General features: G+C 40.3%; 2 protein-coding genes across 11 annotated transcripts in view; both read right to left on the reverse strand.

The window, feature by feature from the left end:
* The window catches only part of GRIA2 (glutamate ionotropic receptor AMPA type subunit 2), a 120,748-nt gene extending 114,218 nt beyond the window's left edge, over positions 1-6,530 (reverse strand). For all 8 annotated transcript variants that reach the window (XR_005558059.1, XR_005558060.1, XM_039354655.1 and 5 more), the window contains exons 1-2: positions 5,902-6,530; positions 5,090-5,230 (exon numbers count right to left, since the gene is read on the reverse strand). Coding sequence is in view for 6 of the 8 variants with exons in the window: in XM_039354655.1 (XP_039210589.1) it covers positions 5,090-5,230; positions 5,902-5,995 (235 nt within the window). In the remaining 2 variants the exon portion in view is untranslated. The remainder of the gene's footprint in view (positions 1-5,089; positions 5,231-5,901) is intronic.
* Positions 6,531-29,834: 23,304 nt separating this feature from the next.
* Positions 29,835-100,787, reverse strand: LOC120313117 (glycine receptor subunit beta). 3 transcript variants are annotated; one of them, XM_039354658.1, is made up of 10 exons: positions 100,560-100,787; positions 98,169-98,320; positions 66,352-66,458; positions 65,736-65,803; positions 58,006-58,235; positions 57,435-57,517; positions 55,385-55,525; positions 50,511-50,663; positions 47,798-48,090; positions 29,835-30,697 (listed from the first exon to the last, which is right to left on the reverse strand). In XM_039354658.1, the coding sequence occupies exons 2-10, from the start codon at positions 98,285-98,287 to the stop codon at positions 30,401-30,403; spliced, it is 1,491 nt and encodes a 496-aa protein (XP_039210592.1). In that variant the 5' UTR covers positions 98,288-98,320; positions 100,560-100,787; the 3' UTR covers positions 29,835-30,400. The 3 variants fall into 3 exon arrangements, with proteins under 3 accessions (XP_039210592.1, XP_039210591.1, XP_039210590.1); XM_039354657.1 differs by lacking the exon at positions 100,560-100,787 and adding an exon at positions 100,431-100,541; XM_039354656.1 differs by lacking the exon at positions 100,560-100,787 and adding an exon at positions 100,317-100,448.
* Between the last annotated feature and the right edge of the window lie 43,392 nt (positions 100,788-144,179).

The following is a 144,179-nucleotide window of genomic DNA, read 5'->3' on the forward strand; positions in this document are numbered from 1 at the left end:
TTTGAAACACAATGATGGCAGAGGATGAAATCATATATTGGGGACAGAATGATTTTTCTTACAATGCTTCAACTGAATTATATGCAAGCCTGTATATCAGGGCTTTTCGACCTTTTCACCCATTGTACCACTTTTAGGATATGGCAACATCCCAGTACTACCAGTCGCCTAGCAAGGTGTCAAAAACTTGATGACCCAAAAAAAAGGAAAAAAGTGATGAAGTACAGGTAGTCCTCGACTTACAACAGTTCACTTAATGACTGTTCAAAGTTACAATGGCACTGAAAAAAGTGCCCCCAAGCCACAGCCGAGCAAGACACCTGCCTGCCCGCCTGGCGGCGCTCTTCCTCCTGTCCAAGGTTTTCATTGTTGTGAGTATTTCTGTTGAGGATTGGCAGTGGGGGTGGGGTGGGGGTGTTCGGTTTTATTCCCCCCCCTGCTGGGTGGTTGCAGCAGGTTTTGGTCACTTCACATAACCCTGGGACACTGTAACCATCATAAATATGAAGCGTCTGAATGTAAATCACAAGACCCTGGAGATGCTGCAGCATTCCAGCTGATCAGCGCTTCTTCTGGGCACAGCAGAAGTGCCAGGATCAGTGCTGCTTTCCAACTGATAGATGCTTCTTCTGGGCTCAGCAGAAGCGCCAGGATCAGCGCCGAGCTCCAGCTGGAATCTGGCGCTGATCCTGGTGCTTCCACTGAGCTCTGACAGCCCCAAAGAAGCACTGATCCTGGGGCTTCTGCTGAGTCCTAACAGCCCTACAGCTGCAGCCATCTCTCGCTCAGGCTTGTGGGGTGCTGCCACCGGTTCAACTCATTCCCCTCCCCTGCTGCAATTTTTCTAGGATGGCCGTGTACCACCTGCCAGGTGCCAATGTACCACAGGTGGTACCCGTACCACAGGTTGAAAAGCCCTGCTGTATATCATTCCAAGTGTCCCACCTGCATTATTTGCCAATATATTTTATGTTACCATTTAGATTTATACCAGACTAGGGTATAAATGTATGAAGGAAACTCTCATTCAAATGAATCTGCACACACTGTGTGATATACTTGAAAGGAAGATCTTTGGGTAGGTTCTGCCTACCAAGAGGTTAAGGAAGTGAGGGTTTGGGGCCAGGCCTCTTTGGTAGCTACCATTACCATGTAACAACTTCTTCCTGAGGCCTGGTCAGACCCCATCCTGGGCCTCTTTAAAAATCTTCTAAAAGCAACTCTTCCCCTGAGCACTCAAGGCTTAATTTTGATGGCTGTGGTGTATTTTTTTTCTTAAAAAGTATGAATTGTTGAGCATGTTATAAAAGTTCTATGGATTTTTTTTAATGTAGATTTTTTTTAGTATGAAGATTTTTTTAAAACATGGGATAATATACAAATGATAATAATTTCTTCCAAGTCAAACTTATTTATTAAATTTATAGCTGCCCATTTCATACTTGTTAATTTACCATTTATCTAATATTTTCTCTTCCTTCTATTTCATTCACCGTTTCCTTCCTTTCTTCATTATCAAATTTCAATTGTTTGCATCTATATCACATGATTTTCTTTTTATGTCTTTTTCTGGTTCTTCAGATCAGTCATATAAAAATGGTAAATTTTAAACTAATATAGTTCTGTATAAAACATCTGGTTATATAGTTAAATGTTTTATTTCTAATATTTTACAAAACTTAGACATTAAAGAGATTCATCACCTCCCTATAAAATATGTTATTATGGTTTAATTGTGACTTTCTTATTTATGTTAAGTATATAGTAATATCTTATTTATAAGATAGTAAATGAATTAATTAGTATTCAGTTGTAATGCTGGTTCATTATAATCTTGGTTTCAAAATATTGTGGCAAGTTAATTTAATTTGAATTGTTTTTTCACTCTCTGATTAGTTGTATTTTGTTTCTTTAAAAGTATTGTGTTTATTTTTATTTTAAAACTTTTATATTTTTCCATTTCCTGATCTTTCAAAGTATATACTTAATCATCCCTAGTGATTCTAGTGGATTTATTGATTCGTTTGAACTTGACTGTACCATATTTCTCAAAAGAGGTGGGTAAGGATCATTCCTTCCTAGAAACTGTTTTTCTGCCCTAAAAAGAGAGGAAAATAGATGAAGAAAATGTAATCTGCATATATCCAGAAGCCTTTCGGTTAAGTTCTATGCTTTTGAGGGCTATGCTTTTGAAATGAAGATAGATTTGAGACTTGAATCCTACCTGTAATAATGGGGTATTGCCAGTGGTGGGATTCAGCTGGTTCACACCAGTTCGGCAGAACCAGTAGCTAATTTTTTGTTGCCCAGACCCAGAATGGATTTCCGGAAGCGGCATCCACACAGAGAACCGGTTGTTCACATATTTGAATCCCACCACTGGGTATTGCAATTAATCACAAAAAACCAGGGCTGACTGAATGACTTTCCTTTAATAAGGATATTTATTAAACAATAAAACTTAAAAGTGCCCTGGATACATAACCAGCAATGAGAATAGTCATGTTACCTTTTGTCCAAATGTTTTCTGGAAGGCTAAAATTCTCTCCTTCTCCCTCAATCTCGCTTTCTCATAAAGAATTCAACAAAACCTTTAACATTATCAATTTTGAAATGTTGTGAAATTTCAGTGGTAATATATTATGTAATAATTAATACAAGGGACGAAAATTGGTGTCACCTACATAAGCCTATTGCACAATAAAATAGGTTTAAGATTAACTTGGGGATGTTTCTACTATGACAGCTATTACATTCAATATATTAATTTTCACTGCAGACAGCTTCATTTAACTATAATCTTTAACCCATGAATGTGTAGAATATGCTTTTCAATCCACAGGGCAAATCATGGTTTTAGTTAGCATTTCAGTGTTAATGAATTTGAGCAATTAGCTTTCTGAGAAGGTGACAAAATGACAAAGTACATTTCTAATAATTCTAGCTGGAAGTTATTTTTCTATTCAGGCCATCATGTGAAGAGTCAGTCCAGCCAGCATTCTCTTACTATATAACTTTTAAGGTGTTGTATTGATATTCTACAAATCTGTAATGTGGGCTTTGTAGTCATTCAATTTCAGTCCAAAATTACTCTGTAAGATCAGGAATCAACACTTTCTTGACCATTGTATTCCACTCTATTATTGCAATAAACCTATGCTAAGTTTAACAATGTCCAATTCAGTGATGAACATCTTAAGAGATATTGTTAAACAATAAAGTGAAATAAAGGACACATTTTTGTATGTAAATAATTAAGTGGAAAGAAAATGAAATAATTATAATGGTTTTTAATTTGGTAAATTTGGTAATTTGTTGTTCCATCATCCATCCCCTAAATAAATGTGTTTTACAATTAAGGCATAGATAAAAACCTAAAAGATAATAATAATAATAATAATAATAATAATAATAATAATAATAATAATAATAATAAACAAAAACTTAAGCAATTTCAGGTTTGATTTTGCTCAGTATTATTTTTATTATATGATCTTTCAATATCTACACTATTTCCTTTGCTGAAACAACTTGGAAACGTATTATACATATAGTTCTGTGTGTGTGTGTGTGTGTATTCTTCTCTAGTTCAAAGTGGCATATATATCACTCTTCCCTACCATTTTTTACTCACAACAAATCTGCAAGGTACACTGGAATAAAAGGGAATAACCTGCTCAGTTATCCAGTGACCTTATGTGGAACCCAATGAATTTGAACTACCTTGTACAAGAAGAATATCAAGGTAAGGCCAAGCTGCAGGAGAAAGGCTTTGTTATATGTTCACTTTGGATATGCTAAAGATTCATTGAAGATATGCCAAGTAAGATTGTGCTATTCTCCAGTTACCTTCATTCTAGCAGCATTACTGTATAGGAAGAGACATTTCTACCCCAAATTCAGAACCTTAGTGTCTTCTATGCATTTCTTTCCTCCCCAAATCAAAAGAGAGCTCATTAAAGTGTTGTGATTTATTGAAAAAGAGATAGAGGCAGTATAATTCTAAAATGGAAAAATTGCAAAAAGGAAAATGGCTGTTCAGTATTTCTGCAGCTATTGCTTTTCAGAGCAATAATCCAGCTGCAGCTTTTTGGTTGCTTCCTCTAGCACTCCAAACCAAGCAAGTATCTTTTTCCAAACCAAGCAAGATGTCAAAGGTTTGAAAGAGTCATAGAAATAATTGTGTCTTTTAGCATACATCCTACATGGAATCTTGCTCCTGATACAGCCATCTCAAGGTATAGACAAGCTTGATATAAGTGATCCTCTGCCATGTGCAACCAGCCAGCCATCAATATATGATCCAGAAGGAATATCTCACTATTACTCTCATTTTCTCCACTTCAACTTATGCTGTATATGTCCCAATATATGGCAAAATATATTTTTTCTCAACATCCATTTCTATACTGTATTCTACAGAACCAAGAACCAAGCATTTTGCCTGCTAAGGAAAGATTGAGAGATGAAAATATGTTTATCCTTTTCTGTAGAAGGATAAAATGATATATGAAGGTAAAAAAAATGTAATTATCAGATTTAAAGCTTCTACACATTTTATAAGAAAAAAATAAAATAAAACAAATAAATAAAAATCCAACCCAAATAATCCCTTATGACAAGAGAAAAAGAGAAGAATTAATTTCAAGAGGCAAATATACCAGCATAAGTGGGGTGAATTTTAGAAACAAATAGAGAAAATCACAGTCCCCTCTCAGACAGGTGGGCCTCTGATGTTGAGAAGGGTGGGGTCCTTCCTAAACTGAAGCCAATATATATAAAACAGAAATAGAACCTGTAATATGTTTGGAAATCAACTGCCAGCATAAGTGGTACAATCTAGTTTGAAAGATAAGGCGTGGAGGATGGAGGGATCACAGTGAGAGGCAATCATAGCTGGATGGATACTCCATAGTTTAAGCTCCTCAGCCCTCCACCAAGTTTTCCCAAGATTATTTTGGGAGAGATAAATGCCAAAATCATTACCCTCATTCTTTGCATCATTCACCTAATCCACAAAGGCTGTTGCTGCCCCAATTCTACCAATCTAGGCAACACAGAGGTTCACAAGAAGAGATTGATTACTCACATGCATTGGTGACAGCAAAACTGTTGGCCACCTCCAGATTGTCAATGTGCGGTGACAGTCGGAATTCTGAAGTGGAAAACTGAACCATTCCTACACGAAATGCACTGTATTCCTGGTCTGCTCCTCTGGGGAAGAGACCTCCTGTTGGATGACAGACAAACATAAAAACAGAACAAGAGACACACAGAGAGAGGACATCAGTGCTGCAGGCTGAGCTGTAAGAGTATCAGCCCTGTTGGGGGAAGTAGCCTTGGAACTTGCCTCACTAGAATGGCTTCCAATCTCACTGATTTTAAGGATAATCTGTCCTAACCTATTGCTCATATCTTGCTGCTTTTTAGCAATTGTAAACCTTGACTAAGTTTGGGGTGGGAGTGGGGTGGGGGGGGCACTCTGAATATCCTTCACCATGTTAGTGTCACTGATCCAGACCCCTTCTGATTTTTTTTTTATCCATCCAAAGGATCTGATTTCATGATTTCAGGGGAAATATTATCTGTTAACAACTGGTTAGCAAAAAGCATTCCCTTTTAAAAGCCATTTGTGGAAATGAACTGTTTTTTTTTTGGGGGGGGAGAGCACAGCTGGAAAGCAATCATTTGAAACAGGCTACTGGGAACTGGTCTCTAATGAAGGCACTCTTAGCATCCATTTCCTTCAGCAGAGAGGCTCAATCTAAGTTTACATGCTATGAATTGGGGTAGAATCAAATCTCCTTCAGGGGAAAAATAAAACAAAAAACACAAAAACACAAAACAACAACAGACTTTGGAGGATGAAGACAAAAGGTTTGCTCTCAAAAGAAGACTCACCTATTTGTATGCCGTTTGAGAAGACCCCCCAGATGAATCCCCAAACCAAAAGAGCCGGGAAAAGAGAAATCTGCTGAATTTTTTGCATTGCCATGAAAAATAGAGCATCCACCAAGCTAGAAATATTCCTCGGCTGCTGTTGCTGCCTCCTCCTCGTCGTCGTCGTCCTCCTGTTCCAATACTACCGCCTCCTTCTTCCCTGACCGTTTCTCGCTCAGCAAATTAGATCCTCTGCATATTGAGCAAGCAGCTGAAGGACTCGAGCTGGAGAGGATCTCCCAGCAGAAGCAAAAGAAACTGGGTGCTGGGGGTGGGAGCTTTGGCCCGCTGCTGCAATGCTCTAGGGGCTAGCCCAAGGAAGAAAGAGGCGGCTTGAATGCAGTTTTTCAATGCTGCTGTTGTGGTCCCGACGCTTCGGTACATCCAGCTCCTTCGTAGGCTATCACACACATTCACCCCTTTCTGTCTCTCACACACACACATGCACGAACAGAGTCCGGGTAAGGCAAAGGAAGGAAAAGAAGCAGGCGTGCGCGTGCCCTCCGCGAACGCGCCTCCGCCCCCTCTTTGCTCGCCCCGCACAAGCCTCGAAGCGCGACTCCAGGGCGCCTTTTTAAGAGGGGAGGGGTGGTTTCCTCTGCCGCACGGCTCTCCTTGTTGAGGGGCTTGCCGTTTTCAGCACCGGGGACAGCGCCAATGAAGCCTCTGTTCAAAACCAACCCACTCCTCAGCCCGCCCCCTTATGCTGCAGTAAAGCACCCCCTCCCATGGCAATCGTGATTAGTTTGCCTGTCCATCTTATTACGATAAGTATAGCCTTTTGGTGTAAGAAAACATGATGTGGGCTGCACAAGCTGCAACTTAGAAATTGCCTGGCTTTCAAAGCTCCTTCTTCCCCTCCCCTGACCCCTACTCCAGTGATTCAAGGAGCATCTTGGAAGAGGAGCAGTCTGCTACTTGCTTTGTACATGCTAATCCCCTTTTAAAAATCCTATGCGTTGGTGTGCTGGAGGAAGCGGTTTTGAGGAAAAATGGAAAGGAGAAGCTCCCACCTACTGGATTCTGCTTTCCTGAAATTCTAACTAAGCCATCTTTCTGAAATGGCACACCCACATACACAAATAGGAGTTACAGTTAAATATGGCTCTGAACAAACTGACTGCCAGATCTTTGGGGCCTGCATTAATGCTAATGAAAATGCTGATAGGTTCACAAAACATGCCACCATGTAGGATTGTATATATAAGAAATTAATTCCGTACATTGAAAGTAATAGGGCACATTACCAGTTGCTATTTATATGTCAAAAAGTTCATCAAAGTCCACATTAGAAAAAAAAGGTTATATTCCAGTCCAGAATTATCAGAAAAATAATTTAGAGCACTCATTCTTAAAGTGGACTTAATTACCCTTAAAGGCATAATTTGAGCCTGTCCTGGAGGTAATGGAGCAATTTGTAATTGTTTGTTTGTGAATTGAGGATCCAGTTTGGGACTGCTCGGCTTGTGTGAAACAACAGAGTCTATTTTTTAGTGTGTGGGTTGGCATATGGGGGGTTATTTATTTATTATTAAATTATTTACTAATAAATTTGGGTTATGACATTATTTGAGACCAGAGAAAAAGATAATTGGATCAAACAGTGTAAGCAGCTCTGTTTTAGAGCAAAGAGAAGAACGCCTTTAACAGTAGCAATGTAATTTTAGTGTGTTTGAATTTTTTAGGGCAAATCCACAAACTGTATACTATTCCTATTAAAAAAACTAGACAATAGTTTCATATTCCTAAATACCAAATAAGATATCTCTGAGTACCAATTTATTTATAGTCCCTTGCTCTGTACTCTATGAACTCTGAACTACAATGATGAAGGCTATCCTTTGTTTTCCTTGTTTTACAACATTTAGCTTCATTTTCCATTTTTTAAAATTAAAAATATAAGAAGTCCAACTTTTTGTTTCTCCTAATGTATTTGTTTCACCTCCTAATCTGACATTTTTTATTTTTATTTTTAAAATTTATAAGCCACCCCACTCCCGAAGGACTCTGGGCGGCTAACAATAAAAAACACATAATACATAACAAAACAACAATACAAAAACAATCATCCAGGGGTAAGGTTTTATAAACCCCAGGCCTGCCGGAAAAGCCAGGTCTTAAGTAGCTTACGGAAGACCAACAGGGTGGGAGCGGTCCTAATCTCCGGGGGGAGCTGATTCCAAAGCGTGGGCACCATCACAGAGAAGGCCCTCCTCCGCAGCCCTGCCAAATGGCACTGCTTGGCCGACGGGGCCTGAAGGAGGCCCAGCCTGTGGGATCTAACCGGATGTAGGGAACTATGAGGTAGTAGGCGGTCTCGCAAATAGCCTGGCCCTGAGCCATATAGGGCTTTACAGGTAATGACCAACACCTTGAATTGGACCCGGAGACCAATAGGCAACCAGTGCAGCTCACGGAGGATAGGTGTAACGTGGGTGTATCAAGGAGCACCCACTATCACTCGCGCGGCTGCATTCTGGACCAACTGTAGTCTCCAAATACTTTTCAAGGGTAGCCCCATGTAGAGCGCGTTGCAGTAGTCCAAACGTGAGGTGACAAGGGCGTGAGTGACTGTAAGGAGAGCCTCCCGGTCCAGGTAGGGTCGCAACTGGTGCAACAGGTGAACTTGTGCAAAGGTCCTCCCAGCCACAGCCGTCAATTGATGTTCCAAATTCAGCTGTGGATCAAGGAGGACACCCAAGTTGTGAACCCGCTCCGAAGGGGATATATTTTCCCCCGCAAGAGTCAACACTGGACAGTCGACATGATCCTTGGGAGGCAACATCCAAAGCCACTCGGTCTTGTCAGGATTGAGCCTGAGTCTGTTAACCCCCATCCAGACCCTCACGGCTTCGAGGCAACGGCCCATCACATCGGCCGCTTCACTGAGAGAGCTCGGGGAGGAGATATATAACTGGGTATCATCAGCATACTGATGAAACCTCACCCCGTGCTGTCTGATGATCTCACCCAGCGGCTTCATATAAATGTTAAATAGGAGGGGAGAGAGGACCAACCCCTGTGGCACGCCGCATTCAAGGGCCCTCGAGGTTGACCTCTGCCCTCCCACCAATACCGATTGCAACCGGCCAGAGAGGTAGGAGGAGAACCATCGTAAAACGGTGCCTCCCACTCCCACCCCTTCGAGTCATTGCAAAAGGATACCATGATCGATGGTATCGAAAGCACTGAGAGGTCAAGTAGCACTAAGACAGAGGAATAACCTCTGTCTCAGGCCCGCCAAAGATCATCCATCAGCGCAACCAAAGCGGTTTCTGTGCTGAAGCCGGGCCTGAAGCCAGATTGAAAAGGGTCTAGATAATCCGCTTCATCCAGAGACCGTCGGAGCTGGAGCGCCACCATTCTCTCTACAACCTTCCCCACAAAGGGGAGATTGGAGACTGGATGGAAGTTATTTAAATCAGCCGGGTCCAGGGTAAGCTTCTTGAGTAGGGGCCTCACAACCGCCTCCTTCAGGGATTGTGGAAAAGACCCCTCCCTCAATGAAGCGTTGATCAACACCTGGAGCCAGCTTCGTGTCACCTCCTTGGCAGCCGAGACCAACCAGGAAGGACACGGGTCCAATAAACAAGTGGAGGTGCTCATTGCTCCCACCGCTCTGTCAACATCCTCAGCGGTCACAGACTCAAATTCATCCCATAAAACTGAGCTAAGACCTGCCCCAGTCATCTCAAAAGGCCTGCCCAATCGGAGTCTAGGTCTGTCCGAATCCGAGTGATTTTGTCTGATAAGAATTGCACAAATTCCTCCGCTCTACCCTGTAAGGGCTCCCCAGCTTCCCGAACATTAAGTAGGGAATGGGTCACCCTAAACAGGGCGGCGGGGCGAGATTCTGCAGATGCAATAAGTGCGGAAAAATGCGAACATTTTGCCGCTCGTATCGCCACTAAATAAGTCCTAATATAGGCTCTTAGAAGTGTCCGGTCGGATTTGGAATTACTAGCCCTCCAGCATCACTCTAGACATCTCTTCTGACGCTTCATCTCCCGTAGCTCCTCGGTAAACCAAGGTGCCCTCCGGGATCCACAATCACGGAGAGGTCGCAAAGGCGCGATCCGGTCTAATGCCCCTGATGCTGCCTTATTCCAAGCAGCGACCAAGGACTCAGCCGGTTCATGGAGGAAGGAATCAGGAAAAACCCCAAGCGCTATTTGGAACCCCTCCGGGTCCATTAAACGCCTGGGGCGGAACCACCTAATCGGTTCCGCCTCCCTGCAGTGGGGGAGTAGGACCAAGAAATCTAACCTCAACAGGAAGTGATCCGACCATGACAAGGGAGAAGTGACTATACCCCTTAAATCGAAATCACGTCTCCACTGCCCCGAGAGAAATACCAAGTCGAGCGTGTGTCCTTCCCTATGGGTCGGACCCTGAATTATCTGGGTCAGGTCCATGGTTGTCATGGAAGCCATGAACTCCTGAGCCACACCAGAGGATTCGCTGAGTGACGGCAAATTGAAATCCCCCAGCACCATAAGCCTGGGGAATTCCACCGCCAACCCGGCTACCCCCTCCAGCAGCTCAGGCAGGGCTGTTGTCACATAGCTGGGAGGCAGGTATGTCAACAACAAACCCGACTGAACCCTTGAATCCAACCTCAAGAGAAGGGACTCACACCCAACAACCTCTGGGGCTGGGATCCTGCGAGGTCTCAGGGATTCTCGGACAAGAATCGCCACTCCCCCACCCCTCCCCTGGAGTCTCAGTTGGTGCATTATCTGAAACCTGTCTGGGCACATCTCTGAGAGAGGAACACCTCCCTCTTGGCCCAGCCAGGTCTCAGTAATACATGCCAGGTCGGCCTCCTCATCCAGTATCAAATCCCGGATGAGGGGGGCTTTATTAATAACCGACCTGGCATTAAGAAGCAGCAACCTGAGGCCAGGGTCCTGAACACCCCCCTCTCCAAGTATTGGAGAAGAGTCCAAGGGGTCGGAACAGGTAATCGCTCTAATGCAGCGAGTCCTTGTTCCCCGAAGATGGCCCACCCCTTGGCTCCCACCATATCTACCTCTCCCTACGATAACCGGGATGTTCTGGCCCACCTCCACCCCCGAAAACTCCCCACCCACCCCGCAGGTCTCCCTCCCACCATCCTCCCCTCCCGGCAGGCCACATCTCACATTCAAATCGAGCCGGGAAGTACATCCGCCCCCCCTCCACTTCTGTTTACACACTCAGCAGAGGGGGCACCAGTTCTTGTTCCCAGCTCCATCACTCACATCCATACACACCCTAATACAATAAACTAAAAAAGGTTAAAAAACAATCATACAATCAGCATACACTAGCTAAAAGATTCTGAGAATCAAGGTCAAGAGTCACAAAGGGCCAGCCCCCCCCCCCCGGCAGCAGCGGCAGCAATGACAACGGGATGGTGCCAGCCAGGCCCCCCGTGCTGCGTGGCGGCCCCACTGGTCTCGCAAGGCCGGACCGACAAACATGGCCACATGATGAAAGGGTGTAGCCTGCCAGAGGCCATGAGGAGAGAAGGGCCTAGTGTTTCTCCTCCTCCCTCTACAGTTGTCCTCTGGCGGCAGCGGTCCTCCCGCAAGGTTCCAGCTGGGCGGTGCTGATGCGGCAATGGCGATTGGCTGGCTCCATCTCCAGGGCTCTCCTTTCTGCTGATCTTCCAGCTCCGGGATACGTTGGAATACATATGGGATACATTGGGCATTACTCACGTAACGACAGTTCTGTTACACCATTCGTTTCCTCGCAATGCTTTTAACCCACGGATTTAACAGTGGTCAATCTCTGGCAGCAGCAGCTTGCACAAGATGATAATGGTCAGTTTCTGGTAATAGCAGCTTGCGTGAGATGGTAGTTAATCTTTGGGAACAGCAGTTCACATTAGATGATGGTGGTCAGTCTCTGGCAGCAGCAGCTTGCATGAGGTGATGGTGGTCAGCTTTCATGAGATGATGGTGGTCAATCTCTAGCAACAGTAGCTTGTGTGAGATGATAATGGTCAGTTTCTAGCAATAGCAGCTTGCGTGAGATGGTAGTTAATCTTTGGGAATAGCAGTTCACATTAGATGATGGTGGTCAGTCTCTGGCATTTCAGATATTAATGGGGATTGGCAAGAATATCCACAAGTTTTTCTCAAATTTGAAGAAGAAGAATATGTGATTGAAAGAGTCACAGCACAGACATTTAACCCAACAATCTTCTCACCTTCTCTTCAGGCTGTGAAGAGAGACCCTAATGGCTGTTCTTATGCTCAGTGTAGCCATCGCAGTTATGAGTAAACTGTCCAGAGTGCACTCATGTTATCTATGTGCAAGCAAGGTTCAATTTCAACAAAGCAAAAAATTTAAACTTAGACTGCCTCCAGTTGGCAAGAAGCCTGAATAAGTTTTTTGTCTGTCCCTGACTACCAAATGGAAGGATATAAACAAGATATAAACAAGCTCTTTATACTGTGAATCAGCCAGTTTTTGTCGCCTATTATTACGTTAAAAGTATACAGATCAAAGACAAAGTACAATAGTTTTCTTATGTTTGGTTATTTCCATTTTCCTAATTATATCAAGATTAAGAAAAGAATTCCATGTTAATGAAATTTCACACAGAATAGTAAATCACACACACATAGTATATATAAATCTGATGTACTGAACAACTGTTGCATATTAAATTTGAGTTAACTGTAATAATGTAAATTAGATTATTGATTGGAATAACCAGGTTTAATTTCAAAGACCATTTTACAGCTTCATAGATACAATGGGCAAAGGACTTCCTTTTCATCATAGTACACCTTCTAGATAACAAGGGTATATCTTAGATATCTTCAATCATAAAGAATATTACAGAAGACATTTTTCAGTTATCTGTCATTTTATTGTCTCCTTCTCACAATTATAGCACTTTTTATATGTGCCTGAATTGAAGTCTCATGCCCAGCCATCCTTTTAACTATTTGATAAACAGATAATCAAGGCCAAAATAAATAGAAGCATCCATATTTATTCACAGATAAAAGCAAACCCAAGTTGACCAGTTTTAGCAACAAAAGTGTTGTAGGTAAGGAGAAATTAATGTCTCAACTATACACAATCTTCATTTGCCCCAGTTTGGATCAAAAATGAAAAAGTATGTATTTTGAATGTAGACATACTATAGATTTGCATACTCAAATCACAGGAACTCTAGTTTTACTGTCCCAAATATAAGTAGTCCTCGACTTACAACAGTTCATTTAGTGACCATTCAAAGTTACAACAGCATTGAAAAAAGTGACTTATGACCATTTTTCACAGTTACATCCTTTGTAGCATCCCCATGATCATGTGATCAAAATTCAGATGCATGGCAACTGGTTCATAGTTATGACCATATTGTGTCCCAGGGTCATGTGATCCCTTTTGCAACATTTTAACAAGCAAAGTCAATGGGGAAGAAAGATTCACTTAACAACTGAGTTAGTAACTTATCAACTGCAGTGGTTCACTTAACAAATTTGGCAAGAGAGGTCATAAAATGGGACAAAACTCACTTAACAAATGTCTCACTTAACAACAGAAATTTTGGGCTCAATTGTGGTTGTCAGTCAAGAACTACCTATACCAGTGGTTCTCAACCTTTTTAATGCTGCAACCCGCAACTGGTCATAAGTTGAGGACTACTCAACCGGTCATAAGTCAAGGACTACTCAGCTGGTGCAGCACCGTTTGTATAATGGGACTTTTGGCAGGCTCAGCAGGGCAGAGACAGCCTGAGCAATTCCTATTGGCTTTTGAAAGCCAATAAAATTAGACTCTATTCAAGAGAGTCTATTCTATTGGCTTTCAAAAGCCAATAGAATAAAAGGGAATAGCACAGCTAAGGAAAAGGGGGAAAAAATGGTGGACTGTGTTGTTTGGCGATCCCCGTGAAATGGTCATTCGACCCCAAATGGGGTCCCGACCCACAGGTTGAGAACCACTGACCTATACTATGCTGCAGGTATTTGGGGGAAATAAAACCTTTTGGGGAAATATAAATTCAATCAGAATAGACAATACTTTATTATATTCTCAAATGTAAGGACCCACTTCAATCCCACATCTTAAGAAACAATTTCTTCCAACAGGAACTTTTATTAAGAGTAATTGATAGCAGGTATAATAGACAGGATCTGAGGGATTCTTTACAGATCGATACTTTAAAGGGTCCCTAAACAAACCCCACCTCACAGTTCATCCAGACGGTTCAGACTGCCCAATCCCCAGATGTTAAGTCCATCATGGGAAAGGGAAGATAACATCGGTTCGGTCCATTTGTAGTACGATGTTCCACACCTCCTTTTGAGACTGGAGAAATAAGCCAGGTTCTAGATGTTTGTATTTCTCCCCCCCCCCTTTTTTTTTTTTCCTAACTGCCAGGTTAGGGAGAAGAAAGTTCAGAGAGATGCATAGTGCAGGAGGCAATTTGTTACATTGTAATGGGTGGCAGACCCAGCGTCAATAAACAAAAGGTTACATTGTAGCAAATGGAGGAAGTGAAAGTCATAACCCCAGAGGCATATCCCCCCTCCCCCTTGGGAGTATGACAGAATCCAGGGGAAGGTAAGATTTGGTTTTAGATCAGAGGAGATAGATAGAAATGAAATATAAATGGATTCTGACAATTATATTTTCAAATGGTTTAATTTAGTTTAATTTTGATATAAGAATTAAAATGTTGTGAAGCAAGAGTAAGTTTTTCTGCATCTTCTGCTGCATATCTTTTGTTCCAAACAATTTTTCCTTGGTCTATAAATAAGACATATGTGAACATGGCTACCTTCATGATGTTTGCATTGACATGTTAGATAAATAGATGTATCACCTCCTGACAGTACTTGATTAATTAACATAGACAATCTCTGAAAAAGGATAGGAAAGGTGTGCCAATACACTTCAGAAGTATTTGCAAGCCGACTCTAACATCATGTGCTTTATTAAATCCATATTTCAACCAGCATGGTTTCCCAGCTTTCTATGGTGTTGTAATAATATGGATGTATTATCTTTCAAGTAACATCTTTTCTTTTTGTTAAACTTAGTTTCAGATTTTTTGAAAGAGTTTAGGAAAAATATTCTAGGCAAATCATGAAATTTTACTTACTATTTTTTAAAGAGCTATCATCTGAAAGCTTTTAGGGCCTAAAAATCAAGGCAAACATTAGAAGCTTAAAAATAATATTGGTAGCCCTCTTTATAGCAGTGCCATTTTCTGGAATCATATTTGCCCATGAAACAAACACATTATAACTCTGTTGAAATTTAGGCACATGATAGTGTTTGTGTGAGAATTTATCCAGGTATTGCATTAATCAAAGGCCACTGATTGTGTTGTAGACATTGTAGGAAGAGAGCTGTATTCATCTATGATGGCAAAAAATAAAGAATCCGGTAGCATCTTCCCCAACTAACAGATTTTATTAAAAGGCACAAACTTTCGTGAGCTCCAGCAATTTTCATCGGATACATAGAGTGGCCGAGCTCAGGTTTTAAGCTGGTATGAGGGAGGGGGAAAAGATGAAAGGGAAGATAAATTGGTTATCCAGATCAGATTACATGTGCGATCCATTGCTGTGCAAGTACCTGATCAATTAACAATTGTAATGTGTTTAAAAATCATTGTATGTATTGATGCCTTCTGAGATTGACTTAATCTTTTTGCTATATATGAGTTCAATAATTACTCAATGGTGCTGTTAAAGTCCCACTTTTCTATTATAGTTACTTTGAGGTCTGCTGTGGAATGTCCTGGGATACTGAAATGTTCAGATGTTACTTGGTTGTTGCTTTGAGTCCTGATGTCAAAGTTGTATACATTAATTTTTTCGTACAACATTTTCCTGTTTGTCCTATATAGAAACTACTGAAATATTGCAGACAGATCAAACCATGTATAATATTAAAGGAAAGTCACATAAACAATGTGACTTCCCCTGGCTATCCCAGTTTAAATCCTACATCAGTTTATATGCATTTGATGAAATAAGCTGTAGCTACCGTATTTCCATGAAAATGACCTAACTGGAAAATAAGCCCTAGCATGATTTTTCAGGATGCTCGTAATATAAGCCCTACCCCAAAATAAACCCCAGTTAAGATCATCAGCCAGACAGATGCATTTAATATGTCCGTTGCAACACACAACAGACGTATTGAATATAAAGTAATAATATTAATATATAATTAAAAATAAATAAATATTATTGACATTATTTATTTAAATAAATGTAGATTGTTGTACATGAAAAAATAAGACATCACCTGCAAATAAGCCCTTATGCGACTTTTGGAGCAAAAATTAATATAAGACCCAGTCTTATTTTCAGGGAAATACAGTAACTGAAGTTATGCATTTTAATAATCTTTTTTATAATACCAGACTCCTGAATTAAGTTGAGAGTTATGTTGTATATTAAATGCAAAGTTAATGATAAGGAATTTCTTAATGTATTTTAAGGCCTTTTTTGTTATTTGTTGTTTCTTTACCTACTGATATTACCTAGATATATGGTACATGCTAGGTAGTGTATGCAGAGTTTAATTAAATAAAATCATTAAAATATTTAAAATGCAATGAAATGTAAGCAGAAGGAGCAGTCTTGTCTACAGTGGGAACACTGAACTTTAAGTCTTCCAATATATTCTTCTACTGCCAATTAAAAGAGAAGAGAAACATTTATGTTTTCTCCCAATTTCAATCAAAAACAAGTTGTATAACATTGATAATACTGATTGCCAGATCACTTCCAAGAACAATTTCATGTGCTGTTGTTAGCTAAAAAGGCCCCTTGTGACTTGGTGCATGCAGAACTTCAGATTCATCCTGTCCTTGAGATTCTGTAGGCCAAGGTTTGTGTTTCTTCCAAATTTCTGTCATATGAAAGCTCTACTGTAATCAGAATGGCCTCCTTCTTGGTTGTTTAGGAAGTTATTAAAAATAGGAAGTTATTAAAAATAGGTCTTTTTTTGTAGAGCCTATCAGTATCAGTGTCCACACATCTTCTCTCCTATTTGGTCTTTCTTTGGATTTGGGTTTAATGGTCTCTTTTTAATTTTTTTTAAATCTGTTGTTTTTATTATACTGTGACCACCAAGAGGCAGAAGATTATGGCAGAATAAATAAATGAAAAGATCATGCTGTGAAAGCCCTGTTTTTGGTAGTTTCTGAAGAATGAAAATAACCCAGAGGTGACTGTTAACAAATTAACACTTGAACTATTTCTGCAGGCCTGTTAGGAGGCCCTCAGGAAAAATCAGGAATGTAGTCCAAATGTCCTTCTAAGTAGTTTTAAATTGTCTCAGATTATTTTAACTATAATCATAGATAAAGTCTTTTGTTATCTTTAAAGGTACATAGTTTCATAATAGCATACTAAATAAAAGCAATAACATAAATAATAAGATATAAACAACAAAGTGTTAGTCATAAGGAGCTAAGGATATAGGTAATAGGAAAGATGAAAAGGATAATAGTAATGCAGTCTACTAGGTGGCTTGACATCCCAGGTCATGAGACAGTTTGTGGGAATTAGTTGTTTAGCAGAGTGATGGCATGGGGGGGGGAAAACTGTCCTGTGTCTAGTTGTTTTGGCTTGCAATGCTCTATAGCAGTGGTTCTCAACCTTTCTAATGCTGTGACCCCTTAATATAGTTCCTCATGTTGTGGTGAACCCCAACCATAAAATTATTTTCGTTGCTACTTCATAACTGTAATTTTGCTACTGTTATGAATATTAATGTAAATATCTGATATGCAGGGTGTATTTTCATTGTTACGAAATGAACATAATTAAAGCATAGTGATTAATCACAAAAACAATATAGCAATACTTACTGGAGAAGCTTACTCTTTCTTGCTCAAAAATGTTGGGAGGGAGGGAAGGAAGGAAGATTGAAGGGGAAAGGAAGGAGATTGAAGGGGAAAGGAAGGAAGGAAGATTGAAGGGGAAAGGAAGGAGATGGAGAAGGAAGGAAATTGAAGGGGAAAGGAAGGAAGGAAGATTGAAGGGGAAAGGAAGGAAGGAGAAAGAGATTGAAGGGGAAGGGATGGAGATGGAGATGGAAGGAAGAAAAGAATGAAGATTGAAGGGGAAAGGAAGGAGATGGAGAAGGAAGGAGATTGAGGGGGAAAGGAAGGAAGGAAGGAAGGAAGGAAGGAAGGAAGGAAGGAAGGAAGGAAGGAAGGAAGGAAGGAAGGAAGGAAGGAAGGAAGGAGAGAGATTGAAGTGGAAGGGATGGAGATGGAAGGAAGATTGAAGGGGAAAGGAAGGAGATGGAGAAGGAAGGAAATTGAAGGGGAAAGGAAGGAAGAAAGATTGGAGGGGAAAGGAAGGAGATGGAGAAGGAAGGAGATTGAAGGGGAAAGGAAGGAAGGAAGGAAGATTGAAGGGGAAAGGAAGGAAGGAAAAAGAGATTGAAGGGGAAGGGATGGAGATGGAGATGGAAGGAAGTAAAGAAGGAAGATTGAAGGGGAAAGGAAGGAGATGGAGAAAAAAGGAGATTGAGGGGGAAAGAAAGGAAGGAAGGAAGGAAGGTAGGAAGGAAGGAAGGAAGGAAGGAAGGAAGGAAGGAAGGAGAGAGAGAGATTGAAGTGGAAGGGATGGAGATGGAAGGAAGGAAGGAAGATTGAAGGGGAAAGGAAGGAGATGGAGAAGGAAGGAGATTGAGGGGGAAAGGAAGGAAGGAAGAGCGAGAGAGAGAGAGAGAGGGAGAGGGAGAGGGAGAGAGAGAGGGAGGGAGAGAGAGAGAGAGAGAGAGAGAGAGAGAGAGAGAGAGAGAGATATGCATATTTTACATAAATTTAATGTTGGAAACTATATAATACAGTATTTGGTGATTCAATGAATAAAGCTTTACTGTCAAGTCTGTCCCGACTTAGCTACTTAGGAAAGAAAGACCCTCAACTCCATTTCTTTGAGGAGAAAGGTTCTTTTACTAAAGTCAAGCGGCTATAGCTAAAGTAAGTATTCTCAGTATTTCTGCACAAAGGTTACAATTTTCCCTTTCTCCTGGCCCTCCCCCCTTGACCAGTCCATCAGTGTCAAATCATATTCATTTTTGATGTTTTGGGAACAGCTTCGAGGTTTGGCACCTCTCAATATAGTTTCGCATTCCGTTCTCAGACTATGTGTCCTTGGTGGCTGGTTTATGCAGGCCATCATTATGTTATATGTACTTTCTGGGTGAGTACTTTATAGCCCAGTTAATAATCTTACTGTGTAGGGGGCTTCCGGTTTGCGATCGCAGCACAGGCAGGTGTTCAGGGCAATCGCTCTCTCCACTGTCTGGTTTTCTCCTGCCAGGGGACCCTGAAGAGGGTTGGAAGTCACCCTGGAGGGGTGACGAATGTGAAGAGGACCCCTGAGTGATGGCGGAAGGGCAGCAACCCTTAATATTAATTAATATTAATTGGCTTAATATTGAGGATTTAGACTTATAAGGGAAATGAAAATTAACTATCAAGAAATTGCTTTGAATTATTGTTAGCCCAGATAATACAGATGATGGATTTGAGATAATAAAGGATACTCCATTATTAAGTGGTGATGTATTAGGATGAGAAATAGAAAATGTTTATGAAATAAAATAAGAATATATTTAAGTAAATAATAGGTGTATTTTAGATATTATAACTTTTATGTAGTGAAATAAAGGAAAGTTGGGTTACCCAAAACTTAAATACTGTGGATATTAAAGGTTAAATTGGAATACTGCAATTAAAAATTAGGTAAAACTTAAAAACAGGATATGGATATGTATAAGCAAAAAACATATTGATAAATGTTTCAACTGAGATTGATATAATTAGAAATTTACTAGCTTAAATATGATATAGCAAATGTTAAGGGAAATAGAGAAGAAATCTTTGATGATTTAACCTGAAATATGTACTAAAGATTTTGTTATTGAACTATTGACTAACCGAGTCACCACGTTGCTTTCCAAATACTCAAATATAAAACTGGAAAACCAATAAAAATTGTTATAAAAATAATAATAATCTCACTGGATAGCATTATAGTATTACATAGGATAGTCTAGGTTTGGATTGTTATTAGAACTATGATAATGTAATGATACAGTATATTGTGTTGATCTAATTGTAAACTGCAGTGTACACACACTAATTCAGTTCATTTAATTATAATAACATATTTCCAAAGCTTTTCTCAGTGGCATGACATCATAAATGTAGCACTTCAAATAATGTTTTGTTGTTGGTTTGTTGATTATCTGCTCTCAGATTGCTGGAGAAAAATGTACATGGTTAAAAAATGTAAATGATATGCTGATGGAAAGAGGGTAATTACAGATATTGGAAACCACAAAGGAGCTAAAAATCTGTGTACTTGCAATTGTCAACATGTTACTAGCTTGGTTTAAAATAAAGTTGTGGCCTTGCAGGGATAGACCTTAAATAGTGTAGATAACTTGTTTAGAAAGTTCTAGTTCTGGCTGAGGGATGTTGTGCAGTACTTTAATACATTGAAAGAGGACCATGTCTTTCATTCCCTCTAGGAAAATAGGGAAATACATGAATTATCTTGAGCAAGTCATATAAAAGATGCAATAGATTTTTTATTTATTAAATAAATTTATATGGCCACCCAATTCATACAGGTGACTCCAGATGACTTACAAAATTAAAAATCCATAATGCAATATTCCATAAAGACCCCCCACCCCTAGGATGGCAAGAAACAAAACTAAACATAATCAAGCCAGCTACTTGATCAGCTTTTTGTCAACCTAGAGTTCCTAAGACTGCTGTAGAAAAACATCTTCAAGGCCTTCTCATAAATGCCCAAGGAGAGGACTAATTTTAATTGTGCTGAATCTTATTCCATATGGAGGGAGCTATCACAAAGAAGGCCCTTTTTATTGACCCTACTAGATCAGGGGTGTCAAATTCAATTTCATTGGGGGCAGCTGTCAACTGGCAAGTTGGCATTTCCAGAAAAAGAAACTCCTGGGACAAGATTTTACCAAGAGTATAATACTTTACTGAAAATTTACATTGGCATAGAATAGGGGTAGGCAACCCAAAACACTCAAAGAGCCACTTGGACACATTTCCCACTGAAAACAAAACACTGGAAGCCACAAAACCCTTTTGATATCTAAAATGAATATAACACTGCATATATCCTTTTTCACCTTTAATGTGTGTGTGTGTGTGTGTGTGTGTGTTTGTGTGTATATATAAAATAAAGGTAAAAAAAGGATATGTGCAGCGTTATCTTCATTTTAGATGTCAAAAGGGTCTCTCTCTGTCACTTTCCTCTCTTTCTCTCTCTCTTTCTTTCCTCTCTTTCTTTCCTTTCTCTCTTTCCTCTAATTTTCTCTCTCTTTCTCTGTCTCTTTCTTTCCTCTTTCCTCTCTCTTTCTCTTTCCTCTCTTTCTCTTCTTTCTTTCCTTTCTCTTTTTCCTCTAATTTTCTCTCTCTTTCTCTGTCTATCTTTCTCTTTCCTCTCTCTCTCTCTTTCCTCTCTTTCTCTTCTTTCTTTCCTCTTTCCTCTCTTTCTCCTCTTTCTCTCTTTTCTCAATCTTTTTTCTTTCCTCTTTTTCTCTTTCCTCTCCCTCTTTCTCTCTCTCCCTCTTTCCTCTTTCTCTCTTTCCCCTTTCTCTCTCTTTCCTCTCTCTTCTCTCTTTCTCTTTCCTCTCTTTCTCTTTCCTCTAACTTTCTCTCTCTCTCTTCTTTCTCTTTCCTCTCTTTTTCCTCTTTCTCTTCCCTTTCTCTTTCCTTTCTCTTATTTCTCTTTCTCTTTCTTCTAACTTTCTTTCTCTTTCCTCTTTCCCTTTTCTCAATCTTTTTTCTCTTTCCTCTTTTTCTCTTTCCTCTCCCCCTCTTTCTTTCTCTTTCCTCCCCCTCTTTCTCTCTCCCTCTTTCCTCTTTTTCTCTTTCCTCTCCCCCTCTCTCTTTCCTCTTTCTTCTCTCTTTCTCTTTCCTCTCTCTCGCTTTCTCTCTCCTTTCTCTCTCTTTCCTCTTTCCTCTTTCTCTTTTTCCTCTAATTTTCTCTCTCTTCCTCTGTCTCTCTTTCTTTCCTCTTTCCTCTCTTTCTCTTTCCTCTCTTTCTCCTCTTTCTTTCCTCTTTCCTCTTTCTTTCTCTTTTCTTTCTCTCTTTTCTCAATCTTTTTTCTTTACTCTTTTTTCTCTTTCCTCTCCCTCTTTCTCTTTCTTCTTTCTCTTTCCTCTCCCTCTTTCTCTCTCCCTGTTTCTTCTTTCTCTCTCTACTCTCTCTTTCTCTCTTTCCCCTTTCTCTCTCTTCTCTCTTTCTCTTTTCTCTTTCTCTTTCCTCTAACTTTATCTCTCTCTCTTTCCTTTCTTTCTCTTCTCTTTCCCTTTCTTCTCTTTTTCCTCTCTTTCTCTTTCCTCTTTCTCTTTCCTTTCTCTTATTTCTCTCTCTATCTTTCTTCTAACTTTCTCTCTCCTCTCTTTCCCTTTTCTCAATCTTTTTTCTCTTTCCTCTCCCCCTCTCTTTCTTTCTCTTTCCTCCCCCTTTCTCTCTCTCCCTCTTTCCTCTTTTTCTCTTTTCTCTTCCCCTCTTTTTCTCTCTTTCCTCTCTCTACTCTCTTTCCTCTCTCTCTCTTTCTCTCCCCTCTTTTTTTCTCTTTCTCTTTCCTCTCTCTTTCTCTCTCTTTCCTCTCTTTTTCTTTCCTCTTTCTTTCTTCTAACTTTCTGTCTCTTTCCTCTCTCTTTCTCTTCTCTTCCTTTCCTCTTTCTCTTTCCTCTCTCCCTCTTTCTCTCTCTCTCCATCTCCCTCCAAGTGAAGAAAGAGAGAGCAAAAGGCAGACAGCGTCAAACGGACAGGGAGGGGACAGGACAGGAGGCAGCAGCTCCCAGCTGCCCCTCCGCCACATCCTCAGCTAAATGGATGGGGAGAGGAGCAGGACGGGAGGCAGCAGCTCCCAGATGCCCCCCCGCTGCATCCTCAGCTAAACGGACAGGGAGGGGAGCAGAATGGGAGGCAGCAGTTCCCAGACGCCGCCCCTGCCGCATCCTCAGCTAAACGGACGAGGAGGGGAGCAGGACGGGAGGCAGCAGCTCCCAGCCACTCCCCACGCCATGTTCTCAGCCGAACGGGCGGGGAGGGGGAGCAGGACGGGAGGCAGTGTCTCTGGTGGTGGCCACTGCAGCATGGTCAGGGTCCCTGCTGCCCCCGGCCCGGCCCCCGCCACATCCTCAACCACTTCACCATTGCAAGAGGAGTGTCGCTACGGGGACGAGGGGGGGTCCCGATCACCGCCAGCCCTGCTGGCCTCACAGCCCAAGGTCTCCTCTTGCAGCATGGAGGGCAGCGGTGGCAGCGGCTGCCCGAAAGTGGCCAAGGAAGGCGTCACCAATGGGGCCGGGCGGTGGAGAGCCCTGTGGCAGCCAGGTGAGCTTCATGCCTGACTGCCACTCCACCCCATCTGGGGAGACATGTGGTTGGCTCGGCTTCCCGGGGAGCACTGCCCTCGCCAGCCGCCGGCCCAGCCATGACTGCCGCCTGGCCTGGCCTGGGGAGACATGTGGCCGGCTAGGCTTCCCAGGGTGCGATGCCCTCACTGACTGCTGCACCAGCCATGACTGCCGCCCAGCCCAGGGTGACATGTGGCTAGCTCAGCTGCCCAGGGAGCGGCCCAGGGACTGCCCAGGAAGTGATGCCCCAGCTGAGACTGCCGCCTGGAACAAGTAAGCCAGGAGAGTGCCCTGCGGCCGCTTCGCAGCAGTGCTCCCTGGACTCAGAGCCCCCTCCCTCCCCCCCGCCACTGACCCTCTGTCTCCGGCTCTGCTGCTGCTTGGCCAACGGTCACACCAGCTGGGCATCGGAGGGGCTGCTCTCCCTTGGGGCCGTGGTTTGTGGAAGGGCTGGCTCACTCAGCGGAGGCTCAGGCAGGCCGCTCCCAGAGGGGATCTTGGGGCTTCCCCGCACGGCTCCCCAGCCACCTGCGCCTCAGATGGGGCCAGCCTGGGAAAGGGACTTCCTGGCTGCCCTTCTCCCAGGGGGTGGGGCACCCGAGCGCAGGGCCAATCAGGAGCCCTGCGAAGGGGCAAGTCCACATGAGAGAGAGAGAGAGAGAGAGAGAGAGAGAGAGAGAGAGAGAGAGAGAGAGAGAGAGTGCCTCTCTCTTTCCTTGTCTCTCTCTGAAAATGATGGGGGAGGCTCCAGAACCACAGGGGATGGCTCAAAGAGCTGCATGCTGCTCCGGAGCCTCAGGTTGCCAACCCGTGGCATAGAAGAAGCGAAACCAGCTCTGATTTTGCCACTCGAAAGCTTACTTAATTAAACAATAGATTCCCTCAACCCCACTCACAAGGTGTTCACATATCCAACAGTAGTATTTCTTGTTATGGCAAAAGTCCACTTCTCCACTGCATTAGTGACCTTGGCATTCTTGCAAGCTCTCAAAAATGCCTCGGTTGCCTAGATATCATCCCTCCTATCTTTGCTTTCCATTCCACAATCTTGTCAAGCTATGAACAAGGGAGAAAATGTAGGTGACAGGGCAAATTAGTTTTGACAGCCACATCAGCATTATGGTTGCCCTGAAACAGCCAGTTGCTGTCCTCTTCTCTCCCTCAGGCTTGCTCCATTGACATCTCTCCTCTCCTCCCTATTGCCTTCTCTCTCCCCTCATTCCTCCTCCTTCCCACCAAAACCCCTCCTTTTATATCATCTCTTTCCCCCCCCCCATGTGTTCACTCACTGCCTGGCTGGAGCTGTGTGCACTGATTCTGGGATCCCTGCCAAGCCCCACCATTCCTACAGTTCCAGCTGACTCTTCCCCAGAAAACTGCATGTGGCTGCCGACCACCCCTAAGGGCACCAGAAGCCCTGATCAGCTGGAGCCATACACACTGATCCTTTGGAAAAAGTGCAAAGAAGAGCAACTAAGATGATTAAAGGCCTGGAGACTAAAACATATGAAGAACAGTTGCAGGATTTGGGAATGGCCGGTCTAGAGAAAAGAAGGACTGGGCGCAACATGATAGCAATATTCCAGTATTTGAGAGGCTGCCACAAAGAAGAGGGGGTCAAATCTCCACAGCACCAGAAGGTAGGACAAGAAACAATGATTGGAAACTGATCAAAGAAAGAAGTGTGGAGAAGAAAGAGACCCTCCTTGGGGATTCTTCCAGACGCAAAGATCAGTGCTTTGTAGAAATAATTGAATTGAAGCAGAGCTGCCGGAAAGAAGTTTTTTAATGGCAAGAAACTAAGATGAGTGACATTTAGCAAAGTTTCTTGGCTAGCTAGAAAGAGTATTCTCCAAATGTGTGTCTTTATACCTTTCTAGGGTTTTCATAATTGTCAATTTTGATTCGTTGAATTTCTGAGTTTTCAAACTGTCATTCCTGATTTGTGGAGCAGTGTCTACTGATGGGCTAGTTTCTTTATCCAATCTTGTTTAGGAAAATGGTTGAAAGTTAATCCCTGTCTCAGGAAAGAATCTGATATGTTTCATTAATTTTATGTATTTTTCTGTGTTTCTGTTCTAATCCTGTCAGTTTTAATTGCCGGTAGCTAGTCCTGCATTCCTGGGGTTAAGCTTATCTTCAATGTTTGTTCAAGTTGATACTTTGTAGCTGTTTGTTTGCACTTGGGTTCATCTGAGGCTGTGGGTTCTGAAAATGAGCTAGACAGGGTGTTTGTTTTAATTTAAAAAGGACTTGTGATTTAAGTAATAAGTAATTAAGTAATTTTTTTTAGGGGGAGGGCTTATTTCTACTTTGGAAATATTTAAACTGTTGTGATTAAATTTTCTTCCTGCCTCCATATTTCTTTCTCTATATGAGGAGGGGGGGGGTCTTCCTTCAGAAGCAACCTGGAATTAAGGAGAAACTTCCTAACAGTGAGGACAATTAACCAGTGGAACAGCTTGCCTTCAGACATTGTGGATGCTTCATCACTTGAGGTTTTTAAGAAAAGAGTTTCAGCCACTTGTCTGAAATTGTATAGGGTCTCCTGCTTGAGCAAGGGGCTGGACTAGAAGGCCTCCAAGGTCCCTTCCAGCTCTATTCTGCTTGAAAGCCTATCCAAAGAAGGAGAGATTTGGCAGAGGGTTGGCAAATAGGCTATCAAGCAGATAGAGAAAGAAAGAAAGAAAGAAAGAAAGAAAGAAAGAAAGAAAGAAAGAAAGAAAGAAAGAAAGAAAGAAATTGTTTTTATGTTTATTTAACAATCCGGTGGATCAAAGGAAGTTTCTGCTGAATTTGTGCATGTTGTTTTCAGGCATATTTCTTCTTGCTGGATGAGACAATTTACAGATTTTAATACTTATGTTGCTTTAAATATATTGAGATTGTTTTATTTCTAAAAACAATTTTGCAAAGTTTTTAAGTTACTCTATTAATTCTGCTTATTTAGATATTACATAAGGTCTAATACATACATTTACTGATGTTATTTATTCATTGAAGTGTTTATTAAAAACTATATTAAATAATTAAAGTTCAACTAGCTGTGACTTACCCTGCTACTTCCAGGTGTACTGGAATTCCACTGCCTGTTTATTGGAGGGTTATAGGGCCTTAAATTTAGCATCTCTGAATGATTCTGGAAAACTCTGCTCCTTCTCATTTTCTTGATGGCTATTAGTTGAAACTGTGCTAAAGTAACAGGCAGTCTTGTTATTTTATGAAAACAATCATACAGCTAGTTTGAAGTATTCCTTAGCATGTGTCCTCTTGATGTTTCCATTGAAGTTACAGGAAAATTGTATGAAAGCTCATATACTTTGTTAACACATAATATTTTTAAATACATGGAATTAAGCTGAGTAATACCAACATCATAGTGAGTCATTAACCATAATTTACCAACTATGTGACAGGATTTGCAATACCTAAACAAAATCAAAGTTCCTATAATGCATGAACTCATTTGTATAAGCCAGACAACTTTAAATTCCACCATAAGGCCAAATGTTTGTTAATGTAATTATTTGTTTCCTAAATTTTATAATGACTGACCTCCATCATCTCTGAGCAACTTACAAATAAAATATTTTTTAAAACTGAATAAGAACAAAAAATAATGAACAGTGGCAAAGATGACAAAAACAAGATGGATGGATGAATGGAAGGAAGGAAGGAAGGAAGGAAGGAAGGAAGGAAGGAAGGAAGGAAGGAAGGAGGGAAGGAAGGAAAGCAAATTAGGAGGTATTCATTTACTCTAACAAAAATGCCTGGCAGCAGGCCAAAGTCTTCAGTAAAATTGAAGCCTAGTAAAATGAAATAAAAGTGCTTCTCAATATGAACTGCTGACATAACTACCAAAGGCCTTTTTTATTTGCAAAATTTGTCAGAGTATACCATTCTTTTTTTGTAAAATTTATTTTGGTATTTTTTCCAGATCATTGCATTTTTGTGAAGAAATGATTTAATTGTTTTACCCCCGTCTCTTCGACATTCCTCTTATTCGTGTTCATCTTTCCTTGGTGATATTGTTCTGTCTCTGAAAAAGTCCATGGAAAAATAATTCATGACACTTTTCCTACAGATGTACCTGAAGCGTGAGAAGCCAGGAAGGCTACTGATCATGGAAAGACTTTATGAGGAAAATAATGTGTTCATATTTTCAGTCACTTAAGGACAAATTGAAAAAATAGCATCTGCATAATTTTGGAAAGAAAAATGGCCAGAATGGGAGGGAGATTTGTAACCTAACAAAAAGGTTTTCAAAGAAGGAATCCATTTTCAAGTTGCCCCATAACTGGCCATTTCTCTGTCCACCTCATTGCAAAAACTTCTCTTAACCCCCAGGCCCTCAATAACGAATATATTAAGCTATAGTCCTTGCACCATTATTTGAGCAACATGGCTTTACTAAGGTGAAAGATCCCACAAATATGTATTCAAGGAGATAACTAGAGTCATCTTACTGCTAAACGTCCAGACATCTGTATTTTATTTGTGGGATAGCTGAAATTGCAGATCTTGAAAAATCTGTAGGATTCAAAGCTTTCTTTCAAAAACTGTTTTGCATGGGGTTTTTTTTACTGTGCAATTTTAATTGTTAAGTCCTATTTTTATGGCTCTGGAAAACATGGAGTTCTTCTGTTCCAGATTATATGGTTGGTCACTAAATAGACACATTAAAATTGCATATTATACTTTGAGATTATAGACTGTACATTGCTACAGATAACATTCTAAGGGCACAATCCTATACTGAAGATAGGCTAGCTGAAAAGCTATACCAACTTTCTTTAACTATGCACCCACTGTAATGCCTATCACTTACAAAGGAAATGAATGATGGGACTTGTTGTACAATCCATCTCGAAAGTTCTAAATCAGGAATTATCCTCTAAAGACATATGTAATGTCTTTACTGGAATTTTTTCAGTTGAATTTTAATGTTGAAATTATTAGCTATTGTGAATATTATACATACAATAAAAAATAAAAACAAATAATTTTGAGGGAGAAGATGGGACTTTATTAAAACTGTATGGGGCAGATAAATCCAAACTAGGATCCATATTAGCACATAAGAAAGAGAATTCCCATCTCTGCTGATCGTGAAAAGGGATTGCAAATGTGGTTGATATAAGTGCTGTATGAAGTAGCTAAGTTGGAGTAAAGGATGCTGAATAATAAGGACAAATGAGAATAGGTAATTAATTCTGCCCAATCAGGTAGCATCCTTCCAGGTCTATTAAGGCAACTGGAAGGATGATTTAATTATCTAAGACAGGGGTCTTCAAACTTGGCCCTTTTATGACTTGTGGACTTCAACGCCCAGAATTCCTCAGCCTTTCCCAAAATTTCAGTGTGTTGTTTTCATTATTCATTGGTGTTCATGTTGTTGTTTGGATTTTTAAGTGTGTGTGTAAATTACATTAAAAATAGGCCTGATGGCAAAACCTTTAGGAACTCCTGCTCTAACATATACTTGCCTTGAGATCATCCTAGGGTGATTAAGCAGATAAAAATGTTCCATTTTCTATCTAGGCTAGAACTTATATTTCAAATTCTGTACTCTGATTTCTATGTTTAGATATTAGTTAGATGCCCCAAAATATGCTTGCTATTTGTTTGGCCCTGTACCTGAATTATTATAATGTTTTCACCTTTTATTTTATCAAGTCTTAAGAGTTCCCTCTTCTGCCAGAGCTTTTAATAGAAGTGCAAACATGTGATGCTTGAAATCCCAATCTTGTTTTAGTCCATAACCTAGTGCAATGAACCAATGAATATTAGATTAACTGTGTGCATCTGTAGTTGTCTTGTTGTATCTCCTAGGTCTTTTCTTTAACTGCTTTTTCCTCTATATAAATCTACAGTTCATATCTTTAGAAGGTTTTGCATGTTCATGGAAGCCACCATACCCATGTGGAATGCAGGGTTATGCTTCTTCTCTTTCCACGTTTTGAGAGTATTGTGTTGTAAAAGTGGCTATGACAAGAAAAAAAGGCCTTAATTATGAATAGATATAAATCTTTTGAATTTGATTTCTCAAAGTCTTGCTGGACTGTTGCGCTATGGTATCATCTATGTTATTTGTGTGAAATTCAAGTAATGTATTGAGGATATGCCTTTGTGGATAGCTATCATTAAAGTACCAGTATTACTTTGACTATATTCTATGGAAGTATTAATAACAACATTTTAATGTTTTTCAGATTGTTTTCCTTTCCCTTGTCCTACTTAGCACACAGACTGGCCTATAGAGACCTTTCTGCTGTTAAGTACTAGTGTATCTTCAGTTCTGGAGTTTATTTTACTAGGTTTACTGGTTATACTCATGGGAAGAAAGTTTTCAGACCCAAATATCTTTAAAGAACATGAAGATAAGCCAAAATTTCAATTTGCTATGTTCAGCAGCATTTCTTTCTCCGTTATTATGATGGAACAGTGTGATTTTGATAAATGACATGATTTTGCAAAATGAGTAATTCTCTGATCTTTATTTTTCACATAGACAGATCAGCATAATATATACTTTGATCACTTACAAAGTCTACATGTTTTGAATTACAACATCAGCTTGTTCTTTCAAAGTGCCATTTAACTTTATACAAGAAAAAATAGGTATTGTCCTTGAAAGTAATAAGATTTTTTTTTAAAATACTACATATACTAGAATATTGATCTTACTAATACTCAGCGTGCACTTCAATTTCATTGTCAGAAACCCTTGGATTCTTGATTATGTCACAAGGGAGTGTTGTCCAGCTCCAGTATGTAGTATGCATTGTCTTTCAGATATTCCTAAAGCAAGATGTGTATGCTATACATTTATATACAACAGTTGGTCAAGCACAGACATTGCAGTGTCATGCTTTCATTCAAAATCACGATACTACTCTTTTCCCTTACACATTACAGTCACATTTGGCTTCTAATACTCAGTATATTGTTTTGCAAATGCAAATAGTTGTTGCAAGGTGGCCTTCATGATGTAATGAAATGGAGTATATTGCACATATTTTTTTTTAAAAAAAGGGATTATCATTATCATAAATAGACAGACCAGTATATGACATTGAAAAAGAGGAAGCAAAATGGAAATAGTGCTCTTGCATAAAGATCAATTCGCTTTGCTGCTGACGGGATGACAGGTTTGGGAGGAGGAGGCTTCTTGTTGTTCTTTGTCTGAGACTTCCCAAGACCATTGTTGACTTCAATGGGTTTTCCATAACAGTCATAATTTGACAATTCAAAATCTCTTGGCAAGCTTCCAACAATGCTGAAATCATTGGATCTCAGATCAGACTTGGAGGTACAAACTTTTTTGCATCGAGTCTCCCCAACCTATAAAAACAGTGTAGTAGAGGTTGTGAGTTCACTACATATTTAGGACATATGAACATAAATTAAAATTCATTCAATGTGTGTCAGGTGTTAGATTTATGACTAATTTTAATTGAACTGGTATCTACTGTTACTAAGACTCTGTAATTATCTCAGTTATTGCTTTATTCTAAAGCAATAACTTCCATGTTTTCATTTTATTTGTTTCAGTCAATTATTGTAACTGAATTTTATATTGATTATAAAAATGTATATTTACAATAATAAAATAGATTATAACATAATAAAATGAAAACATTTAAGATATTACTATAAAACTGAAGTAATTCAATAACAATATCAATCCCAGGCATAGCTGTAGATACAACAAAATAAGAACTCTTAAGTCTCTAAGTACTATTGAATAATAACATTTATACTGCTTAGCAGAACGCTGTTAGAATCTGGCCCTGTCTAGCTTCAAGAAGTGCTGAGTGGGGGAGGTTATTCTATCTGTGGGAGACCATAAACTCAAAATATTGGTCCACACCCAAGCAAATTAACTTTCTACAAGCTGGGCTGCTTCTATATGGAGAAGGCAGTCCTAAACTAGCTGGAGGTGAAACCAAGTAGGGTTTTAAAGCTAAAAAAAAAAAAAAAAAAAATGATACTTCGAATGGTTCCTGGAAATGTGATATTAACCAATGCAGTACTCACAATGTAAGTGTAATATAACCAAAGTGGTTCTCACTTGCCACCATGTAGGCAGCTGCATTTTGAACTCTCCTGCCTCAGTCATCTTTAAATCAACAGATATAAGTCACAGACTTGCTTTTTCAGCTGGGATGCTACATCATTGTAAATTATAACTAGAACAGTGTTCTTGCATAAAGACTAATAGCCACATCACCTTCTTAGAATTTAATTTGTTTTATCCCTTTTAGACTTCCACATATTCCAAACATTGTGTCAAGACTTCCATGATATGGCTTGGCCCAGGTTTTAACGTACAGCTGATTACTAATGGTTATTTCATCCTGAAAAAAAGTATAAGCTCTCCCAATGGAATCGTGAAGATATTAAAAAGGTATGTAGTTGCTTGGATGAGTGAGAAATTGAATCTTTCACTAATTTGAATAGCCTATTAGAAAGGGAATCAAGTCAAGCAGTATATTCAACCCTTGTATGGGATTCAAAAGGATATAATACTAAATGCCAGTAAGAGGTCAAAAAAGACTAGAAAACGTACACTCCCCCATCTAGGTCCTGACACAGTTAATCTACCAGAGCAGCCAATGCCGTTTTAATTTTCACCAGAGCTCAATATTGTGTTTGAAAGGGGTTCCTCTTAGGGGACAGTTGAAGCCACTCTATCTCATCAACTTTTCCTAAAAAGGTAAAGTTATGATAGGTTGGTAGTTGTCTAAAGGTCTCTTTAACAGCTAATGTACCAAAGCCTCTTTAAAGGCACAACTCCTTTCCCCACAAAGGTATTGACTACTCCCCAAATCCAGCTATGTCTCACTCCTAAAGAATACAAAGGAAGAATAGGGGCATACACCTGACCCACAAGTAGCAAGCTCGTGCCAGAGACCGCTCTACTCACTTCATTAGAATCAACAGACTGAAAAGAATCCAGATGACACTACAAGACACCGTCCAGGACACTATTTCAGACCTTGCCCAAGAATCAAGACTGGCAAATTTGAACAATGTTATCAACCAAGGGTTCTTCAGGAGCAATACAGAAGTCAAGTTCCTGCTTAAAAAGGTTGAAGTAACATTAACCAAAACCACCACCGTTGATACAGAGTGAAGAAGCACAAACACTTCACTATCCTTACCACCACATTGAAGGATCAAACACTGAGTTCTTACTCAAATTGAAATTCACTTTTTGTGTCTCAGCTAGCATTGTTGGCACTGTTTATTCCTTGTTATCTCTTGAAACTCCTCAATAAACTAAAGAGTATCTTGAAATCTACAAACAGAAAGTGACTCTTAGGGGAAAGCTCATCAAGCACCCTTCTATGCTCCAACATTCAGTTTGTACTTGATGGAATAGCAATAGCAATAGTACTTAGACTTACATATCGCTTTACAGCCCTCTCTAAGCAGTTTACAAAGTCAGCATATTGCCCACCACAATCTGGGTCCTCATTTTACTGACCTTGGAAGGATGGAAGGCTGAGTCAACCTTGAGCCATTCAGAATCGAACTCCTGGAGTGAGCAGTAAGCTAGCTTGCAGCAAGTACTGCATTCTAACCACTGCTCCACCACGGCTCAACTGCTTTCTCATTCAGATGATATAACTTTTCTGAAGCAAAAACATGATCCAATATTTTCTATCTGCATGGATCACACTCATGGTTACCTGGGACAAGCTCACTGTTACACTGGAGACCATGACATTCTGGGACCTTCTTGACCCTGCCATAAAGACATGGAGACTATAATCCCCCAGCACTTACAGTAAAACTGAAGGAATTCCAACATTACCTCCAGCACAGACTGGGTTCCTACCAAAGATGAGTGCTACACTGACAGGATCTCCATCTTGTTTCTATAACATAACTTAAAATATTTCTCAATTAAATAATTTGTTTTTTTAGAATATCCTTTATAAACTAATATAAATTATATTATTAAATATGTTACATAAACTCTTTAAAAAATATCCAGCTCCATTCAGATTTCATCTAGCATAGTCTTCCAGCTGAATATATTTTCCTGGTTATCCTAAATCATCACTATCAAACATACAAGAGTTCTGTTAGCTTAAAGCTAATTAAATTGCATGTTAATAAAGTTTCATGTACTCAGGTCTGACTACAAATTATGTTTTTTTTTAATTGAAAGTTTTTGAATTTTACAAAGCAAATCCCTTCCCCAAACCCCCCACCCTCCCATACCCTCCCCCATCTCCCCAAACCTCCCATACCCTCCCTCAACCTTCCCAGAGCTGAGTACAGGCTTAATTAAAATTTTTCAAAGAAAATAAAAAATAAAAAAACTTAAAACACATATAAATCCTAAACAAATCTAAATACATTAAATTAAACAAAATATCTTCTCTAAAAGATAATAATTGCAAACATTAAACACACATTATAATATACTCTAAACCTTTTCTAATATTGTACTTATATTATTATCCATCATTCTATAAAGAATCCCCAAAAGACAAATTTAAACATTACTTTCTTTGAATATCTATACCTACAATATAAAATCTAATCTCCCTCTTTCTTTACTCTAGAAGACAAAAATAAGCATATAAACATTCATTATACCATCAAAACTGGATACCCATTTAAATAATTAAACTAAATACTTATATTTAAACTTCTTATCTAAAATTTTCATTCAATCTCCATGATCTTCTCTCCTATCAAAAAAAGGACTTAAAAAACATATAAATCCTAAACAAATCTAAATACGTTTAATTAAACAAATTAACTTCTCTTAAAAATAATAATAATAGAAAAAAATATCCATCATTTTATAATATACTCTAAACCTTTTCATATCATACTTATATTATTACCCCAAAACACATATTTAAACATTACTTAAGACATTAAAATTCCCTTATACCTGTTTAAATCTTTACCAATAACAAATTCCTCCACAATAAACACATTCCTTCTCTTATCCATAAGTCTCTTAAAGGTAATTCCAAAAAGTTTGTAAATCTTACTTCTCCCACAATTCAATAGTCTTCTGAGTACTTAAACTAAGTACTTAAACTTAAACTTGTTATCTAAAATTCATTCGATCTCCATAATCTTCTCTCCAATAGCCAGTTCCATCCACTATAAACACAATCCTTATCAGTCTCTCTTGTCCATAAACCTCGAAAAAAATGCTTTAAAATCTGCCCTTGAAGATAGCTCCCAAAAATTTGTGAGTCCTGGTTCTCCCACAAGCTCAGGAACCAATAGCTGTGAAACTTCCTTAACCTCCTTCTTCTGTTGGTCTTTCTCTTTACGTTTATATGTTGCACGAGTTGTCCTCTGCTCTTTCATCTCTACTTGTTGAGGCCCCTCAAACTGAAGTTTCCCAATTTTCATAAATGTAAGCACTTCAGACTGCAATTCTGCCTTTTTATCTTCCAAAGCTTTAAACGTGGTAGGTGGCGATGAGCATACCCCCAGAACCGAAGTATAAAAGTCTTTTGCTTTAGAAACACTATTAAGACTATAACGTATCCCCAGGTAACTCACCACCATTCCAGTCGGAACGTCCCATCTAAACAAAATTTGTCTCTTTTTAAGTTCGTCTGCTAAAAAAGCAAACTCCTTTCTTCTTCTTAAAATTTTAGATGGGATCTCCTTTAAAATTATAACATCTTGTGAAGCAATTTGAAACCTCTTCTTATAAAAAGCTTGTATAATTTCATTGCGCAGAGATCTTTTCCCAAAGTAAATTACCACATCTCTTGGCAAATTCTTTTGCTCTGCCACCACAGAGTTAACTCTAAATGTCTGTTCCATTTCACTAAGTATTTCCTCTTTTTCTCTATTCAAAATCACAGCAAAGTCCTTTGCAACCATCTCTCTCAGATCTCCTTGCACAGACTCACCCAAACCTCTGATTCTTAAGGCATATTCCATTTGTTTATATTGAAGCATAAGAATTTCATCTTGAAAATTTTTCATCTCTTTTTCCATACTTTCAAATTTTCCCTTCATCAATTCCACTTTTTCAACTACCTCTTCTACACGAGAATTCAACTTTTCAAGAACAGAGGCAACACCTTTTAAAGCCAAAACTATCTCTTGCCTCAAAGTCTTATTGTTTTCCTCTAAAATCTCTTTCATTTCTCCCCTAATTTGAAGTACAACGTCTCCCATCATATCTTGCAAATCCTTCACCATTGTTGACTGTGCCAAGGAAGAAGGTGAAGCTATTAATTTAGGTTGTTGCGCTGATGGTAACACCGAAGGAGAAGCCACTTTAAGAGCTGTAGGGATTACTGGACGCTTTGGAGCCATCTTAAAAAAATCTTTACTCCTTCTTGGAAATTGCAAAAATTAAGCAAAGGAAAAAAAAAGAAATTAACTCCATAAAATAAAAAAAAAATATCCTTCAAAAGGAGATCATTATAATAAAGAGAAAGGAGTTCAAAAAAAAAGAAAAAAGAGAAAGAAGAAAAAAATAATTAAATAGAAAAAATCCATTCCATTTTTTAAAAATACAAAAAATACAAGAAACAAAAAAATTAAACAAAAATAATAATATTAACACTCCATTCCAATCATTAAAAAAAAAACAAAAAAAAAGGAAAAAGAGAAAGGGAAAAAAGAAACACCAAGAAGCCTGTCGGTCACCATTCTACCTTCCGAAAAAAAAAAAAAAAACACCGAGAGGCTTGCCGATCGCCATTTTACTTTCCCTTTCAACAAAGGGAAAAAAAATAAAATAAAAAGAGGGAATATAAAAGTAAAAATAAATCTTTAGACCTAAAATCCAAATAAAACCAAAGAAAGCAAAAACTAAATCCTCTACTCAGCTCTGTCCGCTTCTAAAAAAACCTCACCAGTTAACTTTAATCGCAGAGGTGGTTGCAGCGGCTTGTTTTGTCCCTAGGGACAAAAGCAACTGGGAAGCGGAGACAGTCTGAACTCCGTGGGAGCATTCCTTTGGCCCCCCCTCAAAAAAACTTTGGGGGAGCATAAGAGGCTCTACCACTATTCAGACAACTCTCTACCCCCCCCTTTGCCCGGGAGGGGGTTTTTGAACCGCTGAACAGCTGATGTCCGCTGTTCATAGCGATTCAAACACTTACCCAGGAGGACGGCTACAAAGTAGCCGCCATCGCGTGCGCAGATCCACCGGAAGTCTACAAATTATGTTTATCAGTCAATTACAACATGGATTTGAAAAAAAATTACATTTTCAGTAATATTAATGAGAAGAATATGGAAACTGCACAAATGATGAAAGATAATGTTAAATATGTAAAATGGATAACATATTGAAAAATATCTATTTTTCTGTTAACTTGAAATACTCTGTCATGGAATAATGAGAGCAATTTTTTAATGTTTCATCTTCCTTCATGCATTCAAAAGTTATTCCATAAAATTCACTTTCAGAACATATTTTAAATAGATGTAGGAGGAAAGAAGATAGAAGTTGCATTGTACAAATGTATTGCATATTGTTGTACAATGTTGGATACTATCCACAGCACAAATACCGTATATTCCGGCGTATAAGACGACTTTCTAAATACTTAAAATCTTCGCAAAAGTGGGGGGTCGTCTTATACGCCGGAAAAATATTACTCAGCAAGTTTTCTCTCCCCCCCCCCTCTCTCTCACTCAAAAAGAGTCCTAGGGTTATTATTAAAACCAGCCGATCAACTAAAGATATCTCTGAGAGTACGATAGGCATTATCTGGCTGTTGTGACGGTAAGATTTCCTGGAGGTTTAATCCCCATTCTATAATGCTACATTGCAAACCGTCTCCTCTCTTCTTCCCTCCCTTTTGCATCCCAATTCCTTGCCCACCCCTCCAGAACTGCGGATTGGTAGTGGCCATCCCCTGATTAATTCATTCAAAGGAAGTAGAAAGGAATGGCCCATGTAATGGGGAAGGGGGGAAAAGAATTGTAGGGTGGTTTTTTTTATATAATGAAAACAAACCTAAGCATCTGCGTCCATTCGAGGCACTTCTCAGTGCTTCTTCATGCAAGCTTTTCAGCGTTTACCTCTCACTGCCGGTGAGAGTAGCTTGGGGGAGGCGGAGCTTATGGGTCTGGAAGGGGAGGGGTGTCAGCTAAATTCCTCTCGGATTTACGAAGCAGGAATGGAGTGGGGACAGAAAACAGCTACACAATCCTTTTGCCTGTCGACTTCCACCGAGCTTATGCAAGCAGTTTCTCCCCCCCCCCGCCTAAATAAACTTGCATGGTGCATTTGTGGTGTTATTTATGACAGATCCTGGCTGGTCAATCTGGCTCCCATCTATAAGTACTGTAGTGCACTGAGTTTTAATAACAAATTAAAAGGAAAGCATTTACTCCCCCCCCCATTACCTGAAAAGGGGGCAACTTATCACATTTATGGAAATGCAAGTTTTCGAAGGGCGAATGCCTTTCTTACTTAGTTTATTAACTGCTTCCTTTCCTTCTTCCCTAAACATTCTGGCTGTCTCCAATTTCATTCTTGGTAGTGTTGCTTTAAAAAACTGCTGAGAAGTCCTTTTGCAGGCAGGGCAATTTTCATCAAGGTGTGTGTGCGATTGACAAGGCAGAGCCTTTGACAAACAGGCAGGCTTTCTGCTCACTCAGCTTGGAGAGGCTGTGGAGGATTCGCAGGGTGGAAGACTGAGAGGAGAAGATCCCTGTGTGCAGCCTGCTTGCTCCAAGCCAAATCTTGCTACTGGGGGGAGGGCAATGGAAGGGACCCAGGGAGTCACACGCATGCCTACACGTGCACGCACACACCCTGAGCTACTCATTTGGACTTACAGGTGGCCAATGAGAACTCAGAAACTGTGCTCCCTTTCCCCCTCCCTCATGGAATTAGCTTGTCCATTTTTTCCCTAGGGCCTATACGGGAGTAGGCAACCTTGGCTCTTTTATGACTCATGGACTTCAACTCCCAGAATTTTATTTGGTGTGCGTTGAAAGAGGGGTAGTCTTATACGGCGAGTATAGCCCAAACTCTATATTTTAACTGGAAAAGTTGGGGGTCATCTTATACGCCCAGTCGTCTTATACGCCGGAATATACGGTACACACTTTTACCAACCAGTAGCTGAAGCAAAACCAGCACATACACATAAAGAGCTGGGGTGGCACAGTAGTTAGAATGCATTCTAGGCTGACCTGCTTACTGCCAGGACTTTGATTCTGACCAGCTCAAGATTGTCTCAGCTTTCCATCTTTCCAAGGTTGCTAAAGTGAGAATCCAGATTATTGGGGGCAATATGCTGACTCTATAAACCGCTTAGAGAGGGCAGTAAACCACTATGATGCAGTATATAAGTCTAAGTGCTATTGCTATTCTCTACATGTTACTACATGTGGAGAAACTCATTTTATACATCTCTTTAGTACATGCCCAAGTGATTGTTTTAGCAGATAATCAATTCAGTCTTTGGCAAATTAGATATTAAATATTACCTATTCTTGCACTTATGCTACTTTCACTATCTTTTTTCCCTTCTCTTCCCTGTAGCTTTCTAATTGTTGTTTATCTTATATTAAGAACCTTTTGTTACCCTTTTTGCTCTCAACCTCCATCACAAACAATACAAGCAATCAGACCTTTAGATTTTTATTCATTCTTTGGCTATATTTAGGGTTAAAAACACAGCCAGGAATATCACTGACTGCATCATTTTCAGCAAAGTAATATCTGTAAATCATATTCAATGAAGCTAGGCACTGCATCTTATTAATCTTATAAGTGAAAAAGATGTAGACCAGTTAATGCCTTATTAAAATAGCAATCCCCAGCTATCACACTTCAATAATATATAAAGATCTAGTTCTACTCTTATAAAAATATCATTTGGAAGTATAACCTAATTAGGAATTCTGTTTATATATTGTGTAATCCATCTGAGTGGATCTATATAAACAAAATAAACTGAATGTCAGAACCCATTCCTATTTCATTTCTACCTATCCCCTCTGACCTAAAAACAAATCTCACCTTCTCCTGGGTTGTGCCATACTCCCAAGGGGGAGGGGGGATGTGCCTGCGGGGTTATTGCTTTCCCTTCCTCTATTCCCTACAATGTAACCTTTTGCTTCATTTATTGCTTCTGTGTCTGCTGCCTGCTACGATGTCATAATTTGCTTCCTGCACTGTATCTTTCTCTGAACTTTCTTCTCCCTAACCTGTCAGCTAGGAAAAGGGGAGGGAGGGAGAAAGAAATACAACCTCCGGAGCCTGGCTTATTTCTCCATTCTCAAAAGGAGGTGAGAAGGGCTGCTTAAAAGTGCATTACGACCAGAGCCGGACCGATGTTATCTCCCCTTTCCCACAATGGACTTAACACCTGGGAATTGACCAGTTTGAACCGTCCGGATGAACTGTGGGGTGGGGTTTGCTTGGGGACACTTCAAAGTATCGATCTGCAAAGGAATCCCTCAGATCCTATCTATTATGCCTGCTATCAACCACTTTTAATAAAAGTTCCTGTTGAAGGAAACCGTCTCCAAGAGTTCTGCTTTCTTAAAATGTTGGATTGAAGTGGGTCCTTACATTCGACAGGATCTGCAGTAACAGTCAATGTGGAAGGGTGGTCTTCCTTCCACGTTGCAAAAACTACAATGTTGGACGACAGGGCAGGGAAGGAAGAACCCACCATGAAAGGGGAGCCCTCCCTCCAGAAGAGATCCTGCCAGTTGTTGGGATCCAAGTCATCATACTCCTCAGAAGAAGAAGTGGTAGAAACACACGACCACAAACCTCGGTGGTCGATGGGCATTGGCAAGAAAGACGAGTGGGAAAAAGTATCGAGAAACTGACCCTGAGGCGGGGCAGCCACCAACCCGGATGGAAGCAAGAGATTGAGAAATTTCTGCACCTTAGCGAAGAGGGAGGAGGTCGCGCACAGCACTCGAACTGGATCCTAGAGAAAGCTATTGACCTGATGAAAAGAACCCTTGGCCCTGTCATGGAGGAGAACTGGTTTTAAAGAAACTGTGAGCTGCCCACCTATATGTCAAATCATTGAAATGCAAATTCCACCAGGAAAGAATAGACTATCTGGGTTATCGCATGTCCCCACAGGGCATTGAAATGGACCCCAAGAAGGTCAGGGCAGTACTAGAATGGACACCACCTTGCACAAGGAAGCAACTGCAAAGTTTCCTGAGTTTCGTAAACTTTTACCGCCAGTTCATCCCTTCGTTCACCCAAATAGCCCTTACTAAAAATGAAGGGAGAATCCTCAGTGAAACCCAGCCAGCCACTAAAATGGACAATGGAATGCCAAGCAGCGTTCAAGAGGTTAAAGAGACTCTTTCTCCGCCAAACCTGTACTAAGGCACCCAGACACGGATAAGCCTTTCGTAATACAGGCGGACGCAAGAAATGTGGCAGTGGGGGCTATACTATTACAAGAAAACAATTGCAACCGTGTGCGTACATGTCCAGGAAACTCACCGAAATGGAACAGCGCTAGGCTGTGTGGGAAAAGGAGGCATACGCTGTGAGATGGTCATTACTTACATGGCGCCATTTCCTTGAAGGGAATAAAATCCCTTTTCAGGTCTGGACGGACCACAAAAACTTGGAAGCCTTAAAAACACCCAGGAAGCTCACTCCCAAACAAGCCCACTGATCCCAGCATTTTCACCAATTCCATTTTACGCTCTGACACTTGCCTGGGAGAAAGAACTTCCTGGCAGACGCACTGTCTCGCATGCCCAATGTAACAGCATGCGAGCCACCAGTTCTAAACCACTCATGCCTATACCAGAACTGGCAGCGCCAGTAATCACTAGAGCCCAAGCTAAAATAAAGCCGCAGCTGGGTAGCCAAACCGGAATCGAATTCCAGAAAGCTTTGGAAACAGGTGAATGGTTCCATAAAAATAGACACGTGTGCACAATCAAGAACGGACTGCCATGGATAGAGGAGAAGTTATATAACCCAACCACCGAGAGAGTCACTTTCATGCTGCTATGCCATGATACAAAATCAGCAGGGCATTTTGGATTTGTAAAAACACTACATTTAATTAAAAGGCAATTTTGGTGGCCGTCCATGAAAAAGGACATAGAAAGTTACATGGCCAACTGCCCAACTTGTGCAGCTGCTAAGAGGTTGCAAGGAAAATCGCCCATACTGTTATAACCAGTGACAAATCCCTCAGCCCCCTGGAAAGAAATATCCATGGATTTTATAGTGCAATTACCAGAAAGCAATGGAAACACTGTCATCTGGGTGGTTACGGACCTGTTTTCCAAACAAGTGCACTTTATCCCTTGCTAAAAGTTTCCCACTGCAAAAGCCTTAGCGAAACTATTCATGCAGCAAATCTACAGACTGCATGGGGCACCCCAACACATCATATCTGATAGGGGAGTGCAATTTACATCAGAACTTTGGAAGGAATTTTTACCCCTCTTAGGAACCACTCAGAGACTGTCATCTAGTCATCATCCTCAATGCAATGGACAGACAGAACGTTCAAACTCAGTACTTGAGTAATACTTAAGGTGCTTTATTAATTTCCAGAAAACAAATTGGATGGACCTACTCCCTTTTGCAGAAGTTGCTTACAATAACACACTCCACTCCGGCACAGGCTACACTCCCTTTCAAGTAACCACCAGTCAAAGTTTTAACCCTATGCCAGACCTGACCCCAAACGAACCGGCAATCCCATTACTGAAAGAATGGATATCACAATTACAAAACACCTGGCCAGTGATTAGAAAAGCCTTAGACAAAACTAGGCAAGCATACAAAGCACAAGCAGATAAAAAAAGAGTCAAACCTATACCATTCATTGTAAGAGAAATGTTATATTTGTCTACAAAATACCTAAAATCCTTACAGCCCTGTAAAAACTGGGGCCAAAATATATAGGACCTTTTCCAATTAAAAGAATCATAAACCCAGTAACAGTAGAATTAGAACTACCCAAAACCCTCAGGCAAATAGACTCAGTTTTTCACTGCAGCTTCTTGAAACGAGAACAGTGGCCCTTATGTCCAAAAATCGCCCCCCCACACCATCTCCAATCATGGTTGAAGGAGAACAACACTTCAGGATAAAAGAAATCCTAGATTCTAGCAAGTATCACAGGGCAACTCAATACCTAAAGCATGGAAACACTTTCCCTCCTCACAAAACGAATGGGTCCATAAATGTCATGTCAGAGCACCTAAACTGCTAAAGAGGTTTCATACAGAATATCCCAACAAACCAGACTAATCTCTATACCTATTGTTTTCTCTACACGTGGATCTCTCTTAAGGGGGGAAGGATGTCAGAACCCATTCCTATTTCATTTCTACCTATCCCCTCTGACCTAAAAACAAATCTCACCTTCCCCTGGGTTGTGCCATATTCCCAAGGGGGAGGGGGGATGTGCCTGTGTGGTTATTGTTTTCCCTTCCTCTATTTGCTACAATGTAACATTTTGCTTCGTTTATTGATTCTGTGTCTGCTGCCCGCTGCAATGTAACAATTTGCTTCCTGCACTGTATCTCTCTCTGAATTTTCTTCTCCCTAATCTGTCAGGTAGGAAAAGGGGGGGGGGAGAAATACAACCTTCGGAGCCTGGCTTATTTCTCTGTTCTAAAAAGGAGGTGTGAAGGGCTGTTTATCTCCCCTTTCCCACGATGCACTTAACACCTGGGGATTGGCTGGTTTGTACCGTCTGGATGAACTGTGGGGTGGGGTTTGCTTGAGGACACTTTAAAGTATTGATCTGCAAGGGAATCTCTCAGATCTTGTCTAATATGCCTGCTATCAACTATTTTTAATAAAAGTTCCTGTTGGAGGAAACTATCTCCAAGAGTTCTGCTTTCGTAAGATATGGGATTGAAGTGGGTCCTTGCATTAAACAGAACTTTAATGTAGAGAGAAAGGATATGTCTATGGAGATTTTCAATCATGGTTCTCCCAAAGGTGCTTTTCAAAAGACAATGGGATTTTCTTGCTTTTTTCCTTGAAAAGCATCTTTGGGGAAAAATATATATATAGACTAAGTATTCTCAATTTTATTTGCAACACTACAGTGTCTAACTATAAGTAGCTATGCAAATATTGGAGCAAAATGTGAAAGGAATGTCATTCAATAGCAATAGCAATTATATACTGCTTCACAGTGCTTTATTGCCCTCTCTAGGTAGTTTACAGAGTCAGCATATTGCTCCCAACAATATAGGTCCTCATTTCACCAAACTCAGAAGGATGGAGGACTGAATCAATCTTGAACCAGTTAGAATCAAATTCCTAGCAGTGAACCTGCAATACTGCATTCTAACCACTGCGCTACCACAGCTCTTCAAAATATATTTGCTTTCCAATTTATATGCAACACAGTTCTCCCCTTCCCAAATAAGGCTCTGATCAGCTTCCAGTAATATAGAATAGAGAACATTAAAAGAAAGAGAAAAAAAAACAATAAATAACCCACAAATCCAAGATCAACTATCACTTACTGTACTTAGGAAAGGGAAATGCTATATTCTTAATCTCCAAAGGCTTTCTGGAGCAGGTAGGTCATGGCAACTTTCCCGAATGTCAGTGCTCAAGTGGAACACTACTCCAAGAAAGAAGAACACCACACCTCTTGTTGTCTTGAGGAAATACCAGAAGAATGTGACTTGAATGATCTTTTCCTTGCTCGATCTTATTATATTGGCAGAAACCATTGGCAGAATATGATCCTGTAGATAACCAGTTCTTGAACTGTGTCGGACTTTAAACATGACAACTATCATCTTGAAGTCAACTGGTAACCAGTGTGGCTCTTGCAGTAGTGGTGTTTCTCAGGCAAAATGGGAACTACTTGAACTGCTACATTCTAGAATAGCGGCCCCCAACATTTTGGCCACCTGGGACTGAGCAATGCTTGAGTGATTGTAAATGAGTCTTCTTGTTCTAGCAATGGCTATAAATGGCACGTAAGATAGAATTATGCAGAGGGTCTCCTAATCAAAACTGCCACCTGTTCTTCAAATGAGTCCTGAGTCTTAGAAGATATCTCTCACTTATTTGTATGCATTACTATAGTAACACTGCATAAACCAAATTAGTGGTAATACAGATTAATAGAAAGCAGCCAGAACAGAAATGTTAATATTGCCTAAATGTTCATAGACAATACTCCACATCAACTGATATATATTTTGTTCTAAAAAAAGTATTACTTATATACATGCATAGAAACACAGACACAGAGTTATCAGAGACAAGACAAACAATAAATACTGAAAGGAAATGTGAGAGACTGAGTTACTTATAAATGCTAACATTTACACAGCAATAGTTACATGTAATACAGACATTTTACATTAATGACCTAGTTAATATATGTAGTGTTACTGTCAGAATCCAATTATACTTCATCTCCAGTTATCAATTATAGAAAATCCCATTTCTGCCCTCTCTGGATTCTGTCATAAAGAAAGAGAGGGGGGTGAACAAAGGGGCTTTATGGCCCTCACTTCCTTCGGTACAACTTCAAAGGGTTTGAATGTGGATAGCACCAAAAGGCCTCATCATAACAAAGGAGGCTAATTACCTTTCATGTAGTTTATCTGAAGTCTCCATCCAGCCGGCAGAAAGGAAAAAAGGGGTGGGATTGTGATGCCTGAAACTGTCACTGGAAGAGGGGGGAAATTGGGTGGGACTACTGGGGAACCCCTTAAAACCTTGAATGGGAGAGCTTGAACCCCAAGTCCTGTCTAGAACGCCTGCAACCATTTTCTCTTAATAAAGGATTCCTGTTGGAAGAATTATTCCAAGAGTTCTGTCTTCTTAAGATGCAAAGTGGGGTGGGTCCTTACAGTTACAAGAAATTCAGGTCTTTCTTTATACTGTGAGAGATGAGACCCATTAGAAAGATTTTCATTTCATTCCTTACCATACATTTCATTATTCTAGTCCACCATCACATTTTATCCACCATTATCTCATTCTGTCTTTTATTTATCACTTCCAAATCCATCTCCAATATCTAATTTTAGGGGAGGGGGGGGGAATCTAAATTAGAATTTAGTATAGGGGGATAGTGTTCCTGACATTAATTTATTTATATTATCTCATTTTAATAAATATAAAAAGCTTTACTAGCTATAGCTAACCTGAAAGTAAATCTTGAATTCATGAGGAGCTCAGTAAAAATGGAAACTCGGTATGTTAAAAAAAAAATCAAAGATGGAATATTAGATACCGTACATGTATGGGGATAGGCTAGCCAGAGCTCTTCTGCATAGTGGCTCCATTCTTTGAAATACTATACCTCAGAGATACAGACAGGAGAAAATTAAATCAATAATGAATTATATAAAGCAAAAATATTTTGAGTTTGCAAATAATTCAGGGAAATGGCTAACAAATAGATTACAAAAATAAAAAAGAAAATATTGAAATTTACAAGAGAAAGATACTGTATTACTGGACCATACAAAAAGCATTTTATTGATATTATTCTAACTTGTGTAAAGGAAGTGACATCCTTTTAGAGAAAACAGATTGGTATCTCAATAAATAAAATTTACAAGTATTACAGAAGAACAGAAAAGATTACGAATAACCTATAACAACAAGGGAACTTTCTGAGGCTAAAGAAAGGCTAAACTATGCAACTGTCATAAACACACGCCAAGTGCCAAGCATCTGAATTTTAATCATGTGACCACGGGGATGCTGCAATTGTTGGAAGTGTGAAAAACGGTCATAACTCACTTTTTTCAGCATTATTGTAACTTCAAATAGTCATTATGATTATAAGTCGAGGACTACTATGCCTGTTTAAACATTTAAACAGTGGCAGTAATTTATTATAACTCCTACCAGGCCTTCTAGCCATATTAGGAGAGGCTGATATAAGCCTTCAGCCTACACTGAAGAAGACTGCTCTAGAAGATGCTTATAAAAATTTGTGACAACCATTTATCTGGAAAGCTTTTAAAAAAATATTTTAAATTCTTGGAGGAGAAGTATTCAAAGTTTAAATAAGAGCACAATTGAACTCCGTACAGAAAGATCCTCCAGACTGAAGGGCAGTATATCTTTATGAATCAACATTCGTCAGTGTTAAAGAATTATAACCTTCTTGCAGATGGACTGAACTTCTTTGCAAACAGATTGCTCTTTTGATTCTTTCCTTAAAAGTTCCTTTAAGGATAGTTCTAATAGTTAGCTATAAGAGGGATATCAAGAGAGGCACTAATAATAAAGGTTTTATAGAGAATATAATTAAACAATGTAGATTCAGCCAGAGAAATGCAGATTCAACTCTATTCAGGCATTGTTTGCAGGAAAAAATAACTGTTTGCTTTCTGATAAACATAAATTTCTTATCCAATAAGGTGAGAATAGAAACAGATTCAGTTGACCTGAAAAATGGGAATAATTTCAAGCTTCAGTTTCAAAGGGAAATAACTTGATCATATGGACACTTACAGTACATACAGAAACCTCATACTTTTTATATGTTAGGAAACTCCATTTGAACTACAAAAATCCAGACAATGGAAAAATGTTAACAAAGACAATTTTCTGTATTTCAGAAGTAAAGTATATTTATATTTTTAAATTATAATGCAACATTAAATATGGATCTATCAGTTCAATTCAGAAAAGCATCTTACATATATGTTTTGTTGGAGAAATATAATATATCATGGATTCTGATGATCCCATTAAATATCACTAGAGAGTGATAGATAATTAAATCTTTTTCCATATTTTTCTATGCATGGAACAGGTTATTTTTCTAAAAATTCTAACGATATCTAAAATATATATTTTCCTGATTGTCAGCCAAAACTAAGCAATTGTAATTTTTGTACCTAAATATTTTCTTAATATTACATCTAATTTTACATAACAATAGTGTATAATTTAATTTACTAATAATTTACTAGCCAGTTGGATGACCATGGAGCAGTCTCTCTTAGCCCAATCCACTTCACAGGGTTGTTGTTATTGTGAGGAAAACATATATGTTCACCATTTTGGGATGTTTGTAAAAATAATAAATGCAGAATAAAAATAATAAAATAAAACAAAACAATGCATTCTATTAATGAAGGTACATAATTTCCATTTCTGAAATACATGATTATTCTGAATATCATAACTTCCCCATCCTTTAATTAATAACAAATTTAAAAAGACACATTGTTGACAACCACAATTATAGGGACTCATAAAATCTGGTTTTATTTCAAGGTAATTTTATTTAGCCAAGTGCCTCTACTTACATACTGGATTACTGTAAATTATATCACCCTCAGCTAGCAGATCCATTAGTGATCAAGGTATAGCTGATCTCAAAGGGTAGGAATGCTGGTTAGATAAAATCTTCAGGCTAGCACCTATTTGACATCAACCATTACAGGATCAGGAACTGAAGCTGGATGATTTAATAACATATCAAGTATGTTAGGTAGTACTCTTACCTGTAAAGTACTGATGTGCACTGGGGTACCTGTGCCATTCACAGTATTCTTTTTGGCAACATTTCCACCTTTCCCTTCTGCTTGCTCTGCCTTAGCAATCCTTGCTTTTTCAGCTTCAATTCGTTTTGGATTGTTCAGCATGACTTGGACCACTGCATACTCAACCAATGAAGCAAATCCAAATAGAAGGCATGCAATCAGCCATACATCTAAGGCCTTCACGTAAGACACTTTGGGGAGTTCAGCAGCAAGGGTAGTACATTCTGATGCCAAGTTGAGCACTGAAAAAATGCCTAAGAGAAATAAAAATCCAACAATATACTATGTAATTGCAATGTTGTTGCACTGCTAACCATTTTCCACTTTGCTAACCTTAAAACATTTTACAGCACTTTCTAAATGATAATATTTCCTCAAAGGAAATAGAAGTTGTTGATGTACCACATGTGTCACGGAGATGAATATGAATGTATAGGGTGAGTTATGGAACTGATTACCGTATATGCTGGTGTATAAGACGACTTCCGCAAGCGCTAAACTCGGTGCCAAAGACGGGGGTCGTCTTATACGCCGAGTCGTCTTATACGCCGGAAATACTGGTAGTTTAAGACGACGTTCTAGGAATGCAGCTCGGCGAGAAAGACGGGGGTCGTCTTATACGCCGGGTCACCTAGTACGCCGGCATATACGGTAAATAAATTGATACATAATCATTCTGAGTACATATATAGCACTAACAGCTGGAAAGGGTTTCTCTCGGTTACTAGCAACTCTATTTATCATGATACATATTATTTTGCTGATATAATCTTTTCTTACCATAAATTTGCAGACTATCAATCAAATGGAATGCTAGATATCATAAAAATATGGAGTAACTTGGCAACTGAGTGTCAGACAGGCATACGGATTTGCCTGCAGGCAATGAAGCAATCAGTTTGGACTACTGATTTTGTACATCATAGAAAAATCTAAAAAGTTTATTTAAATAGATCATTATCTTTGAAATTATGTATTCTGTTGAAGAAATGCCGCTCTTTCACAATAAAGTGCTAATAATATTATGTTTTTAAAATCTGCATACTATTGTATCCTTCCCTGTTCTAGTAGCATCATTTCTTGGGACATACTAGCTAGCATTTCTGCAAACAGCAGTCCAACATACCCGAAGAACATGAGAATGCAACTGGTTTCTATTTATCTACAATTTAGAGTGAAAATATCAATCTCACAATGACGGAAAGAATCAGATCACACAATATATTTCAAATGAGATCTAACTTTCTACTACCATCCTATCTATCTATCTATCTATCTATCTATCTATCTATCTATCTATCTATCTATCTATCCAGTGCTTTTTTTCTAAAAAAAAAAAAAAAAAAAAAGGTGCCGGAACTCACACGTCATACAACCCACCTTGCCTACCCTACAAGTTTCCATCCCAAAAAGGTGCCGGAACTCCTTTCTGGGTGTTCTATGAGAAAAAAAGCCCTGAATCTATCTGTCTGTCTATCTGTCTGTCTGTCTGTCTGTCTGCCTGCCTGCCTGCCTGCCTATCTATCTAATCTCCTAAATAGTTGAAATAGTGGCAGCTTTGCTCTGAAATCAAAATTTAGTACTATCAAAAAAATCCAAAACATCTATGATCAGACTGGATTTTATTTTCTTTCTGAAGGAAGAATTAGCTAAATTGAAAATAGACTGAAAAGAGGTTCAATGTAAAAATAAGATTAGTTCTGTTTCTCATATATGAAAATTAAACCTACTAAAACTTATTTCTTTGGAATACTGTTTCAAGACTCTACAAACTGATCAAGAAATGTTAAAGCCTATTTTCAGCAGAAGATCCATTCTGTGAGGTTTTTTTTGGGAGGGCCATTTATCTTACATTGTTACAGGAAGGTTCATAGCTGTCATGAGAAATCTACTACCTAGATTTTATATTAAGCACCATTGCCAGCCATATTATAAGGTAGCTGCCAGTGATTTAAAGTCATAACATAATCCATTAAGGATACTGGTCTTGTATAAATATTTGCTCACTCTCATGAAATAAAATGAGAGCTGAGAAGAATTTCTCCTGCATTTTGCCTTCTGTCCCAGTAAGTCAGCAGTGCTATTATTTATCTCCAGCTATCTGATAAGTAGAATTTGTTGTTTGGAAGAACTCAAAAGACAACTTGCTTTTTCCAAGATCACCTTTAGCTAGGGTTAGGTCTGTTTTCTAACACATAATTAGAGAAAATAAAAATGAGGAAAAGTTCTCTGTGAGATTCATGAAATATTCTATTTGTACATCATTCTATTCAGTAGTTAACATTATAGCATTTTGAAAGCCCATAATTTTATAGAACCATATCTTGTAGAAACAACCTATTTTTCTGGTTCTTTAGATATCAATAACCATTATTCCATTCCCAGACAAAACTTACACCCCTTTCAGTTTTCTACTCACTGTTGTACTCATATACGTCCCTGGTGATATAATGAGTAGATACAGGAACAATTTGCTTAAAGGCTAGAGTTCTTGTCTTTTAAAAAGTGGAGGCAACAAATATGGAACTGAAAAAGAGAAGATTGGGATGACAGTGAAGAACATGCTATGAGAACACAGTTGCTTTCAGTATCCATGATATGTCTTGTTACTGAGCCAACTGCAAATGGATATGTAACATTAAGTGGTGCTGACAATATCAGAAACATAGATTACCCAATGGTACTCTTGCAGCACTTGCATCAGGATTTATCCAGAATGATAACCATGAAAGCACAACAATTAGCAGTGTAGGAGCATAGACACCCATCATGTAAAAGCCAACTTGTCTTCTCAGAGTGAAGATCACTTCTACACATGTGTAATAGCCTTTGGAGAAAATAACAACACAAAGTTCTAAATGCTTTAGTAAGTTCCACTATGTCACCTGGGTTTATTGATGCATGTCACTTTAACTAACTTTTTATTTTAATTTACTTGAAGCTTTAACCAATTCTGAGCCTATCCTAATTAAGCCTATTTTTCGAAAAAGAAGTACTGGCAGCCCAAGCTGCAGCTAAATAACATTTAATTGAAAGTGTGAATAACAATGTGACCTCAATTCATTAGGCACCATTTTGGGACTATACTGCAAGTAAGAGCAACATAAAGTCATTCAATTTACTCTTCTGATATGCCAGTGGATGCTTTAGTTCTAAAGTAAAAAGTTGATGCCTAATTGGCTAGAAAAATACTTTGACAGGAATGAGGGCACTGCCAATACAATGTTTTGCATTATGCACAGCAACAAAAGGCTTGCCAGCTAGTAAATTTTCTAAGAAGAAAAAAAAAGAATGCTTGTACTACTATAAAAGTAAAATTAAAAGAGAAAGGATGATGGCAGCAAGGAGTGAGTGAATGAATTTTTTCGATTCTCCAACAACAATCAAAAACAAACAGGAGGAAATAAACATAGCATTGCTATAGTTGAGCCAATATTTCTTAAAATATGTTTTCTGAAAAAAAATACCAATATAAAATATATAACTAGTTTTTTTCTCAACCCACTACAAATAATTGCAGTAGATGACCCTTATGCAATAGGTGTGTTTATGTATTGTGCATGTGTGTGCATGTCTTCCCACTATTAACTCCAATAGTTGTCTGAAATAAAAAAGATACAAAATGGTGGGTAGTTATGGAAGGCAGAGATATGGTAAGGTGTCAGCAATCCCTGGGGCCTTACAAAGACCATCAAAAGAAGAAGGGGAGAAGGATGAAAGGGCAATAAATTTTTGTGTGTATGTGATAGGAAACAGGGAGGGGGGAATGGCAGGTGATAAGAACCAGAGCAGTGAGATCCTGATTGTACCAGCATCTCATGGCCAGGCACCCTGAGAAATATGTGGATTACCACCAAACATCTCAGAGTTCCCAAAACATCTTGGTGAACTCTAGTTGGCTGGAAACAGGGGAGGGATGAGCTGTTTTTGCTATTTTTGCATCTACAAAGCATGGTAGATATTTTCCCTTGATCATGGAAAGATGGGGGTCAATCTGTTTGATTGGGGGAGCCCTCCAAACCGACAGAGGAAAAGCTAGCTACACCTTGGTGACTAGCCCAAACTATCGGCAGCCGAAGTCCAAAAACACCAACTAGAATAGACTTTGAACAGCGTGTTGGAAACTGGGTGAAAATATTGATCTTTTTTCTTCTATCTTGCAATTGATTTCCTTGAAAAGTTCCCCAAGAAGCAAAAATCTTCCCATAGAGCATAGACGGAATCAGCTCTAATTTTTTATGAGGAACAGAAATATATTGAAATGGAATTTAATATAAAGCTATAGTCTGGATAAACCTGAAAATTGTGGAAATTGTTAAGATCCTCCCTTTGAAAGAGTATTGATGAAATTACAAGAAAATAATTTTCTGTCTTAAAAGTTGGAAAATGAATATCTACTGACATCTAGTGGTGGATTACAGTATAAAATTAGAGCTGTTTTGACTCAGAAACTGGCAAGATGTCCAGAAACAGATAACAATCTGTCCCTTTGAACCTCAGAGACTCTAAGCTAAACAGAAAACAGCTAGGAACAGAGGAGAGAGAATACATTGGGCTATTTACTACAGACTAAGAACTATAAAAATTCTTGGATTATAAACACTTACTGAGCTGTGATCTTTAGGCTCAAGAATTGTTTGCTGAGAAAGAAAAAACTTGAATTTTGGCTACTTTTTTTAGGGGGGAAGCTCCTGAATTACTCTTAGGTGGTTGAACATTTTGGATTGAAAATGTTGGTTGATTGCTAATTTTAGGACTCCTGAGCAGAAGAACCATTATAAAATATTGCTTTTAGTGGTGGATTGATATTTGGAAATGCATTGGACTATAAAGACCATACATAAAGATAAGAATTATACAAGACTTTGTTGTTTGGACCTTAAGACTGGTTGGTTGGAGAAGACTAATATACAGGAATTATGGTACCTGTGAAAGATTATTTGGAGGGGGAAGATAAAATGGATGTTGCATACTTACAGTAAGTGGTAAGAAACCACACCCAAGATTCTTTTCTGAAACTCCCAGCCTGGAACATCAGAGATCTGCAGGAGTAATACTTCAAAACAAGGCAAATATCTTCCAGGATGAAATGCATGCTATGTTGCAACTAATTCAAATGACAATTGTTTCAAATCATGATGAGATTAAAAATAATTTAGATGATATAAATGAGCACATCTTTAACGAAACTCACAACTAAAAAACTCTCAGAAAATAATGATAAAGAATGAACAAATAAATCAGACAATAGAATACAAAACAGAGGAAAGTGACCCAAAGATGGAGGCTACAAATGAAAGGAATTACAGCTTAACACAGGTAAAGAAAAATCTGAAAGATTCTGCTATAATATTGGAAAAGAAAAAGTATCTTATCTTTCAAAACTTCAAAATAAACCAGAGGACAAGAAAGAAGATCTGACAAAATGGATTATAGAGATGCCAGGGGAGCAGTAGAGTTTGGGAGACAAAAAATGAAGAGAGAAATTGAGGGAGAAGGAAAGTGGAAGCTCTTTAACGAATATAAATGGGTGAAACTCCCCCTCAAAGGTACTCCACCTAATCTGTCTTCCCCATTTCTAACAACATTTATAAAAATACAGGAAGAATTCCCTGGTAAGCTGAACACATTGACTCGGAAACTTTTTGGCAAAAGAAGAAGGCTATATTAGATTCAAGAGATCAGATGACTTGACTTACCAGATGGACTAAACATGACTAAACACTTGTTTGAATATGGCTAAAAAAATAAATTTTGGATATAAATGGGTCCGATAGTAAGAGGGATGTGATTTATAAGTAGTGTAGCTTTTTTTTTTCTTTTATGAAATGAGAAATATAAAAATACTGGGATGGCTTTTGTGAATGAAATGTCTGGACATTTAAATATAATTAATTTTGAGAAAATTATAATTGACAAGAATCTTTTGAATATTGAGGGGAAATTAAGCTTAAATAAGAACTTCAAAAACAGGACCTATAGTGATTTAATAAAATAACTCTTCACAAATATAAATGAAACATAAGCTGATTAGAAAAGATGCTATTGTCAAGCCCCACGGGGCTTGCCATTCAGCGGTGGGGGGTGACTCAGGACACAGCCTGCAGCTGCCAGACGCCACCCAGACGCCGAAACGGGCCCATAGGACGCCAGGTACGACCCTTCCCCCCCTCCGTTCCCACCTCAGCGGCCTACCGTTCCCAGGTGGAGAAGCCTGGCCGGAGGGTCCCACAGCCACCGACGGAGCCGAGGAGTGGGGGGGGCCGCCAGTCGCTGCCGAGCCTCAAGGAATGCTACCATTGGCTGCCAGAAGCGGCAGGAGACTGCCAGAGCCCGCGGCCGTGAACAGAGCAGCCGAGAGGCGGGGCCAGCTGCTGCTCATTGTGGAGAGCCGCGGAAGGCCTCCGGGGGAAGGCTGTTGACGGCCGGCCAGGACCATGGAGGCCTGGAGGATGCTGGAGGCAGGAACAACGTGGTGCCAACAGAAGGCCCTAACCTGGGCGGCCGGACAGAGGGTCAGCAGGGCGGGGCCGATCCAGGGGAAAGGCGTGACTGAACAGAAGGAACCTTTATGACTGTTGGGCGGATGGTGGTTAGCAATTGAGGGTGGGGTTTTGAGGCGTGGCACAGTTATGTGAAGCACTGGGAGCAATCCACTCCCAGTGCTGACTTTATGTATGCTAAGGAATAAACCTTACTTGCACCTCGTACCTGTGTTTCTGGCTTCTGTTATTCTGGACGACGACGGACAGGCGTGATAGCTATATACTGATGTTGATTGTATAAACATTAGGAAAATGTTTTCATTTAACTTTGTATGTATCAAAAATACTAAGAATTGTACCTACTCAATGTTGGCAAAAGGAAAATATTATTGCAAGAAGAGAAGATCAAGGAAATGTATCCTTAGGTAGTATGTTGATTATGGAATCATAGAAATTAACTATTATTGATTGTTGTTAAATATATGAACCCAGACAATATGTTGTTTACCAAGCACTAAAGATTATTATTGTAAAAAATTAATAAAATATATTAAAAAATATAAGATTGATGAATAAAACATCTATCTTTTATGTTTAGAAAGAACTGATTTTACTTCCATTATGTGCTCTTATAAATCTGTATGGCCAAAAATATTTTCCTATTACAAATTTACAATTTAATCAATTCTTCATTTTGCTGCTCTGCCCTAGAGAGGCTAAAGCTGTTAACTGAATTATAGTGATTAATGAATCATGTGAATCAGAACATTTCTATTACAAACATATCTGTCCATATTGACTAGGAAGGCAATTTATATGTCTCATGAATCTGGAATAGTATTAGTAAAGAACACAACAAAGCATTATCTGTAACCGTGTAACAATTTTTTATTTAAAATAGTTATTGCAAATCAGATTTTCTGAATCAAGCTTTACTGCAGAAGCAACAAGATAAAATCAGTTCATTCACTTAATAACCTCTTACTTCCTTTCATGTTAGGATAAATGAATAAATCATCATTTAATGTAATGAATGGACAAATAAATTGATTAAAATATATACCAGTCCCTTTGTAGTATTTGGTACAGTTGCCATATTCAATATCTTCTTTTTTAATATCAAACTGGGGCAAAGCAATTTTCTCCAGTTGAACAGGATCACCAGATTGCCAGATAAATCGTAAATCATCAGTAGTGTAACCAACTACATGTTTTGGACAGAAAAAAAAGATGATGATGTTAATGTGATAAAAAGTAATAAAATGCAATAATTACAAACAAGCATGCTTTTCTTCCACCATGTCTAAGAATCTGGCAGATTAATTATTAAAGAGTGTTTATTATACTGATCATATCTCATTAGTACTGAAATGCATTTACAGATTTTCACTGTTTCCACATACACTGAGTGTTAACTTGAAGAACCTGGAAGTAGATCATCTGAAGCAGTGTAGGTTTTTGGTCCACATGCCAAAGTAATACATTTCTAATTTTAAAAGTGTTTTTGAACTTTCCTTTAGATGTTATTTCTTTATTGGAAACACTTTTTCCACTATGGCATATTAACTTTGAAAGTTTTTGTCACAACTAGGACTGGAATTCACATGGGTTGGTGTGGTGCCACAAATAGTATTTTTTCTTACAGGTTTCCCTGCCAGCATCATTGCCCATCAGATCCCATCCTCATTAAAATATAATTGCATTTGTGTCTTGTATAAATTAGAATTATGGCTGCCCATCTATTCTTCCCAAGTTAAGATTAGTAGCTTTTCTACTATAGGGAGAGTCCACTAGGATGCTGGTTGGGAAAAACGTATGGGATATGTGAATGCCTGGCATGTGTGAATGCATAGGGACTAGGTAAGATTGCATGGATGGGACAGAGGGTGGAAGAGACTTACCGCGGCAACTTTTGATCTTCCCTGCTGGCTTTCCCATTGCCTTTCTGGAGAAGCCAGTAAGGAAGGTTGCAAATTATGATCACATGATCACAGGCATTGCAACACTGTAAATGTTAATCATTTGCCAAGTGCACAGACTGCAATCACATGACTGTGGAGGTCTTGAAAGAACCAAATGTAACTACCATTCGTTCAGCACCACTGTAACTTCAGTCCCTGAAAGAATGGTTGTAGGTCAAATGTTGCCCGTACAGAAATATGGAAAGCAACAGAAAAAGAATCAGTAAAGGCTCTAACCAAGCTATGCCATTGAATCTGGAGAATGTCATAGTGGACAACATAATGGTAAAGATTAATCTACTAATATCAAAGAACAGACTGTGCAAATTATTGCACAATATTCTTAATATAACATGCTAACAAATAATGCTTTGGATCATGGAAAAGGAGATGCCATTTGTTCAAGCTTAGAAAAGGCCAAGGAATATGAAACATTACTGCTAATGCACATATATGGTGTGACATACAACGAATACCAAAGGGAAGCGGGTACGTTTTCATTGATTATAGAAATGCATTTAATTATATTCATCATGTCAAGCTTTGGAACGTGCTTAGAAAAAAATGATAATGTCATTGTGCTGTCAACATTGAAGTAACCAACAGTTAAGGAATATGCCACAAACTAGTATTTGATATATAACCATGAAAACTTCAAATGCTATGATGTGCCACAGGTAATGGTTTCCCTGTGACACATTTTGAAATTGAAGATTGGGCTTTGAAGAAGCAAGATAGAAACAGCATTTGATAATTTCGTGTAGTCCTGAGAATACATGGCTAGCCAAGGAAACAAAGGGATGATCAAATGAATCAACCCAGAATTCTCATTCAAGGCATAAGTTATTATATTTCAGATATATTGTACAAATATTTATTCTCTAGAGAATTCCATAATTATGAGAACGGTCGAAGGAAAGAGAAGAGGCACCAAGGCAGAGTCGAGTCAATTATAAGAGAAGAGTGCACTTTTGGAAGATCTGAAGCTCTATCATTGTACTGAACATGCATATTCAATTATTAAGCATAAGAGATAGATAGATAGATAGATAGATAGATAGATAGATAGATAGATAGATAGACAGACAGACAGACAGACAGACAGACAGACAGACAGACAGACGTAAAATATGTAAAATGTAATTTACATACAGCTCTCCAATTGCATTTTGCAACGCTGTGTATCCATAGGAAACAAAGTTAAATCCAATGGGCATGAGAGAGTAACAGATAATCTGGAAATATAAAGTGAAATTTGGAAGCAATTCAAATGTGCCATAAGTTAGAAAGACAAATGTTCAAATTTAAATACGTGTACTATATATCAGCACAAGAAGTCTTATATTTAATATTCACATTTGCACCTCTTTTTTGCATTTTTGATTTTTTCCTTACTTTGTTCTGTTAAATACATAAATAAATAACAGAAAATAGGAAATAAGAAATAGTCACACTATGTACGTGTATTAAACATACAAGCGCTTAAGCTAGCGATTATATTGCATTTTATTTTGATTTTGTGGCTTGCAAGAGGCATGATGATTATTCAGCCTTTTTGAATAATCACTATTTGAGCAAGCACTCTAACTTGAGTTTATTAAAGCAGTCCAATTTTCTGGTTTATAAAACCTTGTTTACTTATGATAATATTATTTAAAACAAAAAGTCTATAGCTATGGAGTTTTCTTAAAATTATTCATAATCAGTAGAATATATAAAATACCTCATGCTGACTAGGACATCTCCATCACGGAATATAAATAGGAGAATATTTTCTTGAGTGACATCATGGAAGTTAGCATTCTTTTCATTTGCAAAGAACAGATCAGGCTTCCACAGACATTTAAACATGGTAGGGTCCACTGTTAGTGATTCAGATCCTTTCCAATCAGTGGGCAACTTAAGCCGAGGATCATTCCATTTCTGTCTTAAGAAGATGTTAACTCGGTAATCCTGTTTGAAATATATTAAGCATATTAACTGTTACATTTATTGAATTAATATGTTAACACTTAAAACAGATATTTGGTATATTCAGTTGAGAGAAATGTTAGCAAAACTCACAAAGCTTAAATCAAGAAACCATTTACATAATCCATATATGGATTTGCCTCATGGTGAAATGGACAGCAAGCAAATTTAATAAACAATAATGATCAATAATACATGTCTATTTCATTAAATCAGTGAGTCACTGAAAAGATTTGTATAGCTAAATTTTATGCACCATCACTCTTGGACTCAAGCCTCACTGCCTAAGTGCTTGCAAGAAATAATATAGTGAATACATTTCTAAAGCCATGTTTGAATTTTAAGAATAATTTGCTGGTGATCAGTGGAAAATCTTATTAGAGGCCCAAACAAAGAGATGAGCATGGTTAGGATAAAAGATAAATGTCATTTAACACATAAAGTAAATATTCATTATACTGTTCCTGTCCCTATAGTACATCATTTAACACACAGAATAGGTATCCATTATACCAGGGGTATTAAACTTGATTTCATTGAGGGCCGCATCAGCATTGCGGTTGCCCTCAGCGGGCCAGGGGGGCATGGCCGACTGGCTGGGCGTGGTGGGGTAGTTATGGCTGACTGGGTGGGTGTGGCCACCTGGACATCGCTTGCGTCAGGGGGGCGCCTGTGGAGGCCAGGCGGGATTGGTCTCTGGAGAGTGGGATGGTGGCAGAAGGCTTCTTCTGCAGGGTGAGGCGAGGCAAGGCAGGGGGCAGGGCAGGGATGCCACCACCGTGGGACAAGGTGAAGCAGGAGGCAGGGTAGCTACAGCTGGACACCACTGGCCTCTACTGTCCATCAATAGCCACAGCCTGCTGGACTCTCAGCAGGTGCATTCTGCAACTCTGCAGCCTGCTGTCACCACTGGCAGCAGGTGGAATCGGGGGGGGGCACAAGATGTGGGCTGCCAGATGTGCCTACTCCATCCTGTCTGTTTTTGCTTGCAATTGGAGAGCAGGTCGCCGCTGGTCATCTCCTTGGCTCCCTCATGGGTCTTGCCCTTGGCCTATGTGTGGAGCATGTTTTCTTCATGCACAGTGGGGCCAAGGTGCGTCGGGTGCATGAGGGGAACACACTTCATGCGCAGGCCAAGAGCAAGATCCGCCAGGGGGCCGAGGAGATGACAAGCGGCAACCTGCTTTCCAATTGCAAGCAAAAACAGATGGAATGGAATAGATGCATCCAGTAGTCCACATCACATGCCTCCCTCTCTGACTTCGCCAGTCAGTGCTGCTGCAGTGCCTGCTGCTTGGAGGGCCGTCCCAGTGGTCACAGCAGGCTGCGGAGCTCCTGCTGCCAGACACTGTCAGCCCCCGCATGCTCATCACCTCCTGTGCCTCAGGGGCACCGGGCTGGGCAGGGTCAGGCCAGAGGGGACTTGAACCTTGCTGTCTCTGGGGTGGCCCCGAGGCCAAATATGGGCCAATCATGGGCCAGTTCCAGCCCACGGCCCTTGTGTTTGACATGTCTGCATTATACTGTAGAGTAGATATCCATTATATTGTTCCTATATTGCAGCATAATTCAAAGCTTAGAAAAGAAGAGATATAAGCCAAAGGAACTAAGATGTAAAGTAAGACAATGTTAAAGGAAATATACGGGGATATCTGGACAGAAAAAACGGTGGACTAACAAATCTTCATGTAGGGAGGATAATGCTGAGGCAAAGACTAGAAGCCAAGTGATGATCTTTGCCCCTGGATCTTCAGACAAGAAATCATGAAATCACACACTTGTGCTTCAGCAAGCAGATCCTTGTGAGAAAATCAGCAGGAAAGATCCTGCAGGTAATTCTGCAGATAGAGTGCTGGGAGCTGCAGAAGAAATAATCAAGCTCATAGCCTCCAGTAGAGCCTGCTTAAAGGCCACTGTATTTGGACAATCCATTTTCTATAGCACATTGAAACCAATTTACAGAGCACCTTAAGCCATCTGGTGAGTGTATTTTCAACCCCTGGGCAAATTTAAAATAAAAACTAAGGAAATAATTAAATTGATTTTTTTTAAAGTACAAGCAAAACCTTGTCAAGTATTTGGATTAAGAAAGTTTAAATCATGACAGTTAAAATAGGAACATTGTTTATTTTAAAGTACTTATAGATTAATAATTAACCTACCTCTTTGGAAAGAAGATTGTTTAAATTTGCTGTAGAAGAAAATTGGATTAATAAGGGAACATGGAAACTGCAACAGACCACATGACTATAAAAGTTATGGTATGCCAAAAGGAACTAAAAAAATATCATACACAAAGAATCCTCTTTTACTTTTTGTGTCCATTTCCTGGATTATAAATTAAACAAAGAAAAATGACCACTACCAGAAAAAAGAGCAAACATTAACAGAAGACAGAAGAGGATCATTTTCAGATGAATTAACAGGAAAAGGTATTGTATCTGAGATTTTACAAAGGATGTTTGAACAATTGGGGAAGAATGTCACAGCATCAATAACTGACTGAATCAGTTAAAAGAGATCTGCTACAGTTGATAACAAAGGATAACTAAGCTACATTTCTTGAGGGATTTACAGAAAAACTTATAGAATCATCCTATGAAAATTATGTTTCTTAGGAGATTGGACTGGAGTAATTTGCCCAGAAAAACACAGAACCTCTGTAAAATGAATTAAATAACACAAAGGAAATTACCAAAAATAGTTTTGAAATGATGGATAAATTTAAGTTTGTAGAGACAAAGATGGTATTTTCAAAGAATATATACTTTTTTTGAAAGACATACATATTTTCAAAAAATAAATTGCAAATAGAGTTAGAAGTTTAAAAAGCTTGGGCTTGCTTTGCAATGGGGGTAAACTAATATTGTTGCACTATATTTATCAGTATTCAATTAGGAGAGATAATATATATGTGTGTTTATGACTTTTTTAATGTAGTTTTTATGTACTTCTGTTTATTTAATTTTTTCTATTTTCTCCCTTTTTTAGAATTTGTATTTTATTTTTTTTAATAAAAATAAAAAAGTTGCAAAAAATATTTTTTTAAAAAAATGATGAACTGTTGGTATATGATACCAGAGAAATTATGTAAGATATATAAGATACTTACAGGCAATTTTGGAAATGTGAAAAATTGTAGGGATATTGAAAAAGCAAACACAGTATTAAATATCTAAGGGACTGTCACAAAGAAGAGGGAGTCAAAGGTGCTTCTTCAAAGCACCTGAAGGCAGAACAAAAAGCAATGGATAGAAAGTAATCGAGGAAAGAACCAACCTAGAACTAAGGAGAAATTTTCTTATTTCTAAATCCTGTTAGAACAATTAATCAGTGGATCAGCTTACCTTCAGAGGTTCTGGGTGCTCCAACACTGGAAGTTTTTAAGAAGAGACTGGGCAACCATTTGTTTGAAATGGTATAGGGCAGTGATGGCAAACCTTTTAGAGAACGAGTGCCCAAACTGCAACCCAAAACCCACTTATGTATCATTGGGTGCCGGGTGGGCATGGCCCATTGGGTGGGTGTGGCCCATTGGGTGGGCGTGGCTGCGGTGGTAACGGCAGTCTGGGTGGGACTAAAAAGTTCAACCAATCAATTCCAACTTTGCGAGATCTTTTTTTTTCCCACAAGAAGTTGAAATTGATTGATTGAACCTTTTTTTTTTGGCATATGGCAGCGGAGGCCTAAAGTGAAAAGGTTTTATAAAACCCAGCTGAAGGCCTAGGACTGGGGTGATGGCGCACGTGCCCACAGAGAGGGCTCTGAGTGCCGCCTCTGGCACCCGTGCCATAGGTTCGCCATCACAGGTATAGGGTTTCCTGTCTGAGTAGAAGGCTGGACTAGAAGACCTCCAAGGTCCTTTCCAACTTTGTTATTCTGTTATTCTACATATGATAATACAACATTTTTTAAAAAAATAATAAAATTGAAGCCAGAACATCTTTTGTTAGGATTTATGGATGTCCAATTAGAAGGGATATGGAAGATTGGTTTCTATATGGTAACTGTAGCAAAATTATTATATGCCTATGGAGATTCTTAATCATCCAGTTCATCCACTAAAGAAGCTTCATAGATAAGAAGCAAAATATTTTCAAAGAAAAAAGAAAAAAAATCCAAGAAAGTCCAGTTGCCTTTATGAAAAGCACTTTTGGGACAAGATTACTATATGCACAAAGATGGAGAAATACTGAAATACCCACAATGGGAAAGTGGTTGTGAAGATGAAAGAATGGTAAAATGGCAAATCAATAAATATGATAAAGCAATAAGCACTTTTATAAAAACTAGAAATCTTTTACAAACATTTTGCTAAAAATGGGGGGGGGGATATTAATTCCGGATTTGCTGATTGAAAAAAGAATTGACCTTGTAATACAATTTCAAAGAGAGATAGGTTTGCTTGTAACTGATATAAAGAAGATCGGAAGTCATATCTTTAATTTTTTTTTCACTTTTTTCTTTCTACCTGTATTACTTTCTGCACTTTTTGTTTTTTTCTAACTTTTAAATCTTTTCTTAATGTTTCATGTTTATCTTTTACTTACATAAAAAATTCATAAAGATTATATTTCAAAAAAAGAAAAATGAACTATATTAAATCCAGTTTACACCAATACTATTATTTATTTTGTTAAATAATTTATATGGCTACCATCTCACAAGGCAGCATAGAAGAATTAAAACAACAGCTAAAAATGCTGACTTATGATGCCTGAGATAAACAATAAATCCCAATCAGAAAAACCACATCATGACCAGAGCTTGACAAATTTCCTAGCTCAGATGTGTTGGAAAACAGCAGCACTTTGTAAAAAGCTAAGAAGGTAAGGGTCATCTGGATCTCTGGGGTGCCATATATAAGGCCCCAATAAGAGATCATAATTTGATATAAGGCCCTGGGAATATGCTGTCTCTATTTAATATGACAGGGCACAAAGAAACAATGGGATGTAAGTGGTCCTGCAAAGTTCTTTGCACCAAGAACTCTGTCTACTTTATCTTGGGTGACAGGTTTGAACTCTTACTAGATAACTGGGCCAGACCCTTCCTCAGGCAATAATGAAGGATCTCTACAGCTGAATTTGACCTCCAAGCAAATTTGATCAACTTTATCAGACAGTTTACTAGAATAGTACTCAAGGTGGGCCTGCAGGTATTTTTGCAACCCCTCCTTAGTCAGAACAGACCATGATACCCCAAACAGGGCTATGAAGCAAGGAAACTGGTTCACAAGCAACTTTCTTTTCTGATCCCTGCAGCCCAACTTCACAAACAAGACTTCACATCTGAAAATCTGCAAAACAGTTCTAAAAACCACTAGAGTTTCTTAAATATTAATTACAATTACCATAGCATTCTTCCAGCCCTGGGTCAACGGATAATGCCATATATAAAGCTTTTGGGGCACATCTCCAAGAGAGGAACTGCCCCTCAGTTTTCAGTAATACAAACAAGGGAAAATGTCTCATCCACTATTACATCATGGATGCCAGTTTTATTATAGGCAGACTATATATATATATATATATATATATATATATCAACAGCAGTGGAAGCCAGGGTCTCTGGAGTCCTGGATACCAGGACTTGGACCAAGTACATCTTTTCATACATTTCTCTTTGCAAATCACACTTGCTTTTATCATATCTATATGCCTTTTATATCTAAGAAAAACAATTAAAAGCTAATGTCAGAATAGTATTAGACATTATAGAATACTTGGAACACCATAATAAAAAACAAGGTGTGTTAATTTTTTTAGATGTGGAGAAAGCTATTGATAATTTCAATTGGTCTTTTTTATTCAAAGTTTTGGAAGATATTAACTTTGAAGAGGATTTATAAAATGGGTAAATTGATTTGTACCTCACAGAAACCACACATTATTGTTAATGGAGATTTAATAATGTGAGATACTCTTTTGTTTATTTTGTTTCTTGAAATTTTGAATAGAGATATAAGACAAGATGAAAGAATAAAGGGTATAAAAACTTAAAAAGTGTTGCTATTGGAAGATCCATTAAATGAGAAAATTAAAAGAATTAGCATTTAGCTGGCTTTAATATTAATAAACTGAAGAGACAAAAAAGTAAAATACAAGATCAAACAAAATTGATGAACAAAACTGGTTTCATGATTCAAGAAAAGGGAAAATATTTGGGTGTTAATTTGACAAATATTAATTGTATACTTTTTCAAAATAATTATGTTAAGACACGCAATGAAGTTAAAAGATATGTTAAGATGGAAAAATATACAATTATCATTTTGGGATAATGTTTTACCTAAGATATTATTTTTGTTCCAGACAATACCTGTTTTGACAACTGATGAACCATTTAACATGTTAAACTTTTGCAGCAGGATAAAAAGCCATAAGCTAAGTATAAGATGTTATAATGCCAAAAAAAGAACAAACTTGGGTTTATCTGATTTGAAATTATACTTTGTTGCCTGCTTTTTAGCTTGGATGAAAAAATGGCTGTTATAAGAAATAGAAGATATTGAAGTTACCTGTATAAGGACATGTTTTGAGGTTTGGGTGGCGTGGTTATTTACGGTTAATGTTAATGATAATGTACATTTAAAAAATCATTTTGTTAGACATGCCATATTCAGAATATGGAATAGATATATAGTAAACCCAAATTGTGTACTTTTGTAGCTGTTATGATGAGAAGCATATTAAGCAAGAGAAATGATAACTAAACATAAATGATTAACCAAGGATGATATACTGGAATTTTCCAAGGGAGATTTCAAAATAAAATCAAGAGAAGATTTGACATCAGAAAGATATGTATGTCATTGATTATTGCAAATTCATTAAATATCTCACTTCCTTCATTTTAGAACCATTACTCTTGACAAAAACAAACCAGGAATGAAACGTAGAAACATTTTGGTAAAAATTCAACTAGTGATTAAAATTTAAAACCCTTTGTTTAAATAACACTGTTCTCATGATTCTGTTCTAATGACATAGGGAATCACTGATCAAATGAATTTGGTAGAGACTAAGTTAACTGCTGTGGGAATGAGTTAGCTGGTGCCTTAGAAGCATCAGATAGAAAGACATTTATCACATCCACTCAGTATAGCTATACACATCAATCCATAACTCTATGTCAACCTTGGGAAGAAATTAAAAATAAATAAATAAACAAATAAAGAAAGGAAATTTTTTAACCTGTTATGCAGATATAGTAAATATAGAAGTTTCAAAGGTGAAGATCATTCCTTTCTTAGGACTGTTTTTTCCTTAGCATTTGCCCCTGAATAATGTTCATCCAAACTTTTTAAAATGCTGATAAAGACATTTGATTCTAAACTGTCATTCTGAGTGTTTATTTCTAACTGCCTTAATTTTAACTATTCTGATATTCTTTCTTCTAACATTATTGCCCATCAAGACTACTAAGTTTAATGAAGAAAGATATTGATTTTCCAAATAAATAAATAAACCTCAGTCTCACCATAGTTGTTTCTTGTATTGATCCAAAACTGTTAATGAAAATATTCACTGCTACATCCACTGGAATTCCTAAAACATATGCATAAGAATTTTTATTCTGTTTTCTCTCTTTCATCTTTCATCCTTTTATTTTTGTTTCTGACTCTTAAATAAAAGATTTATAAATACACAGAAAGTAAAAAGTAATTCTAATTCTATATTCTTTAATGAATATACATCCAGTTCTAGTTTATGAAGAAAAATTCAGAAAAAAGCCATAAAAATTATAAAAAAAATATTAATTACATAGTATGACCAAATATTAGATGGGCAGATGAAAAAAGTAATAATTGCAGCTTGCAATTCATATAAATTTTTGTATATAATGGTATATTAATTTATAGTGATTGACAGCTATGTTAATTTGTTTACAGCAAATTCAATGTTCTAACATATTTAAAATACATAATCTGACATTTAGTTTATATCCTGTTTTATAGTTAATCAATTCTCACCTACCAATGTCTAGCTAATTTACAGAAATAAATAATTAACATGCAAATTATTGATGCCACAAATATTTAGAATAGCAAATCAATCAAATTAAAATAAATCTACTTTGTTATACATTACCCAACCTTTGAAATTTGGTCTTATCCTGGGATCATAACTAACCAGAAGTCTATTTAAGATGTTACTTGTAGAATTAGCTGGTACTCTTGCAAGGTCTTCAGCTGATTGCTGTCTGTTAAAAACAAAAAAAAACTTCACTTATTCTTTTTCTCCACCTTTATAGGAATAGCATTAGCACTTAAGACTTATATATCACTTCATAATGTTTTACAGCACTCTCTAAGTGATTTACAGAATCAGCATATTGCCCCCAACAATCTGAGTCCTCATTTTACTGACCTTGGAAGGATGGAAGGCTGAGTCAACCTTAAGCATGCAATATTGCATTCTAATCATTGCACCACTATTTACTCTATCAATATTTTTTCAATTAATCAAAAGACTCAAAAATATCTTAATTTTTAAATATACTAATAACTGCATGAATTTGAAGCATGATACATGAAAGCATGTCCAATTGTAAATGAAACATGAAATTATAATGCATGAACTAGGATACATGAAACTGTATACAATAATACAAAGCGAACCTAAATCATTAAGGTTATTTTTTTATTGAAAATTTTTACAGTTTTACAATAAAATAATCCCCCTCTCCCACCCACCCCCTTCCCCCCATCACTCTCCCCCCTCCTTCCCAGAGCTGAATACAGGGTTAATAAAAACTAGAAAAAAACCTTACAACTTAAATAAACATCAAACAATTATAAATACATTCAAAAAAACAGTCATTAAGGTTATTACAAAAGAATAGCATAACTTGATTTCTGGAAATCTATGCATGAAGGAAATGAAGCATCTGAGTCCATAATATAAGTGTTAGAGTTTTTACTATATTAGGCAATATTAGTATTCAAAATTTTAAACTTAAAAATCATATTTAAAAAATCATACCATGATTCTGTCACAGCTGAATAATTGTGAGAGGCAGCTCTCATAAAATCAGAAGTAAAAAAGACTGACACCACTTCAGTCCAGATTAATCCATTAGCAAAGCAAAAAACAAGTAAAAGTGTTTCTTAACCAGAAAAGAGATGCTTCAAACCTATTAGTCCATGCAAATAGGGTAAAAAAGTACAAAAAAAAAATTAAACCTCATTTTAATTAAATAGGCTTTGCATTTGATACACCACAGCACTAGCATTTTTAACAACCATTTCATTAGCTTTCCTACAAAATATTGAAGGGATTTTATTATGCTTGAAGGGATTTTATTATGCTTAAGGTTGATATTAGTAATATTGATATTAGTAGTGATATTTTGTGTGTGTGTGTGTATATATATACACACACATACATACACATACACACACACACACACACACACATATATATATCTTTGTTTACGTGCAAGCAGCTTTGTAGATGCTTAGATTGGGAAATTAGTTATATAGAAGCAAACGTTTTATGCTTTAGGTATAGGTGATTGCTTATATGAAAAAAGCAAGGTAAGAGGTGGGGGAAAGGAGTTATGGATGGAGCCTGGGTTGCTGTGTATGAGTCATCATCTAGGAATTATTTTTGGGTGCCATCTTATGCCTAGTACCAAGACGATCTTTTTGTTCTGGAAAGGTATAAAAGGTAGAAGACATCTTTTCTGGTTGTTGCCTTCATCTCTCTACCAGCCATGAAGAGAGATGGGGGTCACCCAACTCTATTTTGATCAAAATAAAAGTTGTTTGCTTGCTGAAACCTCGACTCAGGAGTTTCTTTGGCTCTTTTAAATTCCTGAGTAATGCTGGGGCAATTGTGAGGCTAAGTAGAAAACCTTACAACCTGGCGCCTAACGTGGAGGTAGCCACAATGGCTCTCCCCCCACATCTGGAGACCCCTGTTAAGGTCCCAGCGAGCCTTCAATTCTCAGCAGGATGAAACCAGCGACGACTGAATCATGAGTCTTAGAGCGCTCCTAAGTGTTTGACCTGGAAGATTCTGTGCTTCATCGTCACTGGTGGGGTCCGTGTCTGAGGAACCTGAATGTCTGAATTCAATGAGGTTTCATGCTTCTCTACTGATAGGAGAAATTGCAACAGTCACCTTTGGAAATCCTGGAATAAGGCAGGAGGTTGATTTCTATAGTCCTCTATAGATAAGCATAAAAATAAATCAATAAATGTAAGAAAAGAGGAAGCCAAGCAACTGTCTTGTAATACAGGATAGAGTGATTTAAGAAAAATAATTGAATTGGTATGTAATTTTTTTTTGTAGAGGTTTTGGGAATTTTGGAATAAGATAGGTGGCTGATCTCCCTGACTAGTCCTCCAAAGGAAAAATTAATTACAAAATTACAAATTAATTAAGTGAACAGGAAGGAAGCCGAGAAACTGTCTTGAAAAAGAAAAAAAGAAAAAAATATGGGGAATCGTCAGAGTAATTTAAAGAAATAAATTAAATCAAAATGTACTCCTCTGCAATATGTTTTGAACAATTGGGATGTTTTGAAACTTCAAGTAGCTGTTACATTTAACCCTGTCAGACAATGTCTGGTAGTGCTTTGTGTTGATGTGTAGCAGTACAAATAATCTTCAACAAGGCAATGTTGAAAAACTTTGTAAACCTCCAGTTGGCTAGTTTATCTGATAACAACTAAAGCCACGGAAGAAAAGAAAATTCAAAGAACTAAAGCAAGTTTTTTTCTTTCTCTTTTTTTTCCTTTTAATCTGGCTCTTTGGACTATTCAATTCACCTTTGTCAAAGGTGAAGAGAGGAGGCTGCTACTTTCCCTTTCCCCTTCACACCTTCAATATTCCTTTTAGTCTTTCTCCACTGTCTTTTGAAGTTGCTGGGATAAATTGGAAGTAACCATAAATGTTCCCCTCCTTTTTAATTAAAAGGGGAGACCTGTTTTAGCCTCAAACCCGAAATTGATGTGTGTGTTTTTTATATATATAAACACCCAGAACATTACGCTTGGGATTGGAATGGTGAGAAAAATAGAAGATGGTTAAAGAGCCCTATAAAAACCACATGTTTGGTTGGAATCACCTGATTTTTCTCACTTCTTGTAGGACAAGCCATATGTCTAAATAAATGTTGTTTTAATAGTATTTGTGTATATATGTTTCTGTTGTTTTGTGTTATTTCCAAGACTTGGACAAGGGTCAAAACCCTCTCTGATAACAACACACAAAAAGACCTTATTTAAAAATAAATAGTTTGCCTGGAGAAAGTATGAAATGAAATATTTGTTTGTGGAATTGTTTATGCAAGCAGTTAGCATGGAAGTGACTGAGTTAATTTGCTGATATCTAAGTGTGTGTGTTAGCCCTCAAACCCCATCCCCCACCCACTCCCTCCCAGGCTGTGAAAGAAATTGTAAACTGCAGATTTTATTGTTCTAAAAGTAAATTGAAAAGCAATAGCAAGTGTTTGCATGAGAAGAGTTCCATGGAGGATGTGTGAGAGAATTTATGGCAAATGCATGTGAAGGAGAGAAAATTATTTTTTTAGTGGTGAGATTTTTGTAAAATTTCTTTTTCTTTTTTCCCCTGTCTCTTTTGTTTTTCCGCTGGTTGTATTGCTTTAAGAGCGAGAGAGACAGAAAGAAGGGGGGGGGGCTGTTCATTTTAACTTTTTTCCCCTCTGCTTGAAATTCCGCTTTGGGAGTAGTGGGGTGGATGTGAAGTTTGGTGCCTGCTCTCGCAGTTTCAGCTTGTAATTTTTTTACTCAAAAGAGGAGACAGTAATTGTTGGACAATTTCTTTTGGGGTGGGGGAGAAATTGTTGAGTTTAAATTGTTTAGTTAGACCTATATATCCATCAACCAAAAGAAATGACTCTGAATTGTTTTGCTTAGATTTGTAAACGTTTAAACTACTTAATGGACATTTGTTTCCATCTGAATGGAATTTGATTAAATTGGAATTTGACTAACTTTATATTAAAACCAATACTAGAGTTTGATATAAATCTATTTCAGTAACTCAGAATATCTTATTAAGTTTGTTTATTTTTTTGTGAAGTTAAAATGAAGAAGTTGAGAAAAATTTTGGGATTATAAATAGCTATGTTGTTTTGACTAAAGATTTGTATGCAAAACTGTTAGAAAAAGAGTTTATGTTAACAAATACAAACAGAGTTTGGTGACTGTTCTTTTGTTGGCTCTTCACTAGGTAATTTGTTTGTAAATATGGGCAAAGGAATGGCTTGGAGGAGGTTTTGACTCAGAAGTGGGGGAAAAGAGGCAGCCAGTGGCATTTTTGCCTAAACTTGACATTTGGGAACATCTTGGTGGTTAGCATTTCTTATCAAGTGTGGGCAATTTTAAATGAGAAAGCCAAAAGGAGGTATACACTTGTTCATAGCAAAGTAGTTGGGAAAAAGAAAAGAAAAAGAGAGACATAATGAAGATGCGATAGTAGATGGGGAGGAGAAAATGTGACTGGAGGCTGGATGAATTTCCCTCCCTTAGTCAGAAAAAAAAACTGTGGTTATGCCTTATGGAAGGCTCTGAGGTTGTTAATAAGGGAGAAGGAGAATATATACACTGACTCCAAGTATGCTTATGGAGTCTTGAATACTTTTGGAGAAGAGAACAGTAAGAGGATTGATTAATAATAAAGGGAATGAGTTGGCTCATGTAGATAGCAGATGTAATTGTGGGGGAAAAAAAGAAGTTAGACCAAAGTGGTGGAAGGGAAGTGAAGGAATGGATAATAGAAGGAAGAAGCAGGAAAGTTGTTTTAAGTGGGTGGGCACACACTTGTGAATTGCATGCATTAAGCAGAGAGACTGCCATTAATGTGGTCAGCCCAAACATGTGAATTGTATGCCTTAACACAAGACTTAGAATGTTGAAGGAACAAGAATGTACTATAGAAATATGAAAAGAGAGAACAATGAAGAAACAGAAGAAAGTGGGAGGTGAATGTTGCAAGACTGGAGGATGTTGAAAAGAAAAAAAGAAGAGAGAGAGAGAGAGAGAGAGAGAGAGAGAGAGAGAGAGAGAAAGAGAGAAAGAAAGAAAGAAAGAAATAGCTAGGACACAGAAGCAGCCACTGAAGGGGGGTCGCAAGATATGATAGAGCCTTTTTTAAAACAGGATGATTGTATTTATACTTTAGTTAAACAATTCTGTGATGAATACAAGTAAATAAAACGCTTTACAACATTTAGCGGTGAGGCCATTTCAATATAGGTCTCAATTGGAAAGCTATCTTTGTCCCTTTGCAATGATGTATGGGAGGCTTTTGTTACATGAAGGTTCAAGAATGTCAATGAAGAAGAGAAGAAAGTTACTCAGTATTTACATAATCTGGCGCAGGTTTTGTCTTCTATCTCAGTCCAGGCCCAGGCTGCCCTACCACCTGTCTCTGCCCATTGTTGTTCCTGGAGAGTGGGTTCAGGTAAAAAGAACTGTCACCTAGAAATACCAGTCCTCAATGGTCTCAACCATGCTAGGTCCTCCTGATTTAAGGAATCAAGGCGTGAGTCCGTGGAAAGTCCCATCATATCCTCTCCAGTGACAAGCTCTGCAGCTGGACAGCCTGAAAATTAAATTTCAACCTGTCTCACCTGTTGAACTGTTTCTATCTAAGTAGAAGATTGGAGTACTGTGGAAATCGTGTTCCTAGAACCTGGACTATGTATTGCAATATTTTTCTTCTGCTACTGTTGTTTCCCTCATACCTTCTTTGATAGAAGAAAGGACCATAGGCCCAATACTTTAAGGAACAAATGGGAGTTGTGTTTATCACAAGACTATGTATTCCACTTGCAAAGGGGCAACAGGGTCACTTGTTATGCTCCTGTCAATACAGTGCAGCTTTACCCACAACTTTAAATCTGGACATATGGAGGAACATACAGACATTGCCTTTTGGGGAAGAATAACACGAGATTTATGGACAAGTGCCAGAATCTTCTTTGATGCATGTAAAGCTATTGACTATAATCAAGCTAAATGGACTAAGTAAGTCTACACATTAAACGCCAAATATGTTTGCACATCCTATCCAACCTGGCACATTCGCAGGATTCCTGCAACCTGGTGTGCTTCACGATAACTAGACCAATGGATTTTTCAGCATCATTTGAACTCGCTATCAATTGAACCAGATACAAATAGGGGTTCAAGTTGATTTTCATGAACTGGAAACCACAACTGAGATTCCCTCAGTATCAAAGACTCTTTTTATTATTATTATTGATCTGGCCCTAAAGAATTATTTCATTTTTGAATGTGAAGCTTGAGAGAACATCACTTCGTATTTTAATTTGACTTGGAAAGGACTGTCCAACCAAATGGGCCCTCTATTTTGTCATTGTGGCCCTAAATTGTATTATTAGACCCCAGTCTGACATTACACATAAGGAATATATCAAAGAAGTCACTGACAGTATGTGAGAGTTGACTCATGTCCCTGCCCAGACATGGACAGGAGCACTGGATGTTGGAGGATGGTTTTTGGGAATGTTTGCCACTTGGAAATGGATATTGTTCATTGTGGTTTTGGCCTTAGGAGGGTTGTTGTGTTACTCATGCCTTATCCCGTTTATTTAGAGAATTGTTAGATCTACTATATCCGGATCAACTTTTATTGCCACTCCTATCTATAACGATAGTCCAGCTAAAGCAATGATTTTGCAACCTTTCCCTTCTCACTATATTCCCCTCTTTAAGAGTCCCTAAGCCTATTCGGCTTTTATATTAAAAAGGGAGGAGTGAAAGGATTTTATTATGCTGATGATTTTAGTATGTTTAAGTTTGACATTAGCATTTATTTTATATATAGTAACCATTTTATATTGATACTTATAGTGTTATCATGTAATCATTGTTTTGTTATTTTGTAATCATTATTTTATAGTTAATTGCTTGATCAGATGCTTCATATATATATTGGAAAAGTAAGGGCTTCATGCTTTAGGTACAGGTGATTGCTTATATGAAAAGAGCACAGTAAGGGGAGGGGGAGTTACGGATGGAGCCTGGGTTGCTGTGTATGAGTCATCATCTAGGAATTGTTTTTTTGTGCCATCTTATGCCTGGTACCAAGACCTGATCTCTTTGTTCTGAAAAGGTATAAAAGGTGGAAGACATCTTTTCTGGTTGTTGCCTTCATCTCTCTACCAGCCACAAAGAGAGATGGGGGTCACCCAACTCTATTTTGATCAAAATAAAAGTTGTTTGCTTGCTGAAACCTCGACTCAGGAGTTTCTTTGGCTCTTTTAAATTCCTGAGTAATACTGGGGCAATTGTGAGGCTAAGTGAAAAACCTTGCAATATGTACTTATCAGAGCTTTAATATAGTGTATGTTATTAACCCTGATAACTTTTTACAAAGGCCAACTTTGGCTGAATACCATGCATTGTAGTTTATAGACTAGAAAAAGGATGTCAAGATAGCCAGGATATATAACTGCCATTGCAATTTTAGTCCTGGAAAAGTACTCAAATATAAAGCTGCATAGCCAAAAGTTCATAGATCAATGTTAAAAACATTTGCAATACTATGGAATGGTCACATGCAGTACAGCTACAAGAAAATATGAACAGGGAGTGTTGAAAGTGGAAATAAATATACTGTACTATAAGATTAAATATTCCTTTGAAGCATTTTTCCATGTATTAGCTGATTAACCAATATATGTATGCGTAAACTGAAGAACTGAATATAGATTATATGTATTTCATTTATAGCACAAATGACGAAGCTCAAATTATTATAGTTTGGACGTATTATATAAGCAATTAGCACTCTTGATTTTGACATCAAAACAAAATAAAAACAAAATAAAAAAAGACTTTTGGTTAAAATTGTGCTATAAATGAATGGGTATTGCAATTCTCTGATATCTCCCACAGTATTTATATTATTATAAATACTTAATAGTCACTTAAATTAGAACTACAAAATGCCCTGTTCATTTATAGGAGATATTGTGGTTTGCCTAGATGGTTTTGAAATAAATTCAGCAATGTGTTCCATTGGAGCAATAGTGTCAGGGCCCACTTCAAAACCTCATCCCAAGAAAGCAGGACTCTTGGAACTGTTTCATCCCAAAAGAAATTTTTATTAGGAGAAGCTGATAGCAGGCATAGAAGGCAGGATTTGAGGGTTTCCCGCTCAGATCAATAGATTAAAAGAGTCCCAAGCAAACTCCACCCCAATAGTTCATCCGGTTTAAATGAGCCAATTCCTGGGTGTTAAGTCCACTGTGGGAACGGAGCTGATAACGGGGTTGTTCCCATGCTTGTGAAGATGTTGTTGGGTCTTTGCACCTTCCCTTCCCCAGCGAGAGATAAGCCAGATGCACATTCCTTTCTCACCTCAGGTTGACAACAAGGGAGAGACAGTTCAAAGAGTAAGTATGTAGAAACAGCAGAAAGGATACATTGTAACAAAGCAGAAAAGGTATCACAGAGCCTTTCCCTCTCCCCCTCAAGAGAATGGCAGAACCCACAGAAAGAAATGGAAAGAATTGAAAGACAAATACCCCCTCCCCCCAGAGAATGAATGGTGTGATGTATTGGTCACAACTGTTTTGAATCACTTGCTTAACGAACGTCTAATCACTTGTTTGAATGTCTGACCCAGATTATGTTGTTATATAAGGGCTGCTGTTACTTAAGCCAGACTTGCTGTCTCCAGGCTGGTAATTAGGTTTTGGGTAGGGAAACTGTTAGTTTAAACCTATTGGCTGCCACCTGGAGGCTAACCATATAAACAGCTGAACAGCAGCTATTTGAGCTGCTTCTGCTTCTGTTCAGAGTTAAATAAACTTGTTGCTGTTTCAACACTGGTCTTGCTTAATGCCTTCATGAATCAAATACTTAACAAATGGGTTCTGACAAATAGTTTAGGAAGCAAATGAGAAAAATGCAAAGGCTGTTCATTTGCAGGTGAGGAATAGGAAAATCATAAAATGTCTGCTAAATTTATAATTCATATTGCAGATTAAATTATATTTTATAATTTACATTAACTGGTCCATTCAGGATAAAATAATATTCTTGGATTCTCTCTTTTGTTCAGCTCATGTATATATGAAGAAAGCAAAAAAAAAAAAATCAGGGTTTTTTTTCTTTCTTTCTAGGAAGCTATAATGTTAAAGAACTGGTTTTGACAAAGCTAAGGATCGCCACATTCCAGTTTCTTCTTTTCATATTCTATTAAAGCTCAGCCATTTACTGTGAGATTTCTTAGATCACCTGTACAAAATGAAATATAGTAAAAGGCCAATTCATTTTTGTGACTAAATGGGAAAAATAGCATATCCTATGTTTCTCTCATATTACACTCAGGAAATTGAACTATTGCATAAGTACTTTAGTAGAATTCTGTATTCCTTTGTTCTGGCATAATCAAATGACACTTTTGATTTTATATCATGGGGAAGCAGAAAAATATCTTAGCTCCTTATAGCTGAATTCTTTTTGAAGGGGGATTAAATGTTATATATGTTGCTTACTTGTCTTCAGGCACTTTATCTCCCATTTCCTAATTAAGCTAGCTTGTTTTCATCTATATGACCTTGGTTATAAAGAACAATTAAAAAACATAAATCCTATAGAAGATCTGCTTGCTTTTTTACTTGCAACACTACTATGTGTTTTTCCTTTTCGCTCCCCCCCTCTCTGTCTCTTTTACCTTTGACTTTGTTTGACTTCGATAGATCTAGATTTCCTCATCACTATTCAAAGTATGGGGATAGGATATTGCATTAACAAAATGTACAAGATGTTTTCTAATGTTAATTGCTGCCATCATAAAAATCAGATGTCAAGAAAAGCTTTCCTTTCCTTTAATCAGATCTCTTGATCTCTCCGATTAAGCCACTGATACTAGAATCTATGTTTATGTGTAAATAGCAGAATACTTCCTGCAATTTTTATTTATTTATACATTTATGGTCAAAGACAATATTGAAGTAATAAACAAAATATATGTTTGTGATGATAATAAAGCAGGTTATGAAAATGAATGCATGTGATAGATAAAACTGGTTAAAATCAAATCAAATAAAATATATTTATAAGAATATACAAATGAATAATGATAGGCAATTAGTTGATGTCACCAGATGACATCTAATGACATCTAATTGTAATTGGAACAGAACAAAATTAAGCAACTTTCTTAGAAATTTCAGAGGTGGTATCTGCTAATAAAAAGTGCTAATAAGATTCTGTCAGATTCAGGCCAGCTTGTATGTTTGGCCAAAAGAAAATATAACTGAACTGATTGCCAATGCTAAGATAATGGCAATGCAACAGCATGTATGACCAATTAATAAAGTGCCTACTGTAGTATCTGCAGTGGCGATCTGCAATGGCAATCTAAATAGAGCATATTATTAAATCACCTTCTACAAGCATAAATGGTATGGCATTGAATCTCAGGATAGCAAAAGGGCTGAGGCAAAAATAATTCCTAAAATAGAATTAGGAGGCAGGTCTCTGAATTTACAAATCAACATTAGAATACATTGCTTTGCCTCCAAAATGCCTGTTCCAAACCAATTACTATTAATGCTTTATGGATAGACTATTCAGAGAAAAATAATTTACTATGACTTTCCTCAAGGAAGTGTTGAATTCCTCTATATGATAAGATAAAATAATGAATTTTTTTCCAAAAGTTTAATTTTAACCAGTATCTCAAATGGCAAATTCACATGCAAATAATGATAGATGTAGAATTTAGTTCAATACTCAGGGAATCCTTAAGGATAATTCAGGGGCATGGAGAATGATTCAATGTAGAATAAATATATTATGATTCTAGAATCATAATATGTTTATATTTCATAAAGACAGAACTGGATACCATAAAGCAAAAGCAAGAGTACTGTAGTTCTAAATAGTTAATTGCCATTTAGATCTGCCATCGGATTGGGAAACTGAGGTGAAGTTTTGACAATTTGTTATTTCCATGTGGAAGATGAATGAAAAAGGATACAGTAGCTAATATTTAAGGACTTGATTCATTCTATGTGAGTGCCACTGTTTGACATTTATTATCGCAGTTAAATGTCTTGCAGAAAACTGGATCACCTTTATTTTAACATAATTAAATATGTTCCAAGCTAGTTAACGCTTGGAGGTTCTTCCAAAGACTATGACAGTGGTTCAGCTCTTTTTCTTAATAGTTGCATAATACTGATGAAAAATGTATGTGCAGTAATAAATCTGTTCTAATATCCTTTTCTCCTATTTGCAGATTTAATATTTTAAAAAATGTTTATGCTACCACAGGCATAAATACAAATTTACTTGTCCAATGTTACAGTCTTTTCTCCACAATTTACCCCAGGGCTAAAAGCAAACAGATTAGATATGACATGAGAACAACAGCTTTGCTCCACTCCAAATTCTAATGATGTTACACACAAGAAAACCCATAAAAATTATTCTAGTATTTTCCTTTACTTTCTGCCTGTTTTGCTATGTGATATTCCAGTAAGGATTTTGTTTCACAAATTAGCAAGAGATAAATTAAAAGACTATATGAAGAGAAAGCAGAGACCAGAAGAATTTCTGCTGTAGTCAAATTAATGGGAATGCTATGTACCTATTTCTGATTAATCACTTCATAATTTCAATTAATAATTGAAAAAATTAGTCACCTAAAATACCAGTTAATCTATTAATACTTTCACATTATCTTCACTTTCATAACTTGCATTTCAAGGGAAAAAATAGTAATACATTTTTTCCTTATCCAACTTGATAAGGAAAAGAGCTGCAGCCCCAAAACATAAGAAGGTGGGAATTCTGTCATACGTCTAATTTAATTATAGCATTAAGTAGAAGAAGGCCAAATTAAAATATTGGAATAAAGTACTAAAATTTGACTCAGCCATATGACTCTGATAAAAGCTGAATACCAACAGCATCTGTTGACATTTCAGCATTAAGTCAAAAAGTTAGTTTATTATGAATTTGTCCCAATCCTTATATCAGATAAAAGCAATATAATTAAATTACTGTAAGGAACACAAAGAGATCACATACTTAAATAATTAGATAGTGTTATAATATCACTTTGAAAACAAAATTTAAACAATAAAAGTGACTTTTTGAGGTTTTGTTTAATATTTCTTTTAATAATCAGTATTGTAATCAGTTGATTAAGATCTAAACAGACATAAAAAGTTATTCAATCATTCAATAATTATATCATTAAAATTAAACAAAAGACAATGGTAATAATTCTCCTATTTTGGAAACAGAAAAGTATTTTAAATAAATATTTCAGTATAACATAAAAATTAAGACTATGCAGTTTCCAAAAATGCTTCAGCATGCACAGAACAGCACACGTAGTTGCTGCCTATACATCTTAAAACAGTGATATATTTGCCCCCAAGATCATAGACCTGCCTTAAAGATGTAGCGTCTCTGGGTTGTTGCAAAGGAATTAGATTTGTGTTACCACATGAGATTAAATCCAAAGCACTATGCAGCTGATTCATGCAACATCATATTGCTTTAGACCAGGGCTTTTCAACCTTTTCACCCATTGTACCACTTTTAGGATATGGCAATATCTGAGTACCACCAGTCACCTAGCAAGGTGTCAAAAACTTGACCCCCCCCCCCAAAAAAGGGAAAAAGTGATAAAGTACAGGTAGTCCTCAACTTACAACAGCTTGCTTAGTGACTGTTCGAAGTTACAATGGCACTGAAAAAAGTGCCCCCCAAGCCACAGCCGAGCAAGACACTTGCCCACCCGCCCGGCGGCGCTCTTCCTCCTATCCAAGGTTTTCATTGTTGTGAGCATTTCTGTTAAGGATTGGCAGCGGGGGTGGGGTGGGAGGGTGTTTGGTTTTTATTCCCCCCACCCGTCTGCTGGGTGGTTGCAGCAGGTTTTGGTCACTTCACATGATCCTGGGACACTGTGACCATCATAAATATGAATCAGTTGCCAAGCATTTGAATGTAAATCACAAGACCCTGGAGATGCTGCAACATTCCAGCTGATTGGCACTTCTTCTGGGCTCAGCAGAAGTACCAGGATCAGTGCTGCTTTCCAACTGATTGGTGCTTCTTCAGGGCTCAGCTGGAGCCTGGCGCTAATCCTGGCGCTTCCACTGAGCCCTGACAGCCCCGAAGAAGCGCCGATCAGATGGAAAACAGCACTGATCCTGGTGCTTCCGCTGAGCCCTGACAGCCCTGCAGCTCCAGCCATCTCTCGCTCAGGCTTGTGCGGTGCTACCACCGGTTCAGCTCATTCCCCTCCCCTGCTACCACTTTTCTAGGATGATCGCATACCACCTGCCAGGTGCCAATGTACCACAGGTGGTACCCGTACCACTAGTTGAAAAGCCCTGCTTTAGACAAATAATAAGATAATATTTATTTAAACATTTAGTTCAAATTAGAAATTTGAAAAATATTTTTATTCAAAACAATTATTTAAAAATTGGAAGAACAATTTCAAGATATAAATGTTTGCCAACACCTATAAATAGCCAGCTAGTAAATATTGTACAGAATTCAGAATTCACATTTAATCCTACACACATAATTTCCCATCTTCATAGCTATTTTCCCTATCTATTCACTTAGCTAGCTTCACTAACTTCTGTATACTTTCCTCTAAATCGATTCTGAATGGCTCAAGGTTGACTCAGCCTTCCATCCTCCCAAAGGTCAATAACATGAGGATCCAGATTGTTGGGGGTGATATGCTGACTCTGTAAACCACACGTAGAGTGGGCTGTAAAGTACTGTGAAGCAGTATATAAGTCTAAGTGCTATTGATATAGATATAGGCTATTGGTTTGATCACAAGGCTTGGTATCGTGCGATCTGCCTCCTCGTTGTTTGTTGTAATGCTGTGTTAATTAGGGAGACGTTATGATCCTCCGTTCGCCTATTTGTGCCAGAGAGGGTCTGTGGTTGCTTCATCCTTTCAGTTTTCTTGCTTAATGTTTCTTGCCGGTGCAGCATCTGATAATCTGGCAACAGTTCAATATGCCAGTTAATGGAATACTGGTTGGATAGCCATGCCTCTTTTAACAGCCGGCCACCCTTAGTTGCATCATGAGCAATGACTCTGGCTTTCGTGGTTGGTAGGCAGGGTCTACCAACCACCTGGGATCATTGTTCTTGTCATTTGATGGCCAGTTCATGTTCATGAAGCCTTGTTTGAAGATGTTTCGTGGTTTTACCCACATAATTTAATGCACAATTATTACAGTTAATCTGATAAACGACTGATGACATCTCGCTCATGGGTAAGGGTTGTTTGGGGCACATTATTCGTGTACGGAGGGTCTGATTGTGTTTATGCGCCACCTGATGTGTGCTGATAGTATTCATGCCGCTGTCTCTCACACACCGTGAATGTAGAGGAGTGTGGCCCAAGTGGTGATAGTTGTTCTATCATCTGCAGCACGTAGCAATCATTGCTGATGGTAAAGTCGAATAAAATCAATGGAGTATCCATTTTGTATGCATACTTGATACAGGTGTGCATGATCCTTGGCTTTTTCAGTTGCTGTGCGGCAGTGCGTATTTATTCTGTTGAACAGGGTACAGATACAGCCAATTTTGTGGGCAGTGGGGTGGTTATTGTCACTGTGGAGTATTCTATCCATGTAGGTGGATCTGCGATAATCATTGGTGACCAGCGTGCCATTATGCTCATGACATATTAGTATCTCTAGAAAGGGTAAGGTGTTGTTCACTTCTTCCTCTACCGTGAATTGGATGTCGGGGTAGATGACATTAAACTTTTCCATAAAAGAAGCTTTGTGTAAGGACCCACCCCACTTTGCATCTTAAGAAGACAGAACTCTTGGAATAATTCTTCCAACAGGAATCCTTTATTAAGAGAAAATGGTTGCAGGCGTTCTAGATAGGACTTGGGGTTCAAGCTCTCCCATTCAAGGTTTTAAGGGGTTCCCCAGTAGTCCCACCCAATCACCCCCCTCTTCCAGTGACAGTTTCAGGCATCACAATCCCACCCCTTTTTTCCTTTCTTCCGGCTGGATGGAGACTTCAGATAAACTACATGAAAGGTAAATAGCCTCCTTTGTTATGATAAGGCCTTTTGGTGCTAACCACATTCAAACCCTTTGAAGTTGTACCAAAGGAAGTGAGGGCCATAAAGCCCCTTTGTTCACCCCCCTCTCTTTCTTTATGACAGAATCCAGAGAGGGCAGAAATGGGGTTTTCTATAATTGATAACTGCAGATGAAGTATAATTGGATTCTGACATCCGCCCCCCTTAAAAATAAGAGAGATCCACCTGAAAGAAAACAAAACAGGTATAAAAGTTAGTCAGGATTGTTAGGATACTCTGTGTGAAACTTCTTCAATAGCTTCGGGGCTCTGACATGACGTTTATGGACCCACTCGTTTTGTGAGGGAGGGAGGTGTTTCCAGGCAACTAGGTACTGAGTCGCTCCATAATATCTCCTAGAGTCAAGGATTTCCTTTATTTCGAAGTGTTGTTCGCCCTCCACCATGATTGGAGGTGGTGGTGGTGGGGATTTTTGGCCGTAGAGGTGACTGATGCTCTCTTTTCAGCAAGCTGCAATGAAAAATTGGGTGTATTTGCCTGAGATTTTTGGGTAATTCTAATTCTATTGTTACTGGATTTATGATTCTCTTAATTGGAAAAGGTCCTATATATTTTGGTCCAAGTTTTTTACATGGCTGTAGGGACTTTAGGTATTTTGTAGATAAGTACACCATTTCTCCTATAATGAATGGAGTAGGCTCAACCTGTTTTTTATCGGCTTGTGCTTTGTATGCCTGCCTAGCTTCATCTAGTGCTTTTCTAACTATTGGCCAGGTGTTTTATAGTTTTTCCATCCATTCTTTCAGTGAAGGGATCGTTGGTTCGCTTGGGGTTAACTCTGGCATGGAGTTGAAACTTTGACCAGTGGCTATTTGAAAAGGAGTGTAACCTGTGCTGGAGTGTACTGCATTATTATAGGCAACTTCTGCAAAAGGGAGTAAGTCCACCCACTCAGTCTGCTGGAAACTAAGAAAACATCTTAAATATTGCTTAAGTACGGAGTTCATTTTTTCAGCCCCCCCATTTCCTTGTGGGTGGTGGCTAGATGTCAGTCCCTGAGTGGTTCCTAAGAGGGATAAAAATTCCTTCCAAAATGCAGACGTAAATTGCACCCCCCTGTCAGAGATGATGCGTTGGGGTGCCCCATGCAATCTGTAAATGTGCTGGATGAAAAGTTTTGCTAAGGCTTTTGCAGTGGGAATCTTTTGGCAAGGGATAAAGTGCACCTGTTTGGAAAACAAGTCCGTGACCATCCAGACCACAGTATTCCCATTGCTTTCTGGCAATTCCACTATAAAATCCATGGCTATTTCTCTCCAGGGGGCTGAGGGACTTGCCACTGTTTGCAATAGTCCTGGCAATTTCGTTGCAACCTCTTTGCCGTGGCACATTTTGGACAACTGGCTATATAACTTTCTATGTCCTTTTTTATGGATGGCCACCAAAATTGCCATTTAATTAAATGTAAAGTTTTTACAAATCCAAAATGCCCTCCTGATTTTGTGTCATGGCAAAGGTGCATGAAAGTGACTCTTTGAGTTGTTGGTATATGTAACTTTTCCCCTACCCAAGGCAACCCGTCTCTCATTGAGCACACATTTTTGTTTTTCTGGAACCATTCATCTGTTTCCAAACTTTTTCTGAATTCAATTCCAGTTTGGCTGTCCAGTTGTGGTTTTAATTTGGCTTGGGTTCTTGTGGTTACTGGTGCTGCTAGTTGTGACTCTGCCATTATTGGTCTAGAGTCTGTGGTTCGTGCGCTGTTATATTGGGGCATGCGAGATCTGCCAGGAAGTTCTTTCTTCCTGCTAAATGTTTGAGCTTAAATTGGAACTGGTGAAAATGCTGGGACCAGCGGGCTTGTTTGGGATTGAGTTTCCTGGACGTTTTCAGGGCTTCCAAATTTTTGTGATCAGTCCACACCTGGAAGAGGATTTTGTTGCCTTCTAGGAACTGTCGCCACGTGAGTAATGCCCAACGAATCCCATAAGCCTCCTTCTCCCATACAGGCCAGCGCTGTTCTGTTTCCGTGAGTTTCTTGGATGTATATGCACAGGGTTGCAATACCCCTTCATTGTTTTCTTGTAATAGAACAGCCCCCACTGCCACATCACTTGCATCTGCCTGTATTACGAAGGGCTTGTCCATGTCTGGGTGCCTTAGTACTGGTTCGGCAGAAAAAAGTCTCTTTAGTCTCTCAAACGCTGCTTGGCAATCCATTGTCCATGTTAGTGGCTGGCTAGATTTTACTGAGGATGCTCCCTTCCTTTTTAGTAAGTTAGTGAGGGGCAAGGCTATCTGGGCAAATGAGGGGATGAATTGGCGGTAAAAGTTTGCAAAGCCCAGGAAACTTTGTAGTTGCTTTCTTGTGCAGGGTGGTGCCCAATCTAATACTGCTTTGACCTTCTCTGGGTCCATTTCAATGCCCTGTGGGGATATGCGATAACCTAGGTAGTCTATCCTTTCCTGGTGGAATTCACATTTTGAGAGTTCGGCATATAGGTGGGTGGCTCGCAGCTTCTTTAAAACCGCTCTGACAAGGTTGACATGTTCCTCTTTTGTTTCGGTGAAGATAAGAATGTCGTCCAAGTAAACAAGGACCCCCTTAAACAGGTGCTCCCTTAGAACGTCATTGATTAATTGCATAAAGACTGCAGGGCCCCCTTGTAATCCAAATGGCAAGACTTTGAATTGATAGCACCCCATGGGGCAGTTAAATGCAGTCTTCCATTCGTCCCCTTCCTTAATTCTCACGCGATAGTAAGCTTCCCTTAGGTCTAGTTTAGAAAAAAAAATTTCCCTTTCGATAGGTGTGACAGCATGTCTTTCATGAGGGGCAGAGGGTATAGGTTGCTTTCACTGATTGTATTCAGGGCCCTATAATCCACGCATAAGCGTAAAGAGCCATCCTTCTTCTCTCTAAAGAGGACCGGGGCAGCCACTTTAGGCTTGGCTGGCTCAATGAAACCTCTCTCTAGGTTTTTTTTAATGAATCTTTCCATTTCCTCCTTCTCCTTTGGGCTCATGGAGTATAATCTGGGCTTCGGGAGTTTTGCCCCAGGCTTGAATTCAATGGTACAGTCTGTGGGTCGTGGGGGGGGGAGCTCATTTGCCCTCTCCTCACTGAAAACTTCAGCAAGGTCTCTATATTCCTCTGGTATTTCTGTTAATCTTTTTTCCTCTCCTATGGATGCTTTTTCTATTCTTGATTCTGGTAGCCTCCCTTGGGGTTTTAAGTCCATAGGGTCCCCCTTCGGGAATTTGATTTCTGTCGTCCTCCAATTTACCCAGGGGTTCCATTTTTTCAACCATTCCATCCCTAGAATCATTGGGCATTCCATGCCTCGGGTCACCACAAACATTATGATCTCTTCATGCTTGCTCAGGGAGAGGTGTATTGGTAGAGTGGCTAGGGTAGCTGGCACTCCCCCCTGCTATGGATCCATCTAACTGGCCAAATGAGATTGGTTGTTCCAGTCTCCTCGATGGGATGCCCAGATTACCCACTAGTGTTGGGCTAATGAGGCAGCGGGTGCAGCCTATTAAGGCTTTCACCTTCACAGCTTCGGGCATGGGAGGGATTAATATAGTCACTGTCTTGAGGATGGGTGTGATGTGTCCACTTACCAGGGGTTCACCTTCCGAGCTGTCATCTGAGGCATCCACCGGCCCTGTGGTGTAGGCTGGAGTTCTTTCCCCTTGATGAGCAGAAGTGGGGGGTTCCGCAATTTCCATCATTCTCATGGCAGTTTCTTTTGGCTTAGCTGAAGACTTTCCGGATTTGTTGATTGGGGATCTGTCTGGGTTGTGCTGGGGGGCTTTGGAGCGGCATTCTACAGCTCGATGCCCTTCTCTTCTGCACTTGAAACACCCCATTTGCTTCTTGGCTGTAGCCGATGATTTCACCGGTTCGTGTGTCAGCTCAGGCGGGGGGCGGCTCCATTGTTTTCCTCGGCGGTGTCTCTTCAATATGTCGATCTCTGCTTCCTCTGCCAAGATGTACCATTCCTCAAGTTGGTGTGGGTCCCCTCGGGGCAGGCAAGCGTCATATAGATCATAATTTAGTCCGTCTTTGAAATGGCTAAGGAGGATGTCGTCTGGCCAATTCAGTTTGCTGGCAATAGCCCAGAATTCTTACGTATATTCAGCCACCGGGTGTTTGCCTTGCCTCATCATTTTTATTCTTTCGTGGGCTTTGCGATCAGCCAGGGGGTCTTCAAATCGTCTTCTCAGAGAGCACATGAAATGGTTGAAGTCGTTGAGCTCTGGGGCATTAGAGTCGTGCATGTTCACCACCCAATCTGCAGCCGGTCCATCCAGGGCAGATTGCACGATCCGGATGCGGGCTTTGTCGCTGGGAATGTCCTGCCCGTATTCCTCCATGTAGCTGAGGACTTGGGTTAGGAAAAACCCCAAGCGTGTTGGCTCCCCTTTGAATTTCACCTCCAACGGTGGACGTCTTGGAATGGATCTGTGCCTCCGTTGTTGGTGGTAGTGTCTTCCGTCCAGATTGCCATCTGTGGTCCGGTAGGGGGTGGGGACTACTGGATCAGTAGATGTCCCCGGGGTTGCAGGTTCCACGTCCCCCTCGGTGTCTCTCCCTTTGCGGCTCCAGGAGCTGGGGTGGCCGTAGGACTCAGGATTCTCCTCTCTTAGGGAGCTGAGAGTTCTCTTCATCAGGTCAATAGCTTTCTCTAGGATCCAGTCTGAGTACGGTGCCCAGCTTTCTCCCTCTTCACTTGCGTGCAGGGATTTCTCCATCTCCTGCTTCCATTCTGGTTGCTTGGTCCCCCGTCTCAGGGTCATCTTTCTTGATTCCTTTCCCCACTCACTTTTCTTTCCAACGCCCATTGACCAGCGAGGCTTGTGGTCCCGTGTCTCCACCACTTCTTCTCCTGAGGAATCTGACCTCTCGGATCCCAACATCTGGCAAGGTTCCAATTTGGTCAGCGGCTCTCTTTCCAGGGAGTTTTCCCCCTTTCTTGCTCCATTGTCTGACATGGTAATTTTTTGCAAAATCCCCCGGCAAGGGTCTCCCTTCCAGGTGGATTAATTTTGCAAGTCCTGTCTAATGTAAGGACCCACCCCACTTTGCATCTTAAGAAGACAGAACTCTTGGAATAATTCTTCCAACAGGAATCCTTTATTAAGAGAAAATGGTTGCAGGCGTTCTAGACAGGACTTGGGGTCCAAGCTCTCCCATTCGAGGTTTTAAGGTGTTCCCCAGTAGTCCCACCCAATCACCCCCCTCTTTCAGTGACAGTTTCAGGCATCACAATCCCACCCCTTTTTTCCTTTCTTCCGGCTGGATGGAGACTTCAGATAAACTACATGAAAGGTAAATAGCCTCCTTTGTTATACTAAGGCCTTTTGGTGCTAACCACATTCAAACCCTTTGAAGTTGTACCAAAGGAAGTGAGGGCCATAAAGCCCCTTTGTTCACCGCCCTCTCTTTATGACAGAATCCAGAGAGGGCAGAAATGGGGTTTTCTATAATTGATAACTGGAGATGAAGTATAATTGGATTCTGACACTTGGTCATGGTGCTTGATGACCACAAATGTGCCATCCACATACCTGGCCCAAAATTTGGGCTTGTAATCCCTCATCGCTGTAGATTCTAACTTCTGCAGCAGCGCCTCGGCGATTATTCCCCAAATGGGAGACCCCATAGGCGTGACCTTGATCTGTTCATATATAGAGCCATTGAACGTGAAGTATGTTTTTAGACAAAAAAATTGAGGAGCTGTATATAATCTTTGGGATTCAGTGAACCAGATGTTTGTGGTTTCTTGTCCTACAGTAATTTGTTCATGACCGACCTGGCCAGATCCTGGGGAATGGATGTAAACAATGATATCACATCGAACAACATCATGATCTCATCATCCTCTATTGTCAGTATCTTCAGCTTTTGTAAAACGTCCTCAGCCAATCTTATGGTGGTAGAGGTGTTTTTGACCAGGTATTGAAATTGTGTGCTAAGCCATGTTGGGGTGCCTCTAAGTGATACAATCGGACGCAATGGGATACCTGTTTTGTGTATTTTAGGTAGCTCATAAATGTGTGCTGTGGCCAAATTCCTGGGGCAGATCATTTTTAAGTCCTCTTCGTGAATCTTCCCTTGTCGGTTAAGTTTGTTGGCCACCTTATTGATTTGATTCCTGAGTGTTGTCATGGGGTCTTTATTGACAACTCGATAGGAATCTTCATCATTAAGCAAGGTCTGGATTTTCTGAGTGTACTCTATTCTGTCCATGACCACAGTGGCTCTGCCCTTGTCAGCCGGCAGGATCACTATTGAATTGTCCCTACGTAGGCAGGATCAATACACATACACACATACACACAGTATTCAAGAGCACTTGTCATAATGTCTTACAAGGTTTGAAATTCTTAGTAGTAGTCACTCGGCGCCAAATCTGGGCTATGGGGGGTGATCAAAAGTATCCCAGCAGAACTGTTTCAAAAGTTCTTGGGTGCGTCTAGCAGTGTGTGGGCGAGCATTATTGTGAACCAACACCACACCAGAAGTGGTGCCATGGAAAATCCCGCCAAATATGAAGATGTGAAAGGAGTACTGCTAATGAAGTTCATGGAGTGTGGTTCAGCCATCAATTCAGAAGTTTACTGTGAAACATTACGAAAACTCAGATGAGCCATCCATAATAAGAATCAGGGCATGCTGACTTCCGGTGTGGTGTTGGTTCACGATAATACTCACCCACACACCACTAGCCGCACCCAAGAACTTTTGAAGCAGTTCCGTTGGGATGTTTTTGATCACCCCCCCCCCATAGCCCAGATCTGGCACCGAGTGACCACTACTACGGAATTTCAAACCTTGTAAGACAAGTAATATAATGTTGTAGTTTTCTAATGTGTATAATAAAAGTTCTGTATCTGCGAGTATCTGTCACTGATAACCAAACGGAGGTTTATTTCCAAATTGCCCTGATGTCAATGCTGCAAATGTATATTCTTGCTTTGACAAAATGCAAAACTGTGTGGCATTTATTGAGTTAATACTTAGCTTAGACTGGGCGGGGGGAAAAAGCCCGGGAAAGAAAGAGGAAGCAAACTTTTGACCTTCTCACTAATTGGATAATGTGACCTGTGACTGCATGAGAAGGGAGGGGTAAGGAAAAGGAAAGCTTGATGCCAGCGAAAGGAAGTTCAGATTCTGGCATCAACCAGTCCATCATGGCGACCGGCAAAACTGTAGCTCTGCAATAAAGATTTTAGGAAACATGCCTGAAAGTTCTTTGAAGTGCTTCATTAGTCGGAACATGTGACATCATGCCAGAATCCAACACTCTTTTCAAACCGAACTCCATCAGCTGCCTCTATGCCTGAGAGGAGCTGGCAAAGTTTCGGGGAAGATCTCATTATGGAGAAAGAAAGATTGCCTGAGACCAGCCCCGTGGCTGCAACAGTTTCCCCGGGGGGGGGGGGGGAAGCAACAGCCAGCAAGCCGGAGGAGAGAGGAATTTGGCAGATTTCCCAGCTGAGAGCGAAGACTTCAAAAGCAGAATGGACAGATAATACAGTTATGGGTGAGTCGTTGGAAAGATTTCAAAACTTAGAAATAAAAAACAGAAATCAGTTCCTACAAAGTGAAACCTTCAGCCCTCCTATTGCAAATGTTTCTGCCATGGGCTCCAGCCCTGAGAGAGAGAATCCCAGTTTGAATCCTCTGCAGCAAAGGGGAAATTGGGTTTCCCAGCAAGTGGCTGATCCATGTCTTCTGAACTTACCACAGCTAATAGAGGCCATGCAATGTCTTGGGGTGGTACAGAAGCCAGGAAATCAGCAGCTGGGGGGAGAACAGCCACAGCAAGGAGGTTGGCCACAGCCCCCAAATGTGCAACCCCTGGGCATAAATCTGCAGCCAGGTTGGGGCCTACAGCAACTGGGGTGGCCACAAGGACAGTGGGAAGCCCAGCAGGGAGCCTGTCAGACCCTGCCTTCGCCGGCCAGAGACCCCAACCCTGAAGAGAGGGTGAGTTCCAGTCTGAGGCATCTGCAGCAATGGGTAGATGGGTTTCCCCAGCAGATGAATGATCAGCAGCAGCAAAGGGCACCACCAACCCCTCCAGTCCAACAACAGAGAAGACCACTACAACCCCCACTTGCGCAGTCACCATTGGGAGGCCTACAGCAGCAGGGGGTACCATCCAACCCCGCTGGCCAGCAGCAGAGGGCCCAGCAGCCATGGAACCAGCCCCAGTGGGGGCCACAGCAGCCTGTGTTCGCACCACCCTTCAATGCAACCTTTGATGGGGACCCAGAGAAGCTGATTTTTTTTCTCAACCAAGTGCATTTTCACTTGAAATGCTGGGCCTATCTGTACCCGGAACCAGGGGCCATGGTCGATGTTATTGCATCCAACCTAGAGGGAGAAGCATCTGAATGGCTGAACCATTTATATAGCGAGCAAGCCCCTGAATTGGAAGATCCCCACCGCTTTCTTTTAAGTCTGAGAGAACGATTTGAGGACCCATCCATTGGCCTCAAAGCAGTAGGACAAATTCACAAAATAAAACAAGCCGGGAGGCCTGCCCTGGAGTACGTGCGAGAATTCCGCAAGATAGCAGATCAAATAGAGGGGTGGCCTGAGCAGTCCCTCATCCATTTCTTCATTGAGGGATTAGACGATCACCTCTCTCAGGCCTGCATCTATCGAGAAATACCTGATCGGCTTCAGGAGTGGTACCAGACAGCCGTGAAGCTAGATGTTAAGCTCTCTCGCTATAAAAAGCCTCCCCCACAGGGACCCGAACAGCAACCAGAGCTACCTGGACAGCAATCACCCCCATGAAAGCCTTCAACTACTGCAAGGGCTGAGAGACCCAGGCCACCTGCACGCCCTTCCTTCGAGTGTTTCCGGTGTGGACAAGGAGGACACCGAGCGGCCACCTGCCCAGTCCCCTACCCTCGACTGCAGAGCAAGCCAGGACCGGCAATGCAAAAGAAACCTGCTCAGCGGCTAACAAGAGAAAAATCCAATCGACTCACGCAAGAACCAGTTGCCCAGGTTACACCCCTCACATAGGAGGATGCCAAGACCCCAGGTGGACCTGCCCCTGCTCTTCCCTTCTTTGATAGCGACGATGAAGGAGAAAATGACCCAATGGTGAGTCGACAAATCCTGCCTTTTTCACTGGCCGCCAAACTTATAATCCCTAAGTCTGGGGCACAAATAGACTTAAACGTACTAACTGATTCGGGATGTACCCGCTGCATTATTAGTCTGGCGTTTGCCATGAAAATGGGCATAAGGGCAAAACAGCTTTCCAAACCGATGAGATTTGAGCAAGCCGATGGCTCCCTGATGGGAGGGACTCTTATTACACAATTAACTGAGCCTTTACGCCTGGAAATAGGTGCATACTGGGAGTTTATTCGTTTCCTGGTTGCTCCAAAAATGACCGAGGCAGTGATCCTAGGACTAGCCTGGTTGGACAAATGGAAACCGTTTATCTGGTGGGAGAAAGGAATGAGAATTGTGAGACTACCTATAGGGCCTGATCCCCCCATTGATTCAACAGATGTTACTGGGCATCTTAGGCCACCCAATGAGCGAGCGCACATGGCCGCCTCACTGACGCCAGGTGAACCAGTCATCCCCAAAGAATACTTAGACCTGGCGGAGGTGTTCAGTGAAAAAGAATGTGATGCCCTACCCCCTCATAGACCCAATGACTGCTCCATCGAACTGGTGCCCGGAGCCAAACTCCCATGTCCGAGGATGTATGCTATGTCCCCCCTCGAAATGGAGGAGATGCAGCGATATGTGAACAAGAACCTAGCGAGGGGGTTTATTGAACAAGCCAAATCTTCCGTGGGAGCCCCTGTGTTGTTCAAAGAGAAAAAAGATGGGTCTCTTCGTCTCTGCGTAGACTACAAGGGACTCAATGCTGTAAGTGTGGAAAATAAATACCCTCTCCCCCTCCTAAAGGATTTATTGACCCACCTGGCTAAGGGGAGTGTCTTCACTAAGTTAGACCTAAGAGAGGCATATTACCGGGTGAGAATAAAAGAGGGAGACGAGTGGAAAACTGCCTTCAACTGTCCAATGGGGAGCTATCAGTTCAAAGTCATGCCATTTGGACTACAGGGGGCCCCAGCTGTATTTATGCAGTTGATCAATGAGGTTCTACATGATCACTTGTACAAAGGGGTTTGGTGTATCTTGATGATGTCCTGATATACAGCACAAACATGACTGATCACATAAAGCTAGTGAGAGAAGTGTTAAAGAAGCTATTGAATGCCAAGCTTTATGTCAAATTGTCAAAATGTGAATTTCACCAAACCCAATTAGACTATCTTGGCTACCGAATTTCCAATGAGGGTATTGAAATGGATCCGGCCAAGGTGAAAACTATAATCGAATGACAGCCCCCAAGGACTCGCAAACAGCTCCAGAGCTTTCTGGGTTTTGCCAACTTTTATCATCAATTCATCCCTTCTTTTGCCGAGATTGCCCTTCCTCTTACAGAACTACTCAAAACAGACAAAGGAGGAGGGAAGCCACGACCGGGCCAACCACTAGCATGGACAATGAGCTGTCAAACAGCTTTTGAGAATTTAAAGAGACTATTTGCCGCTGAACCAGTTCTAAAGCACCCCTGCCCAGGGGAACCCTTTGTGATTCAAGCCGATGCCAGCGATGTGGCGGTTGGAGCAGTGTTACTTCAAAAGAACAAAAATGGGATCCTGCAACCCTGTGCCTACACCTCTAAGAAATTCACTGAGAGCGAGCGAAGATGGGCAATCTGGGAGAAAGAGGCCTTCGCAATTAGGTGGGCGCTATTGAACTGGCGACACTATCTAGAAGGGAGCAAGGTGCCATTTGAGGTATGGACGGATCACAAGAACCTAGAGGCACTGAAAACTCCTCGCAAATTGTCACCAAAGCAAGTACGGTGGGCACAGTACTTTAACCGCTTCAACTTCACTCTAAAGTACATACCAGGAGGAAAGAACTTTCTAGCTGATGCGCTATCCCGGTTACCCCAGTACAAAAGTGAACGAAAGCAGGTTAACGAGGCAATTATTCCCAATCCACAAACTGTCGCTCAACTTACACCTCGCAGGGTCCCCAATCCGGATGACCCTGGAGTGAAGAAAATAAAACGAGAGCTCCTCACTGACCAATGGTTCAAAGATAATCAAGCGTCCCTAACATGCAGGGATGGCTTGGCTTACAAAGGGGGGAAGTTATATTTGCCAGAAGCGCTCCGTCTTAATGCTCTCAACCACAGCCACGATGTAAAGCAGGCCGGACACTTTGGATATTTGAAAACCCTACACCTCACCTGCCGGCAATTCTGGTGGCCGGGGCTGAAAAAGGATGTGGAAAACTATGTAAAAAGTTGTACTGTATGTGCCACAATGAAAAGAATCCCGGGGAAAACTCCTGGTTACTGCAACCCGTGGCAGACCCTTCTCAACCCTGGGAAGAAATAGCTATGGACTTTATAGTGGACCTACCTGAAAGTAGGGGAAATACTGTCATCTGGACTGTGATAGACCTGTTCTCGAAACAGGCTCATTTCATCGCCTGCAAAGGACTCCCATCTGCCCAACGCCTGGCCAAATTGTTCCTGAAACATATCTACCGGCTGCATGGTGCCCCTAAGCGAATAATCTCAAACAGGGGGGTGCAATTCACAGCAAAGTTTTGGAGAAATTTCCTTACATTGATTGGATCATCTCAAGGGTTATCATCTGCTTTTCATCCAGCCACCAATGGGGCCGCTGAAGCCGCTAACAAAATGGTGGAGCAATATCTTAGGTGCTACGTTTCTTATCAACAGACGAACTGGACTGATCTCCTCCCTTTTGCGGAGGTGGCGTACAATAATTCCGTGCACAGCAGCACCGGCTACACGCCTTTCAAAGTAGCCACAGGGAAAGAATTCAACCCAATTCCTGAATATTCTCAGTTGCCCTCCGCTTCACAGACACTTGATCAATGGGTGAGAGGGTGGGAAGAAGTTTGGAAAAACACAAAAACTGCGTTAAAAAAGACTTTTGAAACCTATAAAAAGCAGGCTGATAAAAAGAGGGCTCCCCAAAGAACATTCCAAGTTGGGGAAAAGGTCTATCTGTCAACTAAATATCTACGCCTCAAATTGCCCAGCAAGAAATTGGGACCAAAATTCTTGGGGCCTTTCCCCATAGTAAAGGTCATCAACCCAGTCACAGTACAACTAAAACTCCCTAAACTGTTAGGGAAAATTCACCCAGTCTTCCATTGTAGTTTGTTGAAGCCTTATCGGGGCTCCACTTTGAGACCTCCTCCAAAGAAGGCACCTGGACCCCTCGTAGTGGCAGGGCAGACCCACTATGAAGTGAAACGTATGCTTGACTCCAGAATCTTTAGAGGGATATTACAGTACTTAGTACAATGGAAGGGATACCCATTGTCTGAAGCCACCTGGGTGAAATCTAGTGAAGTGAACGCCAACAGATTGATCGAAAGGTTTTATGTGAAACACCCCAGCAAACCGAAAGATAACACTTAACATATGCTTTTGTTTACTTTACAGGATCTGTCCTTCTTGTAAGGGGGGCCGGATGTCAATGCTGCAAATACTGTATATTCTTGCTTTGACAAAATGCAAAACTGTCTGGCATTTATTGGGTTAATACTTAGCTTAGACTGGGCGGGGGAAAAAGCCCGGGAAAGAAAGAGGAAGCAAACTTTTGACCTTCTCACTAATTGGATAATGTGACCTGTGACTGCATGAGAAGGGAGGGGTTTAGCAAGGAAGCTTGATGCCAGCGAAAGGAAGTTCAGATTCTGGCATCAACCAGTCCATCATGGCGACCGGCAAAACTGTAGCTCTGCAATAAAGATTTTAGGAAACATGCCTGAAAGTTCTTTGAAGTGCTTCATTAGTCGGAACATGTGACACCTCGTATATGAAGTAGAAGTTTTAAATACTTAATAATTTATAATTAATAGTCATATTTTCTTTGAATAGAATAGTTTGTTCTTAAGGCTTATAAATATAAGGAAATTAAAATTTATATATGGTTATATATTTGAAATACAATGCAAGTAAAAATGCATAAGGACTACTATTGGACTGAGTATGCAGATTAATAGATTTTGAAATAATTGGATTATTTTTTATTATTATTGTTAATAGAGGATTTTTAAAACATTCATATAGTAATACATTTGTACTCTATTTTCCTACAAACAGTATTTTAATGTAATACTATTGTTTTGCGGCAGTGTCTGGAAATCCTGATAACTGAAGCAAATTAAAGTTAAGTAAAGATCATTTAAACTATATAAGGATTAAGAAATTGATAGCCATGTATATTTTATATTCATAAAACAGTTTGGGACATGTACATACAGTATTTTGCAAAAATAGGTTTATGCTAGATATTATTGTAAATTTAGCATATAAAACAGTGGTTCTCAACCTGTGGGTCGGGACCCCATTTGGGGTCGAACGACCATTTCACAGGGGTTGCCAAACAAGGCTGTCCGCCATTTTTCCCCCCTTTTCTTTGGCCATGCCCGACACCCAGTGATGTATAACTGGTTGGGGGTCACCACAACATGGGGAACTGTATTATGGGGTCACGGCATTAGAAAGGTTGAGAACCACTGATATAAAACATAACAGTATATATATTAGGAGGATATAATCACTTTGGATATATATTACTGAGTTTATAATCTGAATTTGCACTGTTCAATAAGCAATTCCTTTAAACTCTTTGAATAAGGCAAAATTTAAACTCAATATATCTTTTGTTCTGTTTTTTAAACTTTTCCAATACTTTTACCCTTGAAAAAACAAAAGAACCATAACTGCACAAAATAAAATGGTATTGTCCAAACCTCAAAGCAAAATTCATACCATCTTTGACTAATATCACATGGACCCTATATTAAATTTTTAGAATTAGCAGGTCCTGTTCACTTAGAGGTCACTGAGGTCAATTACTAAAAAGTCTTTGCAGGACTTCCAGTTTTGTGAGATAGCGACCAATTGCGGGCTTGCGGATTCATTGCACCCCTGCGGCTAATTTCACTCTGCCTGGGGACCCTAAATGGGTCTAAGTCGCCCCAGAGAGGTGATGAAGAAAGAAGGATGCTCCAGCGATTCTGGAACGGCAGTGGCTGTTCCGTTCAACTTGGGGAAAGCCTTCTAACCCGATAGGAGAAAGGCTGGCCGTATTGCATCAACCAGCCCAAGCTACTAGCAACTGAAGTCCAAAAACACTAACCAACACAACTGTGAACAGCGTGCTTGAAACTGGGTGAAGAATTCGATCTTCTCTTTTCTATTTTACATTTAATTTCCTGGAAAAGATCCCCAAGAAGCAAAATACCTCTGAAAGGGAAGGAGGGGAATTTCCGCCCCACCGTTATACTAACAGAAGTGATGAATTAATCTTTTTATGGAGGATCAAAATATATGGAAATGAAATAAATATAAAATCTGAAATTTAAAACTTCAATCTGGATAAATCTAAAATTGTTTGAATGGTTAAGACTCTCATTTTAAAGATAATTGTTCATTTTGGAAATTGAAAAACAAATAGTTGCTGACACCTAGAGGTGGATGAAGACTATGACAGCTATGACTTTAATATAAGACTTGGCAAAACCTGGGAAAAGCTAATCTGTGTTTGTGACCTTCAAAGTTTTAACAACAAAGAACAGCTGTGACAAAAAAAGACAATAATCTGGACTGTAGACAAAGAGAATTATAAATTTCAGAAAAAAAATCTTTTTTGAACTGTTTGGATTACAAATATCTATTTAATTGGGACTCTAAAGCAGTGGTTCTCAACCTTTCTAATGCCGTGACCCCATAATACAGTTCCCCATGTTGTGGTGACCCCCAAGTTGGTGTGGCCACCAATAAGAGAGAGTAGGACAGCTAGGGAAAAGGGAAAAAATGGCGGACAGCATGGTTTGGCGACCCCCGTGAAATGGTCGTTTGACCCCAAATGGGGTCCCGACCCACAGGTTGAGAACCACTGCTCTAAAGCTATTTGCAAAGAAAAGAAAGGAAGAGAAAAACTCAAATTCTTGGCCATCATAGATCAGAGACATGTAGAAAGAACATATTAAGAAAACAAAAATACTTCACAGGAGGAGATATATAGTATACTGCAACTAATTCAAGCAACAATGACTTTAAACCACAAAGAAATCCAAAATAATTTTGAAAATATAGATCAATCTATTTCCAAGTTACCTTACAACAAAAAAATTCCCAGAAAACAACAACAGAGAAAGAGCAGATAAAACAGATAAATGGATACAGAATTGAGAATAGAAACTTAAAGATGGAACTTAACAAAACAAGGAAACATGATTTAATCCTGGTGGGAAAAAATTCATAAGAATTGGAAAAAAACAACTTATCCCTTAAGACTACAAAATAAATCTTGAGGACAAGAAAACAGATTGGATAAAATGGACTGTAGCGATGTTAGGAACATCAGAGAGAAAGGAAATGAAAAGAGAAGCAGAGAAAAAGAAAAAAAAAGATTTTCAACAAACATGGAAAGGCAGAAGCCCCGTACAAAGACACTTCACCTGATTTACTTTTTTATATCTACAGCAACATTTACAAACATACGAAAAACTTTTTGATTCAGCAAAATACATTGATTAAGAAAGATACTGGGCAAAGGAAAAGGACTAAAGTGGAAACCAAGAAAATAGATGATGGGACTTACCAGAGAGAATACTTAAAACAGAAACATTTGTTTGAATATGGTTAAAGAAATAGAAAAGTTTTGAAATATATATGTCATTCTAAGAGGAATGAATTCCCTAAATAATATAGTATGCTTTTTTCCCTTTTTTGTTCTCTTTCATGATATGAGTAATATAAAAAAGTTGAAATGACTTAGATAAAGGAAATGTTTTAGATACTTAAATGTGATTGAATTTAATAAAATTATAATGGGAAAAAAATATTTTGAATAAGAGTTAAAGGACTAGATGACTAGATGTATTAAATGAAATGTTTAAAGATTAAATATATATTTTAATTATGGTTAAAAAGAATAAGAAATGTAGGAAATAAATATACATTAGCTTAGGATGGATATATATTTTAAGTAGTATGTTGTTTTTTATGTTTCTTTACTCTTGCTCTCCTTTGTAACTTTGAACAGTCACTAAATGAACTGTTGTAAGTCAAGGACTACCTGTACTATATCTTTATGCATTAAGAAAAAAAAACAGGAAATACTTTTGTATTATACAAGCTCAAAATTACTGGCGAGATAATTGCACAGAAGCTGGCTGCTAATGTCAACAGAACTAACAATTTATCCGTGACCATGGCATGCTAAGGTTGGTTACACCTTCCGTACCTTCAAGTATATAAAAATATGAGTAAGAATTAATTTCTCTCATGTCAATTTGCCTAAAAAGTCACACTCTGGCTTTATCTATTCCTGATCAACATAAGTGAATAATTTCTCTGCACATGCAAAATCAAGCTACCTGCACAAGGACTTAAGAGGCATATTATAGTATAATGATTAATATGCTTTTCAACACTCACACATCTTAAATTCTGATCATTATTTTGTGTCTGTATCAACCATATGAAGTCTTATTTAATCATAGCTTCATGACAGTACACATGGTTTTCATTTACAAAGTTCCAGGTTCAAATTCTACATTGAGAAAGTCTCTTGTCTAAATCCCTAAAAAGTTACAGTACTGCTTATATGAATTATCTTGCTTTATGAAAAGCCTACATTTAATTATAGGAATTTCTTAATGTGCAACTATACAGTATTTCAGACATTGTATAAAAATGTAATGAACATACGAAGGACAGAGATATTGCTTCTTTTTCCCTTTTCCTTTCTTTGAAGATTTCTCTTTGGAACAGACTTCCCCAATATATAAGAAAAAAGCAACCACAACAATTGCCAAGAAAAACTTCATCGTGGGGACTTGAAGCCCAGGATGAAAGTTGACCTATGATAGATAAGAAAGAACAAAAATGCAATTTGATGAGGTTCGGTGAAAAACTAGGATATACTTCGCACAGGAAGCAAACACTTTTAAACATCATAGATAGAAATAATATTCTCTAATGTTCAGCTACTAGAGCTTATTAATTTGGCTCCTACACAAGGAATACACACACACACACACACACACACACACACAAGCACGCACGAGAGCTGGTTTGGTATTGTTAAAGCATCTGAACTGGCAGACTGAGAGTTCTAGTCCTGCCTGAGCACAAAGTCATTTAGGTGACTTTGGATCAGTAACTCCCCCTCAGTCTTGCAAGCAGGCAATTGCAAACCACTTCCAAAATGCCTTACCATGAAAATACCTTACCACAATCAGGCCAGGCAATTGTCAGGAGTTGAAAACTGACTCAAAGGCACCTAATACATAAATTAAAAATAGACATATTTTAAAGCTCATTTAAGTTGTTTTAGATTGGGGTGACCATATTTTAACTGTCAACTATAAACTTTGCAACATATGGTAATCCTTTATTAATAAAACCTTGTTACAAAAAAATCTTCCAAAAGAAGCTATAGGCATGAAAATCCACCTGCGTAAATATCTAAATACAAATACTGTCATTGAGTTTTTGATATGTATTTCATATTATGCTACCTATAAGATAAAACAAATTGGTTTTGGGCCTCTTTTAGAATTTTATTCTCCTAGTAGTTCAATTAATATTAACGAAACATTTTATTAATTACAGTATATTCATTCCCACTGGAATGTTCAGCTTTTTACTACAATGAATATACTTACATGAATTGTCAATAATCTGTAACATTCTAATTTCAAATAGAAATAATGACAGGTATTCATTGAAGCTGTTTTATTATTACATGCTCTTTGCACGACACTTACTGAATATTCTGTATCAACATAGCTAAACAAAGAGCAGCATAATTGTTTACACTTAATACAAACACTGCTTGCTGGTTCCCAGCTGCACTGACTGAAAAAAACCCCTCTGCATTTATGATCTTCAACCAGCTTTAGCTCTAGAGCAAGTGACTGAGCATTATAATATGAGCTGCGTATATTTCGTTCTCCATCCTTCTTTCGCCTTCTTACTCTGAATGCAGAGGTTGGATATTTATATCTCTTCAACAGAATTTATATCTATAGCAACAGAATTGTTGTCTTCCTTCCAACAGAAGAAGCATCTTTTTCTGCCAACGGTGCTGGGCTGCAGTCAGATTATGAGGCATGGATTCTCTGTACTCCCCATAAGCACATCTAGGCTTTGACCAAGGACATGCTCCAGTGCAGCACTGGTAGGGTAGAAATAGTGATGGTGCCCTCTCACGTGTCCAATGACAAGGTCTCCCTAACGTCTTCTCCTGTATTCACTAGTGTGAGATCTTTGTGGCCTTTTCTGAAGTTATTAAATATTATTGAGATAAACACACACACACACACACACACACACACATTTTATAGGATCGTCACAAAGAAGATCTGCAGAACACATTTCAACGTGCAGAAACAGCACCTTTCATTGGAGGCCACATTTCTAAGAAAACATACAAACACTTCAGTGATACCCTGTGTCACTTTAGCAACAGATGTCACTTTTTTTTTTCCTTCCACCAAGCAACAATACCTAAGGTTTATCGCTTGGCTCTTCCAGCACCTTGTCGAACCAACAAGGCCTCTGAACACCATTTGTCTCCCTCCAAATCCTCGGTCGGAACCGAGCAGTGGAGCCTGATTTTTCAGACTCAGACCCTCCCTCTTGCGCCCTACAGCTTTTCCTATATTTTGATAGCCGCCTGTCTCCCCCCCCCCCCCATGAAAATATCTCCCACTCCGCAATTTCCTCCCTCTCCCCCCTTCGCGTCTCGGCAACAGCAGCAGCTCCCGGGGATTCCGCTGTCCCCAAATTCCTTCCCAACCTCACTTAAGAGCCGGCTCCGCAGCTTGTTAGCAAGGAAGAGCGGCAACCCACCAGAAGCTGCCCGAGATACTGAACTGGGGTACTGATGGAGCAGAGAGATGCCGGTCGCCCACTTCTGCAAAGCGGGATGCTGCCCCAGCCCGGGATCTCACGGGGAGGGCTCACCATCTGGGGCACTTTCCAAGTCCCGTCTGCATGTGTGCCCGAAGCCTTCCCTTCTCTTCCTAAACGGACGCGCAGGCATAAACTCCTGGCTGAGTTCTACGGCCTTCGAGCCACGGGACAAGGACTTACCGCTAGCAGGAAAAGAGACGCCGGGATGGCCCAGCCTCCCCTGCCTCTCCGGGATTATAGCCAGAAGTGATTGGCCAAAGGTGACATGACCAAAGCGAAATTCACCAGCACGTTTGGGAAGAGAAACGAAGCAACACCGGAGATCCGCCGCTGAATTATGAAAACGAGCCCAGCATCAAAAAAGGGCCCATTTTGCTACTGAGCATGTGCACACTCCTTGAGAGGCTATGAGGGAGCATGTGCGAGCCTGTTGCGCATGTGCGGTGGTGATGTGGCGTCTGCCCTTGCTCGTTTCTGCGCCCGTCACTTTTCTGCCTTTAAGCTGTTTGCCTCGACGGGTTTGCGAGGTTCTGTTCCCTTCCCTTCTGCGAGCACCTGGCCTTTTTCGGTTGTTGGGGTTTTTATCCTGAATCCATAAAAAACCTGTAATATTGTACTAGCACAAAACTTCTACCAGGAGGACTTAGTCCTACAATTGTTAACTGGCTGTCACCAAGGATTTTTTTGCTAACATAAAGTGTTCCAAGAAAATTAAGTTTGTAGCCATTTACTGCAAAATAAGGTGGCAGGGGAGATACAAGTAATCCTTGACTGATGACCACAATTGAGCCCCAAATTTCTGTTGCTAAGTGAGACATTTATTAAGTGAAGTTTTGTCTCATCTTACAACCTTTCTTGCCAGTTGTAAAGTGAATCACTGCAGTTAAATCAGTGACACAGTTGTTAAGTGAATCTGGTTTCACCATTGACTTTGAAGGTCAACTTCAACCGTCATAAATATGAGTCAGTTGCCAAGTGTTTGAATTTTGATCATGTGACCATGAGGAAGCTGCAGCAACAGTTGTAAGTGTGAAAAACAGCCAGAAGTCACTTTTTTCAGTGGTGATGTAACTTTGTATGGTCACTAAATGAACTTTTCTAAATCAATCTGTATGTAAGGACCCACCCCACTTTGCATCTTAAGAAGACAGAACTCTTGGAATCTTTCTTCCAACAGGCATCTTTATTAAGAGAAACTGGTTGCAGGCATTCTAGAGAGGACTTGGGGTCCAAGTTCTCCCATTCAAGGTTTTAAGGGGTTCCCCAGTAGCCCCCCATCACCCCCTTCTTCCAGCGACAGTCCCAGGCATTACATTCCCATCCCCTTTCTCCACTGCCGACAGGAGGTAGACTTCAGAGAGGAGTTGTTGTTGTTGTTAATTGCGAAGTCGTGTTCGACCCATCGTGACCCCATGGACAACATTCCTCCAGGTCTTCCTGTCCTCTACCATCTTCTGGAGTCCGTTTAAGTTCACACCTACTGCTTCAGTGACTCCATCCAGCCATCTCATTCTCTATCGTCCCATTCTTCTATTGCCCTCAATCTTTCCCAGCATTAGGCCCTTCTCCAGTGAGTCCTTCCTTTTCATTAGGTGGCCAAAGTATTTGAGTTTCAACTTCAGGATCTGGCCTTCTAAAGAGCAGTCAGGGTTGATCTCTTCTAGGACTGACCAGTTTGAACGCCTTGCACTCCAAGGGACTTGCAGTAGTCTTCTCCAGCACCATAGTTCAAAGGCCTCAATTCTTTAGCCCTCAGCCTTTCTTATGGTCCAACTTTCACAGCCATACATTGCAACTGGGAAAACCATGGCCTGGACTATACGCACTTTTGTTGGCAGGGTGATGTTTCTGCTTTTTAGTATGCTGTCTAGATTTGCCATAGCTTTCCTCCCCAGGAGCAAGCGTCTTTTAATTTCTTGGCTGCAGTCCCCATCTGAGGTGATCTTTGAGCCCAGAAAAATAAAATCTGTCACTACCTCCATTTCTTCCCCATCTATTTGCCAGGAATTGAGAGGGCCGGATGCCATGATTTTGGTTTTCTTAATGTTGAGTTTCAAGCCAACTTTTGCACTCTCCTTCTTCACCCGCATCAAGAGGCTCTTTAGTTCCTCTTCACTTTCTGCCATTAGAGTGGTATCATCTGCATATCTTAGGTTGTTGATATTTCTCCCGGCCATCTTAATTCCAACTTTTGTTTCATCTAGCTCTGCCTTTCTCATGATGTGCTCTGCATATAAGTTAAATAGGCAGGGCGACAGTATACAGCCTTGCCGGACTCCTTTTCCAATTTTGAACCAATCAGTAGTTCCGTGTCCAGTTCTCACTGTTGCTTCTTGACCCGCATATAGGTTTCTCGAGAGACAAATGAGATGGTCTGGTATTCCCATCTCTTTAAGAACTTGCCACAATTTGTTGTGATCCACCCAATCAAAGGCTTTAGCATAGTCAATGAAGCAGAAGTAGATGTTTTTCTGGAATTCCCTAGCTTTCTCTATGATCCAGCGTATGTTGGCAATTTGATCCTCTGCCTCTTCGAAATCCTGCCTGTACTTCTGATAGTTCTCGATCTACACACTGCTGGAGTCTAGCTTGTAGGATTTTAAGCATAACTTTACTAGCATGTGAAATGAGTGCAATAGTGTGATAGTTTGAACATTTTTTGGCATTGCCTTTCTTTGGAATTGGAATGTAAACTGACCTTTTCCAATCCTGTGGCCACTGTTGAGTTTTCCAAATTTGCTGGCAAATTGAGTGTAGCACTTTTACTGCATCGTCTTTTAAGATTTTGAATAGCTCAGCTGGAATACTGTCACCTCCGCTAGCTTTGTTGTTGCTCAGATTTTCTAAGGCCCATTTCACTTCACATTCTAGAATGTCTGGTTCGAGGTCAGTGACCATCTCATTGTGGTTATCTGGGACATTAAGCTCCTTCTTGTATAGTTCTTCTGTGTAGTTTTGCCATCTCTTCTTAATCTCTTCTGCCTCTGTTACATCCCTGCCATTTTGGTCCTTTATCATGTCCACCTTTGCATGAAACATTCCCTTCATATCTCCAGTTTTCTTGAAGAGAACTCTGGTCCTCCCTATTCTGTTGTTTTCTTCTATTTCTTTGCACTGTTCATTTAAGAAGGCATTCTTATCTCTTCTAGCTATTCTCTGGAATTCTGCATTCAATTGGGTGTCTCTCCTTTGTCTTTCGCTTCCCTTCTTTCCTCAGCTATTTGCAAAGCTTCCTCAGACAGCCATTTTGCTTTCTTGCATTTCTTTTTCTTTGGGATGGTTTTAGTTGTTACCTCTTGTACAATGTTGCGAACTTCCATCCATAGTTCTTCAGGCACTCTGTCTATCAGATCTAATTCCTTAAAACTATTTGTCACCTCTACTGTATATTCATCAGGAATATGATTTAGTTCATATCTGAGTGGCCTAGTGCTTTTCCCTACTTTTTTCAATTTAAGCCTAAATTTTGCAACGAGAAGCTCATGATCTGAGCCACGGTCAGCTCCTGGTCTTGTTTTTACTGACTGTATAGAGCTTCTCCATCTTTGGCTGCAGAGTACATAGTCAATCTGATTTCTATGTTAACCATCTGGTGATGTCCATGCGTAGAGCCGTCTCTTGGGTTGTTGGAAAAGAGTGTTTGTTATGACCATCGTATTCTCTTGTCAAAATTCTATCAGCCTGTGCCCTGCTTCATTTTGTACTCCAAGGCCAAACTTGCCTGTTATTCCGGTTATCTTTTGGCTTCCTACCTTAGCATTCCAATCCTCCAAGATGATAAGGACATCATTTTTTGGTGTTAATTCTATAAGGTGCTGTAGGGCTTTCCTATTCTTTTATTGACTATGAAGGCTACTCCATTTCTTCTAAGGGATTCTTGCCCACAGTAGTATACCTGATGGTCATCTGAGTTAAATTCACCCATTCCTGTCCATTTTAGTTCACTGATTCCTAAGATGCCGATGTTCAGTCTTGTCATCTCTTTTTTGACTACGTCTACCTTGCCTTGATTCATGGATCTTACATTCCAGGTTCCTATGGAGAAAAAATCTTTACAGCATCGGACTTTCCTTTCACCACCAGATATATCCACAGCTGAGCGTCCTTTCGGCTTTGGCCCAGTTGCTTCATTCTTTCTGGCGCTACTAGTACTAGCCCTCTGCTCTTACCCAGTAGCATATTGGACACCTTCCGACCTGAGGGGCTCATCTTCCAGCATCATATCTTTTTGCCTTTTAGTACTGTCCATGGGGTTTTCATGGCAAAGATACTGGAGTGATTTGCAATTTCCTTCACTAGTGGATCACATTTTGTCAGAACTCTCTGCTATGACCAGTCCATCTTGGGTGGCCCTGCACGGCATAGCTTATAGCTTCATTGAGTTACACAAGCCCCTTCGCCACGACAAGGCAGTAATCCATAAAGGGGTCAGAGAGGAGTAAATGAAAACTAATAGCTCCATTGTTATGGTTAGTCCTTTTGGTGGTATCCATATCCAGTCTCTTTGAAGTGTACTGAAGGAAGTGAGGGCCATAAAGCTCCTTTGTTCACCCCCTTCCCTTCATCGTATGACAGAATCCAGGGAAGGCAGGAATGGGATTTTCCATAGTTAATAACCAGAGATGAAATATAATTGGATTCTGACATCCTGCCTCCTTAAAAATAAGACAGATCCACCTGAAAGAAAACAAAACAGGTATAAAAGTTAGTCAGGCTTGTTAGGATACTCTGTGTGAAACTTCTTTAATAGCTTCGGGGTCTGACATGACGTTTGTGGACCCATTCATTTTGTGAGGCAGGGAGATGTTTCCAGGCAACTAGGTAATGAGTCGCTCCATGATATCTCCTAGAGTCTAGGATTTCCTTTATTTCGAAGTGTTGTTCGCCCTCCACCATGACTGGAGGAGGTGGGGAGGATTTTTGGCCGTAAAGATGACTGATGCTCTCTTTTCAGCAAGCTGCAATGAAAAATTGGGTGTATTTGCCTGAGATTTTTGGGTAATTCTAATTCTACTGTTACTGGGTTTATGATTCTTTTAATTGGAAAAGGCCCTATATATTTTGGTCCAAGCTTTTTACAGGCTTGTAGTGACTTTAGGTATTTTGTAGATAGATACACCATTTCACCTATAATGAATGGTGTAGGCTCAATCCTTTTTTTATCGGCTTGTGCTTTGTATGCCTGCCTAGCTTCATCTAGTGCTTTTCTAACTATTGGCCAGGTGTTTTGTAGTTTTTCCATCCATTCCTTCAGTGATGGGATCGTTGGTTCGTTTGGGGTTAATTCTGGCATGGGGTTGAAACTTTGACCGGTGGTTATTTGAAAAGGAGTGTAACCTGTGCTGGAGTGGATTGCATTATTGTAGGCAACTTCTGCAAAAGGGAGTAAGTCCACCCAATCAGTCTGTTGGAAATTAAGAAAACATCTTAAATATTGCTCAAATACTGAGTTCATTTTTTTAGCCCCCCCATTCCCTTGTGGATGATGGCTAGATGTCAGTCCCTGAGTGGTTCCTAAAAGGGATAAAAATTCCTTCCAAAATGCAGATGTAAATTGCACTCCCCTATCAGAGATGATGCGTTGGGGTACCCCATGCAATCTGTAAATGTGCTGGATGAAAAGTTTCGCTAAGGCTTTTGCGGTGGGAATCTTTTGGCAAGGGATAAAGTGCACCTGTTTGGAAAACAATTGCTTTCTGGCAAATCCACTATAAAATCCATGGCTATTTCCCTCCAGGGGGCTGAGGGATTTGCCACTGTTTGTAATAATCCTGGCGATTTCCCTTGCAACCTCTTTGGAGTAGCACATTTTGGGCAGCTGGCCACGTAGCTTTCTATGTCCTTTTTATGGATGGCCACAAAAATTGCCTTTTAATTAAGTGAAAAGTTTTCACAAATCCAAAATGCCCGGCTGATTTTGTGTCATGGCAAAGCTGCATGAATGTGACTCTTTCAGTTGTTGGTATATATAACTTTTCCCCTACCCAAGGCAACCCGTCTCTCATTGTGCACACATTTTTCTTTTTCTGGAACCATTCATCTGTTTCCAAACTTTTCCGGAATTCAATTCCAGTTTGGCTGTCCAGTTGTGGTTTTAATTTAGCATGGGTTCTGGTGATTACTGGTGCTGCCAGTTGTGACTCTGCCATCATTGGTTTAGCATCTGTGGCTCACGTGCTGTTATATTGGGGCATGTGAGATGGCAAATGTTTGAGCTTAAATTGGAACTGGTGAAAATGCTGGGACCAGCGGGCTTGTTTGGGATTGAGCTTCCTGGGCGCTTTCAGGGCTTCCAAATTTTTGTGATCAGTCCACACCTGGAAGGGGATTTTGTTGCCTTCCAGGAACTGTTGCCATGTGAGTAATAACCAACGTATCCCGTATGCCTCTTTCTCCCATACGGGCCAGTGCTGTTCTGTTTCCATGAGTTTCTTGGATGTATATGCACATGGTTGCAATACCCCATCATCGTTTTCTTGTAATAGAATAGCCCCCACTGCCACATTACTTGCATCCGCCTGTATTATGAAGGGCTTATCCATGTCTGGGTGCCTTAGTACTGGTTCGGCAGAAAAAAGTCTCTTTAATCTCTCAAATGCTGCTTGGCACTCCATTGTCCATGTTAGTGGCTGGCTAGGTTTTACTGAGGATGCTCCCTTCCTTTTTAGTAAGTTAGTGAGGGGCAAGGCTATCTGGGCAAATGAGGGGATGAATTGGCGGTAAACGTTTGCAAAGCGCAGGAAACTTTGTAGTTGCTTTCTTGTGCGGGGTGGTGCCCAATCTAATACTGCTCTGACCTTCTCTGGGTCCATTTCAATGCCATGGGGGGATATGCGATAACCTAGGTAGTCTATCCTTTCCTGGTGGAATTCGCATTTCGAGAGTTTGGCATATAGGTGGGCAGCTCGCAGTTTCTTTAAAACCACTCTGATGAGGTTGACATGTTCCTCTTTTGTTTCAGTGAAGATAAGAATGTCATCCAAGTAAACAAGGACCCCCTTAAACAGGTGCTCCTTTAGAACGTCATTGATTAATTGCATAAATACTGCAGGGCCCCCTTGTAATCCAAATGGAAAGACTTTGAATTGATAGCACCCCATGGGGCAGTTAAATGCGGTCTTCCATTCATCCCCTTCCTTAATTCTCATGCATAGTAAGCTTCCCTTAGGTCTAGTTTAGAAAAAAATTTCCCTTTCGATAGGTGTGACAGCATGTCTTTCATGAGGGGCAGAGGGTATAGGTTGCTTTCACTGAGTGTATTCAGGGCCCTATAATCCACGCATAAGCGTAAAGAGCCATCGTTCTTCTCTCTAAAGAGGACTGGGGCAGCCACTTTAGGCTTGGCTGGCTCAATGAAACCCTCTCTAGGTTTTTTTTAATGAATCTTTCCATTTCCTCCTTCTCCTTTGGGCTCATGGAGTATAATCTGGGCTTCGGGAGTTTTGCCCCAGGCTTGAATTCAATGGCACAATCTGTGGGTCGGTGGGGGGGGGAGCTCATCCGCCCCCTCCTCACTGAAAACTTCAGCAAGGTCTCTGTATTCCTCTGGTATTTCTGGTGGTCTCTTTTTCTCTTCCATGGATGCTTTTTCTATTCTTGGTTCTGGTAGCCCCCCTTGGGATTTTAAGTCCATAGGGTCCCCCTTCAGGAATTTGATTTCTGTCATCCTCCAATTCACCCAGGGGTTCCATTTTTTTAACCATTCCATCCCTAGAATCATTGGGCATTCCATGCCTGGGGTCACCACAAACGTTATGTCCTCCTCATGTTTGCCCAGGGAGAGGTGTATTGGTAAAGTGGCTAGGGTAGCTGGCACCCCCCCCCCTGCTATGGATCCATCTAACTGGCCAAATGAGATTGGTTGTTCCAGTCTCCTCGATGGAATGCCCAGATTCCCCACTAGTGTCAGGCTAATGAGGCAGCAGATGCAGCCAGAGTCTATTATGGCTTTCACCTTCATGGCTTCGAGCATGGGGGGAATTAATATAGTTACTGTCTTGAGGATGGGTGCGATGCATCCACTTACCAGGGGTTCCAAGCTGTTGTGTGAGGCGTCCACTGGCCCTGCAGTGTAGGCTGGAGTTCTTTCCCCCTGATGAACGGAGGTGGGGGTTCCACCCCCTCCATCATTCTCATGACAGTTTCTTTTGGCTTAGCTGGAGACTTTCTGGATTTGCTGATCAGGGATCTGTCTGGGTTGTGCTGGGGGGCTTTGGAGCGGCATTCTAAAGTTCGATGCCCTTCTCTTCCGCATTTGAAACACACCATTTGCTTCTTGGCTGTGGCCAATGGTTTCACAGGTTCGTGTGTCAACTCAGGTGGGGGACGGCTCCATTGTTTTCCTCAGCGGTGCCTCTTCAATATGTTGATCTCTGCTTCCTCTGCCAAGATGTACCATTCCTCAAGTTGGTGTGGGTCCCCTCGGGGCAGGCAAGCATCATATAGGTCATAATTTAGTCTGTCTTTTAAATGGCTAAGGAGGATGTCTTCTGGCCAGTTCAGTTTGCTGGCAATGGCCCGGAATTCTTGCGTATATTCGGCCATCGGGTGTTTGCCTTGCCTCATCATTTTTATCCTTTCGCGGGCTTTGCGATCAGCCAGGGGGTCCTCAAATCACCTTCTCAGAGAGGACATGAAACGGTTGAAGTCGTTGAGCTCTGGGGCATTGGAGTCGTGCAAATTCACCATCCAATCTGTGGCCAGTCCGTCCAGGGCAGATTGCATGATCCGGATGCGGGCTTTGTCACTGGGGATGTCCTGCCCGTATTCCTCCATGTAGCTGAGGACTTGAGTTAGGAAAAACCCCAAGCATGTTGGCTCCCCAGTAGTCCCCCCATCAACCCCTTCTTTCAGCGACAGTCCCTTTCTCTCACTGCCGACAGGAGGTAGACTTCAGAGAGGAGTACATGAAAGCTAATAGCCCCATTGTTATGGTTAGTCCTTTTGGTGGTATCCACATCCAGTCTCTTTGAAGTGTATTGAAGGAAGTGAGGGCCATAAAGCCCCTTTGTTCACCCCCTTCCCTTCATTGTATGAAGAATCCAGGGAAGACAGGAATGGGGTTTTCCATAGTTAATAACTAGAGATGAAATATAATTGGATTCTGACACTGTATTTGGATTGGAATCGGTATTGTGCCTATTTGCCTACTGGGATTCTTTCTCTGTTTTGATTGAAAGATGGGTTTAGACTGAGTTCATTCAGTGCATTAATTTGTAATAAGATTTCTTGAATTTGATTGGAAGAAAGATGCTGGATCTAGAGTCTCATTCTTCTTAATTGTTTTTACATGTCTCCATACAATCATACCCATCTTCATAGTCATGGATCTGATGTTTTCTTGATATCACCACTCAGTTAAAAAAAGAGAGCCAGTATGGTATAGATTAAGATACATAAGCAAGAACCGAAATACCCAGGATCTTGTCCAACCTCAGCCACAGAAAGTGAGTGATGTTAGTCCAATCACTCTCTAATGCCAGATTGACTCTTAGGTTCATTGTAAGAAATAAAATACATGGGTCAGTTTGTAAACCACCATGAATGTCTGTACAAAAGATGGGAAATAAATCTATAAATAAATGAAATGTGGATCCAAAGAGCATCCAATCTTCATGAATTCCCTGGACTTTTTTACTATGCATCTGCTTGAAATCAGTATCACAACACAGATTATATCAATTTGCACAAAAGAGAGCATAAGAAGCACAGATCTGACCATTTTAACCTGAGGCAAAAAAAAAAACGTGTATAAAAAGGGACCCAAAGTACAAACTCTTATAAATTGTTATGTTTTTGGTTGAAAGTGCCATTAAAATAAAGCATTATTTTTATATTTATAGACCATAAGTCTATAGATCATAAGTCTACCAATTCTGTGCCTTCAAATAATTCCATCCAAAATATGAGGAACCATGCCTTGTATTTCTATTTTTGTACCATGATGATTCATAGTTATTAGACAGATGTTATCTATAATTAGATGATAGTTTCAGGTGGATTCATGTAAAAATAATGAGAACCTGTACTTTGAATTCACATTTTTGCACCATGAAAGCACCAAAGCATGGTTTGCAGTATGTTATACAGTCAGATGTAAGCTAGTCAGCAGTTCCAAGTGGATTCCATGTAAAAATACAATTAATTTATTACTTTCTTGGATTAATGTTTCTGTATTGTGTTTTGGATCAAAGTTTCTTAGTTGTATTGAAAATGTTTGGATCCATATTTGTAAAGATCCGATAAAGGAATAATCCAATTATAAGCTGCTTAGCCAGTGACTTAAGACTTTTAATGCAGGTGATGTACATCGTAGCCCAAATTGTAATAGTAACACATTTGAACCAAAATTAATCCTGTATAATAATTATATTTCATTCTTAGATACTCAAAACAGGATTTTCCTTTCAGTGGAATAAACTAGAATTATATGGTATTTATTTGTTTTCAATTTTGGGATTATTATCAAAATCATAACAGCATATTTCAGGGCTGACTTGCTTCTTTCCTCAGATGTACAGGGAATTAGAGAAGAATGGAGTAACTTTAGCACCTGGATTCTAGTCCTGTTAATGGACTCATCATAGCTGAAAATATAGGAGGAAAGTCATATTAATTTATGGTGACCAAAAAACAGGGTACACCAGCTGACTAACAAATTTTGCTAAACAGCATATGCTTCCATGAGTTATAGCTCACGCAGATACACAGAGTGGCTAGACCACAGGTTGGCAACCTGCGGCTCTGGAGCCACATGCGGTTCTTTGAGCCTTCTCCTGCGGCCCCCAGCCTCTTCTGCCATTTGCAGAGAGAGACAGAGACAGAGAGAGGCACTTGCACTTGCACTTCCCTTCTCTCTCTCTCTCTCTCTCTCTCTCTCTCTCTCTCTCTCTCTGTGTGTGTGTGTGTGTGTGTGTGTGTGTGTGTGTGTAAAAAAAGAGAGTGGCCTCACCCTTTTCGACGAGCTGAAAAGCTTATTGGACGGGGCTCCTCCCTTTGCTGTGTCTCTGCAGGAAGCAGGAAGGGCAGGAGAGAGCTAGCTAGCCCAGCTATGCTGACTCAGAAATTCTGGGAGTTGAAGTCCATGAGTCATAAAAGAACTGAGGTTGCCTACCTTTGAGCTAGCCCAATAAGAATGTGTGTCAGCTTGTTGGAGGACAGCTTGAAGCCAGATTGCCAGGTGAGCAGAAGATTGGAGAAAGGGAGAGAGAGGGGGGAGAGAGAAAGAGAGAGAGAGGGAGAGAAAGAGAGAGGGAGAGAGAGAGAAAGAGAGGGGGAGAGGAAAGAGAAAGAGGGAGAGGAAAGAGGGAGGGAGGGAGGGAGAGGAAAGGGGGAGAGGAAAGAGAAAGAGAGGAAAGAGAAAGAGGAAAGAGAAGGGAAGAGAGGGAGAGGGGAGAGAAAGAGACAGAGGGGGAGAGGAAAGAGAGAGAGGAGAGAGAGAGAGAGAAAGAGGGAGAGGAAAGAGAGAGAGGAAAGAAAAAGAGAAAAAGGGAGAAGAAAGAGAAAAAGAGGAAAGAGAGAGAGAGAAAGAGAAAGAGAAATAGAGGGGGGAGGGAGAGAGAAAGAGAGATGGAGAGGAGAGAGAGAGAAAGAGAGAAGGAGGGAGGGGGAGAGAGAAAGAGAAATAGAGAGGGGGGAGGGAGAGAGAAAGAGAGATGGAGAGGAGAGAGAGAGAAAGAGAAATAGAGAAGGAGGGAGGGGGAGAGAGAAAGAGAGAGGGGGAAAGCGCAAGTACCTCTCTCTCTCTCTCTCTCTTTCACACACACGCACACACTGAGTGGGGGAAGAGGACTAGCAGACCAAGGGCAGAAAGAGAGAGAGGGAGGGGGAGAGAGAGAGGGAGGAAGGGAAAGAGAGAATACAGAGAGAGACCCTTTTGACATCTAAAATGAAGATAACACTGCATATATCCTTTTTTATCTTTATTATACACACACACATTCATATACATATTATAAAGGTAAAAAAGGATATATGCAGTTTTATCTTCATTTTAGATGTCAAAAGGGTTTTGTGACTCCCAATGTTTTGTTTTCGGTGGGAAACGGGTCCAAGTGGCTCTTTGTGTTTTAAGTTGCCTACCTCTGGGCTAGATTGAGGTACGATACAAATCATAGCTACATAATCTATCCATGGGGGGGGGGAGGAAATCTGAAATCCACTGGCAAGAGCCAAAGTAATATCTAATCATTTGTGTTTTCAAAATGAATATGAGCCATTTTTTAAATTATTTTGAATCTTGACAATGCCTAACACCCAATTGCACCTATAGTTTAGAAATGCATTCAGGGCTGATCCACAGAATTAGTTTGTTTCAGCATGAGTAAGGGGTACTCAGGCAGGAAAATAAAGCATCATACTCTAACTACTCCAGCCTTCCAAGAAGGCAACCTGCAAACATCATTTTGTGCTTTACATCAACAATTCCTGACTTGTGCCAGTGCAAAGGGTCCTGTCCAGTTTGTGTGCTACACTTAATTTTATTGTAAGCAAACTCTCTATTATGCATCATGACAGAAATACTTTTTTTTTATTTTCACATCATATTTTTTTACAGGTTTACAAGTGAAATGTTGAAATGTAGGGGTTTTGTTTTTTTTGAAGTCTACTAACAAAGTAGTGAAACAATGGCGATACCTGGATTACATCAACATATTTTTAAATTGCTCTAGTACAGTGGTTCTCAACCTTTTTAATGCCACGACCCCCAACCGGTCGTAAGTCGAGGACTACCCAACCGGTCGTAAGTTGAGGACTACCCAACCGGTCGTAAGTCGAGGACTTTCCCTGCCCAGGAGCGCTGCGCATGCATGGTGCCGCCCCCTGCGCCGGCCGAGGTGTAGCTGGCAAGCGGCAGAGACGGAGCAGGCCGACCACCGGCTGGGCCACCAGCTGGCCCAGCCCAAGGGAGGTAAGGCACCCACCAGGCCCCACGCGCACCAGCAACCCTCCCTGTGCCTGCCGGCCTGCCACCTCCCACCACTGGCCCTCTTTTACTTACATTTTTAGTAGTTGCTCAGCAGGGAGGGGTGGAAGCTTCCAGACAGCTCGCCTTCGCTGCAGACAACTTGCAGCACTGTTTGCAGACTGGGACTTTTGGTGGGCTCAGCAGGGCAGAGACAGCCTGGACAATTCCTATCGGCTTTTGAAAGCCAATAGAATTAGACTCTATTCAAGAGCCAATAGAATAAAAGGGAGTAGCACAGCTAAGGAAAAGGGGAAAAAAATGGCGGACTGCGTTGTTTGGCGACCCCTGTGAAATGGTCATTCGACCCCAAATGCGGTCCCGACCCACAGGTTGAGAACCACTGCTCTAGTATATGTCCTTAAAAACATGCCCTATAGCAGTGTCAAGGAAGGGAAATTTAACAAACTTATCTTTGGGAAGAAAAAAACAAAAATTGAGTTAACTTGTTTCAAAAATGGACTTGGGCTGTTGTGTGATCTCTTACAGAAAGAATTGGTAATAAGGAACTCATGATGACAAATCAAAAATGCCATATATTTGGTGCTGACTTACAAAATATTTTTTCAACCATTGCCTTACCTTGTGGAACAATCTTCAGTGTATGTTTCCCCTAAGGTGGATGGCCCATGGGTTTTATCAGTTTGACCTTGATATATGTCTGTGTGTGTTTTTACATACACACATATATACATAGATACATAAACATATGTCTATGCGTGTAAAAATTAATATATATATTAACCTCCAGTGACCTCCTTCCAAAGAAAATTGATTTTTTTGCCAATATGTTTTGTACTTATTTAGCTCTTTTGGTATGCCTCCCTGAAATGTGAATTTTTAGCAGCCAAAACTAACTTTTAAAGATTATTTTCACCTAAAACGATCCAGATTTTGACTTTTCTATTAATCCATTGTTAACAATAAACATCTGGACTTCTGATCACTTCTATTCCTAACATTACATAGGACACAATGGCAATAATTAAGAAAATAAGAGGAAAGAACAATTCATTTTCTTCTGTTCTTTGTCCTGGCATAAAGATCTCAGTTCACACAGAGAAAAAGATCTTTAATTCCTGAATGTCACACATTTGTTCCTAAAGACTTTTAATGAATTTCACATTGTATAGTATAATCATAAATGGGATGTAAAATATTGTGGAATGAGAACATATTTCAATTTCATATCACTTTTATCTGGTTTCTACAGAAAGAAAACATATATTCTGGTACAGAAGCATATGATTTCTCATGATGACATCTGCCACATGAAATGTATTATTTTGAGCACATTCTAGTTTCAGAAGAAAAACCATACAACCCTCACTGACTCATAAAGAAATTACAGAGCTATGCATGCTGGTAAAAAAAAGGCCTATGGAGTGGAAGTTGAATGTTTCCACTTACTGACCACAAAGTATGTCTACTCTCTTATTAGACTACTGATGTTTTTGAGCTTTCTCCTTAAGTCCTTGATTTATATACAAGCAACATAGTTTACAACCTGTTTTACAATAGCTGCCCAAAGTAAACTTGACTGTTTTTAAATCATAGGATCCTTGGATTTCTTGGCTAGTGCCCTTTGTGTGTAGTAACATTATAGCTTAATATAAATAATAGCCATCTGCCTCAATAATAATGTACAGGTAATCCTCAAGTTACAACCACAATTTCTAAGTGTTGCTAAATGAAACATTTGTTAAGTGAGTTTGCCCCATTTTACAACTTTTCTTGCCACAGTTGTTAAGTGAACTATTGCATTTGTTAAGTGAATTTGGATTTCTCATTGATTTTGCTTGTCCGAAGGTTGCAAAAACTGATCTCATGACCCTAGGACACGGCAGCTGTCATAAATATTAATTAGTTGCCAAGCATCTGAATTTTAATCATGTGATCATGGAGATGCTGCAATGGTTGTAAGTGTAAAAACTGTCATAAGTCCTTAGTGTTGTAACTTTGAACGTCACTAAATGAACTGTTGCAAGTCAAGGATTACTTATATAAAAGCATAAAATTTGGATATTTACAATGCTTTTCACAAAGAATCTATTGGAAACCATTTGGTTTTCCAATAAATTTTTTCCTATTGCACTTGAAATACTCTCTTCTTTGGTGAAGGTTTACTTGCACTATATATACTTGAAAGATTTTATTTCTCTCTCTTTCCCTCTCATCTATATTTAAATAAATCTGGTAATGTGGTAAAGCAGACTTCTCACCAACATTAGAAAGCAATGAAAAACCTCTAAAATCTCAGGCAAGAAAATCCAAATTGGAAATTTTCAGTCAGTAAAAATTTCAAATCTGTTTTACCAGTTACTGAATAGTAATTCAGGGACCACTTCAATCCCACATCTTAAGAAAGCAGAACTCTTGGAGACGGTTTCTTCCAACAGGAACTTTTATTAAAAGTAGTTGATAGCAGGCATAATAGACAGGATCTGAGGGATTCCTTTGCAGATCAATACTTTAAAGTGTCCCCAAGCAAACCCCACTCCACAGTTCGTCTGAACAGTTCAAACCAGCCAATCCCCAGGTGTTAAGTCCATTGTGGGAAAGGGGAGATAACATTGGTCCGGCTCCAGTCATAGTGCGCTATTCAAGCAGCCCTTTGCACCTCCTTTTGAGAAATAAGCCAGGCTTTGGAGGTTGTATTTCTCCCCCCCCCCTTTTCCTAGCTGACAGGTTAGGGAGAAGAAAGTTCCGAGAGAGATACAGTGCAGGAAGCAAATTGTTACATTGTAGCAGGCAGCGGACACAGAAGCAATAAACAAAGCAAAATGTTACATTGTAGCGAATAGAGGAAGGGAAAGCAATAACCCCGCAGGCACATCTCCCCTCCCCCTTTGGAGTATGGCACAACCCAGGGGAAGGTGAGATTTGTTTTTAGGTCAGAGGGGATAGGTAGAAATGAAATAGGAATGGATTCTGACAAGTCAGTGGTATTTTTCGTTTGTCATATTTGGAAGCATATCAATAGAAATCCTTGTATTTAATCTTTCTGAGTACTTTATGAGATCATAATTCCACAAGTTCATTTCATGCATTAGTTGCAGCTGTTTCTGGAATGGGAAGCCCTGCTCCTACTCACTCATGCCTTATGACCTCCAGATTGGACTATGTGCTCTATAATTCAACTGGCGCAGAATGCAGCAGTATAGCAGTTAATGGCACCGGTTACTTGGTGCAGCTCCATCGACTGCACTAGCTTCCAATGTACTCCTGGATGCAGTTTAAGGTGTGGGTTATCACCTTTAAAGCCCTTCATGTCCTGGAGCCAGTTTACTTATGGGGCCATATCTCACCAACTGTCCCAACCCACCCTGCCTGATTTCCAGGTATTGTTGGCAAAGGAATGTTAGTAGGTGGGGCCAAAAGGAGAGCATTGTATGTGGGGCTTCTGCACTTTGGAACATCATACCTTCTGAGATTAGCTAGGCCTTGATCCTTGCATGCCTTCTGAAAGGCCTTGAAAACTTGGCTTTGGGCTCAAGGTTGAAAGTTGAGGTGTGTGTCAAAGCCCATGCCTTGGCTGTGTTGATAATTGTTGGGCTGATGTTCTAATGCTACGTGTTTCATATTAGAATAGGATAGAGCTAGAAGGGACCTTGGAGGTCTTCTAGTCCAGCCCACCGCTCAAGCAGGAAAACCTATACCATCTCAGATAAATGACTCTCCAGTCTCTTCTTAAAAACCTCCACTAATGGAGCGCCCACAATTTCTGAAGGCAAGCTGTTCCACTGGTTAATTGTCCTCACTTTTAGGAACTTTCTCCTTACTTCCAGGTTGCTTCTTTCTTTGATCAGTTTCCAACCATTGTTTCTTGTCCTGCCCTCTGGTGTTTTGGATAATAATTTGATCCCTTTTTCTTTGTGGCAGCCTCTCAAATACTGGAATACTGCTATCATGTCACCCCTATTTCTTCTTTTCTTTAGACTAGCCAAACCCAAGTCCTGCAGCCCTTCTTCATATATTTTAGTCTCCAGGCCTTGGATCATCTTAACTGCTCTTCTCTGAACTTTTTCCTGCCAGTTTAGTGTCATCTGCAAATTTGATGAGTTCCCCTTCTATTCCCTCATCTAAGTCATTGATGAAGATATTGAAGAGTACTGGGCCTAAGACAGAGCCTTGTGGTACCCCACTGCTTACTTCTCTCCATGTGGATGTACTACCATTGAGGACTACTCGCTGAGTACAGTTTGTCAGCCAGCTACAAATCCATCTGGTGGTGATGTTGTCTATTCCACTTTTTTCTAGCTTACCAAGCAGTAGATTGTGGTCTACTTTGTCGAATGCCTTACTGAAATCTAAGTATATTATGTCCAGAGCGTTTTGCTGGTCTAATAATTTAGTCACTTTATGTAAGGACCCACCCCACTTTGCATCTTAAGAAGACAGAACTCTTGGAATAATTCTTCCAACAGGAATCCTTTATTAAGAGAAAATGGTTGCAGGCATGCTAGACAGGACTTGGGGTTCAAGCTCTCCCATTCAAGGTTTTAAGGGGTTCCCCAGTAGTCCCACCCAATCAACCCCCCTTCCAGTGATAGTTTCAAGTATCACAATTCCACCCCCTTTCTTCTTTCTTCCGTCTGAATGGAGACTTCAGGTAACTACATGAAAGGCAAATACCCTGCTTTGTTATGATAAGGTCCCCTAGTGCTAACGCTTTGATGTTACAATAAACACACATTCAGCATTCAGCTCTTTGAAGTGTACTGAAGGAAGTGAGGGCCATAAAGCCCCTTTGTTCTCCCCCTTCTCTCCCTCTGATGGCAGAATCCAGAGAAGGCAGAATTGGGAGTTTCTATATTTGATAATTAAAGATGAAATATGATTGGATTCTGACACTTTATCAAAGAATGAAATAAGATTGGTTTGGCATGATCTGTTTTTAACAAACCTGAGATGGCTACCAGTTATAACTTTGTTTGCTTCTAGTTGTTCACAGATCTTTTTTCTGATTATCTTTTCCAGGATTTTCCCAGATATTGATGTTAGATTGATTGGTTTGTAGTTTCCTGGGCCTGTTTTCTTTTCCTTTCTTGAAGATGGGAACCACATCAGCCCTTTTCCAATCCTCAGGTACTTCCCGGGTGCTCCAGGATTTTTGATCTTTGTTTAGTTCTTTCACTGACTTTCTAAACATTTTTTCAACCAAATCACTTAGCATTTTCTTCACCTTTTATCATTTTTATGGTTCCTTACATTATTTGCAATTATCTTTTTTTTTATCTCTAACACTGGAAACAGGCATTTTACTTCATCTTTTGCAGCAATAATTTATATGCATTTTAACTCATCCAGTCTTTTTTCATTTTAACATTCTACCAAATATCTAATTATGCCATGGTAGCTCCACACAGTTTCATGGTACTCGATTACAAAACTGCTTCTAGTCTGTTCCAAGCAATTTCCATATCCTCTTTCTTTATGTCTACTTGCCATTTATTCAGATGGAAAATGAATTCTAATACTTTTCATACAATAGTTATACTTCCTATTCTGCAGTTATTCTGATTTTGCTCTATTTTTTCATTTTACTCCATGTTCATTTTCTTCCATAAAACTATTTTTCCATAACAAATAATAGCTTGTACCATATTTGGAATTTCTCTTCCCATTATCATTAATTTCTTACAATTTTCATCATAAATTCTATTACTCTATTACTATTACTGTTTTTAGATTTATACTAATCCCTTTTTGAAGTGTGCCTATAAATGCTTAAACCACATATTTCAAATGAGGAGGTCTTTTATTAAGGCCACAAAATAGCCACCATTCTGATTCATTCTTTGAACTCTGAATTACTTTTTCTATACTCTTATATTTCAGGCAACAAAACAATTATTTTTCTTGGATCACATTCATTCAGAAAGTTGCACATTTTTCTTTAAATTTAATTCCTGGGTCGTCTATTATTTCCATTATTGGACTGTGTCATGCAATTGTTACTAATCCATGGAATCAAACTTTCATAGGAATCCGTAACAAACTGGATCACACTAGTTGATAGTTTCTTTTAATTTATTTTTATCTATTTTCAATATCTAATGTAATTCATGCTCTTTATGTTCCAAATGCAGTCTTCTATATGCCAGAATCCTTACCACATGGTGGCGTAGATGTTGAGTTCCACTATCCAATGAAGGTTTTCACACACTGCTTTTCATATATGAAGAGTTTGTCAAACTAGGCTTTCATATAATTTTTTTAGTAGGAATTAGAAGCTATAGAATAAATTATATACTTTATTTTTTAAAAAAACAAGTTTTATTAGTTTTTTCATTTTACAAACCAGTGCTTAAGAATCACTGTGGTGGCAGGGCAATCAATCGTCCAAATACAAAATCATACTCATAAAGATCAAATTAAATCATTTTTTTTAAAAAATGCACCCCTCTCTATTCCCTCTAGTAGTATATTATATTCAAGTTAATATATTTCAGTACAACTAAGTCAGTCAGAACAGTCATCAATAAGATTTCATCTAAATAAATCCAAATCCTATATTAAGCTTTACTATTTCAATTGCTATATTCCATATTGGTAACATAAATACATAATTAACACTTCAAATGTCTCTCCATACCTTTTTTTCCCATTAACACAATCAATATTCATTTATTAATAACATTCCTTCTTTTTTTTCTTAATCAGTAAATTTCATCTAAATAAGTCCAAATCCTGTATAAAGCTTTACTATTTCAGTTACTATCTTCCATATTGTTACTCTAGATACATAATTAACACTTCGGGTGTCTCCCCATTCCCTTTTCCCATAACATAATCATTAAACTTCTGTTAATATCATATCTTCTTTTTTTTCTTTCTTATTCTTCTTCCATTACGAAATAGCTATCATTCCTAATAGTAAAAATATTAATTCAAAAAAGAAAAGAGAAAAAAACAACTATCACTCCCTCAATATCTGTGTCAAACTCCTTTAATCTCCTCCCAAAATTACTATTACCACAACAAACCTATTAATATATAGACAAACGTCTTCTTATTAAATTCAAATCTTAAATTAATTTTTATTCAATCTAACATCTTATTTAACCATCTTAAGCCATAAATCAATCCATATCTAGTAAGCCTTAAAATCCAATATATAGAGCCTTAGATCAAAACTCTTAAATCTTATTCTACGTTTCCTTTTATGCCAAACAGGTTTCCATAACACCGTCTCTATATCAATGAATAAATCACTTTTTATGCCTTGTAGTATTCTTTGAGTCAAACAAGACCGTCTCCTTTTCTGTTTTAAAGACCTAGTGTAAGGACCCACCCCACTTTGCATCTTAAGAAGACAGAACTCTTGGAATAGTTCTTCCAACAGGCATCCTTTATTAAGAGAAAATGGTTGCAGGCATTCTAAACAGGACTTGGGGTCCAAGCTCTCCCATTCAAGGTTTTAAGGGGTTCCCCAGTAGCCCCACCCAATCACCCCCTTCTTCCAGCGACAGTCTCAGGCATTACATTCACATTCCCACCCCCTTTTCCTTACTGCCGGTGGGAAGGAGACTTCAGAGAGGAGTACATGAAAGGTAATAGCCCCATTGTTATGGTTAGTCCTTTTGGTGATATCCACATCCAGTCCCTTTGAAGTGTACTGAAGGAAGTGAGGGCCATAAAGCCCCTTTGTTCACCCCCTTCCCTTCATCGTATGACAGAATCCAGAGAAGGCAGAAATGGGGTTTTCTACAGTTGATAACTAGAGATGAAATATAATTGGATTCTGACACCTAGCTCATTTGTAAGTAATCCCTTACAAATTGTTGTTTTAAAGAGTCAAGTCTCCACATTTGAATAACAGGCTCAATTATGTCCAATTTTGTATTTAATAGATGCTTCTCTAAGCTGCCATAGTTTTCAGTTAGTTGAGTTTGTCTGTTGATTTCTGTTAATTTTAAAGTTGTAAGTGGTTCAGTTACAGTTCTTTTTGGTTCCTCAGAGATCTCATCAGCAAGCGTATAAAATAAGGTAGAATCTTCTGTGATCTTAGTTGATTCCGCTTCTGTTGTTTTTTGATCTATAAAATACTCAGATATAGTCTGGGGGCCAGTTTGTAAGTTCAAAGCAAAATGTCTGTTTTTTATTGCCATAGTACACTCTTTTATTTGGAAATGTATTTGGTCAATAGCTTCATAAAGTTTTTCCAGTATAAGTTTATAGTCAAGTTGAAGATTAGATTTCTCCATTTCAAGGAAAGTTAGAAACAATCTGTATCTTTAGTAGAGGTTGTGTTCAAAGAACATTTAATCAGTATCCACCCCAACAAATACAGCTGTTGAATTTCTTTGTCTTTTCCTTTTTATGGTAGTCTGAAGGTCAAAGCCAATCTCACCAACAGAAAAAGAAATAGTGCAACGTTAACTTTATCCACAAGGTGCCCTCAGTAGAATATAAAATCTCCTCCCAGACACCAGAAATATCATTAACAAGATCAGAAAACATAGAAAAAAATAGAATTCTTCAGATGTAGACAAAATCCAATAGTAAATAATATTCAATATTAAAAAGATTTTCCAAGACCCCAAAGTGAATAAAAAATAAAGTAAAAATAGAGAGAAAAAAAGTCACTTTAAATTAATTCAATCCATAAGCTTCTTTGTCGCACACTCACCAACGCCGCCTTCTCAGAACAGGGAAATGATTTCTAAAGTGCTTTTTACAGGCGCACACACACACACACACACACACACACACACACACACACACACACCACAAAGGAAAACCAAGAGAGGAAGAGAAAAAAGTCTCACCCGGCTCAGCCACCGTGGTTCCTGTGCTTAGATGTTCTTCTGACTTCTGGTTTCAGTGGCTAGGTGACCAGACATTTTACTGGCTGCTCTTTCCACCGTCGGTCCAAAGGAGCAATCTCGGTCCTTGGAAGAAGCTGCCGCTCTCCCAAGGACGACGAGGACCTCCTCACCAGTAGCCGCCCCTTGAAGGCAGCTTTTCGACCCGATTAAGGGTCTACCAGCAGCGGAGAATCAGCTGGCGAGGAGAGCAGTCTCCTCGCACAGTTGCGAGCGCCGCGATCTGGACATAAATTATATACTTTATTGATATCTTGCTGAGAATACAATACTTGAGAGGAAACAAGTTTCTTTATTTGGCAGTACCAGATGCTGGTCAATAACTACCACATTTTATATTTGTGCTGGAATTAAGCAAAAGAGAATGACATCAGAAAGGAAAAAGTGACATATGGGAAAACATGAAGTCTAAATTGAGAGCCTCATGGAAAAATGTTCATATATGTGACCATGTGTACATAATCTTAGCTGAATAAACTTGAGCATTCAAGCATAAAAATTTTGAGGTAATATATTTTGCTTTTCACAGATTTCTACACTTCTTGACATGCCTTTGCAGCTCAGTATACCTCTTGGCTACTTTGAAGTCAGTAATGATTAGAATACCAGGATCAAACATAATTTTTGCTCAAACAGTATATGTGCTTATCATCAATTCATTTAGACAGGATAAAAAAAAACTATGTCAAGCAAATTGCATTGCTTTCCTTTGTTAACATGAAAGGCATGCCAACAATACCAGTTTGGTTTCATTGTTTACCAATCATTATTTTGGTCTGTAACATTACTTTAGAAAGGAATGACTCTACCTGTTGCTAAGCTACATGGGAGTACCCTGAGAAAAATTTTACACACGGATTGAAAAGGAATAGCATCTTATTGGGGGGTCCTGAATCACAATGTAAGTAGCAGACTTCATTTTAATTTCACAGATGAAAAGTATGCAAAAGTAATGAACTTCATCAGATTGAGCAAAGGTGTCCTAAAATATGTCAGTAAACTAAGACAGAAAAATTGTTTGAAAAACAATAAAACTTCCTTTTAAAAAAATGTTATATGCCCTTACTTATGAATTGTATTCTATTGATGTTGTTGAATGTTGTCTAATTAATAGTAGCTTTGGCTATCAGCCTTGGTATAAATAATCCCATAAATCCCCATCTGCAAATGAGAAGAAATTATTGTATTAGGTAGTAACATATATTTGAATAAATTTTTAAGTATAAATTAGCACATCTTTATTCATTTAGTTTCAAGCATACTTCTGTGTTTAGCTTTCACCATGCTAGAAGCTGGACTACTGCCCAACTCTGTCAGAATCCAATTATATTTCATCTTTAATTATCAAACATAGAAACTCCCAATTCTGCCTTCTCTGGATTCTGCCATAAGAGGGAGAAAAGGGGGAGAGCAAAGGGGCTTTATGGCCCTCACTTCCTTCAGCACACTTCAAAGGACTGAATGTGTGTTTATTGTGGCCTCTAAGCTTTAACATATCAAAGAAGAGTAATTGCCTTTCATGTAGTTATCTGAAGTCTCCATCCAGACGGAAGAAGAAAGGGGATGGAATTGTGATACTTGAAACTATCACTGGAAGGGGGGTTGATTGGGTGGGACTACTGGGGAACCCCTTAAAACCTTGAATGGGAGAGCTTGAACCCCAAGTCCTGTCTAGCATGCCTGCAACCATTTTCTCTTAATAAAGGATTCCTGTTGGAAGAGCTATTCCAAGAGTTCTGTCTTCTTAAGATGCAAAGTGGGGTGGGTCCTTACATTAGACAGGACTTGCAAAATTAATCCACCTGGAAGGTAGACCCTTGCCGGGGGATTTTGCAAAAATTTACCATGTCAGACAACGAAGCAAGAGAGGGAGAAAACTCCCTGGAAAGAGAGCCGCTGACCCAGTTGGAACCTTGCCAGATGTTGGGATCCGAGAGGCCAGATTTCTCAGAAGAAGAAGTGGTGGAGACACAGGACCACAAGCCTCGCTGGTCGATGGGCGTTGGAAAGAAAAGCGAGTGGGGAAAGGAATCAAGAAAAGTGACCCTGAGACGGGGGACCAAGCAACCAGAATGGAAGCAGGAGATGGAGAAATCCCTGCACGCAAGTGAAGAGGGAGGAAGCTGTATGCCGTACTCAGACTGGATCCTAGAGAGAGCTATTGACCTGATGAAGAGAACTCTCAGCTCCCTAGGAGAGGAGATTCCTGAGCCCTACGCCCGCCCCAGTTCCTGGAGCCACAAAGGGAGAGACACCGAGGGGGACGTGGAACCTGCAACCCCAGGGACATTTACTGATCCAGGAGCTCCCACCCCCTACCGGACCCAAGATGGAAATCTGGACGGAAGACACTACCACCCACAATGGAGGCACCGATCCATTCCAAGACGTCCACCGTTGGAGGTGAAATTCAAAGGGGAGCCAACACGCTTGGGGTTTTTCCTAACCCAAGTCCTCAGCTACATGGAGGAATATGGGCAGGACATCCCCAGCGACAAAGCCCGCATCCGGATCGTGCAATCTGCCCTGGATGGACCAGCTGCAGATTGGGTGGTGAACCTGCATGACTCCAATGCCCCAGAACTCAGTAACTTCAACCGTTTCATGTCCTCGTTGAGAAGACGATTTGAAGACCCCCTGGCTGATCGCAAAGCCCGTGAAAGAATAACAACGATGAGGCAGGGCAAACGCCCAGTGGCTGAGTATACACAAGAATTCCGAGCCATTGCCAGCAAACTGAATTGGCCAGAAGACATCCTCCTTGGCCGTTTCAAAGACGGACTAAACTATGATCTATATGATGCTTGCCTGCCCCGAGGAGACCCACATCGACTTGAGGAATGGTACGTCTTGGCAGAGGAAGCAGAGATCGACATATTGAAGAGGCATCGCCGAGGAAAACAATGGAGCCGCCCCCCGCCTGAGCTGACACACCAACCGGTGAAATCATCGGATACAGCCAAGAAGCAGATGGGGTGTTTCAAGTGCGGAAGAGAAGGGCATCGAGCTGTAGAATGCCGCTCAAAGGCCCCCCAGCACAACCCAGACAGATCCCCAATCAACAAACCCAGAGGGTATTCAGCTAAGCCAAAAGAAACAGCCATGAAAATGATGGAAATTGCAGAAAACCCCACCTCTGCTCACCAAGGGGAAAGAACTCCAGCCTACACCACAGGGACGGTGGATGCCTCAGATGACAGCTCGGAAGGCGAACCCCTGGTAAGTGGACGCATCACACCCATCTTCAAAACAGTGACTATATTAATCCCCCCCATGCCCGAAGCTGTGAAGGTGAAAGCCTTAATAGACTCTGGCTGCACCCGCTGCCTCATTAGCCCAACACTAGTGGGGAATCTGGCATCCCATCCAGGAGACTGGAACAACCAATCTCATTTGGCCAGCTAGATGGATCCATAGCAGGGGGGGTGCCAGCTACCCTAGCCACTCTGCCAATACACCTCTCCCTGGGCAACCATGAAGAGGACTTAACGTTTGTGGTGACCCCAGGTATGGAATGCCCAATGATTCTAGGGATGGAATGGTTGAAAAAATGGAACCCCTGGGTAAATTGGAGGACGACAGAAATCAAATTCCCGAAGGGGGACCCTATGGACTTAAAACCCCAAGAGAGGCTACCAGAATCAAGAATAGAAAAAGCATCCATAGGAGAGGAAAAAAGATTAACAGAAATACCAGAGGAATATAGGGACCTTGCTGAAGTCTTCAGTGAGGAGAGGGCGAATGAGCTTCCCCCCCACCGACCCACAGACTGTACCATTGAATTCAAGCCTGGGGCAAAACTCCCGAAACCCAGATTATACTCCATGAGCCCAAAGGAGAAGGAGGAAATGGAAAGATTTATTAAAAAAAACCTGGAGAGAGGTTTCATTGAACCAGCTAAGCCTAAAGTGGCTGCCCCGGTCCTTTTTAGAGAGAAGAAGGATGGCTCTTTACGTTTATGCGTGGATTATAGGGCCCTGAACACAATCAGTGAAAGCAACCTATACCCGCTGCCCCTCATGAAAGACATGCTGTCACACCTATCGAAAGGGAAAATTTTTTCTAAACTAGACTTAAGGGAAGCTTACTATCGCGTGAGAATCAAGGAAGGGGACGAATGGAAGACTGCATTTAACTGCCCCATGGGGTGCTATCAATTCAAAGTCTTGCCATTTGGATTACAAGGGGGCCCTGCAGTCTTTATGCAATTAATCAATGACGTTCTAAGGGAGCACCTGTTTAAGGGGGTCCTTGTTTACTTGGACAACATTCTTATCTTTACCGAAACAAAAGAAGAACACGTCAAACTTGTCAGAGCGGTTTTAAAGAAGCTGCGAGCCGCTCACCTATATGCCAAACTCTCAAAATGCGAATTCCACCAGGAAAGGATAGACTACCTAGGCTATCGCATATCCCCACAGGGCATTGAAATGGACCCAGAGAAGGTCAGAGCAGTATTAGAATGGGCACCACCCCGCACAAGAAAGCAACTACAAAGTTTCCTGGGCTTTGCATATTTTTACCGCCAATTCATCCCCTCATTTGCACAGATAGCCTTGCCCCTCACCAACTTACTAAAAACGAAGGGAACATCCTCAGTAAAACCTAGCCAGCCACTAACATGGACCATGGAGTGCCAAGCAGCGTTTGAGAGACTAAAGAGACTTTTTTCTGCCGAACCAGTACTAAGGCACCCAGATATGGACAAGCCCTTCATAATACAGGCAGATGCACGTGATGTGGCAGTGGGGGCTGTGCTATTACAAGAAAATGATGATGCAGTATTGCAACCCTGTGCATATACATCTAAGAAACTCACGGAAACAGAACAGCGCTGGCCCTTATGGGAGAAGGAGGCTTATGGGATACGTTGGGCATTACTCACGTGGCGACAGTTCCTGGAAGGCAACAAAATCCCCTTCCAGGTATGGACTGATCACAAAAATTTAGAAGCCCTGAAAACTTCCAGGAAACTCAATCCCAAACAAGCCCGCTGGTCCCAGCAGTTTCACCAATTCCAATTTAAGCTCAAACATTTACCAGGAAGAAAGAACTTCCTGGCAGATGCACTATCTCGCATGCCCCAATATAACAGCGCACGAACCACAGACTCTAGACCAATAATGGCAGAATCACAACTGGCAGCGCCAGTACCCACAAGAACCCAAGCCAAAATAAAACCACAACTGGACAGCCAACCTGGGATTGAATTCAGAAAAAGTTTGGAAACAGATGATTGGTTCCAGAAAAACAAACATGTGTGCACAATGAGAGACGGATTGCCTTGGGTAGGGGAAAAGTTATATTTACCAACAACTCAAAGACTAACTTTCATGCACCTTTGCCATGACACAAAATCAGCAGGGCATTTTGGATTTGTAAAAACTTTACACTTAATTAAACGGCAATTTTGGTGGCCATCAATAAAAAAGAACATAGAAAGTTATGTTGCCAGCTGCCCAACCTGTGCCATCAGCAAGAGGTTTGCAAGGGAAATCGCCATGGCTGTTTACATAACAGTGCAAGTCCCCTCACCCCCTGAGGAAATAGCCATTGATTTATAGTGTAATTGCTGAAAGCAAATGGGAATACTGTTTACTGGACGTCACGGACCGAGTTTTCCAAACAGGTTGCACTTTATCCCTTGCCAAAAAAATTCCCACTGCAAAGCCTTAGCAAAACTTTTTATCAGCACATTTACAGATTGCACGGGGCACCCCAACGTATCATCTCTGATAGGGGAGTGCAATTTACGTCTGCATTTTGGAAGGAATTTTTATCCCTCTTAGGGACCACTCAGGGACTGACATCTAGCCATCAACTCCAGACAGATGGACAAACGGAACGGTGCCATTCAGTACTTGAGCAATATTTGAGATGTTTTTTAAATTTCCAACAGAGTGATTGGACGGACTTACTTTCTTTTGCAGAAGTTGCCTACAATAATGCAGTCCACTCCAGCACAGGCTACACTCTTTCATAGCAACGGCCAAAGTTTCAACCTATGCAGAGATTGACCGCCAAAAAGAACCAAATCCTATTCCGTGAAAGATGGATGGAAAACCTACAAAACACCTGGCCAATAGTCAGAAAATCACTATATGAAGCTAGGCGGGCATACAAAGCACAAGCCGATAAAAAAAGGGTTTAGCCTACACCATTCATTATAGGAGAAATGGTGTACTTATCTACAAAATACCTAAAGTCCCTACAGCCCTGTAAAAAACTTGGACCAAAATATATAGGACCTTTTCCAATTAAAAGGATCATAAATCCAGTAACAGTAGAATTAGAATTACCCCAAAACCTCAGGCAAATACACCCAGTTTTTCATTGCAGCCTGCTGAAAAGAGAGCATCAGTCACCTCTACGGCCAAAAATCCCCCCCCCCCACCACCTCCAATCATGGTGGAGGGTGAACAACACTTCAAAATAAAGGAAGTCCTTGACTCTAGGAGATATCATGGAGCAACTCAGTACCTAGTTGCCTGGAAACACCTCCCTCCCTCACAAAATGAGTGGGTCCATAAACGTCATGTCAGAGCCACGAAGCTATTGAAGAAGTTTCACACAGAGTATCCTAACAAGCCTAACTAAAATTTTTACTTGCGTTTTCTTTCAGGTTGATCTCTCTTATTGTTAAGAGGGGCCGGATGTCAGAATCCAATTATATTTCATCTTTAAATTATCAAATATAGAAACTCCCAATTCTGCCTTCTCCGGATTCTGCCATAAGAGGGAGAGAAGGGGGAGAACAAAGGGGCTTTATGGCCCTCACTTCCTTCTTTACACTTCAAAGAGCTGAATGTGTGTTTATTGTAACCTCTAAGCGTTAACATATCAAAGAAGGGTAATTGCCTTTCATGTAGTATCTGAAGTCTCCATCCAGCCGGAAGAAAGAAGAAAGGAGGTGGAATTGTGATACTTGAAACCATCACTGGAAGGGGGGTTGATTGGGTGGGACTACTGGGGAACCCCTTAAAACCTTGACTGGGAGAGCTTGGACCCCAAGTCCTGTCTAGCATGCCTGCAACCATTTTCTCTTAATAAAGGATTCCTGTTGGAAGAACTATTCCAAGAGTTCTGTCTTCTTAAGATGCAAAGTGGGGTGGGTCCTTACATTGTTATACTTTTAATTCTTCTTTTTCTTGCTTGTTTCCTTTCTTTTTCTATTATCCTACATATTGGCAGTTTTTGAAATGCAATAAAGTTATGTTTAAAAAAAATAGTGACGAGACCAGATCCATGACTGAAGCCTTCTGGCACCCACTTGAGATTTCTGCCCACTTGGAAAGGCACTAACTGAGGACAAGGTCTGAGCAGCTATTTCCCCATAATTTTTATATCAACGAAACCACACTTAAGAAACTTGCTATTTAAAATAGGAAAAGATTGCCCGTCCTTCCTGCTTGCCCGGCTGCATCTTATCTGCTGTCCACAAGCCCCCCCCCCAGTTCTGCTCCTCAGGGCTTGTCTTGGTTGCAAGCCAAATTCAGGCTTTCTCCCAGCTACAGCAAATGTAGCCTGTCTCCCAATAAAGGCCTGGAAAGCCCACCTCCCTGGGCTTCTTGGAGTATCCACAGTCTTGCGCAGTGCTTTTTTTGTAAAAAAAAAAAAAAAAAAAAAGGTGCTGGAACTCACACACATCATAAAACCCGCCTTGCCTACCCTACAAGGTTCCATCCAAAAAAGGTGCCGGAAGTCCGTTCTGTGTGTTCTATGACAAAAAAAAGCCCTGGTCTTGGGTAGATGGAAGACAAAGGCTGGACAGCAGCCTTGGGCCCATCACATTGCCTAGGAGCCACGCAGACAACTCAGCTTTTAAGCAGGTTTAATAAACTCAATTTCATGTGGGGGAAACTTAGATCTGCTTTCTATAGATAGATAGATAGATAGATAGATAGATAGATAGATAGATAGATAGATAGATAGATAGATAGATAGATAGATAGATATGACTAGTCTAGACAAAAGAAGGACTAGGAGTGATATGATAGCAATGTTCTAATATCTAAGGTGCTGCCACAAAGAAGAGGAGGTCAATCAATTCTCCAAACCACCAGAGGACAAGAAGCCACGGATGGAAACTAATCAAGGAGAGAACCAACCTAGAACTAAGGAGAAATTTCCTGACAGTGAGAATAGTTAACCAGTGGAATGGCTTGCCCTTCAGAAGTCGTTGGTGCTCCATCCCTGGAGGTTTTTAAGAAGAGATTGGACTACCATTTGTCTGAAATGGTGTAGAGTTTCCTGCTTGAGCGGGAGGTTGGACTAGAAGACCTCCAAGGTCCCTTCCAACTCTGTTATTCTGTTATACTGCTATATCATCACATCAGCCCACCCGCCCGGTGAATTTTAAAATCCACTTTCCCCACTGAACATTGCCTGGCCCTCCCTGTCTTGCATTATCCTGTATGGTTGATCTGGAGCAACTGTCTTGGAGAACGCCAGAAGCTCCCTGTGGCATTCACGGGGTTCACTTTCCTTCCTTCTCCTTCCCAGTCTGTCACTTTGTTCTGCACCTTTGTCCCAAGTTGCTATGGCAACTGCAGGTGAATGTGCCAGGTGAGCATACCTCAGCTTTACTCAAGGCTTTTCTTTGCACAGAAGAGAAGCAACCTCTGACTGCCTTTCACACACTGGTCCCGTTTCTACCTTTCTTTTTCCTTTTCAAGCCTGGTTCAAAGGTGGCGTAATAACAACTTTTTTTTCAATCTACTCTCACGAAGTAAGAATGCTTTGGACAATGGCTCAGTGGCTGTGTCATCCCAATTTCTGGGTTTGCACAATAAATTGATGGTTTTGCTGGATTTTGCTAGAGCTGTTTCAGAGGAATTTGAAGTAAGAGGTTAAAGAGGGAAATGGGGTGGTTTGCATCTCCCAGAGCTTCTTCCCTGCCTACTTGTTTTTGGTAAACTGAAAGAATATTGGCTAATCATCACCCCATCGTCCTTCTTTATCTGAGCTAATGTGAAAACTACTGAAAACTTCCCCCAGCCCCCACAAGAGGAGAGTCCATTTCTTAGCTCTCCCACTGCTACTACTACTATTTCTTCCCAAATGTCCTTTACAGGAGAAAAACTCATGTTTGGGGATACTTCAGGAATGGAAGAAATCATGGTGGGTTGGCTTCCCACCCCAGTAACCACCCTGGCTTCCAAAAAGGAAATAACATTTTTGGAAAAGAACAAAGGTTTTATTGTTGTAAAAAAAACCCTGCAAATGGAGACCTATGCAGGTGCATCCAATTTCATGGTTTGGGGAGAAGAAAGACACAATTTTGGGGGAAACTTTGCATTGTGTCTGGAGGTGAAGAAGACTGCATGGCAACAGGACACTTCCCAGGAAGCACTGGTGTGCTTCCAATCTTCAAAAAGGAGGAAAAAAGTGGATCCAGGAAATTACAGGCCAATCAGCTTGACATAAAAACCCGGAAAAAATCCTTGAAAAGATAATCAAGCAACTGATTTGTGAGCATTTAGAAATGAACAACTGGAAGCCAGCATGGGTTTGTTAAAAACAGATCTTGCCAGACAAACCTTATATCCTTCTTTGATAAAGTGACTAAATCAGTAGATCAGGGAAATGCTGTGGACATTGTAAACTTAGACTTCAGCAAGGCATTTGACATAGTAGACCACAGCCTACTCCTTGGTAAGCTAGAACAACATGGGATAGACAGCATCAGGGCCAGATGGATTTGCAGTTGGCTGACTAACCACACTCAGTGGGTTTTCCTCAGTGGAACGGCATCTACATGGACCCCTGTAATAAAGAGAAGCCTCTGGGAAGACATTAAGCAGTCTTCCAATGTTTGAGGGGCTGTCACAAAGAAGAGGGGATCAACCTATTTTCCACATCTCCTGAGGGCACAACAAGAAGTAAAGGGTAGAAACTTGTCAAAGGGAGATTCAACCTGGAAACAAGGAGGAATTTCCTGAATGCCTCTTTTCATGCAGTAGCCATGTTGACATTGCCTGCTGATCTCCATGCTTTTTGCCATCGAAGTTATTTCCAGTTGTGCTCTTTAATCTCTACTTAGGAATGCCTGTCATCTTGGGCTCCTGCCTTCCTTGTCAGAAGATTCCCCCCCCCCCAAAAAAAATCTACTGAAGCCTGTGCCTGCCTGTTAATAACCATAGGCAGTGTTACACTGATCCCCAAAACTATCCCTGGAGCTCCCCTCTCCCCATCCTGGGGAGGCTACTCAAGTTTCCTAAAAGCTCCCGATTGAGGAATGAATTGGAATAAGCATAGCTAGGCTGGCCCAAGGCCATTCAAGCAGTTTTCTACACTGAGGGTCCAGCCTGGAAGACTAAAGGCTAAAACATATGAAGAACGGTTGCGGGAATTGGTTATGTCTAGCCTAGTGAAAAGAAGGACTAGGGGAGATGTGATAGCAGTGTTCCAATATTTGAGGGGCTGCCCCAAAGAAGAGGGGGGTCAACCTATTTTCCAAAGCACCAGAAAGCAAGACCAGAAACAACAGATGGAAACTAATCAAGGAGAGAAGCAACCTGGAACTAAGGAGAAAGTTCCTGACAGTTAAAACAATTAGTCAGTGGAATGACTTGCCTCCAGAAGTTGTGAGTGCTCCAACAGTAGAGATTTTTAAGAAAAGATTGGACAACCACCTATTTGAAATGGTAAAGGGTCTCCTGCTTGAACAGTGGGTTAGACTAGAAGACCTTCAAGGTCCCTTCCAACTCTATTATTCTGTGATTCAGTCTGGAACTCTGCACACATTTACCAGGCTATCCTGAAATCTCAAAATTATGGGGACTGGCTTATGGCTGAGATCATCTGGAAACATCACAAACCGTGCCATGAAATGCAATCATCATTATCGTTTCTGTGAAAGGTGACAATTGAGTTTAATAATGAGAAAATTGCCTTTATTTAAGCATATTTATTTAGTCATAAATCAAAGTTAAACACCTTAGATCACTTTAGCTGGTTAAAAAAAAAAAAGACTGTCAAAGAAACCTCACATTTTTAATGACCCTTCCATCCTCCCTGCTAGTAATTTGCCCATTTCAAGGTTTTCCCCACCACCACCGTAAATTACATCAGTGCCCTATTTGGGTGTGAAATATAATTCTACCTTACTCCCACCCAGTAACAGTTGCTTCTGGAAATTCTTACCTATATTGGCAGAAAGACTGCAATCTGTAGGCTTCCGTTCTGTTCCTTCTTGCAGAGTTTACTGGGAGGAAGAGGTGGAGGAGGAGGCCCCAATGAGAAGAAAGGAGGCCCAGATCAACAGAGCTACAGCCAGAAAAATCAAGAAACTGTTTCTCTTGTTGGTCTGGAAGATGTTACAGCAGAGACTGGCTGATTGGAGACTCCAGTGTAGCCTCAGCTTCTAGCCAGCTCCCCACCTCCACAATCCTTCACCCAGGACACCACAGGGGAGAGACAGGTTGTTTCCAGGATGCTTGTTACAACTATTGAGGAGTACTAGTGGTCGCTAGTGTTAAAAAGTGTAAAATCAATTTTAAAAAGGAATCAAAACAATTGTAGTATTGGAGGCTGCCACAAAGAAGAGGGGGTCAAACTATTCTCCAAAGCACCAGAGGGCAGAAGAAGAAACAATGGTTGGAAACTGATCAAAGTGAGAAGCAACCTAGAGCTAAAGAGAAATTTCCTAACAGTGAGAAAAATTAACCAGTGGAACAGCTTGCCTTCAGCAATCATGGGCGCTCCATCATTGGAGGTTTTTAAGAAGAGACTGGACAGTCACTTGTCTGAGATGGTATAGGTCCTCCTCCAAGGTCCCTTCCAGCTCTATTCTAATTCTAAGACCTCACAACAGCAATAGCAGTAGCATTTATATACAGCTTCATAATACTTTAAAGCACTCATTGAATGATTTACAGAGTCAGCCTCTTGCCCCCAACAATCTGGGTTCTCATTTTACTGACCTTGGAAGAACGAGGCTGAGTCAACCTTGAGTGGTGAGGACTGAACTCCTGGCAGTTGGCAGAGTTAGCCCGCAATACTGCATTCTCATGACTGTGCCACTAGGGCTCATTAGGAGTGGAGATCCAGGTTTAAAGCCTACCATAAAGTTCTACCTATAGGAGTGGAAGTTCTACGACAACTCTGGTGAGATATCAGTCTGGTGGACAAATGCTGTACATTAACAAATTATCTCTTGGATTAAAGAAGCTTCTCCACCCCAAATTATAAATGATCCTCCCTAAATCCTTTATTAAGGTTATGTCTGAATAACCTTAATAAAGAACCTGCTGCATAATGATACTAATTAGGTGGCACAACCATGCCTCTAGAAGTTCGTGCTCAACAAGCGAGAAGGAGGGAATGAAGTGGAGAGAGTAGCCCCATTGCTCTTCACCCACATGGATATTTTGGACCTCTTGTTTCCAGTGGCCTTCCTGGAGGACAAGAATCCAGGAGAGAAGCAACCTAGCACTAAGGAGAAATTTCCTGACAGAACAATTAACCAGTGGAGCGGCTTGCCTTCAGATATTGTGGGTAGTCCATCACTGGAGGTTTTCAAGAAGAGATTGGACAGCCATTTGTCTGAAATGGTATAGGTCTCCTGCTCGAGCAGGGAGAAGGACTATAAGACCTCCAAAGTCCCCTTCCAACTCTGTTATTCTATTAGGTGATTGGCCCAGCTGTCTCTGTGTATAAAGAGGGACTACAATGCAGGGCCTGCCAGTTTCTAGCTTGGTGCTTTAACCACTGCACCAAACTGACTCTCTGACCTGGAAGGATTGCTTTCCAATTACCATTGACAATGTCCCATTCAGACATATCTTTGACCATCATCAATGATTACCGAGTTATAAAGGTTAATGCAAAGGCTTTCTCACCCATCTGGGCTCTGTGGTTGGAGTACAAGCACTCAGCCAGGAGCAGCTGCTTAATTTCAGGTCCTGAGCAAAATGTCATCACCTCTCACTGAAGCCCCAAACCATCCTTCAGCAGGGAAGGTCAACTGTCAGCTGCCTGGGAGACCCAAGTCTGGGGCTGTGGGCAGGGAGGAGAGAGGTCACCCAAGCAGGAGGCTGATGTTTATTTGACTGAGAAATGGAGGACAGAGAGAAAGGGATTTTCCTGGAGAATGTCTCAAAGAGGGCTCACCTGCTGCATGTGCTCATGCCTAAAGCTTGTGGAAAGATGTAAGAATTTAACTGCTCCAGGCCTTGCAGCATCGTTCAGAATAACAGAATCACAGAGTTGGGATTGTAGGTCTAGCCCAAACCCCTGCTCAAACAGGAGACCCTATAACCATTTCAGACATGTGGCTGTCCAATCTCCAATCTTAAAAATTGATGGAGCACTTAGTTAAGATGGCGGCGCTTGGATCGGCTGCGGCTGCATTGACTCTCGAAGGGGAAAAGTTTTTGGAGGGATATAGATGATATAGGCCACATGATCGGGAAGGTTTTAATGTGTTTGACCAACATAGTGGGACTAAGCTAACATATGACCAACAATCTTTGCTGGTATGGCAAGTTTCTAGCTATTTTGGAACTGTTGGTGAGACTGTTAAAAGTCGTTTACGCTGTTTGAAATTGTGACTGCTGGCCCAGGGACAGATTCTATTGCCAATCAAGGCTGTTTCCAAAGGAGGCAGAAGAGGAGGCGTCCCAGGGCTTATGGGGCAAAGGAACTGGATGAGGCTGTCGGCAGGCCCAGAGGAAGACAGAGAGACTTGAATAAAATAGAGCTGGAAGGGACCTTGGAGGCCTCCTATTCCAGCCCTCTGTTCAAGCAGGAGGAACCTATACTATTTCAGACAAGTGACTGTCTAGCCTCTTTTTAAAAAATTTCCAGTGATGGACCGCCCACAATTTCTGGAGGCCAGCTGTTCCACTGGTTGATTGTCCTCATTGTCAGGAAGTTTCTCCTTAATTCCAGGTTGCTTCTCTCTTTGATCAGTTTCCAACTATCCAATGCTATCATGTCTTCCCTATTTCTTCTTTTCTTTAGACTAGCCAAACCCAAGTTCTGTAGCCATTCTTCCTATGCTTTAGTCTCTGGGCCTTTGATCATCTTAGTTACTCTTCTCTGTACTTTTTCCAAAGTCTCAACATCTTTTTTGTGATACGGTGACCAAAATTGGCTGCAGTATTCCAGGTGTAGTTTTACTGGGGTTTTATAAAGTGGTACTAATACTTTGCGTGACCTTGATTCTATACCTTTGTTTATACAACCCAGGATTGTATTAGCTTTTTTGGCTGCTGCTGCACACTGCTGGCTCAGGGTCAAGTGATCGTCCATTAGGACTCCAAGGTCCCTCTCACTGTTATGGTTTTTAAGGCAGGTCTCATCTAATCTGTACTTGCACTTTGATTTTTCCTGCCTAAATGTAAAACTTTGCTTTTCTCCACATTGAAACTCATTTTGTTGGATAGGATCCATTGTTCAAGTTTGTCAAGATCTTTTTGGATCCTGAGTTTGTCTTCTGGGGTGTTGGCTACTCCTGCCAGTTTTGTGTCATCTGCAGATTTGATGAGTTCCCCTTCAATTCCCCATCTAAGTCATTGATGAAGATATTGAAGAGTCCTGGGTCTAAGACAGAACCTTGTGGTATCCCACTGCTTACTTCTCTCCATGTGGATGTAGTGCCATTGAGGACTATTTGTTAAATACAGTTTGCCAGCCAGCTACAGATCCATCTGGTTCCACTTTTTTCTAGTTTACCAAGGAGTGGTCTACTTTATCAAATTCCTTACTGAAGTCTAAGTATACTACATCCACAGTATTTCGCTGGTCTATTAGTTTAGTCACTTTGTCGAAGAATGAAATAAGATTGGTTTGGCATGATCTGTTTTTAACAAACCTGTGCTGGCTACTAATTATAACTTTGTTTACTTCTAGTTGTTTGCAGATCTGTTTTTCGATTATTTTTTCTAGGATTTTCCCACGTATTGATGTTAAACTGATTGGTCTGTAGTTTCCTGGATCTGTTTTTTTCCCCTTTCTTGGAGATGGGAATCACATCAGCCTTTTCCAATCCTCAGGTACTTCCCCAGTGCTCCAGGATTTTTGAAAGATGTGGTGCAATTGTTCTGAGATAACATCTACCAGCTTCTTCAGAACTCTGGTATGTAATCTGTTGGGTCCTGGTTATTTATATTCATTAAGGTCCAATAAGTGTTCTCTTACCATTTTCTTGCTTGTTTCTAGTTTGACTTTTGCAGTGGGTTTTTTTGGGGGGGGGGTATTTTGGGCTATAGTTTCTTTATGTGTGAAGACTGATGCAACCTATGAGTTAAGCAGCTCTGCTTTCTCTCTGTTGCCTGTAATTTCCTCGCCATCTTCTCTCTTTAGTGGACCTACAGTTTCCTTGACTTTTTTCTTGTTGTTAATATGTTGGAAGAAACTTTTTTTTTATTATCCTTGATTTCTGTTGCAAGTCTTTATTCATTCTGAGCCTGTGCTTTCCTGACTTCATCTTTGCATGTTCTGGCTGTCTGCTGATAATCCGCCTTAGTTATGTGTCCCTCTTTCCACCTTTTGTATTGATCCTTTTTGTCTTTCAGTTTGTCAGAGAGATCTTTATGCAGATGATTTCTTCTTGAATGTCTTGTTTTCCTTTTTCAGTGGTATTGTGCTGGTCTGGGCTTTTATGGTCGCATTTTTCAGAGTTTCCTATGCTTCTTGGGTTGTTTTTCCCTTTAGGAGTTTTATCCATGGGATCTTTCCTAGATTCTCTCTGAATTTGTTAAAGTCAGCTCTTTTGAAATAAAGCATTAAGATGCAGAAAATATCTTATTATTTTGCAATTTCAAGCCATCCCTGTGTCCACTATGGAGTATCCCATTTATGAAAAGGCATTGACAAACTGCAGTTTGTCCAGAGCATAACAACCAAAATGAGCCAGAGCCCACAAGGAGGGAAACAGTCTAGCAGTCCTGGTAGAAGTACCTTGGAGGACGTCTCCATGGCCTTCCTGTGTCTGAAGGGCTTTCATGTAAACATCTGCAAAATGGTTTGGAGCCATTCCCAGAGTCAGGACAAGAAGTGAAGTGTTTAAACCACAAGGAAATAATCTCCTAATGATTAGGGCAGTTCAACAATAGAACAGACTTCCTGGAAAGATGGCAGTTTTTTCTTCACTGAGGTATATAAAGAGAGGCCAGATGGCCATCTGTTGGGGAGATCTATTGAGCAAAATGACCTCCAAGATCCTTTGCAAACTAACCTTCATAATTCTGTGTAGAATGACAGAAACAGAGATGGCCCACAAGCCATCAGATGCATGAACTATCTCCAGGATAAAAAGCATAAACAAAGATGATTGAGGAAAAACTTAGAATGATGCAGATGTGAGCTGAGCAAAATATGCAATTTCATGTCCAAAACCATCACTTGGATTCCAGCTGAAACTCTGGAGGAAAGTACTGAGTCTCCAGTCACCTGATGAGATATTTGTGAGCCGGTCCGCATAACCTGTGGAACCAGTTCAGACGATTAACAGCGCATGATGGAAAGAAGCAGAATATCTTCTCTGCCCTAAAACCGTCACATGTGGACACTGAGCAGGAGCTGGACGTCCTTGCCCTGAAACTCTTGGTATTGAAGAGGAGCAGGACAGAGCTGGACAGAGCAGCCTTTGTGAAGGACGAGGTCCAGAACTGTCATAAACTTTGGATTTGTTCAGTTTTGCTCTTATTTTCTACTTATAATAACAGTCTAAAAGATAGTAGCCACAATTATCCTAGGAATTTTTAGTGTGGTCACAACCGTTATTTGAATCAGGACATTTCAATTCCAATTCCTTGTGCAATGGATCCCAGCATAAATTTGCCACTTGAACATCAGCGGACTCTTGTCCTTCTGTTCACCTCACTGGAGGTTTTCAAGAAAAGATTGGACAAGCATTTGTCCGGGATGGTATAAGAACTCTTGCCTTGGGCAGGGAGGTTGGACTAGAAGACCTCCAAGGTCCCTTCCAGCTCTAGGAGTCTATGATTCCCCAACCTGATGCCAAGGTCCTTTTTCTGGTCAGTGATCCTCAGCTCTGACCCCACAAGATTTTAGATGATGCTGGGAGACTTGGGCTCTTTGTGCATCACTGAGTTGTATCTGCTGCTCTAGAACTGTAGAATCTGAAAGACTGAAGAAGCAACTTTCCCTCTGCAGCTGACTTTCAGAAGCTGCAGGGCTGACCTGACTATGCCACAGGCTCCCACCTTGTGCTGAGTGAATTATTTTGCCTTCTCTGAAAGGGAGAACTATAAAGCTCTATATGTTGACATCTAAATGGAGGGATTAACCTGCAATGCCAAGTCCTGTTTGCCTGAGAAGAATGACAAAACAACCCATGAGTTAGCCATCTATTCCGGTAGCTTATTTCAGTGCATATAGTCTTAGAAATTGTCAGCAATCCTGAAAAAAACTAAACATCCTGGAGGTGAAAGGATAATTGAGTGAATTTTTTTATAGTTGGAAACCATACAATCATTGCTTCTCTCATTCTGTTTTCTTCCCTGTCATTTTCTTAATTCCTTCCAAAATACTCACAATGGAGGTTCTCTTGACTGTTGGTTATTCACTTGCTGAGTATAGTACAGTTTCTCATTCTTTGCATAAGTCAACCCATAGATGTACCTCTGGAGTTTGTAGAGTGAAGAATCAGATGAATCAAGGCTCTTCTCCCAGATCCCTCTGGCTTTATATGCCCTACTTCTACCTCTTGTGTGATGGAATGATCTGGTGGTCCTCACTGCAAGCACCTATTTTCCAGGGAGACGCCTTTGCTTAAGACTTTCTGCTTAGCTACTGCTTTCTGAAAGGGATGGTGTGTGGAAAAGACCTCCATGGTCCCTTCCAACTCTGTTATTCCAGTGTTTCTCAACTTTGGCAACTTTAAGATGTATGGACTTCAACTCCCAGCATTCTCCAGCCAATATAGCTAGCTGGGGACTGCTTGGAGTGAAGTCCATACTTCTTAAACTGACTAATGTTGAGAAACACTGCTGTATTCTATTCTGGTCACATCTATAAAGAATCTTCCCTTCTCCCAAAATGCCTCATACTCCCTGGATCTCAGGTGTTGCAGAAGCACCAAAACTAAAGAGCCGTTGTGATTGCACCTCCTCCTTCCAGAAAATGACACAAAGGATTCCTTCGACATATGCACAACCCATGCTGAGACATCAGCAGAAATGTGATTTGCTATTCCCAAGCTGCAAGTTTAGAAGCAATACAGCAGGCAGCCAAATGTTCCCAAAAGAATCTGATTTACTTCTCTGAGTTTTAATTGGAAAATGGAGACAGAGATGCCTAAGAATCTAGGATTGATTGATTCATTTTTTTTATTTATAGCTGCTGCAGTAAAAATGATTTGTAACAGTTTACCAGATACCTATAAGTGAATCACATAGGATTGCTGGGAGTCAGGCCATGTACAAATTTAATTAATTAATAATATGCATCCATCATATAAACCAACCAAGTATTTAAAATACAACAATCTATCTGGTACCCCTCTCCAAACTAGCTGAATTTTTAATAGGTTACAGACATCCATCCAGTGGTGGGATTCAAATATGTGAACAACCGGTTCTCTGTATAGATGCCACTTCCAGAAGTCCATTCAAACAAAAAATTAGCTACCGGTTCTGCCGAACTGGTGCGAACCAGCTGAATCCTACCACTGCATCCACCTGTATTGTGACTGATCAATTGTTTGGGGGGGAGGGGGCTATTCCAAAGCAGGTGCTTTCCTCCTCACTTTACAAAAGTGAGGAACTTTTGGGATTCCCCAAGGACTCATTGGTTGAACAGATGATGTCAAGAACCAGAGAAATCAGGAGACCCAGGCAGTATATGTGTCAGAATCCAATTATATTTCATCTCTAGTTATCAACTATAGAAAACCCCATTTCTGCCTTCTCTGGATTCTGTCATACAATGAAGGGAAGGGGGTGAACAAAGGGGCTTTATGGCCCTTGCTTCCTTCGGTACACTTCAAAGGAATTGGATGTGTATATCACCAAAAGCCCTAATCATAACAAAGGGGGCTATCACCTTCATGTAGTTCTCTCTGAAGTCTCCATCCAGCCAGCAGTAAGGAAAAGGGGGTGGGAGTATAATGCCTGAGACTGTCGCTGAAAGAAGGGGATGATTGGGTGGGGCTACTGGGGAACCCCTTAAAACCTTGAATGGGAGAGCTTGGACCCCAAGGATGCCTGTTGGAAGAATTATTCCAAGAGTTCTGTCTTCTTAAGATGCAAAGTGGGGTGGGTCCTTACATTAGACAGGACTTGCAAAATTAATCCACCTGGAAGGGAGACCCTTGCTGGGGGATTTTGCAAAAAAATTACCATGTCAGACAATGGAGCAAGAAAGGGGGGAAACTCCCCAGAAAGAGAGCCGCTGCCCCAACTGGAACCTTGCCGGATGTCAGGATCCAAGAGGTCAGATTCCTCAGGAGAAGAAGTGGTGGAGACACAGGACCACAAGCCTCGCTGGTCAATGGGCGTTGGAAAGAAAAGCGAGTGGGGAAAGGAATCAAGAAAGGTGACCCTGAGACGGGGGGCCAAGCAACCAGAATGGAAGCAGGAGATGGAGGAATCCCTACACGCAAGTGAAGAGGGAGAAAGCTGGGCACCGTACTCAGACTGGATCCTAGAGAAAGCTATTGACCTGATGAAGAGAACTCTCAGCTCCCTAGGAGAGGAGAATCCTGAGCCCTACGGCCGCCCCAGCTCCTGGAGCCGCAAAGGGAGAGACACCGAGGGGGACATGGAACCTGCAGCCCCGGAGACATCTGCTGATCCAGTAGTCCCCACCCCCTACCGAACCACAGATGGCGATCTGGACAGAAGACACTACCACCAACAACGGAGGCACCGATCCATTCCAAGACGTCCATCGTTGGAGGTGAAATTCAAAGGGGAGCCAATACGCTTGAGGTTTTTCCTAACCCAAGTCCTCAGCTACATGGAGAATATGGGCAGGACATTCCCAGCAACAAAGCCCGCATCCGGATCATGCAATCTGCCCTGGACGGACCGGCTGCAGATTTTGTGGTGAACTTGCATGACTCCAATGCCCCAGAACTCAACGACTTCAACAGTTTCATATCCTCTCTGAGAAGGTGATTTGAAGACCCCCTGGCTGATCACAAAGCCCGTGAAAGGATAAAAACGATGAGGCAAGGCAAACGCCTGGTGGCTGAATATACACAAGAATTCTGGGCCATTGCCAGCACACTGAACTGGCCAGAAGACATCCTCCTTAGCCATTTCAAAGACGGACTAAATTATGACCTAAATGCACTTGCCTGCCCCGAGGGGACCCACACCAACTTGAGGAATGGTACGTCTTGGCAGAGGAAGCAGAGATCGACATATTGAAGAGACACTGCCGAGGAAAACAATGGAGCCGCTCCCCGCCTGAGTTGACACACAAACCAGTGAAACCATTGGCTACAGCCAAGAAGCAAATGGGGTGTTTCAAGTGCGGAAGAGAAGGGCATCGAGCTGTAGAATGCCGCTCCAAAGCCACACAGCACAACCCAGACAGACCCCCAACCAACAAATCCGGAAAGTCTTCAGCTAAGCCAAAAGAAACTGCCATGAGAATGATGAAAATTGTGGAACCCCCCACTTCTGCTCATCAGGGGGGAAGAACTCCAGCCTACACCGCAGGGCTGGTGGATACCTCAGATGACAGCTCAGAAGGCGAACCCCTGGTAAGTGGATGCATCGCACCCATCCTCAAGACAGTGACTATATTAATTCCACCCATGCCCAAAGCCGTGAAGATGAAAGCCTTAATAGACTCTGGCTGCACCCGCTGCCTCATTAGCCCAACACTAGTGGGGAATCTGGGCATTCTATTGAGGAGACTGGACCAACCAATCTCATTTGGCCAGTTAGATGGATCCATAGCAGGGGGGGGGGGCCAGCTACCCTAGCCACTCTACCAATACACCTCTCCCTGGGCAAACATGAAGAGGACATAACGTTTGTGGTGACCCCAGGTATGGAATGCCCAATGATTCTAGGGATGGAATGGTTGAAAAAATGGAACCCCTGGGTAAATTGGAGGATGACAGAAATCAAATTCCCGAAGGGGGACCCTATGGACTTAAAATCCCAAGGGAGGCTACCAGAATCAAGAATAGAAAAAGCATCCATGGGAGAGGAAAAGGGACTAACAGAAATACCAGAGGAATACAGAGACCTTGCTGAAGTTTTCAGTGAGGAGAGGGTGGATGAGCTCCCCCCCCACTGACCCACAGACTGTGCCATTGAATTCAAGCCTGGGGCAAAACTCCTGAAGCCCAGATTATACTCCATGAGCCCAAAGGAGAAGGAGGAAATGGAAAGAAAAAAAAAACCTAGAGAGAGGGTTCATTGAGCCAGCCAAGCCTAAAGTGACTGCCCCGGTCCTCTTTAGAGAGAAGAAGGATGGCTCTTTACACTTATGCGTGGATTATAGGGCCCTGAATACAATCAGTGAAAGCAACCTATACCCTCTGCCCCTCATGAAAGACATGCTGTCACACCTCTCGAAAGAGAAATTTTCTAAACTAGACCTAAGGGAAGCTTACTATCGCGTGAGAATTAAGGAAGGGGACGAATGGAAGACCGCATTTAACTGCCCCATGGGGTGCTATCAATTCAAAGTCTTGCCATTTGGATTACAAGGGGGCCCTGCAGTCTTTATGCAATTAATCAATGACGTTCTAAGGGAGCACCTGTTTAAGGGGGTCCTTGTTTACTTGGACGATATTCTTATCTTCACCGAAATAAAAGAGGAACATGTCAACCTTGTCAGAGCAGTTTTAAAGAAGCTGCGATCCGCCCACCTATATGCCAAACTCTCAAAATGCGAATTCCACCAGGAAAGGATAGACTACCTAGGTTATTGCATATCCCCCCAGGGCATTGAAATGGACCCAGAGAAGATCAGAGCAGTATTAGATTGGGCACCACCCCGCACAAGAAAGCAACTACAAAGTTTCCTGCACTTTGCAAACTTTTACCGCCAATTTATTTATTTTTATTT

The sequence above is a fragment of the Crotalus tigris genome, unplaced genomic scaffold (assembly GCF_016545835.1).
Source record: "Crotalus tigris isolate CLP2741 ecotype Arizona unplaced genomic scaffold, ASM1654583v1 scf7180000018581.846390, whole genome shotgun sequence".
Classification (NCBI taxonomy): Eukaryota; Metazoa; Chordata; class Lepidosauria; order Squamata; family Viperidae; genus Crotalus; species Crotalus tigris.

What these genes read in the sequence shown, in the direction of transcription:
- LOC120313117 (XM_039354656.1), bottom strand. Translation starts at nt 100,433, where the DNA reads ATGGTGAGCCCTCCCCGTGAGATCCCGGGCTGGGGCAGCATCCCGCTT. An exon ending in GATAAGACCAAATTTCAAAG is followed by an intron (nt 65,804 to 66,351) that starts GTTGGGTAATGT and finishes CATATGTTTTAG; the next exon opens with GAATTCCAGTGGATGTAGCA. An exon ending in GATGTCCTAGTCAGCATGAG is followed by an intron (nt 57,518 to 58,005) that starts GTATTTTATATA and finishes TTATATTTCCAG; the next exon opens with ATTATCTGTTACTCTCTCAT.